This window comes from Colias croceus, chromosome 1, assembly GCF_905220415.1.
Source record: "Colias croceus chromosome 1, ilColCroc2.1".
Lineage (NCBI taxonomy): Eukaryota > Metazoa > Arthropoda > Insecta > Lepidoptera > Pieridae > Colias > Colias croceus.
Genome location: NC_059537.1, coordinates 10,463,632 through 10,585,527, shown reverse-complemented (window position 1 = coordinate 10,585,527; position 121,896 = coordinate 10,463,632). Strand labels below are relative to the sequence as shown.

The 121,896-nt window shown below is 34.3% G+C and overlaps 7 protein-coding genes and 3 long non-coding RNA genes across 14 annotated transcripts; 3 read left to right on the top strand and 7 right to left on the bottom strand.

Moving 5' to 3' along the window:
• Positions 1–440: 440 nt before the first annotated feature.
• LOC123691747 (microspherule protein 1) lies at positions 441–22,328 on the bottom strand. The gene is made up of 8 exons (XM_045636290.1): positions 22,114–22,328; positions 21,707–22,031; positions 21,389–21,607; positions 20,736–20,892; positions 20,343–20,451; positions 19,714–19,867; positions 1,088–1,303; positions 441–559 (listed from the first exon to the last, which is right to left on the bottom strand). The coding sequence occupies exons 1-8, from the start codon at positions 22,212–22,214 to the stop codon at positions 470–472; spliced, it is 1,371 nt and encodes a 456-aa protein (XP_045492246.1). The 5' UTR covers positions 22,215–22,328; the 3' UTR covers positions 441–469.
• Positions 22,329–31,201: 8,873 nt separating this feature from the next.
• Positions 31,202–32,344, bottom strand: LOC123692521. Its single transcript, XR_006751575.1, has 2 exons — positions 32,085–32,344; positions 31,202–31,877 (listed from the first exon to the last, which is right to left on the bottom strand). It is a non-coding gene; the product is annotated as an uncharacterized LOC123692521 (long non-coding RNA).
• Positions 32,345–32,896: 552 nt separating this feature from the next.
• Positions 32,897–33,398, top strand: LOC123692277 (39S ribosomal protein L42, mitochondrial). The gene has a single exon (XM_045637003.1). The coding sequence runs from the start codon at positions 32,979–32,981 to the stop codon at positions 33,321–33,323; it is 345 nt and encodes a 114-aa protein (XP_045492959.1). The 5' UTR covers positions 32,897–32,978; the 3' UTR covers positions 33,324–33,398.
• Positions 33,399–42,411: 9,013 nt separating this feature from the next.
• On the bottom strand, positions 42,412–46,321 carry LOC123692145 (dual specificity protein phosphatase 13-like). Of its 2 annotated transcripts, XM_045636839.1 has the most exons (5): positions 46,098–46,321; positions 45,179–45,256; positions 44,736–44,866; positions 44,171–44,397; positions 42,412–43,973 (listed from the first exon to the last, which is right to left on the bottom strand). In XM_045636839.1, the coding sequence occupies exons 1-5, from the start codon at positions 46,113–46,115 to the stop codon at positions 43,774–43,776; spliced, it is 654 nt and encodes a 217-aa protein (XP_045492795.1). In that variant the 5' UTR covers positions 46,116–46,321; the 3' UTR covers positions 42,412–43,773. The 2 variants fall into 2 exon arrangements, with proteins under 2 accessions (XP_045492795.1, XP_045492801.1); XM_045636845.1 differs by lacking the exon at positions 45,179–45,256.
• Positions 46,322–50,038: 3,717 nt separating this feature from the next.
• On the top strand, positions 50,039–90,833 carry LOC123691396 (lysine-specific demethylase 6A). 3 transcript variants are annotated; one of them, XM_045635771.1, is made up of 12 exons: positions 50,039–50,258; positions 50,652–50,757; positions 52,225–52,333; positions 53,098–53,206; positions 75,518–75,825; positions 77,239–77,464; positions 78,662–78,919; positions 81,192–81,414; positions 82,079–82,138; positions 82,420–82,537; positions 86,323–86,458; positions 88,130–90,833. In XM_045635771.1, exons 1-12 carry the CDS (start codon positions 50,188–50,190, stop codon positions 89,661–89,663), a joined length of 3,258 nt encoding a protein of 1,085 aa, XP_045491727.1. In that variant the 5' UTR covers positions 50,039–50,187; the 3' UTR covers positions 89,664–90,833. The 3 variants fall into 3 exon arrangements, with proteins under 3 accessions (XP_045491727.1, XP_045491743.1, XP_045491735.1); XM_045635787.1 differs by lacking the exons at positions 50,039–50,258; positions 50,652–50,757; positions 52,225–52,333; positions 53,098–53,206 and adding an exon at positions 60,101–60,339; XM_045635779.1 differs by lacking the exons at positions 50,039–50,258; positions 50,652–50,757; positions 52,225–52,333; positions 53,098–53,206 and adding an exon at positions 60,592–60,786.
• A 1,986-nt stretch (positions 90,834–92,819) lies between these two features.
• LOC123691829 (SHC-transforming protein 1) lies at positions 92,820–101,145 on the bottom strand. Its single transcript, XM_045636406.1, has 10 exons — positions 101,054–101,145; positions 100,741–100,957; positions 100,590–100,660; positions 100,279–100,513; positions 99,244–99,407; positions 98,349–98,528; positions 97,703–97,803; positions 97,253–97,410; positions 96,446–96,568; positions 92,820–95,971 (listed from the first exon to the last, which is right to left on the bottom strand). Exons 2-10 carry the CDS (start codon positions 100,834–100,836, stop codon positions 95,843–95,845), a joined length of 1,257 nt encoding a protein of 418 aa, XP_045492362.1. The 5' UTR covers positions 100,837–100,957; positions 101,054–101,145; the 3' UTR covers positions 92,820–95,842.
• A 2,449-nt stretch (positions 101,146–103,594) lies between these two features.
• Positions 103,595–105,124, bottom strand: LOC123692458. Of its 2 annotated transcripts, none has more exons than XR_006751556.1 (3): positions 104,389–105,124; positions 104,160–104,257; positions 103,595–104,082 (listed from the first exon to the last, which is right to left on the bottom strand). It is a non-coding gene; the product is annotated as an uncharacterized LOC123692458 (long non-coding RNA). The 2 variants fall into 2 exon arrangements; XR_006751555.1 differs by having other exon boundaries at positions 104,160–104,245.
• A 4,661-nt stretch (positions 105,125–109,785) lies between these two features.
• LOC123692446 lies at positions 109,786–110,902 on the bottom strand. The gene is made up of 3 exons (XR_006751553.1): positions 110,717–110,902; positions 110,508–110,566; positions 109,786–110,081 (listed from the first exon to the last, which is right to left on the bottom strand). It is a non-coding gene; the product is annotated as an uncharacterized LOC123692446 (long non-coding RNA).
• Positions 110,903–113,042: 2,140 nt separating this feature from the next.
• Positions 113,043–115,412, top strand: LOC123691871 (putative nuclease HARBI1). The gene is made up of 5 exons (XM_045636456.1): positions 113,043–113,458; positions 113,597–113,787; positions 114,220–114,352; positions 114,481–114,622; positions 114,718–115,412. Exons 1-5 carry the CDS (start codon positions 113,234–113,236, stop codon positions 115,104–115,106), a joined length of 1,080 nt encoding a protein of 359 aa, XP_045492412.1. The 5' UTR covers positions 113,043–113,233; the 3' UTR covers positions 115,107–115,412.
• A 3,258-nt stretch (positions 115,413–118,670) lies between these two features.
• Positions 118,671–121,166, bottom strand: LOC123692008 (proline-, glutamic acid- and leucine-rich protein 1-like). The gene is made up of 6 exons (XM_045636623.1): positions 121,148–121,166; positions 120,990–121,050; positions 120,750–120,882; positions 120,176–120,358; positions 119,514–119,598; positions 118,671–119,264 (listed from the first exon to the last, which is right to left on the bottom strand). The coding sequence occupies exons 2-6, from the start codon at positions 121,046–121,048 to the stop codon at positions 118,780–118,782; spliced, it is 945 nt and encodes a 314-aa protein (XP_045492579.1). The 5' UTR covers positions 121,049–121,050; positions 121,148–121,166; the 3' UTR covers positions 118,671–118,779.
• Positions 121,167–121,896: the final 730 nt, after the last annotated feature.

Below are 121,896 nucleotides of genomic sequence, written 5' to 3'. Positions count from 1 at the left end.
CTGATATTAAAATATTTTTTCTTTGGTAATACATTTATGTATTTATTTTGATCGTATGTTTGTTAGCACTGTTGAGTGATATGTTGTGTTTTCGTGCACTTTGTTGGCCATTGTTATAGAGGTAACTTTATAGGATTACGTTATATTATTACGGTTGAGCACTATTCGTTTGTAAGGGTTAAGGATTAAGTTTATATAGTTTTAAAATTATGTAAAATTTTGTTTGTGTTTTAATCGTTGAATGCATATCTTATTATGCCAGTAACGCACGTGATAGTGTATCGTGATAGACGTAAATATAAGCACACTCTGTATTGAGATACTGGAATTCGAGTGTGTTAAGTGAATATTTTTAATGGGTATAATATTTTTTCGAGTGGTACCTAGTTTTGAGAATTGTTCTAAAATTGACCAAATAAATGTGTTCTCAATAAAACGAGTTTTTAATTTGTTTAACGTTTATTAATAATCAAACTGGTATATTGACTTTGACGGCTTCTTGTCTGATGGCGCTGATGAGGTCTTGGTTAATGAGGAACACGAAGCGAAGGCCGGCTATCTGTTGACAAAGTATAATACATAAATAGTACAGCAGTTACGTATGTGGCCAGTTTCACTGCTGGCATTGACACACTAGTCCACAAAATCAATTGTTCGAAGCATACCGCATGCATTGGTGACACTGGTAAATTATATAGAAAGCTTCAGCCTCATTATGTCGGTGTTGACATTTTTACGTTACATTGTCTTTCCACTTTAATATTATTAAAGAAATGTGTATTTTATTTATTCTTATTTCAAGTCAAATCGAATCATTAATCATAATATTCATATAAACGAAATAAAAATATTTTTATTGATTATCACTTTGACTTGGAAAACTTGAAAAAGGGAGCGATGATTCAAAAATTCTTAACTTTCTTATAATATATTAACTTCATATTATCTAATTTTTTTTAAACATACTTCTGCAACTTTCGTCTGCAAGAAGTCAAAATTCTTATTTATTCATTCAATTAGATTCTAGTATTAGGTAGTTATTGTGTTTTAAAAGACAAGACAGAGTACTCAATTAGCAAGTCCTTACCTCAATTACACTATTGTGATTAAGTTTCACTTTATTCCCTTGAAGAACCGGTCTGCCGTCCACGAATATAGGCCGCTTTCCTTCAGAGGACATGAAAAACTCGCCGCTATTCCTCAGCCTGATGGTCGCTTGCTTCCGGGACACTTTGGCCGCGGGCCCTTCCAAACTCAGATCGACATCGATCGTATGATCCCTTGTACTTCGACCCACAGCTATCTACGAAATAAACGATCTTCAATTAGGATGAAAACCCACCAAAAATAGAATGTCGTTCGATCGACTCAAAAACTAAAAGCGGAGCCTCGTTGAATTTATAATAAACGCAAATTATTATTGATCGTGGAACATAAAATATTAACAACCGTTCAATGTTTCGTATTTAAACCATAAATTTATACGACGTGAAGTATTTAATGCGATAATTATGAAGTTTATTGCATCTTTTGAATAACACGTTGATAAAGATACAGTTTTCGCTACAATATTGCAAGTAGCTGACACTCACTTAAAAGGTATTGTGTATTGCGGTAATTGTAGCATCGTGTGTGTAGATTGTAATTGTTAGGCTTACCGCTTAATTAAAAGAGAACGTTGATACATTATTAAACACAACACTTTTCTTATCTGTTAAGGATAATCAAGGTCAAAAGCATTTCTATTATCTTACTACCGTAGTCCGTATGAGTAACAATATCAAGTTTGCTTCTATAACAGAACACCTGTTCGAAGTTATCTTTTAATTTTCGTATAAAACTTGGAATGCTAGTAGCTGATAATAATTTACCACGCACGTAACTGTAATTAAAGGCCCTTGAAATTCGTTCGCTATTATATCAGCTGAGTAACGCTACAAACGCAGTTGATTCGAAATTACCGAGTCCACTATCCAATACGAAATAATATTATGAAGTGTCGTCCATAATGTTAAAAATAAACAAGATAGTGTTGTTTACGTGGTTATGTTGCAGATAAGGTTATCGGAGTGTAGTGAGAGCTCGTCAGTATAACAAACAGTGTGGCAAATATTTCAATACATACATATACTAGCATGTTACGTACAACATTGATTGGAACAATGCCGTACCTCGACTCTGTGTTAATTAATTCGTCGAGCTGTTCAGTGTTATAATAGTTTATAAGACGTAAGTTAATTATGAGAGTTTAGTTTCAAAAGTTAAGTACCTATTAAAGGAATTTTTTGGAAAAGTAAAAAGTTCTGCGATCATCTAAGTTCTAATACTTTACACATAGAATATGCGAGCATCATGTATATCGTATCGTTTCGGGTATTACCATATGTTATATTTATGCAATAGAATTAGCATAATTTATGCTAATATTTTAGCTGTATTTATTTAATCGAATGTTACAGTAAACGAACGACGACTGAAATTATTATGAAAAGTTTATTAAATCCTTTTCTTTTTGAATATTTTGACTTCTGTAGCTTTACATTTAAGTTATTGTAAACATACCTAATGAAAAGTGGGAAAATACCGTAGAAAGAAAAAATTAGACACCATTAGCACGTTTCAATGACGTCCATGTATAAAATGTAGTAAAGTAACAAACTAACGTAGGAGAGATACTCGGAAAGGTCACTAATCTTCAATAAAAAAGTTTATACGAAATATAGAAGGAATAAATATATGAAAAGACTGAGAAGGCCTTGAGTTGAACCAAACTGTGTTCATTTCGCATTGAGAATATAAAGATGTAAAGTTTTATTTATTAAATAAAGCTCTCGTTTTGCAAATAACAAAAATCCAACAGCAAGATGCAATTGCAATTTGCAATGCAAAAAGATCATATTGCATATAATCTGATAAAATATAATATATAAACATCGCTCAACGAGGAAAACATTGTTCTCGCTTATCGCACCTTTGTATAACTTTAGTATTACGATGGTATTATGTGTCCTCTGTTGTCATGCAGAAATTCAATATTATATTTTTATCATCATAAATTGTATCCGAAGATAAGGAAGCAAATTAATTCGATTGCCTGTTAAAAAAAGGAACGCGCGCTCGAGGGAAAAAAAGTTGGACAAGTGACAGTTTTATCTTGATTTTATAGCGAGAAATTATACTTTGAGCAAGGTTTTTTATTTTTCTAAAAAGAAGTAATAATATTAGGCTCTAATGAAATTATTTATTCTATCATCGAAAAAAAAAACATAGAAGTCAAGGCATTCAAAAAGTGAAGGCAGCAGATGCGGCAGTAGTCCATTTATATATGTGTATATGTAGTGAAAATGTATAATATGTATAAGAAATATTTACAGTACGCATATGAACGCGATCGTTTTTATAGATACCTACCTATTCGCTAAATACACTACATGCGTATCTACGTAATTCAATGATATACGGTAAGATTTTGCTCTTTATCTTTAGAAAAATATACAATACAATTATCTACTGATAATTTTCATAACTTTACAATATTATACATAACAGAACAAAATTCATACTACATATATTTATACTTTATAGCTTCCTGTGCAAAGTTTACAAGTTTTTGTAAAACAATCAAAGGAATCCTCGTTTAGCTAATATCCTTATTTAGGCGTATTCCTTCCTTTTAGTCTTTCGATTTCATTATTTTTATTACAGTAAAACATCTCTTTCCCAAGGGAATTTTCCTTTGAATAGGCGGGTGAAGCCGCGGGCGGATAACTAGTAAGTACATTATAAATGGCAGATGCAAAAAAATATACAAAGAATTTTGTATTTAAACTTTTCGAAGTTTTGAACGTCAAAGGTTCTTTGATAATTAATAAAGATTGAAAAATCCATTAGTATAATAATTATTATAGGTAAGTTATAAATACATAATTTAATATTTATTATTAAAAAAAACTGTACGTATTCATAATAGTACCTATATTACATAATAGTATTCCACCGCGCAAAAATTTTGTAAAATATGATTTTAAAAAAGATTAATAAAATAAACATTCTGAACCCTACTTTGCAGACGGTATGTAACTGACTTAAAAATGATTGTCCGTAAATTATTTAATTATATTAAAAATAAAAGGTCAAGAGCGACATACTCTTGACCTATTTAATCCATATTGTATGTAGAATTGTCTATTTTATGTAGAAGTCCAACATGTAATTTAAAATGAAATAAAACTTACATACCTAACGGCAAGTATACAGTAAAACAGAATCTAAAGTATCTAATAACCAGAACTAATTTAAGTGTTGTGTATCTATAAGTTTTCTCGTTTCTTTGTCGAATTTTCCTAGATAGTCGTTATATTTTCATGAAATATCCAAATATCGAAATGAAATTATGGTACAGAATGCTCGGTACTATAAATTGATAACAGATGAGTACATTATTTTGATCAGCATAATAATTAAACAGGTATTTTATAAGACTACGATACTGAACGTAGGTTATTACGATTCCTCATAATGAACTGAAATTAGTAGCACTAATTGTTATGTTCGCAAATTTTCTACGGTAATAAAAATATAGATCATTTTTTTAATGAATAGTACTTACAATATCAATAATAATTGTTGTGTAGAAAACTGAAATATTCTATAATAATGTTAACCACACGAGCGCAGTACGAGCGAGTATGAGCGATAAAAACACAAATTAATGCATAGAAATGTATTGTATTCAAATATTTATTTAAATTTTGCCTTATCAACATTTATCGAGGCATACATATTCATACGATCATTAATCTACTTTTGCCCTCAAATTAGAAATTTGAAAACAATGTGACAATGCTTCTTGTCTTACCCATGATATTGATAGATAGTCTGGTACTAAATAGGCCGACGAAGGTAAGTGCAAGCCCTATTAGCAATATTTTTTATAGAAATACTAGCGGTCCGCCCCGGCTTCGCCCGTGGTACATATTAACGTTTTCTCTACATAAGAACCATCCTCGTACTTCAAGGAATATAATAAAAAAAGAATTATCGAAATCGGTTCAGCCGTTCTCGAGTTATGGAATTACAACGAAAAGTGGCATTGATTTTTATATATTAGACTTAAGCAGAAGCGTTTTCTCCACCTATTGTATTTATTTACAATAAGTAGATTATTTTTATTAAATTCATTTACAATGTACCTAGTCGCATAACAATTTCAAAAGCGCCAGACGTTGAAAACTGTTTTGAATATAAACTTGATACTCGGGTACGTATATTTCAGTCACTATTTATTGGTTACTAGGTTGCCGCCGCGGCTTCGCCCGCGCAGTCAAAGAAAATCCCGTATAGTTCCCGTTCCCGTGGGATTTCCGGGATTGCGTCATTTTCCCGGGATAAAAAGTAGCCTATGTCCTTTCTCGGGTATCAAAATATCTCCATACCAAATTTAATGAAAATTGGTTCAGTAGTTTAGGCGTGATTGAGTAACAGACAGACAGAGTTACTTTCGCATATATTAGTATGGATTCAGGTACAATTATTATGAATATTCTTTCACGATTGCAAATAACGTTATTTAGATTGATACAAGTCTAGTGAAACAGGCAAGACTACATTACACCCCTACAGCAACTCCATTCAGAGACCCTATGTCCAATTTCTATCCATTATTATGATAATTGAAATGATCGTAGATTATTATACAATGGATGGCACTTTCTTTATAAATAAATTTTAGAAAACATTCACTCTACTTTGACGAAATCCGTATAAAACTACCTACATTTTGTGGTATATTGTCGAAGATTGGTCGTACCAACTCACTTCGTGGTCTCTTGCACAAAACTTTTCTGAAGATCAAATGCATAGTTTACGATTCTATAAAGGACACACAAACGGTTCTAATCAGTAGACAGTAATACGAGTAGATCTTTCTAAGCGTCCTCACGATACTTAGTAAATTGAAAATTCCGACTATCACATAACGGGTATTTATTAAGGGCATTTGCTCATTAGTACCACCATCATAATAAACGCGACAGTTATCCGGTATCGGTATACCGTTTTGTTGTGGCTTGTATTCAGAATATTTAGAAACATGTGTACGATATGTACATTGTACATGAGTCGTAAGTAGGTACAAAACGAAATGCATTTTATTCTGTTTTCTTCAATATTGTGTGAATAAATCGGATATACATATTTCAGAAAACATTTCAACATAAATGTTTCGAGTAATAAAAATATATCGGCATTTTAAGCTTATGGTCATACAACACGTGTATGTTTGTGAAGTATGAACTTATAAGTATAATATATGAAGTAATGAACTTATGAGCAACTAAAATTATTTTACCAATCGCAATACTTACTTATTTTAAGGGCCGATTTTTCAATGCTTGGATAAAACCAAGATAAAACTTATCCCTCCAATAAAGTATTACCACAATATACAGATACATACAGTAAGGAAACTTCATACAAAATTTTCGAAATGGCTCCCCCCCCCCATCAAGCGTGTTTACGAGGGTATTGAGGGGGATCGATAGTAGCGGGTGACACATCCACAGATTTTGAATGACAAAGATACGTTCAGTATAGAAAAAAGTTTAAAGTGATGTCAATTCAATTAAATATCGATTGTTTCAGTTTGTAGCCCTTTCAATAAATATATATTTTGTAAATACCGTATCTCACTACAAGTTAAAAAGAGACTATTTTTTTAATTTCTATAGATATGTCAGCATGAGTTTTTATTTTCTATCAAAATGATAGCTACAAATAGTCAATATTAGGAGTCCATTCTGTTTAAAGATCGCATCTATTTTTACGCAATCTAGAAGAGCACAAAAATCTAAAAAAACGGAAACCTTAAAAAATCTAGATAGATATTATAATTATTGTATTTTTATCGATACGTGGCGTCTCCACTTTGTCAAGCACTAAGCCTGTCAAACTATTTTCTTTTTCTTCCTAAAACAAAAAGGTAGAGGTTCTATGCTCGTATAATAATAATTTTAATTTATTTTCGCATATTTTGTGTTTTTTAATTTAATTTAATTTATCGTTTTAAAAATAATTTAGTATATATACTTGTATACCTACATACAAGTATTGTAAATTCTGGTTTAAAATAATTATTGAATATATAATACAAATATCAAGCATTATAAATAATTTAGGTACATTAAATAGCCTTCGGCGTCCATAACAAAACAAGATTTCGAAATATAGCACTGATAAAAACGTATTTACTTTTACAAGCTGTATTAATTCGGATTGTTTCTTCTTGTAAATTCATATTTAGGCTACACCATTTTTGTATTTTAACGGGTTTTAATCTCAAAATAAGGATCTATTTCGCGTATAAAAAGTCTTAATATAATTTCGCGAAAATTTTCCATTTAAGTTTTTAATTGATTTTCCTCTCTGGTGGTCTCATCCAGAAGAAACTGTTTAGACCATATTTCACAAAATTGTTCATTCTTATTGAATGTAAAATGTGTGACTAAACAGTGAACACAATAATAAGTAAATAATAATTAAAAAATAGATAGATACTTGCCCCCCCCCCCCCCCCCAATAATAATTAAAAAAAAAGCCACCTTCAAATTCAAAAACTCTACAAAATTTTAAGGGACCAATTGAAAGGAACTACAATTTTCACAAACTGAATTGGAATTACCATAATATGAAGAAAACGACAGTCTTAGATTAATTATATTAAAATTATATGCTAGTATATTCAGTTGTGTAACGATGCGTTAAATCAATAGCAACATAAATATTAACAAAATTATGCGCAATTTCGTTGGTGCCACAATTTATTAAGTGTGCATTTATTAGACAGTGAATAAATCACATTTAGGATAAATCTTTAATAAATACGTTTTTTGTCAATAATTTTATTTAATAGTTAGTAGCCATTGCGATCAATCAATTGTCTGCGATGTGACTGTTTTTGAGTTGTTTTACGTAGGTAGCTAATTCTAGTAAAATATTTTTCTATAAGAACACAGCGTTATCAAAACACTTTATTGTTTGTCTGTCCATTTCCTTCCAAGACCCTTGTTTCTCAGAATCGTTTGCAAAATTTCAATTTGAAACGAGTGCATAATAATTATACTAATTATTAGTATAGCATATCTGTGGTTATACATTACAGGTTTATATACCTACACTTTTTTTAAACACAAGTTTTTTAAGAGATTTCATCATTATATTATCGAAGGGTGGATACAATAAAAGTTCAGGATGGTACAGACAGATTTTAATCGGTTCGATTTCTAGGAGTGGTAAACAAATTTTTGGAAACATCTCTCGAGGTGGTATTCCAAAAATTCCAACCTGTAAATATAATGATTTTTTGATGACCGTACATAAACAACCGTACATAACTGTACGTAAGCGTAAGCGTGGTCGTCCTAAACAAACCTGGCGGCGGACAATCATAGACGAAGCCAAGAAAATCGGGAAAACCTGGAGCGAAATCAAAAGGGAAGCTCTCGACAGAAACGCCTGGCGGAGCACTGTGGATGCCCTCTGCCCCAGCTAGGGGACACAGGAACATAAGTCAAGTAAGTCAAGTACATAAACAAGTTAGTTCCTTAAATAAATAACACAACCGTTTATTTGCTACAACTAACAACGTTATTTTTACACAACAAAATAATGTTGTTACCGTAGTTAAATATTTTAATTTCGTTCCATTTTGCTTATACATAATTTGTCATGAAGATTACGAAATTACAACTCAAAACAAACACAATCTATTTACCAACCGTTAAGTATTTGATATGTTATCATTTATCATTAGCTTCTTAAATACTCAAGGCGCTTGCGTTTGTATTGTATTACATTATCAGGGAACGAACTAATTTTATCATAATTATCTATATACGAAACATAACATAAAATATATTAATAATACCTAGGTACCTGTTGAAGTTATTTGCAATGTAAAAAGTCATTATTTATATGTAGGTACATATCTACTGAAAATAACTAGATTGATCTATCCGATGTATAAAACAAGTAACTCTGTATGTTTGTCTCTTCTTCAAGCCTAAAGCACATAAAGGATTTGGTTAAAATTTGGTACCTAACTACCTACTAAGATAGAGTGCTGAGAAAGGTCATAGGATAATCCCAGAAATTCTACAAAAACGGGAACTATTCGAGTTACCCTGCAATACTACGCGGGCGGAAAGCTAGTATATTACAATTTAAATGGTACATCACTATTGGTTAGGGAGCCAGGTGCAAATTTGGTTAATTATTTCCTCTCAAGAGATAATTCGTCAGACGCATCAGAGTATAGTATTATAAAGCCTCGTGAACGTCAGCTGGCGCTCGGTTGGGGGGGTGAGCGGTTGTAGCCTCCCACGCACGTAGGAAAAAAAAATACATTCATTCATTTCCTCTCAGCTAAAAATTTGTCAAATTGTAGCTAACCCAATATCTCAACGAAAAAAAATAATCAGCTGGTTACAACATGGTGTAATAAACGTCAGCTGGTGTCTCGAACATGAAAAAAATAAAATTATTTTCCGTGATTTCCTCTCAAACTAAAATTTACCTGATGATAGCTTATATGTAACTGTGGATATACATATAGGTCAGCTGGCTGTATCTTGGTGGAAAAACCGTCAGCTGATACTTTGAAAGTTATTACATAAGAGTTAGACAGAAGCATCTATTGCCAATTTATATGCATCAACTGACTAGGTTTTCCTCGAATTATTGCTAGCTGATTTTTTTTATTTATCGCATCAGTATATTAACAATCAGCTCACAAATTTTCATCTGAGATGAAATGACGTATCTTTAATTATTATCGTTATTTTTAAAAATTCAAGCAACACACGCTAGCATAATATAGACAGTAATAAGGTACTTGGAGGTGGTTAGTTGTGCGCATGCTCGGGGTACTACGTACATTCAGCCACATCGGTAAACATGTTTTTACAAATATTATAAACTGCATTTAAAAATAACTATCATATCATCAAATTCACATAACTACCTAAAAGTGTAACAAATATGAAATAACCCACTAAAAACATTAGTTAACTATAATTATTAAAAAAATAATAGTATAATAAAGTTATTACTCATCTTTTACGGGGACTTAAGTTGATGGAATTTCACGTATCTCGATGATTTTGTTAATGTCTCATTATATTCGAGACACCAGCTGACGTATAATACACCATGCTGTAACCAGCTGATTATTATTTTTCGTTGAGATATTGGGCTAGCTACAATTTGACAAATTTTTAGCTGAGAGGAAATGAATGAATATACTTTTTTTTCTTACGTGCGTGGGAGGCTACTACCGCTCACCCCCCCAACCGAGCTCCAGCTGACGTTCACGAGGCTTCATAATACTATACTTTGATGCATTTTACTAATTACCGCTTGAGAGGAACTTGGTCATAAAATCTGCTTCTGGCTCCCGGACCATATGAAAAACACAGAACATAATAAGCCGCTTTGTAGCTATTACCGGTACTAGAACAGAATTATATAAAAAAAGAAAAAAAAATCATAATTGAAGTTAGATAACTTCCGTTGTTTCGTCAAAACGGCGTACACATTTTGTTTCCTACGAAACTATGTCATTTATTATTTTTCGAATTCAGACTCGTCGTGTGTAACGTGTTATCTGAATCATAAAGTTTTTATACGCTTTGGGAAACATGCGGAACAGTAAAAAAGTGCACGAGAGTCGTTGTTTACATGTCTATAGCTATTGTATTACGCAAAAACTAAGGATTCGCGTCACAGATAAAATAATACTTTTTCGCGCTATTAAATGCGTAGGTAAAACGCATAAACGTGTAAAAGAACAGCGATTACACACGCCATGAAAACATTAACGGGTCAGTTGATTCAAAAGCATCGCACGGGCTACCATCGATGATTTTAACATTGACATAAAACATTGATAAATTATATGAACACACAATGTATGACCGAAAGAAATTAAAGATGACCGATGATGCTGAAAATATGAAAGAAATTAAATTATCATCGCGACAAATTTAAATAACCTATATGACCTATCCATTATCCAATTTTAATTTAACTTTATGACTTCTGTCCCTAAGACAGATGGCTCCACACTAACATTTTCGTTGAAGTAGCAATACATACATTTCGCGTAATTACGCCATAAACGGTCCGTGCAAAGCTAATAGTAGGGGAGCCCAAGAGGGGATTTTGGGATTTACTCGAGCGCGTCAGATTACTATAAGGGACGGTACCTTAGCTATTCATTAGTACCTCTAGTCAATATGAGCAGTTATGGTTGGTGGGTGCGCTCAGGGGCCCCGCTGGAAAATTTGAATAATCCATAATTCCCTAAGGTTGAGCTCGAATCGTCAGATTAGCGAAATGGGGACTTCTTATATTGTAATTAACCCCCATATATATTAATCTGACGCGCTCGAATAATATTACTTTAATTTTTTACCCTTTCTTCATAGCGATTAAATCGCCACTTAAATCGTCAGATTAACGTATACTATTTTTCAGTGACGTCCTGGAGCATGCAAAATATCAATATCTAACGCGCTTGAGTATTTCCAAGCCAATTTTTTTCTTTTTTAAATTAAAAAAAAATCAAAAAACCCTTCCCCACCGCTAAAAGTGAAAACATTATAGGACCTTTTTTTCTCGCTATGGTCTAATCTACCAATTCTAATAGGTTCCCGTGACGCTCGAGTAAATCCACATTTAGCATCCTGGGCTCCCCTACTATAACCGTCTTGACATTCCTAATTCGGCGCGAAATAAACACGTATCGCGGTATAAAATTGCGAGCGACAAAAAACACTAAAGTCTAAATAATTTATAAAGGTTAACTTAAATTGGCTCAGTTAATGACGTTAAAATCACCATTCCACTGTGTTTTCACATAAATAACGTCATGCACTAACTTAAAAAAATATATCTTTTTATAATAAACTGATACCGGACATAGACAGAGTTCCATTTAAGGCTGACTTCACCAGATCGATAGTCGATGTTTTGAATGTGAGCCAAACTACGAGCAAACAATAGCAGTGTTGTGTAAACACGTGGGCAGGTGAAATACAAAACAATTACGAATAATTCACATACAGATGGATACAATTGATTTATCAATTTACAGGCGTATGCTATGTATGTATTTTAGTCACGCAAACAAAAAACGTAGGTCTTAGCTTTCTGTTGGTAAGAAAAGATCTAAATTATAATTATAACAAAACCATATCTTTAAAGTGTCATTAATCATTATACATATTAAAATTTTAACTGAAATACCTCATTTAATACTATTAAAATTATAATATGCAAAAATGGGTTTACACAAAATTAATTAGGTACTTAAATCCAAGTACATAACAACTGACTGGAATAATAATGAAATGTGAATGAACTACAAAAATAAGAATAAGTGAAAAAATTACACCGGTCATAGTTCAAATCATATAAAAATGATATTACCATTAAAAAGTGAGTGCGCGAAATAAGTAACTATTACCTATGGTTATTTTTTTAGGATTTTTTTACATTGTTAAAACTATATTTACTTATTAATATCTCATAGATACCCAATATCATAGATGAATTTCTTTTTATTTCGCAATACTCTTTCGACTCTTCAAACTTACAACTTACAAGCACTATTATAATTTCTCTGATAAGAAAATAATAAGACTAAATATTGCCAATACTATAATAGTTACAAGAGTTTTCATCGAGGTGAGTAATCAATTTTAAAATGATTAAGCAGTTGTTTCTCATTCCGCGATTTAAAATCTATACATATAATAAAATCGTAGGAAAGTCAAAACTGTACATTGAATATTTTTTTAAAAGAATACATAATCCATGATCTATAATCGATATAGAAGCCAAAAACATAGTTTTTAGAATTTTTGTCTGTTTGTCTGTTTGTCGGTTTGTCTGTTTGTCTGTTTGTCTGTATATTTGTCCGAGCTAATCTCGAAAAGTACCGCATAGATTGACTTCAAATTTTGCATGAATATTACTAACAGGTCGGGTGAGGCTTTTATATACACATTATCATGCTATCACCTCCGGGGGAGGAGCTGTGAACCTTTATTTTTCTAACGTATTCCGTGTATTACACAGCGTACAATCTAAAGACTCATGTTTAAATGTTGTTTTTGGCTAAGCCACGCTATTATCTAGCTTTACACTATAAAAACTACCTCATTTACGTAATTTTGGCAGAGAAACAGTTTAATGAATCTTAGTAGTATAAAGACATATTTGAAACAGCGCCATCTATGAGACTTCATTAAAATCAAATCAATTTACATGTTTAACGCTTCTTGCAAATTTATAATTAAAAATTAAATAATATGATATTGGTGGGGTTTTTAATTGTACTTATTTATTTAACTTTTTAACCCATGTCTTCCCAGAGTCCACTTCAGGTGCTTATATTTTTATGTGAATATACTAAATAAAATTTTACAAGTGAGGGTAGATGTTTATTATTTGATGTCAAACAAGACACTATTACCAGTTAATTGTGACATTTTAAAAAATCCTTCTTGCGTTCCCACAAAAGGTAAGTTGTAGCTTTTATAATTATTAATTATTACTTTATTAATTAATTATATAGTTAGACTCATGTTTTTAATTAGAATTGAAGTTACGACAAAATAAGAAAATGATGAAATTTTATTTTTATGTATAACTTTTACAAGACTATATTAAACGCCCAAAGAAGGTCACTTTAGTTCTTGATAGAATTTTATTTGTTAGTAGCTTTTTAATAAAATTAGGTAAAGTAATCTTTTCATTTTTTTTATTTACAGATTCAATGTTCATAAAAATTAACGATTTGCATGAGGATGTAGTAGAAATAAGTATCCTGGCGCGTGGTCAATTGTTGACTAAAGTTAATTTCCAACGTATGGTACAATCATTGGAAGAATCTTGGGTAATTTTAGAGGATATTTTTCGGGAATGAGAAAAGGGGCAGCCAACCACGTATCAGCGTGCGTGCGTGAGAATCTACCTACGTTTTAGTACCAAAAAAAATGTTATTTTGAAACGTAAATATTGCACTCACAACTACTGTACAAGTATGATTTTTAATCGTGCTTTACTGTCATCTGATTGTTTTATTATCGTTATGGCTATCGCGGTACAGATCGTACTGGGATCAGAGTACATATTATTTATCAATTGGTGTGGTTAATATACGTACCACACCAAGTAAAATATTTACAATCATACCAAATGGAAATGGATTAACACGGTATGTACATAAGGCGGTCTTATCGCTTACTAGCGATCTCTTCCAGACTGCCCAAGGTAAGAGATAAAGAATTATACTCATGATCCAGCAATTTTCAACCGAAAAAGAAGTTTTTCTGTAATTGGTAGTTGTTTCATTTATTTATTTTAAATACCTAATTTTACTTTTATATTTGCCCATTTGCATTACATTCAGCTTCCATAAAACTTATAAAAATTTTATGTTTATTTCTGTCTAATATAAATACTCTTTTTTAGATATAAATAACAAAAACAACTTTTTTATTAAAATTTAGTACCTTGGGAAGATATTATCTATGTGTTAATAGAACAATACATAAAGGAAATTATGTTACGATTTTATACAATGAAAATATGTAAAAACATATTAGCAGGTGTAATTATTAAATTGATCCCGAACCCAAAACTGTAGTTATTTTTTTTTGTCATTTAGTGTTTAATTCATGTCAATTGGTTCATTAATAAAAAAAATTATGATCATTTAAATAATCACAGCGAACATTTGCTAAGGCATTCATGTACAAGGTGTAATCGTTCAGTGTGCACAGGCGATTTTTTTTGTAAGTATTACAGATAACAAAAAACTTTAAGCTGATATCGAAAGTACTTAACCTAATAATGGCCGTAATCTTTTTTTTTAAATAAATCGAGAAATATAAAAAGAAATATCTTTAACCCTCCCATACATTAAGTACATAATATGAAATATGAATATCCCGTATACATTTAATATGAAAGATTTTAGCTTTATTTTTCTTTTTTTTGGTTGTCTGCTTTAATTACTTCGCAAATTTGAAGTGGCATTTTCCACGCTTTTTCCGGACATTTTCACGCATTTTCCGGGGATTTTCCAGGCATTTTCCACGCCTTTTCCGGACCATTTCACGCATTTTCCGGATATTTTCCAGATATTTTCCAGGCATTTCCCAGGCATTTTCCTGACATTTCCCTGGCATTTTCCGGAGATTTTTCAGGCATTTTCCACGCTTTTCCCGAACATTTTCACGCATTTTCCGGATATTTTCCGGGTATTTCCCGGACATTTTCACACATTTTCTGGGGGATTTTCCAGATATTTTACAGGCATTTTCCGGATATCCCCGGAAAATGCCCCGGATTTCCGGAAAGTACGTAAGTTTTTTAGCTTAGATTAGTAATAAATTCTATTAACAATTCTGTGAATTGTTTATGGTAGTACGTGTTTACTAAATAATTGTATGTAAAGTAGTAACTACTACGCAGTCGCTATTCCACGCGGACGAAGTCGCGGGCACAGCTAGTTTCTTTATAAATATGCAGCAGCATAAATCAAATCGAATATTCGTCATTTATCGACGTATTATATCGACGGTTTATTCTAATAGTATACGTACGAAAGCTTAACTATGTGTATGATTAATAGTAATTAAATAGATAACCCGGTGGAGTTTGTTCCATTGGTTCCAATAAATCCCCACTGATCTATACTATCCCTACTAATTTATAAATGCGAAAGTAACTCAGTCTGCGTCTTCTTTACGCTTAAATCGTACCTATTTGGATGAAAATATTTTGTGCAGTGTTAGTTTCAGAACTGAGAAAGTAAATAGGATAGGTTTTGTCCCGGAAATCTGAAGGGGACGGTAACTATGCGGAATTTCCTTTGACTGCCTTATACCTGCGGGAAGCTGAGGGTGGAAAGATAGTTATTATATATTCTACTTTTTTCTACGAGCCTAACATACAGTATGAGATAGTAAAACTAAATTGAAACTGAAACTTTAAAAATATTTTAACATTGAAATATCCGAGAAACACCTGTACAAACGAAACATTACGAACTCATTAATATTTTATTTTATAGAAACAACATTAACGAGCAACAAATTACTATTGAATTACTTCATGAAGAGACAAGACAATTCCATCTATTTTGGAAGCACCAAATAATGTGTACATTTAGTCATCTTAATATATATAAATCTCGTGTCACAATGTTTGTCCTCAATGGACTCCTAAACCACTTAACCGATTATAATAAAATTCGCACACCATGTGCAGTTTGATCCAACTTGAGAGATAGGATAGTTTAAATCTCAAATCGTTTAAAGCGGGCGAAGCCGCGGGCGGTAAGCTAGTTTACATATGTATTTGTTTTAGTAAACACAGTGAAAGTGTTTGACAGAGACATTAATGTCCTTGGTGCAATCAGGTCAGGCCACTTATTGCGCCCTATCGATCCTTCCAATGAAATGCTTTCAATTTCTGATCGATACATAAGTACCAATAGGGCTATATACAAAATGATAGACCTTTGATAGAGATCGAGTGCGCCATGTTAATGCTATACCTACTCATTTCTATTTCCATATTTTTTAATACTTCGAAAAAGGCCGATTTAATCAGTACAATATTTAAAGGAGGAAGCGCGTATGTTACTGTTTAAATTTGAAACGGCTGATCGGAATAAGTTGTAGAAAAGTATAGAAATTTTTTTAATTTTTGTTAACGCAGATAACACGCGATTGCGAAAATTTGTGAATAGTCCACGAAAACAGAAAAAGAACTTTCAATTCTGAGCCTATGAATTAATATGGATAAAGATTTTTAGTGATGTTATTGATTATGGGTATATGTACTGAATTCTATATATAAAGAATAAAATTAAAATTTATAGAAGTTGAACGTGTATGAAAAATATTACAAATTCGCAAGGGAAACATCGAGTCTTATTGACTCCCACGGTCAATCAAAACCATCATTAGGTATACTGGTTTGTGTGGTTTTACGTGGGAGTATCACAGCCTAAATGACTAGGTATATTATTAATCGAATAGAATAGAATGCATTTAATAAATAATAATTACTTACCTATATTTAATTAAAGCAGATTTAAAATTACTTAAGATTTTACAGTTCTGATACGATTGAACAGGCTCAGCATTATTAGCATACCTACATCCTCATCGAATGGTGTAGCTTAGCTAGCAGCCACCCGAAACTCTCAAACAATCAATCCTTGTAAAATTTTAAGGGCATAACTTATTGAAAGGATAATTTTTCTACTTAATAAAAACTTTCAAATATAAAAAAATTAAATTAAAATTGCTTCTATTTAACGCGACAAATCCCTATAAATTTACGTGGGCATGAAAGAAAAGATGTAGTTTTATACATATAAGTATCTACACTAATATTGTAAAGAGAAAAGATTTAATTTTTTGTTCTTTTGAATTGAATAGGTTCCGAAACTACTGGACCGATTTTAAATAATTGTAACATAAACATGAAAGTATATAAGTCTCCTGATGCCGACATTTTTTAAGCAAAACAAAACTTGAAGATAATAATTTTAAAAGAGAAACTACAGAGTTTCTTGCCGGTTCATCTCCGTAGAAACTGCTTTCCGAATTGGTAGTAAATGGTAAAACTATATTATGACGATTCAAAAAAGCTTCTAGAAGAAGACTAATTGAATAAATAAATGTTTGAGTTTGAGTTTCAATTGGACAAACGACATGATGAAACATCTGTATTATAAAGTACCTACATGCGACTGGCTAAAGAGAAAAGCAAGTACATAATTTTAATCCTTCGATAACCACATTCAAAGTAGGTACTCCAAAAACATATCCTTACCGATCTAGTAACATCACCATAGCAATACAACATACACAGTACTGACAATGACACATAAAGATTACACACTGACCTCAGCAGTTAACCATTAATCATGGAATGACAGCTGGGACTTTCGGAGTCATATTATTTTCAAGGGACAATAACGGTCAATCGATCGACTAGTCGCACGCCACATAACATGGTGCAACTATACTTTTTATTGTTTAATTGTATGCTAATGTAATCGATAAGGGGTATTTGTTGATGCTTGTCAATCAATTGTAAAAGCTGTATTGATCGAAGTTTTATAGTTGTTTCATGATAACTTATGGGAAATAAGGAAGAGAGGTTGATATGATCTTACGCTCGTCAAGGGAGATTAATTTTATTAGATGTGAGATATTTAACTATCTGAATAACATAACGGTAATCTTGATTTTTATATAACTACTTGAATAGATTAAAATTGACTGTATATTATAATGTAGTTAAGGGTTCCGGATTGTTATAATATACGAATGATATTGGAAATGAAGGCCGTCGGTCATCAGAGAAGATAAATAAAAACGACATATTCTAACAAATACATCGTACAACAAACAAATAATTGTACATATTATATACGTATATCGTAATTAATTTAATTTATATCTAATCAATCCTTGGTGAAGTTAATTTATGCGTCATTATTTCTTTTTACTTCATCTTCGCAAATACTATTAATTTGTTAATATTCTGATTCATAGTCAGTATACGACAGGACGACAAAACACGGTTAAATAAAAAGTATATTACAGCTTTTTGTGAGTTTACAAATTATTCCTTTCGAGCATTCTTTGGACTCTAATTAATGCGTCTCATACTTTAATGAATAATCTATGTACCTAAAATTAAATTTGTATTGAAATTACTAATGACGGGGTTTATATGGGCAAACCGCCCGAGACCATTTAATAAAATATGTATGAAGTACGTCCCAAATGAGTTTTTTTGTTGCTTGTACCCAAATTAAATACCACAAGATCAATGCTTCAGTACAAAAATCTGTTAAGTATGCTAATATTATAAATCAAGAATTCAAGTCTGTAATTTACGCCAAAAACGGAAAACCTATTCTAAAGACGGGTACACACAGAGCGAACCGAGCTATTTCAGGTGGCAATAGCTTTGCGATACTGCTCCAAGTCCAAGCACGCCCCGCGAAACTAATTTCGCCATTATTAGTTAGTCTTAATTCTTAAAGCGTGGTCATTATGTCATATAGGTACTTCTAATTTTTACTACGTCTGAAGCATATATGAAGGAAATAAATGAAATTATGGGCAACACTTTTCAAATGTTTTCAAGTATAGTTTTTGGTTTAAGGTTGGAATCGATATTTAGTCATCAATATCACTATCATAAAATAAGGTAATTAATCATGTTTGTATTGAATAATTAACATGTTTTGTAAAAAGGTGAATTTTAGGCAATATTAACTATGTCCTATACAATAGACCTTTATTTTCTTGTGCCTTTATTACCTACCCGCAATACGATAATTACGCATTTTTTTAAAACATATCAAAAAAATAAAAAACGACGTGTGGCACTCGGGGACTGCCGCGGTAAAGCTATTGCATGCTATGCCTTCAAGCCACACCTCCGCCCGTCGGAGTGGGGAGCGTGAGGTTTTTCGTTACGGAATTTCTCGATTCGGTCCCCGCGCTCAAGGCCCGCGACAGAAGCTATGCAATAGCTTAATTAAAAATATTTTATGCTCCATTTTCTCTACATTTTAACATGTTTTGTACACTTAAAATAACATAATCTCACCTCTCTGGACCGCATGAGGTATCTAACGAGTCGTCCCCGCAGCACAGCCAGTGTGTTCTTGTCCAACTCCACGTTCCCACCGGCCACAGACTGTACGAGCACTTGCCATCGCGTCAGCGAACTTTCTAGTAGCCTTATGTCTTTCTTTTCGATTCTGGAACAAATATGTTTTATAAAGCACCCTCGTTTTTTTTTTTTTTACTTTCATCATCATCATCATCAGACTGCTAGAGCTTAACTACATAGTATAAAACAAAGTCGCTTTCTCTGTCCCTTTGTATGCTTATATCTTTAAAACTATGCAACGGATTTTGATGCGGTTTTTTTTAATAGATAGAGTGATTCAAGAGGAAGGTTTTAGTATATAATTTATTAGATTTTAGATAAAGCGGGCGAAGCCGCGGGCGGTAAGCTAGTTTAATATAAATGTAGAAAAGTAATATCAATATTATAAAATTCAACCATTGGCTACAGTAATACTAAACTTTTAACATGTCGGAGCGAATATAGAAAATTATTTTTGCACTGGGTATATTTATGATATCAACCCAATTCATTATTAGTTGTTCTTTTGATCATTGAAGGTTTGGAAAATGGGGGATTTCAGGACATTTTACGATTTTTATCACCTGTCAGCAAGCTGCATTTCAACATCAATGCCATCCTCTTTATAATCTGGTAATTCTGAATCATTCATAGTTTCCTCCGCATCAGAGAATGTCATTATGGCTTCTGGATCTATAAAAAAGACGAAGCTTTCTTTAAGTAACAAATCATAAGTAATATAATAAGAGCAAGCAGAATGTTGAAATCTGGATATATCAATTATCATCCTATTTTTCATCTCAAATTCATTATAAAGGGGTATGAATCACAATGTGTTTGGAATTTTACTTTGCACTAAATAATAAAATATAATATAAACCTTGAATTTCTAGACTGAAAATAGTTCTTTTAACTTATTACTATAATGTTCCTTGGTAATTTAATAATTCTCAAAGCAAAAAAAATGAAGCACTTACTTTTAGGCAAAGGCTGCACAGTTTGATCAGGTAACAAATGGTATTGTTTCAACAGTTGCCAATGTTCCATCAAACTTTTAGCAGTTCTGGTTGGATAGAACACATGTGGGTTCTGTTCCAATAGCTCTTGGAATTTCTCCACGGCTGGATGGGAGTTCTAAAACATGAATAATATATATAAAGCACTTTTTTTAATCTTACAGTGAGATTCCTTCATTATAGGCAAGTTTTGGATTAAGGCGATTAATAAAATTTATTACTACTCTAGGGGCTTTGTCTTCGCCCGTGGTACATGTTTACGTTTTCTCTCCATAAGAACAATCATTGTCCTTCAAGCAATATTATAAAAAAAGAATTAACAAAATAGTTCAGGTTCTCCGAGTTATGTGCATACCAAAATATTTTATGATTCATTTTGATATTATAGATTGCATATTTTGATAAAGAATAGTAATTATTTAAATAAGTGAAACAGCAACAAAGAAGTGAAGATTATTAAGATAAAGTTCCTTCCTTCAGGAAGAGAGCTTTTTTTTACTTTAAATTACATTGAAAGTTTTAATGTTTTGATATTAATTGATAGGTTTTTTTTTTTCACAGTTTTACCACAATTATATTAAAGAAAGCTTAAGGTATTATAAAATAAACCTTACACTAGGAAGAGTTCCAAGCAACTCTTCTTCAGCAGTAGAATAGAGTGCTTGCTGCTGCACTGCCGCTACCAGGTCAGGGTGCAAGTTCCTCATTGCAGCAAATGCTACTCTTGAGATCTCCGCATTATACAGCAGAGCATACCAACGAGACTGCAGCTCACCCACAGTGAAACGACAGGAGAATTTGACACCACGGTGAACTGTGCGTAAATCATTTGTCTGGAATATTTTGTTTCCAATATAAGTATACAGATTTGATATTATATAAAAAGGAAAAGTAAGGACATAAAAGTGTAATATTATAACTATTTACATTACCTGTTGAACTCCCAATATTAGCGCCAAATCATCTGTCGGTTTCCATCGTCCTAAATCCTTAGTTGATAATTGACTCAATTGACCTTTACGACGAGACTTGCGTCCCATACTTCCTCCAGCTGAAATTTTACTAGGTTTTCTTCGTTCTGGAACAGGTGCTACGGGTGTTGCAGGAGCGCTGGATATTGGGAATTCAGGTAACTGACTCGTGTAGGATTGAGTACGCATTCTCTTTTCACCCTTGCCGAGTGACGCTCCCGGCAATCCCAAACTGTATTCGACAAGCTCATCATCGAAACGTCTTCGTTTAATAGATCTCGATGAGCTGAAACATAAATAATTTGAATTTTTCTCTAAGTAGCCTCCTAATATATAAATAAACAAGAACCTCTATTAAATTCTATTACCTGCGTCGTTTAGTGTTATCTTGGGCTGATTCAAATTGTGATGGTGTCGCAGGATATTCATTACTATCCGATGCGTTAGAAGGCGTTGCCGGAAAATCCATTTTTAAATAAAAATAAATCAACTGAGAAAATTATAGTTGTAAGAGAAGTTCACCATTTTTTGCAAAACAAAAATATTATAAACACACATTAGACAATTTGACAAATGACATTTGACAACTATGAATATGAATATTGAATTAAGAGTTTTTTTCAAGGAGAAAAGACCATGGCTAAATATTGTCAGACAAAGAGCAATTTAATAAAAAAAAATTGTAGGTCCCCTTTAGTTTTTTTTTAATTTTAGGTATAAAAAAGTACACTTTAGCACCTCGGCCGGATAGCAAAATTGGCGAATTTTATGAAAATCGTATTCTTTAGCGTTAGTTTAGGTCCCGTATGGGCGTATTCAGAAAGAAAGCTTGAAACTTATAAGCGCTTATCGGCGCTTGTCAATACTTGTTCGTTCTACACAAAGGAAGCAGGTTGAAGCAGACCAAAACAAATTTTATATGACAGCGCTCAGCGCCGACCAGCGCTTGTTGAAGCTTGTCGGAACTTGTCTGCGCCGATCAGTAAGCGCTTATCGGCGCTTGTCAGCGCTGGTAACCCGCGCAGGAAAATATATGAACATGACAAGCGCCGTTAGATAAGTTTCAGGCTTAGATTACAAAATAAAAGACAGATGGAGCGTTGCCGAACTAAACCGAATGATTTATCGTCATTTTCAATAAAGCTATGTGTGCTGTCATTTCGCCGCTGCACTGTACGTACACGGTGCTTCTGTGTGCGTGTAATGTTACCGGATATTGAAAAATTTCCCAAATTTTTCCCCGACTACGGAAAAAAGAGGGTTATGTTTTTCGAGTTTATGTATGTATGTATAATATTTCTTTGACACGCACTGCAGTATAAACCGTTGGACCGATTTTGAGATGTGAGGTTTCATTGCAATCATCTGAATTATTATGTTAGTGGCGATATTGACGTAGGCTATACACATAATTTAGCAGTCAAGTTTTAATTTTTATTTTAATATAATTTCGGGTTTATGATATTTTTTTTATAATATTGTAAAAATTCTTTTATTATATTATAAAGTACCTGCCTACTAAAGTTAAATTATATGGACAAAATAATTATATTCAATTTTTAATTAAATAAATCACATAAAAAAAAGTTTCAATATTAACGATAATAATTAAATTATTTTTTATTTTTCAAATATATGAATGCGAATAGCGGTAGTTTTTAGTCGAGAATACGGGACATTTTATTTTCATCATGGAGTTCACATAAATTAAATCGCTAGCGAAAATGACTATGACGTTTTTAAGCTTTATAAAAGTAACAAAATAATGTATTATGCTTATTAAAATAATCTAATAATGATCATGAACCTTTAGTGCACTATACAAATAATCACATTCACGATCGAAAAATCCAACAGCATTACCCTGAAGATCTTTTAACCATTTTACCGTTTTACCAATAAAAATGGCAAATTCATTTTCAAAATACTGGCAACATACGTTGAAGTTTTGTATTCCTTCATATCTGTAAAATTATTATTCGTTTATAGAAATAAATCAGCCAAATAATCTACAGAAAACCTGTGAAACGATGTTTCATCTTTTTTTTTGTTTTCGGGAACAAATTTTACAGCGTTTTATTATCACAAGACAGCATTTTTTTACTAAAATTGCAAACCCTTTTTGACGTATTTCATGACAATATATGCGCTATAGCACTGGTGCAGCGACGTATTTGTTTTTGATTTCGTATTTTCTTTGACAAGGGCGACGGGCGGTTGTCATGCTCCATCTGTACTTTATTTTGTAATCTAAGGTTTCAAGTTAGATAAGTTTCAAGCTTTCTTTCTGAATACGCCCTATAGGTTCATCATTGAAATTGTTAATTATCTATTTTATTTGTTTTTTTATCTATACTAATATTAATGTAATTTTAATTCAGATTGAAAAGGAGGTTTTTAATAAATAAGTACTCTCAGAACAATAATTATATTTATTGATTTAATTTATGAAACGATACCAATTTAAATTTTGCGTCGTTTATGTATGATATACGCATGCGCAGGTTTTAATTATTTTATAATGAATAATAAAACAATTAATAATTAACAATTTCAATGATGGACCTATACGGACCTAACGATAAAGAATACTATTTTGATACTTACTGGCAAAAAATATGAGCAATGACGATTTCTTGGACGATTATAGTATATAGGGAGTAAAAAAATGTGTGCGTGTACACACATAAGAAGTGAAACTTCTATATGACCGTAATAACTCAGCCCCGGAATCACAGAAACAATAGAAAATCTATTGTGTCGTGGCCCGATCGGGCCGCTCAAGCCAGGGAAAATATTTTTCAAAAAATAATTTACAGAAATACGTCGAATCACGCGTGGTAGGGATAAGAAAAAGATGGCGCGTAACGGAAAAATGTTACACTAAATTTTTTTCCAACCCCGATAAAGAAGTTTCACTTCAAAATCAAGAAATACTGTGTTGGTATTCTGAGTTTTTTTAAGCTATTACATAGCTTCTATATGCTTCTATCCAAGAAGCTTATATCTAATACACTCTTAGAATACACTGGAGATTGCACTATGACCATTAACTTGTAGCAAGAAAATATGACCTAGAATGACGTCAGTCATGTTTTTTGTCTCTTTCTGTGGAGTGACCACGCTGGTTTGTAAATTCAGGATTTTTCAAAATAGAAAAAACTAAAAATCATGGTCTATAAATAATAACGACATATATTTTTAACAGTATTTATATTATAATATTACTGGTCATACTTTATAGGATACAATTTTAATTGGTATAGAATGATAGTTTTAAATAACTTTTGGCTACAAAGCTTGGATATGAACCGATATATAGCATTAACTTAGCCTTCCCTTCCCTCTCGGACACTGTGCAGTACAGACGTGTTTCTTTCTCTAAGTAATTTGTATTTTTGTACTAAAATTAAAGTGAATTGTGAGTTTTATTTAATCAAAATAATAGGAGCTCATAAAAACCAAAGAGTTCGCATTGGGGTAAACAATACGAAGGAATTGCCACTGTTTCTTTCATTCATCCAATTTACCGTACGTGTCACAAATACCAGGATAACATAACGCGTCTGCTTGATCACTTCTACTGGGCGCTTGCGCACTCGCTACACACAAAACGTGTTCCACCGCCACCGTAATACAACTACGAGTACTAGGAGCGCATCAAACGCAGGAGCTAAGCGTTTGTGAAGAACGGGACGACACGCGTGCGACGAGGACAAGTTACGTGAGTGACTCATCTTCATCTTTATTCATCACTGCAAAACAAATCCTTCGCTCGATCCGATATAATATTAGTAAGTTGCTAAGTGAATTTCAACCTTGCACCGCACTCACACGAGTTAAAACTGTGTATTGACAGTAAACGAATATTGTATTTATCCGAAATTATGTCTGTGCAACGTTCACCACCTGATTCTTTGCATACACCAAATACTAATTTGCAATACAACTCGGATTCGGCTCTCAACACTTCGTGTATGCAACAATCGGCGGACAACTACTTTAATATAACGAAGCGTCAAAAGCGTTCCTTTGCGGAACTTCCCGCTACGCCGTCCGCGTCAAATTCCGATATAAAATCCATGTTCGTCGAACTTAAAGAACAACAAGATATGAAATTCGAATCTTTAAATAATGTTTTGACTACTATTATGTCGCAAAACCAGGACATACAAAAATCAGTAGAAACGATTTCTGGACAACATCAAGACTTATTGTTTAAAATACACGAATTAGAGCAAGAAAATAAGGAATATAAGGATCGAGTGGCATCCCTGGAGTTGAAACTGGAACAACTTGAAAAATCGGCCCATTGTACTACTCTTGAAGTGAGGAACTTACACAAACAGCCTAATGAGAATAAAGAAACACTTACAAATATTATTTCCAACATCGGTTCGACAATAGGCGTCGATTCGCCAATTCAAAATTCAGAAATACGTGAAATATTTCGTACAAGATCAGACGCTGTATTAGTGGAATTCACAACATCTTTCCGTAAGGAATCCTTTATGTCGAATCTTATAAATTACAACAAAAATAGGCGCAAAAATAAAGAATCCCAGTTGAACACTGAGCATATTAACTTACTAGGACCTTCGCGTCCTATTTATATTTCTGAGTTCTTATCTAGTAAAATGCGAAGAATTTTTTACGTTGCGCGCGAAAACGTCAAAAACAAAAAGTTGTTTGCAGCATGGACCTCTTACGGAAAGATATATATTAAAAAAGAATTGAGCTCGAAACCCGTACGTATTGTGAATGATATTGACCTATGTCAACAAATAGCATGACTATATAATGTACGCATTATGAATTTTACTTTATTGTTACGTATTACACCTTATATTACCCTTTATTTTTATATAATTTTTTCAACTTGCTTTATACCTATTTGCGGACCAAAACACATAACTACGTATAAACAACCATTATACAGACAATTATCTCACTACACAAAATACACAAAATTCAGTTACCCACACACATGCTGCACTTTATACATATTTACACTAAATAGAAATATCATACCTATTTCTTTAAATAAAACGAGCCATACAATTATTATCAATATCAATTTTCTATTTTACTTTTTAATCAAACAACTAATAGCCACTTGCGTTTATGATCAGAGTTTATATTATTATTTTTATTACAATTATTACACAATTAACGTGTCACGGTGTTGCCGTCGACACGTAAATTTACCCCGTTTAATATATTATTTAAAATGATGCCAATAGTTGAAACCTTAAACTCTGATCTAGATGATATACAAGTGGCCAATTCAATAATATGCGACATAGATAACATTGATAAACATCTCATAAATTCTAATAGTAAACTCAATCTGAATCTCTTGTCACAAAATATACGCAGTATTAACCGTAACATGCCGAATCTTATAACATTTCTCCAAAGATCTAATATTTCGTGGGACATAAGTACTTGTGTTATCGGAATGTTGGCTGTCATCAACTAGAAACATCCCAAGTCTTGATAATTATCATTACATTTCAACATCTTCTCAAAATACTCAAAACGAAGGAGTAGTTATTTATTACAACAAACACCTCATTGTAACGCACGAGGAACCTTATATTAGTGATGCTAACTGTTTATTATTAACCTTAAATTCAGAAACTTGTATTATTGCAATATATCGCCCGCCGAGCCAAACAAATACATCAAAATTCATTAACTCTCTAGATGTACTCCTCACAAAACTTAGTTCTTATAAAAATATTATATTGTGTGGTGATATTAATATAGATATCTCATCAAACACAACTGATAAACGGGCATACGATTACCTTAATTTATTAGCTGGTTATCGCATCTTACCTGGCCACATTGTGCCTACTCACGGGAGGACTTGCCTCGATCATGCTATGATCAGAACTAATCTAAAAGCTACTTGCTTTATAATTGAATCATCTATCACGGACCATGAGTGTGTTGCCGTGAACCTACAGCAAGTAACATCATCGTTCAATAACTCTAATAAATCGTTTCGTGTTGATTTCATCGGCCTTGACGCAGACTTATCTAATTTTAATTTCAATTATATTTCTGAATTTAATGATCCTAACCTAGCTACTGATAAATTAATAAACAGTTTATCTAGCTTCATAATTAAAAACACTCGTATTTTTATAACTCCATTACGGCAAAAAATACGTAAACCTTGGATAACTAAGTCACTTTTGCGCGTGATGCGAAATCGTGATAATTTACATAAAAAATTAAAGAGAAATCCTAATAATGAAACGCTAAAAATTACTTATCATCGCTATAGGAATTTTTGTAACGCTCTAATAAGAAAGGCAAAGCGGAACTTTGAAAAGCAAGAAGTCCAGAAATGTAAAGGAAATAATAAAAAAATATGGGATTCTATAAAATCTATTTGTAACTGTAAAAAAACATCACCTAGTAATATTAGCTTAGGGTCTACAAATCCTGTCCAAAGTGCTAATGATTTTAATAATTTCTTCGCTAACGTTGGTGCTAAATTAGCGGATAAGCTAATCAGCTCGAATCAAAATTCAAATCCAGTAATTGACTCATATTTATATCCAAATTGTTCATCCTCTCTTGATTCACTTGTCTTACTTCCCACTGATAAAGAAGAAGTTCAAAATCTTATTAATGGCTTAAATAATGATTCTCTCTCCGGCGTTGACTTTATTTCAGGAAAAATTGTTAAGAGGTATGCTAACTTGTTGATTCCACCAATACTACATATCTGCAACTTGAGCTTGTCATTAGGTATATTCCCTAACGCTTTTAAAATAGCTTTGATAAATCCAATACATAAGGGAGGTGATAGAGACTGTGTGAATAATTACAGGCCTATATCAATATTGCCAACACTATCCAAAATTTTAGAACGTCTAGTAAATAAAAGATTAATTGGCTTCTTAGAGTCCAATAGTAAGCTTTCTTTAAATCAATATGGGTTTAGACGTGGCAAATCCACTAGTGATGCTGTCCATGAACTAGTCAACTCTATCATCAATAATTTAGATAAACACAAAAATTGTTTAACAATCTTTCTTGATTTGGCAAAAGCATTCGACACGGTCTCTATCCCTCACCTATTAGATAAACTAGAAAGTATCGGTGTACGTGACATCCCATTAAAACTAATCAGTGACTATTTGACTGATAGAAGACAACGTGTCAGGCTAAATAGTGATGCAACTAGTGATGAATTATCAGTTAAATATGGAATTCCTCAAGGAAGTATACTCGGACCAACGCTCTTCTTGATTTATATCAATGGCTTGTGCAACCTCAATCTCCCACATGGTAAAGTCATCACTTTTGCCGATGACACTGCCCTTTTCTTTGTTGGTAATTCATGGGAGGAGGTATTCAATTACGCTCAACAGGGATTTAATACTGTCTGTAACTGGCTCCAACGCAACATCCTAACGTTAAACGTAATGAAAACAAAATATATGGTTTTTGCACATAGAAATAAAATGCTTCCATCTTCATCTTTTGCTATTGCAGCTCACTCTTGTTCATCCATTCTTCCGAATTGCCAATGTCCAATACTCGAGAGGACTGAAACTATTAAATATCTGGGCATAACCATTGATCAGCTCCTATCTTTCAAACCACATATAAATGTACTTGTAACAAGACTGCGTAAATTAATTTACATATTTAAGGGCTTAAGACATATAGGTGATCACCAAGTCATTAAAATGGTTTACTTTGCCCTAGGTAGCTCTTTGATAAATTATTGTATAACATCTTGGGGCGGTAGTGCAAAGAGTTACCTCATAGAAGTTGAGCGAGCCCAGCGCTCGATCCTCAAAGTTGGTGCTGGTCTCCCTTACCGTTTCCCTACCACCGAACTATACAAAAAGTGGGACTTGCTGACGGTTAGACAATCGTTTATACTACAAACAATCTTAAAACAGCATTCTCAACTAGTTTTTGACAAAAACCTACAATTTAGCCAACGTCGCAAAGATAAGATATGCCCGACCTTACAATTCAAAAGCTTTCATTCACACAATTTTTTCTGCTTCATGGGACCTTTTCTTTATAACCTAATAAATAAAACGTTAAACATATATCCTAAAAATAAATATAATTGTAAATCAGCCGTAAGTAATTATTTGAAAACCCTAGACTACCAACAAACTGAAAATCTTTTAAACATAAAAACTTAATGTTTATTCCGCACTGTTTATACATCTTTCTATATATGACACACACACGCACAAACGCAAAAACGCACGCATAGACGCACTCACACATACACGCAGACGCACACACAAACTAACACATTCACACACCCACACATACAAACATACATATTACACGCGCACACATACATGCAGACAAACACTCACTACACAATTACACATACACTGGTCACGTATTAATAGGTCTATATTATTTTAAGTAGAAGTAGATATTAAGTTCAGTCTATTGTTTTGTTTTTTCTCTTCTTGCCATTTGTTTATTATGTTAAGTTATAAATGTATTTAAGTAGTATCATCCGCGAGGGGGGCTAGTGATCTGTACTACAGGTCTTTCACAGACCTATTTCAGACACTAGTCCTTCACAACGTAAATGCTACACGTTTACATATTTTGTTCTATTGTAATAGTATAAGTTGTGAAGGCAAATAAATAAAGTTTTTTTATTTTTATTATTAACATCCTTTGTAAATAGAGGAAAGTTGTGTTTTGCATCAGATGCTGTTTACCAAATTGTAAGCTACTCAGATCTTCTTTTTAAACGCGTTGCTTCGACGGGTCAATTTCAAGCCAAAATCATCAAAGAAAAACTGTTTAAAGCAGCCTTGCACAAATTTCAGCTAACTTTACAGTTTATTTTTCAAAAGGTATTTTTTCTGGGTCGTTATCTTCAGTCATTTTACCCTTGATGGGCACATATATTTCTTTTTATTTTACTTTTTGGAAAGCTGAAATACGTAAAACAAAAAAAATATGAGGTAAGTTAAAAAAGTATAAATTTCAATGTAAAAACGAACAATCTTATAACTACATGTGAGTGCAATACCGATGACGTGTGTTGTTTCATTACTAGTAACAATCTTTAAAATGGTGTTGTAAATTTTCATCTTATTATTGTTATTACAAAATATTCTCTTCGCTATCCATAAAAACTCGTCATCATGGTTACCTTACTTGTTAAATTTGTTTATTGAAAACTTGTTGAAAAATGATAAAGTATTAGGGAAATAACAAATTTAACATGACTGCTTACTAAAATGATGCTAAATTAGACAATTTTTGCCATTGAAATGATTCTAAACAGGTAAATGCAGGAGTATTGAGGAATATTGTAAATAACGTAAATATACACTTGCCTGTGGAATTCTATGCCAGAATTTGGTGTCCAAACACTTCTGCAATTTTGCACATGCAATGCATTCTTTATATTCGGAAAATATTCATTAAATAAGCAACAATATTAACCCTTAATAGGGCGGAGGTAAAAAATATTAAAAAAACAGCTTTTGTGTTATTATTTATTCGTATATTAGGACCTATTTTAATCGTATTCAAGAAAATCTAAGAATATATTATCATAAGTACGCGAAAATTGGGTGGTAATTATTTGACCTTAGCCCGTCAAGGTACAAGAGCTAGAGCTGCTACAGTCCCTAGTTTCTCCTTATTCTGGAGCAATATGAAAGCTTTTGAAGCATGGTGTAGCACATAAAGCTACTTTGCAGATGTTACAAATAATTCTCAATCGTTTTTGAATGCTTTTCGTGCTACATAATCGACATCTAGTAAATTTTTCCTGGTTTTCCGGGTAGTGTGGTACAGAAGAGCGTCTGATTTCAGCGGGTACTCCGAAATTCCCACCTTTTTTAATCTTGAAAATAATACTTGTTGTTATTTTTTTGCATGTGAATCCATCTATTAGACTCCGAGCCAAACGCGCATATTTACAGTTAGCACTTTGGTATGCTATGCCTTGGAATCTTATCTGACCAATTTTGTTAGTGCCCCAAAGTGGTTCTTCCGAGATACTTTCGTCACTGCTTTCAATATCGGAGAGATTTCCTTCTAAAATTCTCTCAATTGCAGTGTCCGAAAGCTTCTTTTTCTTGATGTTAGTATTCGACATTTTCTGAAATAGCAATTGCGAGAAGGGTAATGGTAACTATATAACCACCAAACACTATATTATGTCGGTGTAACCAGGCAATGGTATAAGTTTTACCACCGAGTTTACAAAGATTTTCTGAATAGTACAAACTTCATTTCAAAAATTACTATAACAGTCATGCAGCTAAACATATTCAATAATGCTACCAAATATCACAAAACCACTTACCGGAATCTTATTAGAACAAAATTATAACTAACGCAACCACATACCTCCAATTTCCAAATTTTTTCGATACTTTTTTTTTAATTGTTGGTAGTTTGTAAACTTTTTCAGTTACGTTATTGCCAGGTCTAATAAAAGTTTATACGCTATTTACACCTTCCAAAAGATGAATTTATGAAATCATGCATAAAACGATCCTTGGTTTATGGTCAATAAACTGAGGTGGTAACCAATTGGCCTTTGCCCTATTAAGGGTTAACTTAAATATTCGAAGCGACGCAATTTTTTTGACACACATGCCATATTGACAAAGTGAGAGTTGCTACAATTTTATTATGGTGACTACCCATAATCAGGGAGTATCGCTTTTTAATATTTGGTTCAGATACTTATTTTATTTAGCATAAATAATAATTGTCTCATCCAACAATGCTTCTGAATGACGTTGTTGGCAATTTATCAACAAACTCATATACAAAAACTAACCTTTTGCACAGAATATTACAGCATACATAGTAGCCTTGGGAAAACTTCGTATTAACAGTGGCAATACCAAGTTAGGTGTGAAAGTGATAAAAAATATTTTCTTGTTAGACGTCAATGTTCATACCGAAATCTCCAGTGTATTATATATAAGCTTCTTGCTTCTATCGCGGGCCTTGATTTTTTTTAATACCTATAAATTTAACAATAATCTGTGGCCAAAATTCTATACTTCTCTGTAGTCTGTGGTACTTCTTTTGTCAACCATAAAGTGTCAATTTAAATTGTTTGGGATTGAGATTTGAGCACAGAGTACCTTTTTATATGGATTTGAGGTTATAGGTAATACCAAAAAATATATAAATTTTGTGTAACAACATAAAATCTAGTTCTAAATTGTGATGATTCTTTAAAATGGCTCAATTAATGAGATCATTTGCCTTAAAACCAAAACACGTAATCGCAAGATTATACAACAAGATTGTAATAACGGATGATGGATCAACTATAGTAGCATTGCACAGGGAACAAGAATTTCCCTATGAATGTTCCAAACCTCTGCCAGATGAAGTGCACGAGGATAAATCTGTACTCCGTATGACGGATTATAATGAAGTTAAAAGAGTTTTCAAAGAGATGAAACCAGAATTTGCAAGACAGCAATTATCTTCAATGACTCTCACAACACCTCATCGTTGGTTCCCAAGAGCTAGAGACAAGAAGGCCAAAAAGAATGAAATGAATAGACCTTATTTATAAACTTTTAGTAAAGTATTGTTTGTAGTATAATAATTAGTTTGTAATAAAGTAAAACCTTTGTTTCTTTTTATGTAACTCCTACCATTGTCATTTAATTAACCTTAGCCGAAACTAAATTCAATTTAAATGTTTCTTTGTAGAATGTATTGTGTTACTTTGTTGTCATCATCATTCTAATTTTTTCTTCAACAGCAACATAGATAATCCTACAAATATGGTTTGGGCATTGACATACAATAAATTATAAACAAATGTATTGGTTTCCTCAGAATGTTTTCCTGTACACAATATACACTCACCGGCACGGAATCTTGGCCACTTACAAATTTGCAGATAAAAAAAGTTTGAAGTGTTTTTCACGTTTTTTTTGTATGCAGATATGTTAACATATTATTTGTTTAATTTTATGGTAAGAAATCATTAAGTTTGAGAATAATCTTTTACCACTTTTTAAGAGTTACTCGAAATTTGTGATTTGTGCGGTTAAGCCGAAGTTACGAATTGTTCGTTTTAAACTTTTTTCGATATCGTTTATGCCGTTTTAAGATATTGTTATTGTTGTACTGTAGTCAATGATCATAACAAACAATAAAAAAATGCCGTTAACATCTGAACAACCTGCTCAGGCCATCACAATGTTAGACCAATGACTGCCGCAACGTAAAGTACCTAATGTACAGTACGTACCACGTTCAGCGATGCACTATGCATGGAGAAGATACCAGGAGACTGGTAGCTACACGTGCAGACCAGGAAATGAAGGCGTGAGGTGCACATCAGCTCGAGAAGACCCGTTTATTGTTCAAGAGATACTCTGAAATGGCTTTCTGACAGTTTTTGAGATACGCCACCGGCTCTAAAACAGCAGGATAATAAATGTGAGTGAGCAATCGGTGAGAAGACTAATGAAGGAAGCTAATTTGAAGATTTGCAGACCAGCACGCCGTCCAGAACTCCTCAGACATCACAGAGAAGCACGTCTTCGTTTTGCACGAGAACATGAAAACTGGACCCACAGCCAGTGCGCTCGTGAGGTGTTCACAGATGACTGCTAAGGCACTTTACGAGCTTCTGATAGTCAAGCGTCAGTATAGAGGAGATGAGAGGAGAGGTTATCACCCATCACCATACTCAAACTGCGATTTTTCATGAAGGTTCAATAATGGTATGGGGAGGTATAAGTTCCGATGCTCGCACGGAGTTAATTATCGTAGATAATGGCTTAAATTTGATCAGGTACATCGAGGAAGTTCTCCAGGAACATGTTCAGCCCTATTACAGGTTTATCAGTGAAGAAAATTTGCTACTAATACACTATAACGCACGTCCGCGTGTCGTACGATGCGTATAAGAGTACCTTCAAGAGGTCATTATTGAAAAATTGGAGTGGCCAGCTCGTAGCCCGGATCTTAATCCAATAGAACACATCTGGGACATGCTTAAAAGAAACATAAAGTTCGTTTCCAACCCAGCACCAATGTTAGATGAGCTTAGAAATACAGCTAGGGCCGTTTGGTACACTATAGCTCAAGTGGACATCAAAAATGTCTTCTGGAGTATGCCAGACTGGATACAAACAGTGTTAAAGGCAACAGAAGGAAACACCCTATATTAAAAGGTTCAATTTTTTTTTATGGAAACGTTCTTTCTAATTTTTGTGCATTTTTTAAGAAATCATTTAAATTTCACAGGAAAAGCGTAAATTCTTGGTTAATTCATATCTACGCGGTAGTACTTCTTATAAACTTCCAATTATTACTAAAAGTTAGTAAAAACATTAAAGTAACTAGTTTTGATTAAATTTTTATTGAATTTTGTAGTAGAAAAGAAATAGTGTTATTTTACGCAAAAATTTGCAGTGGCCAAGATTCCGTGCCGGTGAGTGTATTTATATTATTATTGTGTTGTGTACAGACTTAAAAGTAAAAAAATAAGTTTTTTTGCACACGCAACAAGTGTGGAAGTTGACATATTGATTGTAGTTACTAGTTCCAGTTTTCTATTACTAAGCCACCATTAGCCGTTGCTTGTTATATATCACATTGAAAACAATTCTCTTCTTAAATGTGTCCCTTGTAATCCTTATGAGTTTAAAAAAATTGTTATTTTTCAAACTATTGTGTTGCTATTAATTTAGACTTAATGTTACAAGGATTGGGGGAATATCTATGGAATGTTATGTATTAAAAAGAAACATATTTCTTATCTTAATATTCAGAACAATATGAGAGCTTACACTAGTAACAGTCCTTCAGACAAATAAAAAATACAAATAAGTATGGATAAAATATCTTTATTTCAGATAAATACATATATTACATTCTTACATTTACACAATGAAACAGATTTTACTGGATAATCTGAATATTATATAATTTATTATCATTTACATGTTCATGTAGGTACTATAGATTCCCTTCTGAAATAAATAGAGATTCATATCAGATCTGATTTTTAAATAAGCTCAACATATTATATTAATAAAAATTATAAATTAAATTGTATATCACAGTAACAAATTATTAAAATTTTATAGTACTTTCAAATTTTGGTGATTAATTATTTCTAATTTCTAGCATGTCTACATAAGGCATAGAGATTTTAAAGGCTATTTTCTACATTAATAAAATATTTTTTGCACAAAAATATATGACCTCTGCACAACATATCCAAACATTTTATAGAATCACAACAATATATTGCACTTTTTTTGAATAAATCTATTCTACGTAACACTATAATAATCTCGATAATAAATTCCATGAAGTGCTATTTCTAGGTGCCATTTAAAATTAGATTTGTAAAATCCCTACTTGATTACAGTTCATACATTTATTAAAAATTAACATACATTAGTTAAGTAGGTATAAGATTAAATTAACAAAATCTATATAAATAAAACTCAAAGGTGACTGATATAGTGATCTATCAACGCAGAGCCCAAACCGCTGGACGTATCGGGCTGAAATTTGGCATGCAGGTAGATGTCATAACGTAGGCGTCCCCTAAGAAAGGATTTCCCGAAATTCTTGCGGGAACGGGGAAAACGGGGATGCACGTACAAAGTCGTGGGCGGAAGCTAGTATTATCATATATCGCAAACACACAATATTTTACATAAACAGCAAGTTAATAAGAATTCATGTTTATGAGTAAAGATTTAATTTTCTCCCAATTATATAACATGCCACAAATATATCTTAAATGAGTTCATAATATATTATGTAGGTACTTAGCATGAGCATCAACAGGTACTCGATAAAATCTATATAATTACTAGCTTACCGCCCGCGGCTTCGCCCGCTTTCTCTAAAACGATTTGAGATTTAAACTATCCTATCTCTCAAGTTGGATCGAACTGCACATGGTGTGCGAATTTTATTATAATCGGTTAAGTGGTTTAGGAGTCCATTGAGGACAAACATTGTGACACGAGATTTATATAATATAGAAATAATAAATCTGTAGAAGGATCAATTCTGTACATTGAAAATATTGAAAAAAATAAATAGCAGGGGGTGTTACTGGATCGATACCAAACCCAAAATATGTGAATAAAAAAAAGTTTGTCTGTCTGTAATATGCTGACATCATGTGAAAACTAATGGTTCGATTTCCATGAAACTTGGTATAATTATACCTTATTATCATGGGCGTAAAATAGGATACTTTTTATCCGGAAAAAAATAAATCTTAATTTTTCAGTTTTATACATAGACGTTGTACAGAACCCCAAACACACGTTGCGTAACCCGCAGTGGATTCTTTTTTTGTTATAAGATGTCATTGTCAGAGTTACTCAACATGGAGAAATAAATCATCCACGCGAAGACGGACATCCGCACGGACGGAGTCGCGGGCGGAAGCTAGTTCATAATAAATCTCAGTTGTAAATATATAAAGAATAAATTCTACTCTGTGTCAATTTGTTTTACCCAACTTCCAAAACAAAAGGATTTTTGTTGTCTCTCTCCCTCGTTTGAAGCTAACGGTTCTCGGACTTGTACAAAACTACAAACCAGTCACTAGTCAGCCGTGAGCCTGCGTCTCAAGCGCCGAACAGTGGTGCCATCACGTGTTTTTGTCTTAAAGGCCCTACTCACGGTTCAACACAACCAACAATCTGCTGAAACAATTTGTTGCAGTCGCGATTGAAAGTTCTCTACTCACGATTCATCCAACCCTCAATCTGATGACCAGTGTTGCCAACTCAGTGGAATTTCCACTAGATCTGGTGGTTTAGCTCCCCCATTTAGCGGACAAATATTGGTTTTAGTGGCTGGTGGATTTTCCTAGTGGTTTAGATGAGTTCAATTAGTGGTAAGGTACGACATTCAACCACTAGGAAGATTTATTTTGTGTCATGTTGGTTCAACGAACATTCGGGAATTCTCCGTTGTTTGTCTATTTCTTGAATATTTTTGATTATAAACTTTATTACTATTGATATAAAGTATGATTTGATGATTCAAACGGTTATATGTTTATTCTGTATTTGTGTACAAAAACAATAATTGTCAGTACCTACGTATTGGCAACGCTTTACGCTGCGGCCGCGGCGGGTAGCTTCTAGCTTGACGTATTTTAATTAATTTTGTGAAGTAATATGGTTTTACATTAAATATGCCCAAACCACAATACACACCAAAATTTCTATCACAGAAATTTATTCTTCACATAGGTACTGAAACTCTAGAAGAAGCAGATTTTTCTAGATGATCTTTAAATGTAACAAAAATAAAAATAATTGGTTGCCTGTAAAGTCGGTACGGGCGAAAGTTTTACGTGACAACGACTTTTTATGTCTGTCTCTCTCGCTCTTAGGCGGGCTAACCATGCCCGCGTGCCTCTTTCGGTGACTCATCGTAACGTTACCGAGCGTTACACTTTTTCATAAGTGACTCCCAGCCGCAACCTAATTTAAGACGTTGTCACGTCAATTACTTACTTCAAAATTGTTGTTATTTACAAATAACTCGCAAAAAATTAACCAACGGGCACTCAATATTTACATGTCTCTGGATATTTTTTAGTGTTTTTTCTGGTGGTTTTAAAGACCGATTACTTTAGTGGATTTCTGGTGGGCCACGAGGCTCCAATATGTGGGTTCGGAAAAAAAAAGTTGGCAACACTGCTGATGACACAATTTCATTCCGCGATTGCTTGCCACAACGTGTGCACGTAACGTTGATGCCTGGCCTGATGCTAAACCTCAACGCAATAATACGCATTATTAATGGATATACAATTTATGAAATATAAGATAATTATCTTTGTAAAGCTTGTATTTTTTCCAATTTTATTGATAGATTTCAAGGGCTATAAAGTATAAACGGCTATAAAATATAAACATCTTCCTCAAATATGTAAAAATGTCTTTCCCGCGTTTATCTCAAAACCGCCATTTTGCGATTAACGCGGCTGCGCGATTGAGCCTAGATTGCACGGTTCCCAACTTAGGGGTTTTCCCCCCAGATTTAGGGGGTAAATAAGTGAGATAGGAATTTTTTAGGGGTCTGAAATTTTTAGGGGTATTTTTAGGGATTTTTTTTGACTGTTTAATATTTTTAAATTGATAATTACATAACTAGTTTTAATATTTATTTCTTGACCTAGCGACTCATAGCGACATCCAGTACGTAATTAAATAAAATTTTGCAAAGCATCATGATGGTCCGATTTACATTAAATCGAAATGGTGGATCTTGTACAACATATTTTAATCCATCCAATAAAATGTTAAATTTATTCAACATGTATGATTTCAAAAACGCTGAATCTTCAGATGAAGACGAAATATTTTATGTATTAAATAACTTGTAATAAAAAGACTTTTGAAACATATTACAGCATATTATTTCTAAATCATCATGAATTTATATTTGTATGTTTTTTTAGGGGGACAACTGAATAATTTAGGCGTTTTTAGGGGTTTTTGACACAAACTTTAGGGATAAATATTTTTGAGAGTTGGTAACACTGCGAGATTGGAGCAATCACAATACTCACGTTTCAACACGCACACAATCTGCTGAGACAATTTGTCGGGTTGCTTCCGCGCCGATCCAATACACAACATGTTGGGTTACGCCCCCAACGTGCCCTCAACTATACTATTCACGACACAATCTGTCAGCTCACTGCAGATTGTGTCAACAGATTGTTACTGAAATTGAATCGTGAGTAGGCTACTTTAGTGCTCACAAAATTATATTTCAACGTAAGTTTGATTGATTTTAATATCTAAAGAATATAATGAATGTTGTAATCATTTTGTCTGTTTATGCAGATTGCCTTTGTGTGTTTAACTCAGTTTATTGATTGATTTCTCGATCCATTTGATTATGAAATAATCAAAATGGCGGAGTTGTGTACAGTGACTCAATTTGAAGCGGTACACAGTGACTCTTTTTTTTTTTTTTTTTTGTAAGGTGTTTCTCAATGTTAGCCAGAAGGGCTTCTACATTTTAACGCGGACGCGGGGATGAACTGAAGGTTCACCCTGGACACAGTGACTCGTGAGCCACTGTGTGCCTACTTCAGTTTTTAATTTTGCAGTTCTATGTCTTCCTTTTGAATTTTTTGGAAATTTGTTTAATTATTATATTTTGTTCATAGAATGCCACGGCAAAAATCTGCAGAACGAAAAATTGGAAAAGCAACACAAGAAAACATTAAAGTAGGGTTATTATTAATAAGAAATGGAGACTCGATAAGACAAGCATCTAAGAAGGTCGGTGTTGCATTTGCTACCCTTAAAATATATTATTGGAAGACAAAAAACTGTGACACTCTTGATGATCAACAGTTAGAGCCAAATTACGCGATTAATAAAATTTTCACAGCAGCACAAGAACAAGTTCTCAAAGAGTACTTTACTAATTTTTCTCTTTTGTTTTATGGGCTGACTGCCAAAAAAAACCGACATCATCATATCAATGTGCTAAAATAAATAATTTGAAAATGCCTGCCTCGTGGAAAGCAAATAAAATGGCTGGCAAAGACTGGTTGTTGCCGTTCAGGCGTAGACATGATATAAGCTTGAAAAAACCTGAGCCATGCAGTCATGCTAGGGCTACAGCTTTTAATAGAAACAATGTCAATAAATTTTATGATAACCTGGAGTTTAATGAAACGTAGTCCTGCCTTTGCGGATGGCACACGAATATTTAATCTGGATGAAATTTCTACTACCACTGTACAAAAACCTCAAAAAGTGATGGCGCCAAAAGGTAAGAAAACTATCGGGAAGGTGACAAGAGGAGAAATAGGAACGTTAGTAACAACCTGTTGTATATTGAGTTATAGTGGGAATTTTTTGCCCCCCGTGATGGTATTTCCTAGGAAGTCATTCAAAGACCACATGATTAAAAACACACCACCTGGAACTCTTGGGCTGGCGACACCGACTGGATGGATGAATTTTCCGATTTTCCCAGAAGTCATAAAGCATTTTATCAAACACACAAACGCATCAAAGGAAAATTCTTGTATTTTAATTGTGGATAACCATGAATCACATTTTAAGAGTACAGGTGCAAAATCAGGAATGTAACTAAAATAAAAAATAAAAAATTATGGCAATACATTCGTTTTCCCGCCTATTTTTATTTAGCATTACACAAAAAGTGTAATAACAAGTTTAGTCAGATGTTTAACATAAGTTTCAAATCTGTATACAGGAACAAAACAGGAAAGGTCCATAGTGTAACGGAACGCAAGAAGGAATGTCCAAGCAAGCCGGGAGATGATTGTAGGTGTAAAAGATTAAAATGTTTTTATAGAATAATATCATCAGAGCAACGTGTGAAATTACTTAAAGACTTCAACAGCATGAAGAGCACAGACGATCAAAATTTATACTTATGTGGCTTAATGAATGTGTGTTCAATAAAAAGGAGGCGAAGTAGAAAGATAGATGAAATCTATGCTAATTTCCACTTACAAAGTGAGGGTGATAGAGAATGATGACACATAGGAAGTACCTGTTTGCTGTAAGGTATTTTTATCTATATTTGGTATTACTAAAGGAGATTCCATGAAAATTACATATCCTGTCCGAGGACATTCATACTTAGAATGTGACAAAAATATGGGCCTTATCAATCTAAAAACCCACATGGAGGTTCCATATCAGTGGTATGATTTGCTGAGAGTTAGTCGCCAAAGACCCAAACCTTTTGAGGTGACTGAGGTAAGAATAAGCGAACTAACTAATCAGAAAATTTACAGTCTTTTTTCAAAATTTCTGAGATAGACATGGTGGACCTTTTTACCCGCGGACCTTTAAGCCCCGTGGTGGATCTTTTAACCCTATACAAAATATATCATGTTATGGTATTATTTTCAGAATGCGGAATTACAAAAGAACCACCGATAGAGGTAAAAAGTCCGTCCAGATCATGCAACGTGCGGCTGAGCTAGTCACAAACGAAAATAAATCCATACGTCAAGTTTGTCGTGACTACGAAATTAGTAAAACTTCTCTAATAAGATTTATTGCACGCCTAAAAGAAAATCTTGAAACACCATGATTTGGTTACGGGACTCCCAGACTAGTATTTAACGCTATAGTATTTAAACCTCAGCCGGTTGAATAATTACGGAAAAAAATGACAGATCCATTCATAATCTACGAATATTTCCAAAAACTCGAAAATGTTTTCAGAGAGTTAAATCTTAGTGATCAAAATAAGATTTGGAATTTGGACGAAACATCCGTGTCTTTGGATCCCACTAAAAAACGAAAGTTGTTGGCGCTGTAGGAAAACCATGTACTAGAACAACAGCAGGTACCTACAGGAAAGGAGAATATAACGGTATTGACGACTGTAATACTAGCTGGAAAAAAGCTTACACCTTTCATTGTATATAAAGGCAAATATATTTATGATGAATGGATGGTGGAGCAACGCGAAGAGTTTGATTTTGACATTTTCTACGCCGCATTTTCTACAACTAACTACATGTAAAAAATCGTCATACCTGGCATGGGAGATGAAAGACCAGTCTTATTAATATACGATGGCCACGTTACCCATGTTGACACCAAAGTAATAGAATAAGCCGTTAAAAAGAATATAACGATTTTAAAACTCCCAGCACACACGTCTCACCTCCTTCTGCCGCTACATTTAGCAAGGAATTTAGGAAAAAAGACTTGTTAAACATCAGAGACAAAACATCGGTGTTAAACTGCGGAAAAAAGATTTTGCGGCGATGTTTGCCGAAACATGGCACCAAACAATCTCAACGGTTATACAAAACGGTTTTAAAAAGGGGGCATTTATCCGTTCTCCGAATGCTATTCCGCAAGAAAAATTCGACCCAGCTGCAGCGGCGTTACAAAGGTAGAAGTATGTATGTATAAGAAACAGTGATTAGTAAATTTACTCATTAACGACGTTTTCATTATTATTTATCTTTGTCTTAATTAGAAAACCGAAAAAAAAATTACTAAACCCTTTCCAATTCATCCAAAAACTGTCCGAACTTGCCCTGATGCACCTTACCTAATTGATATTTTACACAATGAGTCAAGTCTAACTGAAAACGAAAGATCAAATCTACATTATTGTCGCGTTGCTTTTTGCACGTGCGCTCTAGTCACGAGTTGGCAAAAGGCCTGATTTTAAACCTTGACATATTTCAAGGGGGCAATGACATATTTACTTGCTAAAAATACTAGAAATTGTTATGCCATCTTCAATTCTCAAAATCATACCATAGCTTCCAGACTTAAACATCAGCTTTTAACATAAATTGTTAAGGTTTTTAACCTTAAAACTGGGAAAAAATAATTTAACCCCTAAAAATTCAACCTAGGAGTTGAAGCAGTATTTTTATGTTTATAACTACAAAATGAATTCGTAATCATGAAAATATGGTTAACAATTTATAAGACGATCAAACATAATATTAATAGAATACTGAGAAGATCTTTGGTATCGTGTTTTAAACATCTCAAGATTTTTTCTTAATTGCTTATGGCTAGAAATTTGTAAATTGGTTAAAACATTTAACATTATGAACTTAATTCGTAGTTAGTTCTAACAAGAATAATTATTTTACAATTTAACAGCTTGATAAACTACAAATAGATACCAACTGAATGGCACATGAGAATTATTAACAATGCATTGTACTTAGGTTCTTATTTCTTAATGATAATTTTCATTAAGAAATAAGTTGTGTTAAATATTGAATCAACTACTATACAGATGTATTAAAATATTTTTCAACAATACATTATAGGTGCACAGCACATGACACAGTAGGTATATGCTTATCAAAATGTAATATTTGCCATGATATTTTGACACACGATTTACCTCTTAGTTCTCGTTTAGTGGTAACGACTAGTGTAAGCTCGATCGAGGCTCCTTACTCTTAGGTGTTGGCTGCTGAAGTTGTACGGGAGCCCGAGAACTGGTTGCAGGGGGGTTTGATGTCAGCGAGCCCGGCAGACTCTCAGTTCCCTGTCGAGGTCTTGCAGTTGGCGCACAAAGCCTTCATTGGGATGGATGTCGCGGCGAGAGCGGACAAGGGCCAGCGCTTCAGAGAGGGTCATACCGCGCTTGATCATGAGGAACGCGAGCGCACATGTAGCCGAACGGGATACGCCCATTAAGCAATGCACTAGAACACGACCTGCAAATACGATTTAATATTTACATTTAAAAGGAATAAATTTAATTTTACACTGAAACGTAACGAAAATGCACAAAACACGACATTTTGACATAATCATTGTATTTTTTAACACAAAGTAAACTTACAATGAGTCAAGTACATTATCAAATTTAAAAATGGGTTAGAAATCACATTACTTAATCTATTTATCTTACCGCCCCTGCTAATTCCTTCATCAATGAAATTGGCAGCAATATGGAAGTACTTTGAAATATCAGTAGATGGAAGATCCATAAGCTGGAAGCCCTTGTATCGAAGTCCAGGGCAATCGCGATAATACAAGTGGTCTGTATCTACTTGAGTGTAGCGTTTGCCTTCAGCCGTGTTCAATACATAGTTAATACCCATGCGCCTTAAAAAGGCTTTGTCTTTTGCTGCCACACTGTAAAGAATGTTTCTAGTATTATTTTTTGTCAAGTCAACATAATTATATAATAAGTTACCCCAATATTTCTAAAAACATGATCCTTTCAAATATAAATTGAATGTAATCCAAATTCACAACAATTTTTCGCAGATCTGACGAGATAGGAAAGTTGACGGTATTCCTTATTAGTTACCATGCTTATTGTGATATATATGTGTATGAATACGAAAATTTGTACATTTTTCTTTCTTTATAATTTGCATATGGGCTTTTTCATACTTTTCCCCACAGTTAAGACCCAATATCTCCCATGGGATAATTTGATATTAAATAAAATATTCTGAAAAACTTACGCATCACCAACAAAGAGGCCCGGATAAACTTCATCTAGATCTGGCGTGGGTGTATAAGTGATGCCATCCAAAGGCCTTGACCTATAAGTCGATATAGAACTCAGCACCGAAGACTGAGACCCTCCATACAACTGTAAATTTTTATCATGTTTAAAACAACCACAAAAACACTGTCCCATTTTTTTCAGTAAATACTTGATGATTCTATATCTACAAAAAATTGTACACATCTCATCCATTAGATGTTGAATGAAAAAGAGTGATCCGATATTATTGTTTACCATTTAAAAATGGTCTAGCTAATTTAAATGTTTTTATTAATTAACTATCGTTAATGATAATGATCCTTTGTTATTAAGCAGTTGTTTTTCGTTTTGAAAGCCACAAACAATGGTGAAATATAAACAAAGCACACACAATAATTGTATTATATTGATAAGTACCGTTGAACTTCTTAGATGCGATCCTACCCGTAGGTCTTTAGCTGCACTGTATGAATGATATCTCGGGTATAGCGAGTACTGCCAATAGAGGGTTTAAAATTTTCATGAACAAGCTTACGAATTCATACAAGTTATTAAGGTGCATAAATATGAATTGACTGTGCGTGTTCCATTTATGTTAAAAAATGTTATTCAATTTTAGATATCAGTAAAAGTTACATATTATTACACTATAAAGTTACATACTACATTTTATATTAACTAATCTATAAACACAAGCGCACAATTTTAATTGTAGTTATATTCTCCTATAATATGTAAAATTATTATTAAATTATTCTTAGACATTTACAACGAATTGTGGTATATATCATTAAATCATAACATAATTTTGGAGAATTAATTGTCTTAGGCATAATAATAATGTGGTTTGCAGTATATTATGCGAAAAAATTTAATTTTAATTAAATTTACTTAATGCTCATAACTCACTGTTTAATAATGATGAGAATAACTTTAAGTGCCTAATATTTGAAGTGTACTACATGTAGCAATATTTTGTACAAATATTTTAAAAGCATCATTGAACTTATATAAAAAATTTATAAAACAATATTATAACTACATATCTCAATATTATTGAGATATTTTTCTCATTTAGTAATCAATATCTCATTACAAGACGTCTATTGATAGGGTTTAAATAAAGATGTATCATTTACGTCGCAGAAAAGTGATATGCCTCCTTTTAGATGGCTCATAGTCTCGACCTTGAATCGATGACTGTTATGTTATAAAAATAGTTCTAGGCTATTAAAACCTATTTTTGTTGAATTTTCCGCTGGTGAAATTATGCGATTAAACTTATTGAATGTGTGTCGTATAACGTCTTAGAAGTATATTAAGATAATTTACTTACAGAATCCCTATAACTCATCTTGATGCGACTTTTAACACCGAATGAACTCTAATGCAAATATTATAATTTTTTAAACTTCTCCACGATAGTTAAGGCCTTCTTTGTACTTTAACAACCCGAATCTCATTACTTAATTGTGTATAAATATAATAATACTATTTATTTAAAATACACACTGTTCCTATAATACTTGCTCTGTGTTCTCTTGTCTTCAATGAACAATCAATTATCAAACGACACAACACATTAGCCATCTGATTAATAAGTGTCAACTGTCAAGTGACAACTGACAAGGAAACATGACATATTGCACCAGGTGTTGCCGGCTAAATGGGAACGAGAGCTGCATAGTTTCGTTCATATTGCTATCATTCATTGGCTACCATTGGCTACCATTCATTGGCAAATAAGTGGACAAATCGGTGTGCGAATGAGAGCGCCGCGTTTGTGTTGTGTAAGTTAGGCATCGCATATCATATAACTAGATTAGATTTCCACCCGTGGCTTAGCCCGCGTTCGCCTGCATTGTTCCCCTTTTCTGTGGGATTTCTGGGATAAAAAGTAGCTTATGTCTTATTCTCAGTCTTCAGCTACCTACATACGAAATTTAATTGTAATTGGTTCCGTATGAGTAGGACCATACAGCTAAATCACTGCCGATTTTGCCTGCATGAATTTAGAATTCAAGTAATCGAATACAAACGTTCTGACTGCACAGAGGTCAAAATGAGGTGACAGTAACTATGCGCAGTAACTATCCACCCTCATTTCACTCGGCGAAATTCTTAAATATATATCACCGATTATACCTAGTTGAATGTTTTAAGTAGTTTAATACATGTTACCCTCTATCTTCCCTCTATAATCTATATGGGTGCTAAATGTCATTATAATCGGTTCAGTAGAATTTGCGTGAAAGAGTATCAAACACACACACGTCACACACACACATCCTCACAAACTTTGGCATATAAAATACTAGTTTAACGCCCGCGGCTTCGCCCGCTTTGTCTAAAACCTAATAAATTATAGAATCACTCTATCTATTAAAAAAACTGCATCAAAATCCGTTGCGTAGTTTTAAAGATTTAAGCATACAAAGGGACATAATGACATAGGGACATAGGGACAGAAAAAGCGACTTTGTTTTATATATACTATGTAGTGATGATTTTTATAGTAGAGCCATTTTAATAGGCAACATTTAACAGTTCAACAAAATTCAACAACGTAACCTAGAAAAGCCTAGAAACGACGACATAGAATAACATGATATTTCGTTTTGTTAGAACTGCACATTTGCTTAACTTTTTTCAATTACGATTACTTATTTATAATAATGATGACCGATACAAGTCATTTTAAGATTTCATTTTACTGATAAACCATACTAAACATGATGTAGCGTCGACAAGCCAATTTATGAGTTATCGAATTTCAAGTGTAACGCTAAGAAAGTTCACACGGTAACTCATATACATAAACAGTTCGTGTGCTATGCACAGACAGTCACGGGCTTGTCGGGACGCGGGTGGGTCGCATTAGGTCGAATATTAATTACATACGAATAAATATATGTAGTTAACGAAATATAACCTTTGCGTAGTTATTCATCTTTTATTACACCCGCACATAACAAGCCCCTCCATAGTTGATACCCAATATTGGTGACTCCCGACGAAAAGTGAACATTATTATAGTGAATTGCATAGATATCGTTTGTTAATAATTAAAAATGAATCCGGCAGTTCTAGTTCGAGCAGTTTCGTCGGTACAGTATACCCTTCTCGAGCAGTTAGCACAACTAAAGCAGCGGGTAAACCAGCTGGAATGTGCAGGCTCGAGAGGCAAATCGTTTAGCGGTCGAAGGTATGGAAATAGCACGCATCGTTCCGCATCTCAAAATCGCGATCGTGCAAGAATATCAAAACAGAGAAGACCAAATTGGTTATGTTATTACCATTACCGCTATAAGCATAACGCCAGCAAGTGCTTTCAACCTTGTGTGTGGCGGAAGCAGCATCTATTAAGTTTTTAGTGGACACCGGCGCAATCAGAAATGTTTTAATTTTACCAGTGTCGAAAAATAACCGATCCGCGAGTGAATGTACTGTGTAGGTGATTATTACGATAAAAAATCGAGTTTTGAAATAGATAGCAGTCTTGAGTATGTAAGTAAATTACGAGATACTATTAGGAAATATCAGTCAGTAGCTATTAGGCAGAATGTAAGACGGAACATATTTATTCACCCCGATTTAGAAAAATGCGATTATGTTTTTGTAAGAAACGACGCAGTGCGTAAGCCTCTACAACCAACATACGACGGTCCTTATCGTGTGCTGAGTCGAGAGGAAAAGGTATTTTACATTCAAATGACTGGCAGGAAAGTTAGAATATCTGTAGACCGTCTAAAACCTGCATATTATTTGAATGATGATAGTGATACGACATCTGGGGCAGATACTGAGGTTCCATTACAAATTCCAAGTAGCGAATTGCCTAATACACATACGACGCGTAGTGGAAAAGCTATACGATTACCAGTACGATTTAGGTAATAGTATTGTATTTGTAATTGTTTCAACTATTTTAAATTTATTAGAATTACGATGATTATAAGTATTCATATAAGACTTCATAGAAATGTATAATAAATACTTCGTATTCGTATCAACACATCGTATTTAATAAATAATAGCACTTATGAAACGAGTTCAGTGTTAATGGTTTAACGTTTTAAGTATGGTATTTCAAATTTATGTTTGTGTTAAGTTTTTATTGAAATGTTTACTACTTAATAATTTAAGCACTTTTGATTTATGGCTTATGAGTGTATAGTAATAGCCTTTGTAATATTAAACATACAAGTGTAAAGAACGTATTGAGATTTGAAATGTTGATGTTACTAAGTGTTAAATGACGTGTAACAATTATCGCACGCAACTTAGAAGACCCAACCGAGTTTTTGTGATAACATAAATAGTTTAACGAAATTAGGTGTTAACTGTTAACCACTTGTATACGTTATGATTGATTTATATTGTGAACATTTTTTATACTTTATATTGTAAACATTTTGTAACCTTATATAGCGACACTTTATATACACCCATCTGTTTATTGTTTAGTTTAATTGTAAGTTTTTTTTTACTTGTATACCCTTTTTATTTTTTAAGGGGGGAATGATGTAGCGTCGACAAGCCAATTTATGAGTTATCGAATTTCAAGTGTAACGCTAAGAAAGTTCACACGGTAACTCATATATATAAACAGTTCGTGTGCTATGCACAGACAGTTACGGGCTTGTCGGGACGCGGGTGGGTCGCATTAGGTCGAATATTAATTACATACGGATAAATATATGTAGTTAACGAAATATAACCTTTGCGTAGTTAATCATCTTTTATTACACCCGCACATAACAAGCCCCTACAATAATAAACAATTTCTGAATTGAAGAACTGATGTCGCTACAATTTTGTGTCAATAAACCTTTTTTCTTTTTAAATAGGTACTAGAGACGTTACTCTAAAAATCGAAATCTGACATCTAGAATCGAATGCATTGATTGCTTGTGAATAAAAATCATCATAAATTAATAAAATCGATTGACAAATGTTTCAAATCCGTATCGATTAATTCACTTTAATCGATGTTTTTAAGCAGGTTACCTCTCTTCGTAGATAAAATTGATAGACGTCAAATGTGGCCATAGTAGGAGTAGGATTAACATTTAACAAAAAACTAAACAACCATCCGAAATAGACTCATTTTAAATATAAAGGTTATAACCTAAAAAAGCAACGTTGTATTTTTTTAAATCGATTGAAAAGAAAGTTTTTCGTACTGATACTTTGTTTTCTGTACTTCAATTATTAATTATCTATGAAATAACATGTCATTGTGTCAATTGTCAAAGTCACATCGCTTGACAGATTTGTATTTGTACGCGTTTGTCAGAAATTAGGTAAAAAGCGTAACAGTGGTTTTTAGTGCAAATTTTTTCAGCAATTTGTGAATGAAGTGTAAAAGATTTTTAAATTCTACACCCGAATTTTCATGACGAAGAATTTAACATTTCATTTAGATGAAGATGGATGAAAAAGAAGAATTGCATCTAACCTCTCAAGAGTTACAAGTGCTATCAGAACTTGACAGGTGCCGCCTTCTTGTTATTGTTTATAAATCAAAAGTTTTTAAATAACTTTAATCTCCCTATTATTTTTAATGGGTTTAAAGTTATACTTGTTGGTATACTGCTACCAATTAAGAACTTTTACCACTTACTATAAGTTGTAACGGCCCTAAGGAATTTCAATCTTGTTTGGGTACTCAACGTTCATATTGTATGTTCTACTACGCTATCGTTGTAGTAGCATGTAAAAATGACATTCCTTTATAAGTGAAGTGCATATTTGTTAAAAATTTTAAATTTAAATATTAAAATATTGTTAATCTATTTAAATACCTATAACATTGCTGCAACAAGTCCTAATTACCCCAATTTAATTGCTGCTTTATTTTTTCATGTCATGTATTATCATATTTCAGTCGCCAGTTTGGTTTCCTGAAACTACGAGGCAACGAACATGGCAGAACCCGAGCTCTGGTGCTCAAAGCCGTCAAGTATCTGGAGGGGATGTTGGTGCAAGTTAAGGTATACATAATATTAACAATCAGAAATTTTGTAAAGCATTTCAATGCTATAACACTAAATATCAAGTATTAACAATAGCTATGAAAATATATTGAGAAAAAGCATGGGTAGAAATTTTAAAAACCTTATTATCTTTTATGTATATCTCTGATTTACCTGGGTAAAAACTATTTGTGTGAGATAAGCTGTATCATCCACCCATTAGTGAATTGTGATAAAACTAAAACATCCACTATTACTCATAAATACTTTAGCTTACTATGAAAGGTATGAATATGAAAATTAAGTATTTTACATTACATTATAAGACTAAAAATCTTATCTGATATTTATGGTCCTATAAAAATTCCAATTATGTTTTACTAGCTGTGTTTTGCGGTTTCGCCTGCGTGGCTCCGCTCCTGTTAGTCTTAGCGTAATTATATATAGCCTTCCTCAATAAATGGGCTATCTATGTAACACCAAAAAAAGTTTTCAAATCGGATGAGTAGTTCCTGAGATAAGCGTGTTCAAACAAACAAACAAACTCATCAGCTTTATAATATTAAGTATAGATTATTTGGACAGATCCTTGCGAAACTGTTTTGCAATTAGGACATGGTATATGAGAGTTTAGCTTACCTAGACTTACCTCAGCTATTATATAATAAGTATCCACAGATTCAATATTTCAAATACAAAATTTCAACTTAATTGTTCAAGTATTGAGAAATTAACTTCCGCATCTACACTAATATTGTAAAGAGAAATTTTTCTATGTAACAAATGAACTGAGAAAATGCTGCATTTTTAAGAAATAACACAAGTTATGTATTTTTAGCTCAGATCAATGTAGTTGTAACTGTAGTAAGCAGCTAGTGTTTGAATAAAGAAACTGTCCTAGACTTAAAATAAATCATAGGTTATTCAACCAAAATGCAGGTTACATTGATCGGGTGCACTGATTTTGATGTTTCTTTTTTTTTATTTGAGGGCTGGGCTTCTAGTTGGTCCCATTTCAATTTTGTCTAGTTCCGTCAATTTGAATGGTTTATTTTTTGTCAAAAAAATACTTATTTCTAGAATGTGATGATGATACATTTTTTATGTTCATTTTTATATTTTAATGCTGATTCATTTAATTTGTGTATATTTATAAGTTTTGCCAAAAGATAAATCTTCACATGTATAGTACTTGTGTAAAAAGTAGCCATGTGCTAATCCAGATCATTATCTATCTGTGTACCAAATTTCATTGCCCTTAGCCACACGTGACGCAGTGTGCCCGCTATTTGTAATTTGTATGAAATAACATTTATTGGCGTTCCGTCGCGGAATTTCCGTCTAGTCTGGTGAAGGTTGTACAGGTGCATTTGGCTGATTTAACTTGAAACAATTACAAATATACAGCAATACATTCTTACAAACTCTCTCGTTTATAATATAGGTAGTTATAAATTTTAAATACTAAACATTTTATTTGTTTAGGAGGAGGAAAGAGCATGTTCACCTGGGGCGAGACGAGATATATGTATCGATCCAAAAACCTACTGCAAGTTGGGACATTTCCATCTCTTACTAGAAGATTATGCTAAGGGTATGTTATTGATTATAATTCAAAGTTATTTATAGTTGTGTTTTTTTTAATTATAGAATTAGGTTTGGGAAATAATTATATTGCATACTAGCCTCCGCCCGCGACTCCGTCCGCGCGGAAAAATTATTTCCGGTGTGAGTAAATGCGGGACCCATCGCGCCGACAGCTTTCTCATGAAGAATATGATGCACTGTTCCTTCTGAAATGCCTACAGTCTCAGCTAGCTCCCGAACCTACAATCGGCGATCTGCCAATACGAGATCATGGATTTTTTAAATGTTTTCCTCCGTAGCAGCTCTTTTCGTTACACCTGGACGTGGTTCATCAAAAACCGACGTACGGCCACGTTCAAACTCGTTGATGATGATGATTTTGATGCGCATTTTCCCGTCCCAAAAATAGGAATTGAATCATCGAACGATACACTCTTTTTCCATTTTTGTAAAACCGATCGACACGTTTGCTTCCATAAGTTGTCAAATTAAAACAAATGAAGGGATTGGAATGAAAATTAAAAAAAAAAAAATAAGCAGAATGAGCTACACTGTGGTAAACCTCTTTTGAAACAAGAGCGCCCCCTGGCGATGAGGCTAGGTACTTATTGAATGCACCAGATAGATGATACCCTGATGAATATAGACAAAATTTTATGATGTTTTAATCCTGAGTCAAAAAATGGCTATTTTTGGCAGGTTTTTAATTACCATATTATAATTATTTTTCCTTATAAAATCATGTTCATTAAATATCATTTTTGTCAACAGCAATGTCAGCATACCAAAAGTTCTATGCACTAGAGCAGGACAACTGGAAGGATCCCTTGTTCCTGTATGGATTGGGCTTGTGCTATTATCACTACAATGCATTTGATTGGTAAGTGCATTGATTTTATTTTTCAAAAGTAAGGGTAAAAATCTTTTATTTAATTCAAGAAAAGTCTTTTGAAGGTAATTCAGAAGTTTATTTATATTATGGTGCATTTACATCAATCGAACATAGAGCTAGAGCAAGAATATTATTTCGTGATCTTTTAGTGTAAACGAAAACTCGTATTCATTATTGTTGAGTATTAGAACATTGCATAGAATCTTTTTGAGCAAACTAAGAACAACGAATGAATGCTCTACGCCTGTTTACACTAAAAGAATTTGACACAGTGGGGTTAGACTGGATTTTCGCTCGTTTGATGTAAATGCACCGTTAGATAGTGATTATTATAAGCAGATCACTTCAAACACGTAGTGACGTAGCAGGTATATTTTAAGAAACATAATATTAATCAAAGTCAGTTGGTTATTCTGTTCTTTCTAATAAACATTATGGTAGAAATAGTGTTTATTTTTATATATAAAAGAAATAAATATTAATTGAAACTAAATCTTCTACTATAAAGAAGATATAGGTAAGATAAGTTCCTTTTTGTATGAATACCTAATGCATTGGAAAATTCTCATATCAGAAATTAGGATATCCATATCCATATAAATAGTTTTGTTTCCATTTAATAGTGTTTTTACTTTGTTACTGATAGAAATTCCAAATTGTATATTTACCAATTAAGATGAGAGCTCTGTGTCCCAATATTTGTTCTAATTTATAAGTTTTCTTATATTATGTAGTAAGAAAGATTATTTTATCTTTAAGGATTACAGAGGCTTTATTAGCCGGAATGTTATTAACTATTCTATATAGTATATAATATTAAATAAAGCATTCAACATTATTTATATTTTATAATTTTCGACAGATGGCGTTACCTATTTGTTAAATGAAGGATCTAAATAGATAATAATATATAAATCGTTATGTATTGGTATTTTATGTTGTGTTTTTATAACATCATTCAATGATAGAAAAGATAGACACGTATTTTGTTTACAAATATATTTATTGCCATACCAATTAAAATATTGGCAATTTTTCATGCAGTTTTAAAAATTTAAAATATATTATATCCTGTAGGTTAGCATTATTTTGCAGTTTCATTTGATTCTATTTGCCTTGGTAAATAAGTTTATTTTTATCTACCAATACATAATGGATATACACAGGCCTTACGTTTTGAATTACCTTAATAAGTTCAACTTTAACATTCAATATCATTCAAAAAATAATTATTTAGCAAATACTGTGTATACTGCATATTTAATGAATAAAAATAAAAAGTTTTTTTCTTTTATAAAAAAGCTCGTATTTTTTGTGTTAAGAAGAAGTAGGCTATATATCATTTATCGTCTGATAATTGCCAGACATATTTAAATATTAAAAAAAAAAATACAGAGGTGCTTCTGTTTATGTTAGAAATCTGGTATCAAGCGAACAAACTGGTTTGTCACCAATCCATCTAGACACGCGGCAGCGTGTCAAGCCGAGTTCAAGCGAAGAGAACTGGCGAGCAGCAGCCGTGTGTATATTTACACGAACCATTTCGAGCCACTTTTCACCCCCTTATAACTCGAAAACTATTTAAGTTATATAAACCAAATTTGGTACATATCAAGAGGACCTCCAGATAAACAAGAACCTTAAATTTCATAAATACAGATTAAACCGTTGCGTAGATATTAATATCCAAAAATCGCAATTTTTAAGACTGACTGACTTATAGACATATACAAAACCTAACCCACTTCCAGATGACCTAGAAAGTTCAAATTTTGTAATCAACTAGGTAATAGTGAGTGTACAAAGGAAAAAATCAGAAAATACTGAATTTATTTGTATTTAATTTTTTTTTCAATGACATAAATTTTGTTTGTATGGAAAAATGGAAAAGTTTAAAAAAAAAGAAAATAGTATATTCACCTTACTAGTCTTAAAAAATAGATCAAAACTAATCAGTGGCCGAAAAAAATTTTGAAATCCATCAATAAATGACTGAGATATAGATTATTGAAGTTTACATATTTTAGGACGAAACATCTGTAGGGTCATTGCGCTGGTTTTCGTCCAATTATAGGAGTTGCCAACTTTGTGATACGAAATAAATATTTTGGAGCACCCTTCCTTAAACATATAATTTTTTTTTAAGTCCTTATATAGTCTTCTTTAAGATAATATTAAGGGAAAATAAATCATTTTGATGTATCTTTTTATTTAAATTATTTTCTGCAAAAGTAGGGTAAATGCTAGTTTTCGTCCAAAAAACTGGTTTTCGTCCTAGTGTAAGCTAGTTTTCGACCACCGTGTAGAAAAAGGAGGGTAGGTCAACTATTAAGTTAAAAATCAATTACAGGTATATACGTTTATTTAATTAACATCACAATTTCTCACTACCTTACAGGTTTAGTTTTACTTGTGGTTTTACTAATAATAATCAATATAACTAGTCAACACTGAGATCTATGTAGCACTTGGCAGTCCTTATAGGCGTTAGTGATGACTGTATAATCATTCGTAATAAAGAAAGGAATGCGTTCCTTACAATGTAAATGAAACAAGTAATAATTACAGGACTAAGAAATAACATCAAAAAACAGAAATATTCATTCTAACAACAAAAATTTTCATTCTAATACTTTGTTTATCAAATGAAACGTACTATAAACACACAGCCATAATAATAAGTTTTAGCTACAGAATCTTCAGTGTACGCAGCGTCTTTTTTTTTCTAGATTTCTTAGACTCCTTCGAGGCCATCTAAAAACAATAAGATCTTTCTGAGGATACGTTGAGTAAGTATAATAAAAAAATACTGCATTGGCAAAACAGACCTAGAATAAAAGATGATACTCAAGTGAATGATAATCAAGAAAAATACAGTGTATTATGTCTGACCTACCCCCATTTATGCTACGAATAATTGACTCTACTTCACATAAGGAGAATGATACATGACTGAATGAATGACAATATTAGGTACCTACAACACTCTGGCCCTCACCAATTATTTATAAGGAAGATACTGAATAGAAAACTTTTCAATACGTAAAAATAGACGAAAAGTAATGCAAAAGAATGGCTATATTTAATTTTTGGATACTCCAATACTCATTCATGGACGAAAACTAAAACATTTAAAGCTAAATTTAGTTTTCGTCCACTTCTTTAAATATTTTTTTATTTTGGCAGCACTGACATAGCAGTGGACGGAAACAAAAAAAACTAAACTAATAGCAATAAAGATCACTTCGGGAGAAACTATTCAGTATTTTAAAGGTCCGATAAAGTAAAATGACCCTAACAAATATTCACGTAGCTGTTTGAGTTTCCGTCCACTTGGACGAAAACCAAATATTTTGAGAATTTGGTAACCTAGTATCCGTCCACTTAATATTTCGAAGAGTATTATAAAAATGTATGATAAACACTTATAATTGCGTTTATTATGCTTATAAATAAACATACGTACCAAAAACATTACGTAAACTAGCTAAAACAGTGATTTACCTTACCATGAACTTTTCTCGCCGGCAAATTTTTCTCTCGCGCGATGACATCTGCAAGGCACGTATGCGAAGCGGCCACATTTACGTTAATTTTTTGAACTCTCTTCTTGTCAAATCAAATTTTAATGTTGATAGTACTGTTGCTTAAACATTATGGACCGTAAAAAGTGCAAACTTGCGCGGGAAGGTAGGTTTGTATTCAAGTTTTACGCACGTGATTGTAGCAGGTCAGTCAAATGGACGAAAACAGAAGCTGGACGACAAACCAGCGCAATTACCCTAGATTCGAAGCGCCTCTGACATCACACTCACTCGCGCTAGTATCGCTAGGGCGGATTACTTCGATTGCATGATTTCTTTATTCAAAACTGTTATTAAACGTAAAATAAAAGAAAATTGTAATAAAAATATTGCCTTTATTGCTCATACAGTTAAAAATAATATATAATTTTACATATTCACATTTATTTATTCTTTATATATGAGTGTTTAGTTTAGTTTTAATTTCAGTGTAAATAAATAAATAAATAAATAAAATCTTTATTTTGCTTTAAACATGGTATTCAATGGTGATACAATTATATTAATAAAGCACAAACATGTTTAACCAATACAAGCATGCAAAAATAATTACCATAAATGGTGTAATGGAAGAAGGCTTCGTCGAAGGTCGAAATGATTTAATTTGCGTAATATTAATATGAGTGAAACATCTTTAGGCGCGTTTAGAGTAAAATTTCAAGATCGCGTCATGGCAATACCGTAACGTCATGGAGTAAGGCGACGATTCTTCTACAACGATCTTTGCATCTTCGTAATAGTGTGTGTACAAATTCACGCTGGATGTTTAGAAAATCATGTAATCTTTTAAACAGAAAACGAGTTTAAAAAATTGCAGATAATGACGGGGCAATTTGCGCTGACATTCATAACATACAAGAAAATATAGAAAATAATACTAAACAAACCATACAGAGAAACTGCAAGAAAAAAAAAATCGTATATAAAAAGTATTATATTTATAAAGTAAATCAAATTTGCAGAGTAATTTTCTGTACAAAAAGTAATGATATCCCACCAAAAACATAAATGTAAAAATTGGAGCCGAGTTCAATCGTTGACTTAATTCGCCAAAAAAAGAAATGAGATCTAAATGTGTGCCAAGTTCTGCAGACAGTCCAGAAATTTATTTACAAAGATGTATTAAGTTCTTAGGTTGACTGAAAACTCAATTGTTTTATTTTCCCTTAGAGAACAATGTTTATTCCAAAATATAACTTTTTTAATTTGAATACTATAATTATTTTCACAAAGCAAACAACTAATGACCTATTGAACCCCATAATTTGATGAGGCTAATTTTACATACTGTTTATATTTTGTGAGGTTCTAAAACTAGCCTCATCAAATTATGGGGTTCAATAGGTCATTAGTTGTTTGCTTTGTGAAAATAATTATATCAAATTAAAAAAGTTATGTTTTGGAATAAACATTGTTCTCTAAGGGAAAATAAAACAATTGAGTTTTCAGTCAACCTAAGAACTTAATACATCTTTGTCAATAAATTTCTGGACTGTCTGCAGAACTTGGCACACATTTAGATCTCATTTCTTTTTTTGGCGAATTAAGTCAACGATTGAACTCGGCTCCAATTTTTACATTTATGTTTTTGGTGGGATTTGGTTTAATTTTTTTCGTGTTTCTTCAAACGTAAAATGGTAATTTAAGCTTGTTAATTAAAAATACATTTTAACATCGAAATAATTAATATTAATATTTAATACACATAGGTACAAAGTTTGCGTTTTGATTTTTTTGACGTGACAACGTCTTATAATTCGATAGAGCCGGCTGCACGCACGAAAAAACATGACTCATGCGGCGTTACCTCGCTCTGAGGCGTTCCGTAAGTGCGAGCGAGAGCGCGGAACGAGCGACAAAGAAGCACAATCGTTGTCACGTTCAACTATCGTCGGTAAACCGAATTTACAGACAACCAATTTTTTTTACTTAAGTGTTATATTTATGGATTTATACTACATATTTATTTATAAATTACTAGAACTGTATGTAACTGTATGAAATTAGAGATTTTTTTTAGTCATGTCTTCTTATATATTCATTGAGGTGTTCAACTAGTTGCCATCTAAATAGAAAATCCAAAAAATAAATCATAAATTATGGAAATACACCTACTAACAATAACATTTATTAAAATTAAAAGTGAGGGTAGTTTGTGAAGTATAAATATAAGATTATTAATAAACATTTAAACCATTAATTTATTATTAAAAAAGCTCAAAAGGAAATGACAAACCAAATAAAAAGAAATTTTAATGCAACAAAGAAGTAATTAAATGCAAGTGGAGTATGTTCATAATAGTTGAGAATCAACAGGTGGGCAAAGGTGCATTGAATGAAAAATTGCAAAATGTATGTATGTAAATTTTACTTAATTACAATATCGCGCCCTTCTGGGATACCTATTATAGATTTTTATAATATATTTATGGCGATGGTTGAATTTTCCAATCTATTGGGTTTTTTGTTAGAGCTAGTGGAAATCACACCTGTGTTTGTGTATTTCCTAATTTATAAAGGAAACTTTGTTGTAACTAATGGTTATTCTCATTCGTTTTTCCTTATCTGGGTTTTTCTTTCTAGACTTTTCAATTTTCCGTTTAAAGCTTAATTAAAACATACAGTAAATGTTCTAAGTTCAGTTTATATTATATTAGTTACATATATATTTTTACATCGAAATCAATTATCAAAAAATATCTTAAGTACCACTTATTCATAATTTTTCCTCATCTGTATTTTTTTAAATTACATACATCTACATGAAAACAATTTCCAAACAATAATTTCTTATTTACCTTTATATATATACCTAATTATAATTAGTAATGAGTAATGACTAATTTATCATTCTTTTAAAAGACCTAACATAATATTTATTTATTATTTTAGCTTATATGCAATCACTTTTCTTGAAATTTGGTAAAATATTCGCAAACAAAAATAAAGACACAATGTTTTATTCATCCAAATAAATTTCGAACAAAACTTTGAATAAAACATTTTATGTATAAATTTTCATAATGCTTTTATATAACTATAAATTATTCTTTGTTATATATTCAAAATTTAAAAGTAGACGATGAAGGTGTCCTCGCTATAGTCGTATTGTCATTTGTCGTCGCGTTCCGCAGTAGGTGGTTAGTGTCGAAAAAGTGTGTACCTATCTATGCTGTGATTCACCGGACGTAGGACAAACGCGGGGCGGTCGGTAGGGCCGGCGGGGAGGGAGGAGGGGGGGCGGCGCGGAAGGGCGCGGCGGCGCGGGGCGGTGCACGTTGCAGCGCGAGGTCGTCGCTCGCTCGCGCCGCGTACTGCCAGTCGGGAGCGGGATGCGGTGACGTAAACTGCACCGGCGCGGGCCGCGAACGTAGTGTAGGACGGGACGTGTCGTGTTTCGATAGTTTTATGAATCGAATGCCTGCTCTGAACCATCCTGTGTGACTGTGCTTGTGCTGACCTGTGACGACGCCCCCGCTCTTCACTACGCGGGTCACGGCGACCACATCTGCTCCGGATCCGAGGATCCCCGAAATGGTGAGTGCGGTCGAAGCTCCCGATCGCGGTTTGTTTACGTCGGCCCTTGTGCTGCATCTCTCTCTCACAACCTGCCGCCCGTATACCCCGCGTCGCTTTCGTGCGCGACTCTTTCTATTTTGTTTTGTTTTCCAAAATCCAGACACCTACGTCGACGGCTCCGAAGCTGGTCCCGTCGGGAGATCGCGTTTTTGTTTGTGTGCATGCTTAGTGCATTTTTTGTAGTATCTTTTCGCAGGTAGCCGTGGGATCCTCCCCCAATCGCTTATCTACGCGGCTTGCAAGTTCGCAAAATGACGACAAAAAGTGATGAATGTGCAAGCCAATAATGAGCTTGACGTTGCATAAAATGTAGGTCGATGGTGTGTGGCCGCAACAGTGGTGCACGCGATGTCGTGCCGCTCCCTTCGCCTAGCCGATGCCGGCCCTTATTACGAAACGCTCTTTGTAAGTCACTCTAACTCTCATTGATCAATTGGGTAAATGTTAATGTAAACAATGCAATTTCTAGCTGATCGAGATTATATTAATATTATGCCTTACATAAAATATTTACAAAAACACCCTTTACAATATTATTATTTATTATCATATTTGGTCCGTAATTTTGCCTATCACCACAGTATAAATATATTTTCATATAGACTGTGCTATCACATAATATTATATATGTATTTGAAGTTAACATATGTACGTAATACGCCCATATTATAAGCCACCACAAAAAATGTGGTCGGTACCCACATCCGTTCTATTGTCATTCGTCAGGTATGTTTCTTTCCGGCCCTTTCAAATAGAAAGTATGGAAAGCGTTTAAGTATATTTTACTACAGATTTAGCCATTCACGTCGTCGGTATCTCAGAGTCTTGATTCACGCGAAGAGCGTATCGTAATCATTACGTATAGTCACAGGAAAGTGAGTCATGTTGCCATACAGCCGGTAGTTTCGCGCAATTTTGTCCGCGCGTCATTGGTTCAATGGGACCGGTGCGGTAGTGCGGCTTCTGCGATATGCTCGGAAATTCAATGAGAACGATTAAACAATGCATTGTATCTCAGCCGTGAAAACCCCGATACTGACTTGACACAATCGCAATTACAAGTATTTCAATGGTTCTGAGTAATATTATTAGATGGGTAGATTCGTTAATTCGATGAAAAAACGTACACGTTTTAAGAATATTTATTAAATTAATTTGCATAATGTTCGGTGACCGGAACTTGTTAGTAATTTGACCTCAGAACGGCCAAAGGTATAGTGGTGTCAAAATAGGATCTTTTTTTGTATTTCAAATGCTACATCGAACGGTTTCACCTTACGTTCTATGATCAGCTTACCATCGAATTGCTATCGGCAACCGGTCCGGGCATTATCACCGCTATCCGCCACGGCTAACGGTATCTTATGGATCCCAGAGAATAAATAGACTTGCGTAATTTATAACAGCCTTCCTTTCTAGTCCCTTCCCTATGGGTATGTTTACGTGAACACAAAAAGCGAATAATATTCCATATTTCACTGTGATCCGCATTGAAATTATTCATGTTGTACCATTGTCATTCATAAATTCATATAGCAGTGATAATGTTACGAATGTTCCAGTCGAGTTACAAATCGAATCGGACTGTTTTGAAGGATTTTACGGTTACATTATTATTCGAGCCGCATATTTTTCGTCATTTATGGAAATGAGAAAAAAATACATGTGGATAAAATCACGTAATTGCAGACTTACTTGACTCTTAAATTCTAAGAATTCATAGGATTGCTCGCTAGATAATTGTTTTAGATTGCAGATTACCGTAGTCTGCGTCTAGTCTCTAAAAAAGTTCGGCCGTATTATTCTTAGAAGTCACTGTACACTGCAAACGTTAAAAAAGTCGACGAACTCGAAACTTTTTGCCCCTTAATACATTTCGTTCTAAGAATGTTGTAAATCCTGCATCTTGACAATATTTTTTCATAGCTCGAGCACTCATATGAATGAGGTTGAACGTGTTGTTGTCAGAAACACATGGCTTGAAATTTTTTGCATTATGCAATACCTTCGTTCTTTAACAAGCCCAGCTGCCAAGTTGAGGTATTTGTGCGATAGAAATGAAATGCTAAGTAATAAGTAATCAATAGCAGCTTGCGGTGGCGCGTACGACGCAGGTGTAGGCCGGCTGCTGTCACACCTGTCGTCGCATCAGCTGCGTCTTGCTAACCTTTGTTCTACCACACTCAACTATGCACTAAGCTCATAGCATCTGCATGCAAAGTCGGCCCTAGAACTAAATAGACGCGAAGTGCTCAATAACTCGTATTACAATCAGCCAGCTTGGATGTACAATCCGACATAGTTCAATAGCTTAGAAACCTTTACTGGGTATTTCTCTTCATGATAATAATATGGTAGGAGCTTTTCATTCCGTTCAATACTTTTAGTGATTTGTTCATGAATTTTTATTTAGAGGCATTTATTGATGTGATGTGTTGCTTTTAACAATAGAACAAAAAGTTGATGTACTTTCTCCAATTTCAGTAATCGAAAATTCCATGAATACATTATTTTGTATTGTATTGTATAGATAATTATTTGATTACGTAATCGTATGACATAGTGGAGAGCCTTCAATACGTTTAACACGTAGTAACAGTTTATCAGGTGTAGCTTATAATATATAGCTTATAACCCAGGGCCCTTTCCCCGAGCGCTCTGGGTATGCCTAAATGCATTCTCCACAAAAAAAAAAAAAAAAAAAAAAAAAGGTGTAGCTTATCGCTTGTAGTAAATTGCACATATACTTTACACTTAAATAGCATTGTAGAATCTATTGTTTATTGTACTTCGTAATAGCCAATCCAAGGATCTTTTACTTATCCTAGTTTTTCCTACCGTCTAAGTACTTTTTCTTCAACATGATTTCTGAAAATTATTTTACTTTTTGGCATTTTTATTATTTTTTTTTCTTAACTGAATATTGTCTTAGCGGTTTACAGCGGATAAATACCAAGCTTTACAAAGTATAATCTGTAGTTTCGTATTTACAAGCTACAAATAAACGCAAGACAAAGCGAAGCAAGGGAGCATTGTTCCTTATTGTTCCATACGGGCCCCGTGGCAATTAGAACAGGTAGTTACGTATTTCTACGAAATCGTGAACAAGAATTAACTCAACCTGTATAGTCAGTCCTTAATGCAGCTGTACACACATATAACAATACAGTTTTAGTAATACCTCTTATTATTATGTTAGATCATGTTTCGCTTATAGGTTATTCTATTTGTAACACTTACTCCATGAAGTAAAGATGTAAATGTACACAGTGAGATACGATTCTTTGTTATGGACGATGAATCATGCCTAAAATATTTATTTACATAATATATTATGAAGTAGCTAACACGTAGCTAATATAAATATCGATAATATATTAAAATATACTACAAGTTTATCGAATTGCTACATTTTAGAATGATAAAATGAGATTATCATATAAGATTGTAATTTTTACGTGAAAAGAATTATCTCCGCAAAATACAATTGAGATGTAAGGCTACACGAAGCAATGGACGGTGTAATTTTGTATTGACTCAGAAGCGATGTCTTTGACATCTTATTTCACCCTTGGCCGTGTCAAAGCCCCGAAGATGTCCTGTAGTTTTCATAAATGGCAAGTTTTATGAGGGCCGGTTATTTACGAAGCGCTCGACGCGTGCCGCTCGTGCGATCGACTCGCAGATGTATCGTGCAACGCAACGCATCCGACCTTGCTCCTTTTAACGCTGCGCTGTACAATATTTTAATACTCGTTCTAGAATATCGACATAACTCATATCTGTAATTTCATAAACAATCTAATATATAAAAATCAATGCCACTTTTCGTTGTAATTCCATAACTCGAGAACGGCTGAACCGATTTCGATAATTCTTTTTTTATTATATTCCTTGAAGTACGAGGATGGTTCTTATGTAGAGAAAACGTTAATATGTACCACGGGCGAAGCCGGGGCGGACCGCTAGTAGTTTCATAATTACCTGTCATTTTATACTCACTCGTCGACTCGTCGTATTGTAATGTTAGTTACTTGCAATGTAATTTCAATAAATACTTGTTGACATTATACCATAACAAATGCTTAAATATGCGATGTATTCGTGCCAGTTATTCAGTACCAATAGTCGTTAAACCGGAATCCGTCGAGTACGTTTTGGCTTATTCGGAATAGATTTCCAGCGCAATGTTTGTACACAACCTACCTATCGCATGTAGCTCGTATTCGGCGGCGGTCTCCGACCCTAGATAAATAGTGCATCTATGCATCTACGGAAAATGTACGGGCGGATCCCATTTCCCCCTGCCCTCCTCACCGCGTGCTCCGCGTCACGTACGCATCGCCCTTTTACGCATATAGAAGCGCGTTAGAGAGGGGCCGCGCGCGCACTCTCGTCCTCTACCAACTCGCCCGCTAAGGGTACACGTTATTAGCTAACCCCGCCGCTCCCCTTGGCACATCACATTTCGCCCTTCAACGCTTTTCGTTCGTCTAGACGCGACGCTCTCCCGACGCAGAGAATAAATTCACTCAACATTACTCGATGCAACTAATGTAACATTACGTTTTGTATCTAGGTCAGGATTCAGGATCTAAGTACAGCATGGCTAGTACGATGGTGACTGCGCGCGGTCGTCGACACTAACGGGTCGCTATTTATACCTGCTTCGTAGTGCACCGGAACTCGCTCGATGCATTCACTGCAAGCGTCTCTTCTCTGCCAATGACCTCTTTAGCATGTTTAATACACTTCCTGAAACATGAGAGTTCAAAAGTGTTTATCTTAATATTTATTTCAATATCTTAATATACCTACCTCTTTACCAAGTTCTTATTTTGTCTGAGTTGCGAAATGAAGTTGTGGCAATTTCGCCCTTCGGTTTTGTTTAGGTTGCGTCATACACCGCCTACATCTGTAGGGCTCGCCACCCACGAATGACATGAACTGTGTCAAGCAGCTTGCCCTAGTTTAGTCATAACTAGAGTTTTTGTAAATTACGCCCATACTATTTCCGGATAACATTTCTTTGAAAATTGTTAAAATTCAACGCAACTCTTATAGTTCACACCTATGTAAACACATTATTAGTTATAAAGTTTACCAGTTTTATTTAGAATAAGCCTAGGTTATAGCAGGCAGATTGTTTACTAGAGGTAGTCATTTAACATCAGTTCCCTGCGTCTGCGAGTGGGTGCAAATGTATATTGGATCATTACTCGATGTGCGAGCGTTGGCCGCACTGGAATTTCCGCGAAAAAATCGGCGCGTCACGTTACCGCGTCACTGGGTCGCGCGACGTCATAGTACAAGGTCGCAGTCTATATTCCATTACCAATATTTGATTTCCTCATTATTAATTAGATCAAATGAGCGGGGCAAAACAAGAGAAATCGTAAGCAAAAATCTAAATTGTGTCCAGGGTCACTTTTTAATCCTGGACTTCTTGAGTCGAAAAATACACATTGCAATTATAATTGAGCAGTAAAAATAAGATATAATTCGCCCCATTTTTTATTACTTTTAATAAATTATTGCTAAATTGTAAAGTTTAGTTTTAGTTGGAGAATATGATAAAAAATGACTCACTATTTTTAATTGATATAAATTATGTCTTACAATAGATTATTAGTGATTGGAATGTGATGACAAATAAATCCGAGACTCAGGTCAATGGCATTCAACATGCCAAATCTAGTGATTACGTTGCAAGGTCTTGGCTAAATATATTTTAAATCGCATTCGTATTCAAGTTTAACAAAGCTGTCAATGGATTAGAAACGAATTTTATTATATCATGTTAGGAACGTCTTCCTATATTTGAACATGACCAAAATGCCCAATATCAAAAGTGATTGTGATAACAAACAAGTTCGCCGGATACGTTTTGCGTAGGTGAGAATTAAGTTATCTATTTTATACGCGAAATAAATTGTAGATAACACAAATTGCGTAAGTAAACACATCGTACGTAACGTACTGTGAAATAATACAGATAACACGATAAAACTGACTGTAATGCCAGGTTTTATAAAAATATTACATTTAAACAAGACATATAAAAGAATTGTTCCAGGTTATAAAATAAAAAATTATACAAATGAGTCACGGAGCATAGTTAACAATCCAACGTGATCCTCCACACATAATTATGATATAAGAAAGCTGTTCTCACGGATGTCGATTCGTGCTTATTTAGCTAGCATGTAAACTTGTACAATAGGCATTAGAAAGCGGGCGGTGACCACAAAAAGGGAGCATTGGAAGGGCTCCGTTTCGACTGAGTCGCTTCTTGCGACACGGTGTTACGGCACTATTGAACGATAACCTCTCCCCGCGTCCCACGGTCCACAGTACGCCATACCCCGTACGCAGAATCGCCAAATACAGACGCTATTGTATGCCGAACAATCTCTGACGTTGATGCCTTCTAAATTTTCACAAAGGGTTCAACCCTTCTAAATCGCAACGTTGGGGATGGGGCATAGTTTTTAATTTCATGCATGTAAATAAGTATTGGACTTGTTAGGACACTTGTGTACCGCGAGTTGCAGGGAAGTCGTCAAGGGCACTCTATTTTGTAATGTAATAATAGCGTTCAATGTTGAGCTCTTTTTATGTTAGGGGAGCATCGTTTTGCATAATTCTGTGAACGATTTTGACAACATGTTCGATTTTCAAAGCACAACATAATATTTTAACGTAATCTAAACTGAGGAAGAAACAAGAATTATAATGTTTATTTAACGACGACATAAAAACTCGTTCCCATAATACGAGGCGGCCGTATGTGATAATCTGTTGTTTTAAACATTTATAAAACAGTTCTAGAAACCAGTCTGATGAAGCTTGTATTTGTTGAACTCGAAGTTTTTTTTATGAGCGCATCGGGCGTGCATTTCTAGTACTGGTTCAGAATGCAGCTGTACTGAGCTCACTTCCTCATTGCACGGCCTCGCGGTGTCTATGCATTGCCTTCTGCACGTCTTATTTGTGCGTGTTTTATGCACATGTGTGAGTTCCTATATTTAAACAACGATGCTATTCCTTTTGAACACAATTTAATTCATATCTGTTTGCAGAGAGAATAAAATAAAATAGATTCTCAAAACCAATTAAATGATAACTTAACACAAAGTAACCTCTGCAAGTTAGAAGCCTGAAGTACCGTAAGGATGGCCTCTACGTGCCCGGTCACTGCGAGCGGAATAACCGGCTCGTATCTAATGTTTCCTTAGTTTAATGCAAACAACTGCCTTTCGATTCAATAACTTAACGCTATATTATTCTATGTCCGTTATATTACAACACTTCAACAGATTTATATGACACTTCTGTTAATGTTCTGGTATAGTTTGTTTATTGCACTTTACCTAGATTTATATGAATTTCGACTCGATTTTGATACATACCTATCTAAAGATTTGCTTGAAACTTTAAGCTTTATAAATCAACTATTAGGAGGTAATTTAAATTGTACATTTCCAAGTAAAGCTCATTTAGAGAAACTAATTGCTTTAAAACTGTAAGAATCCTTAGCAAGGTTCAGTTTATACAGGTCACGGCAAATATGCGCGGAACAACTGTAGCCATGAAGTTAGAAATACTCTGCTCATAATCCGAAATAGATATTGCATACGAAACTCTAGTATAATATGTTAGAGTATGAGTGGTAGTTATCGAATCGCACGAAAGTAGGTCAACTTGTATGACGGCAGCGATAAATGAGCCCTCGCTCGTTCATTATCAATTTGTGCAATATATGCGAGCCGCTGCTTTGACTCAAATACTATGTATTTCATGGAATATGTTAACGATATGACACGGTTCGATCCGATTATCCAGCTATCGATCCGGTGACGGCTAAAAGTGAAAATGTGGAATTGCAACTGCGAAAATGGTTCGAGGTCAATTCAAAATATGTATGATCTATATTATAAACGTTGCAAACTAAATTTACTTTCATTCCTGTTTGCATTGTTGGCGCAAGTATGTTTACATAAACAAAATGTTGCCACGGCGATTGGTACGGTTTTGTGTTTATCGGAATGCCTTTGTGTTGCAATTGTAGTTTCATTTGTTATATTTTACCTAGATATTTTATAGAATAATTGTTTATACTGGCAGTATTAACATTGGCTTTGTAATATTATGTTATTTGCTCGTGTTCTTACGATGTATTACATCTTAAGAACACGAGCAAATAACATAATCTTTTGTCTCGTTTTCCAATGGTCAAAACAGATCAATGTTTTATTTTATTTTTACTTTCTGGTGACTTCTTTATTTGAGATACTAGTGGTCCGCCCCGGCTTCGCCCGTGGTACCTACATGTTTAAACTATCCTATCTCTCAAGTTGGATCGAACTGCACATGGTGTGCGAATTTTATTATAATCGGCTAAGTGGTTTAGGAGTCCATTGAAGACAAACATTGTGACACGAGATTTATATATATTAGATTATGTATTTACAATACAGTGTCATTCACTTTTATGTGTCATGCTGTTGAGCTAAAATTATTTTGTACTAGCTGTGCCCGCGACTTCGTCCGCGTGGAATAACGACTGCATAGTAGTTACTACTTTACATACAATTATTTAGTAAACACGTACTACCATAAACAATTCATAGAATTGTTAATAGAATTTATTAGAAAGAAAGAAAAGACATTTAATTCAACACATATGAAAGACTTAAAAATAATAATAAAAACAGAGAATTAAATAGAAAAACACAGTGCAATATAAAACATTAATATTAATTAGGTGTGATTCTGTGTGCTGAACAGGGACACCACTCAGGAATTCTGCGGCTTAAGAGCTACAGCACTGATTTTCAGTGGTTCCCATGTTCTCAAATGACGCCTACAGTGGCAGAATGTGAAAAAATAGGAATAAATTAAAATAGATACCTATACACGTATATACACTACATAAATATCAAAATAAAACAAAATTCATAAATCAAAACTACAAATTATATATTACTAATCTAAGCTAAAAAACTTACGTACTTTCCGGAAATCCGGGGCATTTTCCGGGGATATCCGGAAAATGCCTGTAAAATATCTGGAAAATCCCCCGGAAAATGTGTGAAAATGTCCGGGAAATACCCGGAAAATATCCGGAAAATGCGTGAAAATGTTCGGGAAAAGCGTGGAAAATGCCTGAAAAATCTCCGGAAAATGCCAGGGAAATGTCTGGAAAATATCCGGAAAAAGCGTGGAAAATGCCTGGAAAATCCCCGGAAAATGCCTGAGAGATGCCCAGAAAATGCCCGGAAAATATTCAAAAAATGCGTGAAAATGTCCGGAAAAGGCGTGGAAAATGCCTGGAAAATTCCCGGAAAATGTCAAGAAAATGTCTGGAAAATGCCTGGAAAATCCCCGGAAAATGCGTGAAAATGTCCGGAAAAAGCGTGGAAAATGCCTGGAAAATCTCCGGAAAATGTCAGGGAAATGTCAGGGAAATGTTCAGAAAATGCCTGGAAAATATCTAGAAAATATCCGGAAAATGCGTGAAAATGTCCGGAAAAAGCGTGGAAATTGCCTGGAAATCCCCGGAAAAATGTCAGGGAATGTCCAGAAAATGCTTGGGAAATGCCTGGAAAATGCCTGGAAAATATCCGGAAAATGCGTGAAATGGTCCGGAAAAGGCGTGGAAAATGCCTGGAAAATCCCCGGAAAATGCGTGAGGAATTGCCCGGAAAATGCCCGGAAAATATCCGGAAAATGCGTGAAAATGTCCGGAAAAAGCGTGGAAAATGCCACTTCAAATTTGCGAATTAATTAAAGCAGACAAATATAAAAGTAAAATTAGGTATTTAAAATAAATAAATGAAAAAACTACCAATTACAGAAAAACTTCTTTTTCGGTTGAAAATTGCTGGATCATGAGTATAATTCTTTATCTCTTACCTTGGGCAGTCTGGAAGAGATCGCTAGTAAGCGATAAGACCGCCTTATGTACATACCGTGTTAATCCATTTGGTATGATTGTAAATATTTTACTTGGTGTGGTACGTATATCACCACACCGTACTCTGATCCCAGTACGATCTGTACCGCGATAGCCATAACGGTAATAAAACAATCAGATGACAGTAAAGCACGATTAAAAATCATACTTGTACAGTACCTAGCTGTGAGTGCAATATTTACGTTTCAAAATAACATTTTTTTTGGTACTAAAACGTAGGTAGATTCTCACGCACGCACGCTGATACGTGGTTGGCTGCCCCTTTTCTCATTCCCGAAAAATATCCTCTAAAATTACCCAAGATTCTTCCAATGATTGTACCATACGTTGGAAATTAACTTTAGTCAACAATTGACCACGCGCCAGGATACTTATTTCTACTACATTCTCATGCAATTCGTTAATTTTTATGAACATTGAATCTGTAAATAAAAAAAATGAAAAGATTACTTTACCTAATTTTATTAAAAAGCTACTAACAAATAAAATTCTATCAAGAACTAAAGTGACCTTCTTTGGGCGTTTAATATAGTCTTGTAAAAGTTATACATAAAAAAAAAAATTCATCATTTTCTTATTTTGTCGTAACTTCAATTCTAATTAAAAACATGAGTCTAACTATATAATTAATTAATAAAGAATAAATATAAAAGCTACAACTTACCTTTTGTGGGAACGCAAGAAGGATTTTTTAAAATGTCACAATTAACTGTTAATAGTGTCTTGTTTGACATCAAATAATAAACATCTACCCTCACTTGTAAAATTTTATTTAGTATATTCACATAAAATATAAGCACCTGAAGTGGACTCTGGGAAGACATGGGTTAAAAAGTTAAATAAATAAGTACAATTAAAAACCCCACCAACATCATATTATTTAATTTTTAATTATAAATTTGCAGAAGGAGCGTTAAACATGTAAATTGATTTGATTTTAATGAAGTCTCATAGATGGCGCTGTTTCAAATTTGTCTTTATACTACTAAGATTCATTAAACTGTTTCTCTGCCAAAATTACGTAAATGACGTAGTTTTTATAGTGTAAAGCTAGATAATAGCGTGGCTTACCCAAAAACAACATTTAAACATGAGTCTTTAGATTGTACGCTGTGTAATACACGGAATACGTTAGAAAAATAAAGGTTCACAGCTCCTCCCCCGGAGGTGATAGCATGATAATGTGTATATAAAAGCCTCACCCGACCTGTTAGTAATATTCATGCAAAATTTGAAGTCAATCTATGCGGTACTTTTCGAGATTAGCTCGGACAAATATACAGACAAACAGACAAACAGACAAACAGACAAACCGACAAACAGACAAAAATTCTAAAAACTATGTTTTTGGCTTCTATATCGATTATAGATCATGGATTATGTATTCTTTAAAAAAAATATTCAATGTACAGTTTTGACTTTCCTACGATTTTATTATATGTATAGATTGGCAACTGTTGGCTGTTCGTTCTTTCCGCGCGCCCGCGCCGTAGAAATAAATTTTACAGTTAAAAATGCTTTGTTTATTTTTCTTTCAGTTTTATGTCAATTGGTTCACCAATAAAAATAAAAAGTTTACGCAATAAAACTTTAATAAATATTTCTTATATTTCATCCATTAAAATTGAGTAGGTAATTTAAGAATTATCAATTGTTTATATTAGTTTTGTGTTTCGTATTTTTTAATTTTCTGCCACTGTTTAATGTGTTTATAGGTAGATTCATAAACAGGACCAAGGCTTTTATTGCACGTTTCAAATAAAGTTTGATAGATAACAAGCTAACTTAAATGCAGTTCGCGTTGCATACAGTTGCCACTTGCCGTGGCACCAAGGTCGTGATGCAATGTGGTCAGGTGAATTGTAGGTACGGTAACGTTGAATGCATCGCGTGATTGCGTCACGTTTATATTGAGCGTCATTACTCAAGTAATTTACTTTATTAATGGTTTTAAACTGTATCTAGGTATGTCATCTATGTTCTTTACTTCCGTTTTAGTTTCCCATTGTACAGCAATGTGTACTGTGTATATTTAGAAAATTGTCGTTGCCAACTGCTAGCATCCGCAAAATCAATATTGCTAAGTATACGCGCTTGTATCCACTGAAACGATCCTCTCCTTCAATGATAATAATGGACAAAAAATCAATACACTTTCTTAAAGTTAGCTGAGTTTGAGTTTATTGACTATTGTTTTTCAGATTGCATGAAATTTATCCATAACATCAGTAAAAAATACAAGCAATAAATTTATTTGTTCTAGATCTTAGAAGCGCAGCAAATGCTCGCAAAACATTGACCTCGGAATTTCTTTCGTGACCTGGTCAATCTCGTTTCAATCCCTCGCGTTAATGGGGAAGTGGGTTATTATTACACTTAACTAACATTCCCCTTTGGTTGTCGACGTCGTGGGAAAGCTTCGTTCATTGCCGCTAGCTACATCACGTGGTCTAGCACATGGGGCGCACCTAACGACTGCTTACTTCAGTTATGTAAAGTGTTATGCTGTGGCGAACGACGAATGAACTCTATAAATAGCGGTCGATCCGTCCTTGAGCCGCGCGAGTGCGCAGAAGTAGGTCAGGCCGAGCCGAGCCTCATGCCGGTGTTACTTCCTCCCCCACACTCCTCGTTCCCTCCCCGGCAACACCTCTCGTGTACCAACCGTACAGCTGCATGTTGGCAAAACGAGAGTAGCTTCCGTGTTTATTTGCCTCATTTCATGTGGGCGATCTAAATTGTACGTCTGGAAAATTTCTCTTATATTCGGTATGATTCTAATAGTATGACAAAGAAAAAGATCTATATCAAGCAATCTTTACTAAAAGGCAAATAACAGGTAACCGTAGCGCGTATCAAATGTTGTATCAAAAATAAATAATCTTTTAAAGAGACCCCGTAAGCCAGGTGCATATTCCACTATTGTCAATTTTTTTTTCTGGAGATGAAATATAATTCAAACGCATACATGTATTAAATCGCTCCTGCCATCTTATTACAATAATTTCGTTACCTGAACGTATTGATACCTCGTTTTTGCTGGCAGGTAGCCGGTCGGATTAAGTCCCTCGCTCGAGCTTAAGTACATAATGAATCTTTGCGATAATTTCTCATTAAAATAAATTCACCGAATCTTTCGGGAAATACAAATCTTTATTGAATAAAAATAAATAAAGGACGAAGAATAACATTTTCGGAAATTTCAACTTATTGTTATTTGTTACAAAGCTACACGTGTCATGTTATCAATTATTGTGATATCGAAGTTATTGGTACATGTTAGAATCTGTTTGTTTATTGTGATATTTATATGAGCGAGGGTTCAACCGGTTTTATATCAGAGTCCGCCTGATATTCTTATCTGCAAAGCCTCATAAATTGAGCATGAAGTGTTAAGTAAACATGGTCTCCCGATGGGTAATGAGTATACTTAATGGAAAAGCGTACGAGTGTAAGAACAATGTCATGCTTTCGAAGCACAAAAACATCATTTGATGTTCTGACACGATCGCCTCGCTCCAAACCTGTCGAGTCTGAAGTATACAATGCTCTTCGTAAGGGGAGGTTGAATTACACTTTTTAGACGGTCCGTTCTTATCCAACGAAATAGCATTGTTAGGATACAACCAGTTTATGACAAAGAAGTTTTTTTAATCGGAAATATTATTGTATGTATATTCTATACAGTCTTAAGGTGAAAAAATGACGTAAAACCATATTCTGATGACACAAACAAAAGTTTGTAAAAGTTCCTTCGTTACGTAAACACCCTTTGTAAAAACATTGTATGGCTTCTTTAATAAGGAAATCGGTATGAAGAAATAATATAATTGACAAGTACCTAACATAGCGTGATATTTACCAATTGTTAGTAGAGCCAAGTAGAGCGATACATGTGAATAAGTAATGTTAGATGGCATTAAGTGTATGTGAACGCCGCTGCGGGCGATGTCGGTGAAAGCTCTCGTCCATTCCTATACTTGTGTGCGTATATAATCGCCATTTAATTTGGTCGGTGGTATCGTGTACAGGACGCCACCTGCCTCAGTCCTTTGTTTCGACTTGCAAATGTCAGGCGAGGTCATCTAAATAAAGTTATACCCGAATGCGTCCGATTCGGAACGCGATCGCTGTCTAGACGTTGCGTTGCATCGTCCGATCGATTGCACGAACGAGCCTCAGACGGTCATCGACCCCGCGGGCGCATCGGTGACGTTACGCTCTGGTGATGCGCTCCTCAATAACCACGTCCACGGATGTTACGGACACGTCAATTTTTGTAACAAACTCCTGCGCCGCGCTGGCTAGATTCTTTTGCTTTTTGCTCGCGTTTTTATTTGATAGTTGAAAGCCTCCGTTACTTTACCTGAGGGCTGAGCTTTTATTCTTTACATAAATTCCATTACATCATTTTATGGAATCGTTTGGGCTGTATGGCAATTTCTCTGTGAAGTTAAACACAAAGATTTTAGTATAGTTAAGCTTAAATTATAAGAAAAAAATACTGTACCTACACCATTAACGTGCCGATGCGTGCAAGGAACGCATTTGTAAAGAACACCGCAAAAAACTTGCATTGAATGTTCCCGAAGTTTAAGGATCACTTTGCCTCACTGTTGTACAACAATATTATGGTTATTGTTGGTTTTGCGTTTGCTTTTATGATTATTGCTTTTTCTAGGTAGCAATGTACTAATAACTGCCTGACCTTCAAGGACATTCAAGAGCAGACGGCTACAAAGACATTACCCTCGGCTTTCCAATTTTTTACGTATTTGCGTTGTTATCTCAGGCAATTATCTAACTATTACAAACGTCACGCATAAAGAGTAAATATTTGTAAACGAGACACTTTTTTAACAATCACCACATTGTTTATTTATTATTCTTTACGCTTTACTCATTTATTTGTTTATTCGAACGTAACCTCGACCTAGTAGATATTTGTGGGTCAACGTTCATTTATCTTTCTCTCCTTGAGCCTCATTTTAATTGATGTATTCATTGATGTGTAAAAATTGTACAATGATCTTAAATAAGTAATTAAACACTATTATGGAAATAACCATGATTGTTACATTAACCTGCTCGACTACTATAGATCTAGTAGATGGTCTCGTGGTATGTTTACAAAGGGTGGTGGGTTTTTCCTACTAGGGCGACGAAGGCTCTTCAGATGGCGCTCTACGTGTCGCCGGGATTCACGCGGGCGGCCGATGCGCATCTCCGCTTGGCGCTTATGTTCAAGGCGCGGAGACACTGGGGCGCAGCCGCGGTCCACTTCAGAAGGGCGAGGCTCTCCCCGAACCAAGACGCGACCTTCACCAGACTCGAGCTCAGCTTCCACGCTGCTCACTTGCTGGAAGCGAGAGGGCTCAAAAAAGCCGCAAGAGATGCCTATCAACGACTTCTCAAGGAACCTCAATTATCATCCACTCTGAAAGCGGACGTCTGTCGTCAACTAGGTAAGAGTTCACCGTTAAACTTGGCTATAGAAACGGATGTTTTAACATAACATTCCATATGTACACCGCCTATTATGTTTAAAAACGTCAGATTGCAAGAATCTTGGCGTGGGAAAATGTTGGGGTTATATGAATCAGTTGCTCAGCATTGAAATGTATGAAATGTAGTAACATTCGTCATTACGAGTGCTATAAAGTATAAACAAACATTACCCTCGTTGTGCTTCCGTGCACAGGGATGCTTACCGGTTATGGCTTAATGTTATTCAACATACATAATTGTATGGAGTATTGTACATGCGAACTGGTTTACCTTGTAGAGAATGTTCATAGCATGAAACATTTCCGAATATTTCTAGGTCATTATTACTTTCTTTATAGCTTCAATTATCGATGTAAACACATGTTTCTTGTCGAAATCAGCAATAAAAAAAAACCCAGTTATGTTGTAAATGTGCGTGTTTTAAAAGGGGTTGATGGCAGATAGTGTTTCAATGTGTTAGCATATTGTATTTTAGAACTATTGTTTGTTACAAGATAACACTTAGATTTGACTTTAGCGAAAAAATGGAAAGGCACGAGAGAGTAATAAATAAATAAGCATTTTACTTTCACGTTGACCTTGTGTTTCGCAAGAATTTATATGTATCAGATAACAATGTGAGTCTGGTGACCTTAAATTTTTGGTAGGTTAGATAGATGTCAGGAACAATAGAAACGTATATTTAAGGAGGATATTGTAATATTTGATACTTGTCTACTGACATTGTTACTATCATAGACAGTAAACCAGTACTAGAAAGAGATATATAATAAAATTCTAAGAGCATTCGATCAATCTATACATATAATAAATCTGTAGAAGGGTCAATTCTGTACATTGAAAATATTGAAAAAATAAATACCAGGGGGTGTTACTGGATCGATACCAAACCCAAATATGTGATTAAAAAAAATTTTGTCTGTCTGTCTGTCTGTATGTGAAGGCATCACGTGAAAACTAACGGTTCGATTTCGATGAAACTTAGTATAATTATACCTTATTATCCTGGGCGTAAAATAGGATACTTTTTATCCTGTAAAAATACGTAGAAAGAAATTAATCTTAATTTTTCAGTTTTATCCATAGACGCTGTTCTGTAGAACCGCGATCAAACGTTGCGTATTATTATAGGCCTATCCGTATTTGGGTCCAATAAATATTTATAAGATGTCATTGTCAGAGTTAGTGAAAATGGATAAACCATCCACGCGAAGACCGACATCCGCGCGGACGGAGTCGCGGGCGGAAGCTAGTTACATATAAACATCTCCAGGATTCTTATACCACCGTTGCGGGTCTCATTACAAATAGAAATACTAAAGGATTACGTTTATTTGAAAGAGCATTCGATCAATAACCAACTTATGCAGGGTGGTTATACCACCGCTGTGCGTCTCTCGACGAGCCGGCAGCCCGAGCTCGGGCGGCTATCTGGTGCCTGCAAAGGGCGGTTGCGGCTGAACCGGAGTCCGGTGCCGGGCTCTACCTCCTCGGGAGGTGCTTCGCGGCCCAGGGCAAAGTGCACGACGCGTTCATTGCGTACAGGAACTCGGTGGAGAAGTCCGAGGGCAACGCTGATACGTGGTGCTCTATTGGGTGAGTTTTTTGAAAAGAATAGTAGTAATAGTATTAAGTGTACGAAATAGGTTCTTTTTTTGGATTCGTTTTGAAATGATTTATCGTGATGATCGTTATCTGGGTAATGGCTTTGTTTCATGTAAAGGGGTTTTCTAAAGGTACTCTCGGAAATGCAGATAATGCAATGCGTGAATACCATTTTTTGTTTTAAATTGATCACGATGGCTGTAGATGGTGTGGAATAATGTACTTTAATTAATTATTGTATATACAGATGTGAGATGATACAAGAAGAAATATAATGATTGATTCGTTAAATATCGCTTAAAAAGGAAGCAAAGAATTCATCAAAGTATGTACGGAATATTTTTTGTTTTATGTCTCGTTACCTTTATTATACATATATTTTGTCACATATTTGTATTGATACTACAAAAACTAGTAATTTCAGTCAGCTTAAATAATTGACCGGTTAATTGACAAAAAATCTATATTAATTAGTATATTCGAAGTATTTTATTCAAGCATAATGATAATCTGTTTTTGTTCAAAATTACCATGTTATTATTTGCATAATTTTATTGAAACTGATGCTAAGGAGATTAATTGCGTCGCTGCCAAATATATTCACATAATTAAATTAATCACTTATTTAACAGGCATGTAGTGTCGAAGACAACGAAGATGGTATAAATTTATTTTATAATGTTACAGAACTGGAATATATTCAAGTGTTTCATATCAGTATTCCCACGAATTAATTTGAATGTTTGATAAAATAATTAGGCACGGACATAAACGATATGTGTATTCGCGGACGGACGTAGGATATCGACACCGATTTGTTTTGCGTTCTCACGATTTATTGTCCAGTTAAGGAGGCAACAGGAAAGACGTATTTCTAGGATATCGGTTACTGTTACATGTGAAAATGTTGCAAAAGTAAGATGATATTAATTCGCATATGTAAATAGGTTTGAATAGGATATCGGAGTCATAAATCAAGAAAACAGCCTGATTTTTACACTGTTTTTACAATTTTGTCATGAAAAAAGGGTGAATTTACACGCATTATAAGAAGGCAGTTTTTGTTATTTTACAGTTGTATCTTATTTAACATTCATCACGTTTTGTAGACATCAGTTTCATTAGATCATGTTAGGTTAATATCTACTCTGATAAAGCGTGTTAGCTAACATGACTCTCCTCCCATAGCGTGCTATACCAGCAGCAGAATCAGCCCATGGATGCGCTCCAAGCGTACATATGCGCGGTGCAACTGGACAAGGGCCACTCGGCCGCGTGGACGAACCTCGGCAGCTTGTACGAGAGCTGTCAGATGCCGCGCGACGCGTTCGCGTGCTACAACAACGGGGGCTCCGCGGCCACCGCCTCGAATACGGCCCTGAGACAGCGACTCGCGTTCCTGCGGGCGCATTTGGCACACGCGCCCATGCCGTCCGTCACTGGCAAGTGAGTATGCGGTGGTGGGTTCAATGCGGTGGTGTTAATGAACTTTCGTGTGTATTTTTGAGTTACGAACAGGGTTGGGAATGTTTTGTATCGGATTGTTGTTGTTATTCCAAAAAATGTATATTATACGATACGTCAGTAGAAAAAATGGCTTCTAATTTTAATGAGAATACTAATTTATAGTAATTGTACGTGGCTATCAGATTAAAAGAATTGTATTTTTACATTCGCTCCCAGTTTTTGCACTTAACGAATAATATATTCTTTCTTTATCGCGTTCATAGTTAAAACAAAAACGACGCGTATACGAAAAAAATAAATGAAATAGTTGGAAGCGTATAAGGACATCATAATTTACCATCATTTAAAAAATGTGAAGTAAAATATTTTTTAATCGTGCAATTAACCTATGCGAATAGGTTTTTTGTCCTTTCATTAAATGAACGAATACTAATTGTCGTATGAGCGAGTTTATTTCTCACATAAAAACTCTAGTTAGTGTGGCTGTAGGTTTCCGTTATACGCTTCATCTCTATGCAAATTATACAGACTTTGATAACTAACATTATAAAAACTATATAAAATCCTTGAAGATTATAATATTAAGCTTAATATAATTGCAAATTGCAGAAACATTGTACAGGATTTACTAAAATGTAGAACTGAGAAGATGTAGAGTAGTTTCAAATATTATTATGTACCCTTGTACAAATTTCATCGCATTTTAATATTATTAACTTGTTCCTGACAATTTGTTAACAACTCTACAAAGCTGCAACGTTTTTAGTGTAATTTGTCATAAAAAATATTCTGTAATTTGTATGAAAACGAATATCTTTAAATCTACAAATTGCATGGACGATGTTCGCGATGTGATTTGTGAAATTTCAGTATGTTGAAAATTAAATTCTTTTAACTGTTTATTGGAGCTTACAAAGTAGTTAATAGATTTCTTTTTATATCATTTGTTACACAAGCTGAGTACAAATTGCAAATGATAATTAATTAATGTTGCGTATACTATTTATGCAATGTATGTTTTTACATAGACTTCCTTTTAATATGGAATTCTATAAAGAAAATACTTTGTTGATATTTATGCTATATAGGCATACTTTGTTGATATTTCTTTATATGGCACATACAGTTCTTAGTAAACTAGTAAGTTGCTTTTTAATCTACATAATGTGGCACTGAACTATATGTTAACATTATTATACAATAGTACACATGTCTTTACATAATATTAACTTTATTTAACATGCGGATACTTTAGCTTGATTTGTATGGATAATTATTGGTAACAAGTAATAACTGCGTTAAAAACAACCGACTTCAAACTTGCACTTACATCATTTACAAATACAGACAAAAATGCTCATAAAATAAAAACTACTGGGCCTATCCGAATAAAATTTTTATGGGACCAATTCGACACCATCCCGCATCTAACAAAATCGAAAAAGAATAACGTAAATCGGTTCAGAAACCTCGGAGTAATCGGTGTACATACATTAAAAAAAACTCCTTTTTTGAAGTCGGTTAAAAATATTTAATACAGAAAAAAATATTTTCATCGATGTTTCCGTGAACACAATGAACAAGCTTATAATATCTAATATTAGATGATAATAAGGAAAAAGCTTTTCAATTATTTTCCCCCATATCGTAATCGCCTTTACTCAAAAGGGCATTAAAGTACTCAATTATATTATACCCACACAATCCTCTAATTAGGCCTTCATATATTTGAATGTTCCGTGTACTCTATTATATACATATTTATGTATTTTATCATTCCAGTCGCACAAGTCGGCTTCATTAGCCACCTCCTCTCTTTTTAATCGTCTTTACTCGAAAAATACATCAAAATACCCTTATTAATTGTTATAATAATATATAATCTATTAATTTCTGTAAGTGTGAGTGAATCCCTCGTGTATTTTAAGGTTCCGTGTTATAATAATATATATTTATTCCGCCTAAATTTCTAATGAATCTTAAAATGCCTCATGTATTTTTAGGTTCCATATACTCTACTAGCTGTGCCGCGCGGTTTCACCCGCGTGGCTCCGCTCCTGTTGGTCTTAGCGTGATAATATATAGCCTATATTACTCGTGGATAATGTAGCTTTCGAATGGTGAAAGAATTTTTAAAATTGGTCCAGTAGTTTATGAGCCTATTCATTACAATCAAACAAACAAACAAAGTTTGCCTCTTTATAATATTAGTGTAGATTACATATTTACCATACATTAATCTTATTCGTAGACGACGTCCACTGCCATCTATCGAAGAAGCGTGGAACTTACCCATATCTGCGGAGATGTCATCCCGGGCGCCCAAGTCCGCGCCACCCCCGTACCCGGGGAAACGGAGCGGGAGTATAAGTAGCAGCACTACGCAAGAGGAACCGATCCCACTGACTCCGAACCAATTGCAGACGTTGCAGCACTTGCAGAGGAACTCGCATAACTTGTCGCCGCACCAACAAGTATAACTTTGTGATTTTTTTTAATTTTTTGTGATTTTTTTTGGATTTTTTGTGATTTTTTGTAGAGATGTGTACTGCTGGAATGGTTTTGAACAAATTAAGGGAATAGATCTTATTTTGAAGCAATAGAAAAAAATTCTGGAGATATAATTTAACTTCATTATCAATAGATTGTATAATATTTTGATAATTCTGTTTTGTATACTTACGTCAACAGGGCAAAAGACAATCTCGCCTGGCGATTTAATAATCTTTTATAAAGTCTTTATTTAAAAATAGACCAACTTATTATAATATTTTATTCCATACAATATCGTACCAAATTTCATATGTATCGATTTTATCCGGTAACAAGATGCCCAATCAATTAGTGAAATTGATCCTCTCACTCGCTCATAAGAAACAAATTATCGACAAACCCAGACCCTCTTGACCCGCGTTCCTTTGGGAAAGTTGTATTACGTTGTAAGTCAATTAGTGGCTTATTTATATAGCGTTGTGTTTTATGTGATTACGTTTGAGTGTAACTTTATTCGTTTCCATGTATCTTGTGGACGTTTATGCACTTTATGAATATTTGCTAGCAAAAATATTAGATAGTATGTTTGTCATTTATCTATTGTTTTACTTGAAACATGGTAACTATAATATTGTATTGTTACAGGCGATGATGCAACAACTTCTTCAACAATACAGATTGTCACAAGCGGCGAGATCGCGAGCGGTTTGTATCTAAATAAGAGAAAATCCTTATCCCTCCTCCCCCTTTAGTATTAAGACGGCGGCAGGTTTTTAGGTCCATAAATTTAAGAACGTTATTTGAAAAACTATCTTGAACAAATTTGTGCTTTTTTTTGAACATGGCAATTTTATTATAGTCATCGTCTATGTGAATTTGAATTTCGAACGTAGACAATTTTTTTTTCAAGATAGTTTTTCTTTTTGAAATGTCAAATTTGAATTTGGAACGTGTATTTTAATTTGTTTTTTTTTTAATGTTGCCAGGTAGCGAAAAGCGATAGCACCGCGACGAGCGGTAGCGACAACGCGGAGTCGCTGGCTGAAGATTTACTTAAGAAGTTCTCAGATACACAACCAGATATAAAGAAGGAGCCAACTATGAGTGAGTAATACATTAAAAAAAATAATATATGTATGAATAACTAGCTGTTCGCCGGATGTAATGTATTTAAAAAAAATTGTGGATAAAAACTATCCTATATATTCTGTCTTCTGGTGTTAAACTTTTAACCAAATCGGTTTAGCCGTTCTTGAGTTACAGTGTAAGTAATACCATGGATAGACACGGTGTAGAAAAATATATTTGTAAGTACATGAAAAATGTATTTACAAATAGTGGACTGTAAACAATTTTTGAATAGATACATTGAGATTAATGAGCAGTGGTGGCTCAGTGGTGAGACCTCGGACTTGGAATCGATAAGTCCGAGGTTCGAGACCAGGCGAGCGCGCAGGAAATAAATTGATTTTTCAATTTATCTGCGCAAGTTGTAAATCACCACTGCTCGAACGGTGAAGGAAAACATCGTGAGGAAACCGACATGTCGAATAATTAAAAAGTTCGACGACATGTGTCATCCGCCAACACGCACTTGGCCAGCGTGGTGGATTATGGCCTGTAGCCTCATAGGAGGCCCGTGTCCCAGCAGTGGGAACGTATAATATGGGCTGATGATGATGATGATGATGACATTGAGATTAAATACAAAGATTGTAGTGTAGATCTAAAAGTATTATTAAGGCAATGAGAAGTTATTTTCAAATAGGTTCTTTTATAATTTCAATGACCGTATTAAGTTTAAACTGCAATCAATCTAATCAAACAATAATTAGAATAAGTTCCACCCTTCCTGGCAAATATCGATTTATTTCATACCAACACAAATTGCTTGCGTTTACTGTATATTTTCAATTCATAATTTTATTTAACGGGAAGGAAATTCATTTATGTATTATCGACGTGATTGTTGAAGGAAGGGTTTTTCCAAAAATTTAGTTTTACACTATTATGTCCCTGATATTCGAATTAGAACATGACTTACTTGACTTAAGGTCCTAAGAACCCTGTGGCCTAATTAAAATTAGGTGTTTTTTTTTAAAAGAACAATCGTAAATTTTCTTACACTTATTATTTTATAAAAGGAATAATTTAAATTAAAAACCTTATAAATATTTTGAAATGGAAATTGAACAAGAATGCACGATTTTGTTTCGGTATTAACTCGCATCAATACAATTTCCTAATTTTCATATATTTATACAGATTACTAGTGGTCCGCCCCGGCTTCGCCCGTGGTACCTACGTGTTTAAACTATCCTATCTCTCAAGTTGGATCGAACTGCACATGGTGTGCGAATTTTATTATAATCGGTTAAGTGATTTAGGAGTCCATTGAGGACAAACATTGTGACACGAGATTTATATATATTAAGATTTAAAATATATGACAAGTTGTTAAAACGCGCGTACTCTATTGCAATAAAAAAAAATATTCAATACCGTTACCGCTAACATACCATAAAGCATTTGCTACAATATCTATGTGACCCCATTTGAAAGCCATATAAGTTAGAACCATTTTCTGTTAATCCGTTCTTGGTCATGTTGAATCGGGGCAAAGCCAAATAAGAGATAGAATAAGGAACAAATACTTTGTATTATAAAACATATTTTAATTTGATTTATAAGAGCCAGTGTAATAAAATAAAGAACAATGCGTTACATCAGAATTATCATATTTAATAATTTTAAATTAAATTAACGATATATTCACTTGGAAAATAGGAATTATTTGTTTCATTATTTATCAATAAAATCAGCGCAGTATCGAATGCGATACTTCAAAATCAGGTCATTACAATTTATCAAACTGAAATTCAAATACATATCTATTAATTATTTAAATTGAATGTTTATTTAAATCAATATTATTGTGTTGTTTACGTTTACAATATAAATCCATTCATAAATATCAATTAACTAGGTTTCCGCCCGCGGCTTCGCCCGCGCAGTCAAAGAAAAACCCGGATAGTTCCCGCTCCCGTGGGATTTCCGGGATTGCGTCATTTTCCCGGGATAAAAAGTAGCCTATGTACAGACAGACAGACAGAGTTACTTTCGCATTTATAATATTACTAGCTTTCCGCCCGCGGCTTCGCCCGCGTTTTCAAAGAAAAACCCGTTCCCTTAGGATTTCCGGGATAAAACCTATCCTATGTCCTTTCTCGGGTATCAAAATATCTACACACCAAATTTCATGCAAATTGGTTCAGTAGTTGAGGCGTGATTGAGTAACAGACAGACTGACAGACAGAGTTTTCGCATTTATAATAGTAGTATGGATTATATGCTCTAGTACCTAAAGTGATTGAACACACACAATGTGAAGTCACAAACACAGACATAAAGCAAACATTTTAACACAATTGGGATACGATTTCCTTTTGTTATAAGTAGCTCTGAAGTTCTCTGCTGATTGAAATTTGAAATAGTATACGTTATGTAATCGTAGTGATATCGGCTATCGCGTAAAATAGGTTCAATGATAAAATTATTAGAAATGTTGTAACATCGGGAATTGTTCGATATGGTTTTGTAATTATCATGCCGTTTGTTTAGATAGTATTCGCGGAGTTTTTATATACATCGTAGAGTTTAAATTAAAAATTATACAGTGACAAAATCGTGTCTTTGGTACAATGTTGACGTTATATTATAATTCGTTTGACATGAAAATTAAAAGTGAGTATTTGCCGTTCATAAAAATTAAAATTTTACGTCCATACTCGAGTGCTTTTACCAAATAATATAAAACAAAGTCGCTTTCCGCTGTCTGTGCGTTTTCTTTAAAACTACGCAACGGATTTCGATGCGGATTTTTTAATAGATAGAATGATTCTCGTGGAAGGTGTTAGCATATTAGGCTTTAGACAAGGCGGGCGAAGCCGCGGCCGCTAATAGTTAAATGTAATTTATATAAATTGCGTGCTACAAGTGCGTGTGAACCCTCATATTGCAGGCGATTCGGTCTGTTTATCGCGATGCAGATTGAACGAAACACGAGTTTCTTTAACATCGCGACACTCGGATGCAAGCTGCGATTAACACGCCCGTTCAGTTTCCCTACGATGTAATTGGCGTGTGTAGATAACGTAATGTAACATGCAAGCGCAGTGTACTATTTTTCTCTTTAAAATAACTTTTCTTGGGTTTAAAATAAATGATTTTGTGGGAACAATGTAAAAGTAACTGTGAGAGGAATGTTTTTGAAAGAGTGGCTAATTAGTAAGGTCTATGACATGAAGTAAAGTAGGTAATTATTATGATAGGAATAGGAAGTATTCGTAAACAGTAAATATTTGCATACATTACAATATTCATAACATGAAGTATATGTGTAGCATTTTGTTATGCACATTTGTGAATATATTAGGTGTTTGAGTTTTATGATTTGTGTAAGTTAAAAGATTTTATACATAGCGAAAACACGGGAAAGTAATAAATTAACAAGAACAATATGCAATTTAAATGTATTTGAAAAAATATAATTTAATTTTAATATTTCCTTCACATACAAAGTAGGTATTTCAAAACATTAAATTTCTAAAATATAACAGTCAAAAGTTTGAACAATATTAACAATAGGTATTTCACAATCATCAATATCGCTGATTCTGTTACATTAATATTTATTAATTTATTTCATGGAATATTTTTCTTCAATATGTAGACAGGCCAAAATGAAAATCTATACAGATAAATTCGATACATTTTATGGCCTACCTAAAAAATATGAGGCAAATTTTATGGCCAAAAAAACATATCCTTCCCCTTTAATTAAACTCACCCATAACTTCAAATAGTTAAAGTTCAATTTCGTCCAACAGAATCAGGAAACAACAGCGAAACGGTGCTCGGCGGGCGCCAAGCGGTAGTGAAGCTAGAGCCGCTAAAGACGGACCCGCTCAAGCCGGTCACGTTCAACATCAGCATGACGGCCAAACAGATTTTGGACGCTTGCAAGTGAGTATTTGTTACTAAAAGGGGGTTTTTAGGTGCTGGTTGCTGATTGGTGGGCTTTGGGCGGGATTTTGTGGGTTTTTGGGGCATTTTTGTATGGTTTTGGGTTGTGTAGAATTAGGTGCAGAAGTTGGAGGCATATGACTTCGTAGATATAGTTCTTAGGACGCTTTGGAATTTTGTAAATGATTAGAATTGACGTGACTTTACAATTTACCTTATAAAGACAGCGTGGTTTAACTATTTATTTGATTATGAAGTGATGCAAAGTTATTAGGAAATTAATAGAAAATTTTAGGAGCAATTTGTCAAAATATAATGCTTGTTATAAGACCTTTACTGATTTATATTGGACATAATAGAACTTCAAGCTATTAAATGAGTCTCATCATGTTCGCAAAAAAAAAATGCTAGGATAAACAAATCCTATGTATTATAATTCTAATGTGTTTTCCCCATACTCGACACATATTAATATAGTAAACCGAAAACTGGATGGTTGTGAGTATTTTAGAGGTATACTGTCGAATATATGCGTAGGTTTTAAAGGTAATAAAATAAATCAGAGTCATAAATTGTGTGATCATTAACTAATTCACTAACTCTTATACTAATTACTATAATATGCAATAATAATATAGTATAAAATGTTATTGTAAGATAATGGAAACAAGCTTGCTACAATTGAATATAATTCATAGGTCTCCTATACAATCGTCAGATGCAATTTCACCAACTTCACACAAAGTGAAGCAAAAACGGTAATTAAAGTAACTATAAACTAACAACATTCATGCATCCTGAGATTCCGAAACTAAAATTGGAGATGAGATGAAAATATAAACATATATAAAGAGATACAGATATAAATATTACGAAAAATATTGGAGAATCAAATCGGAAAAAAAAACAATAGTAATCGTAAGAAAAACACAAAATTTGTATACTTGATAAAAATGATTAATATGTATGATAATTGATAAGTTATAACATCGTTTTAATGTACACTCAACTGTATTACTTATTAACTTTTTCATTACATTTTAATGATACTATTTATGTATTATATTTGGGTAACCTTCACCTTAATACCCTACACGGTTCCATTGTGAACAAATTTTATGTACAATTTTTTTTGTATATTGATTACGAATTAACATTATTTTATACAAAAGTAAGGAATTACATATTCCACGCGTTTCGTATCTGTTTTTATATGCTTTGCATTTTTTAATTGTTTGCCACGATGTCTTCAAAACTGCCGAGAATCTTGCCGGGTCTGCTCGGTAGATGAGTTCCGAACCGGCGTGTAGATTGTAGATACCCTCCAATCGATCCCATGCGCTTGGTTGAGCTTATTTTTATTGATTTCTTTATTTTTTTGGTAATCAGATAGAATCGTATGTGGATAGATACTTATTTGTTGATGGACGGAGAGGTATACATAATTACAAAATATGCTATAAGAATTAGTAAAGTTGATCAATTTTATTGTAGTAGGTATCGATTTAGAAAAGTTTGTAAATCGAAGCTTTTCCGTTACCTATAGGACATACGACATTTTTTGTGGGTGTAAATCTGATTACCGTATGATTTCAATGATTTATTAATTCGGTGGGTTTTTATTTGAAATTTACTTTCGAGCGGTTTACTTACGAGCGACATATTTTGCAGGGATAACGCGGGGTCGGCGTCGTCCTGGTCGGTGCTGGGCGAGGGCGCGGGCCCGCCCTCGCCGCCCGGCGTGCCGGCGCCGCGCCTGGCGCCCGAGCAGCTCGCACCGCCCGCGCCCTTCGTGTACGTGGAGTCCAAGCGCGACGCCTTCTCGCCGCAGCTGCAGGACTTCTGCCTCAAGCACCCCATCGCCGTCGTGCGCGGCCTCACCGCCGCGCTCAAGCTCGACCTCGGCCTCTTCTCCACCAAGACGCTCGTCGAGGCGTGGCCCGACCACGCGGTCGAGGTGCGCACGCAGCTCATGCAGTCGGCCGACGAGAACTGGGACCCGAGCGGGCGCCGCCGCGTGTGGGCCTGCGCCTCGCACCGCTCGCACACCACCGTGCGCAAGTACGCGCAGTACCAGGCCGGCTCGTTCCAGGAGTCGCTGCGCGAGGAGCGCGAGCGCGGGGCCGGCCCGCCGCTCGCCGGCGCGCTGTCCGACTCGGACGGGCGCGAGTCGGGCTCCGGGCCCGCCAAGCGGCGCCGCGGGGCGCGCATGCTGCGCTTCGGCACCAACGTGGACCTGTCGGACGAGCGCAAGTGGCGCCCGCAGCTGGCCGAGCTGCAGAAGCTGCCGGCCTTCGCGCGCGTCGCCTCCGCCGCCAACATGCTGTCGCACGTCGGCCACGTAATCCTCGGCATGAACACGGTGCAGCTGTACATGAAGGTGCCCGGCAGCCGGACGCCCGGCCACCAGGAGAACAACAACTTCTGCTCGATCAATATCAACATCGGCCCGGGGGACTGCGAATGGTTCGGCGTGCCGGACGCGTACTGGGGCGGCGTCAAGGAGCTGTGCGACCGACACGGCCTGTCGTACCTGCACGGCTCGTGGTGGCCGGACCCGGAGGAGCTGCGCGCGCACGGCGTGCCCGTGTACCGCTTCACGCAGCGGCCCGGCGACCTCGTGTGGGTGAACGCCGGCTGCGTGCACTGGGTGCAGGCCACGGGCTGGTGCAACAACATCGCGTGGAACGTCGGGCCGCTGACGGCGCGCCAGTACTCGCTCGCGCTCGAGCGCTACGAGTGGAACAAGATCGAGAACTTCAAGTCGATCGTGCCGATGGTGCACCTGACGTGGAACCTGGCGCGCAACATCCGCGTGTCGGACCCGCGCCTGCACCGCGCCATGCGCCTGTGCCTGCTGCAGACGCTGCGCGCGGCGGCGGGCACGCTGGCGGCCGTGCGCGCGCGCGCCGTGCCCGTGCGCTTCCACGGGCGCGCGCGCGGCGAGGCGTCGCACTACTGCGGCGCGTGCGAGCGCGAGGTGTGGCACGCGCTGCTGGTGCGCGAGCACGAGAAGCGCCACGTGGTGCACTGCCTGGCGTGCGCGCGCCGCGCCAGCCCCACGCTGCAGGGCTTCCTGTGCCTGGAGGAGCACCACATGGAGGAGCTGGCGCAGGTGTACGACGCGTTCACGCTGCACCGGCCGGCCCCGCAGCACGCGCCGGCCCCGCAGCTCGCGCCCGCACCGCCGCCCACGCCCGACTGAGCGGCCCGGCTGCTCGCGCACACCCTTTCGGTTTAAGTTTCCGGCTAGGAGCACGCTAGTTGAATCCCCGACGACCAACTGTAGTGATAGGCGTTTGTCGCGATCTATTTTTAATACCCGGCGCTCGGTTGTAAAATTGTTACTCGAAATTAATATTTTTGTGGACGACGCGATTTTGTAACTAGATAAGGTTTACACTTTACACGCTCCTCGATCACTTTTGTAATTGTGAGAGATATTCGTAACGACGAGTCAATTCGACGGCGGATTCGCCGGCCGCAGTAGGTTAACTGTTAGTGTTAGCGGCGACCTCCGTCGGCGAGCGTGGGACGGTTTCCCGGTTAGCGGGGGGAGGATTCTGTGAGGCGGAGGTCGGCCCGTAATATGGTCTCATGTACTCGAGTGTTCACCACGTTAAGTGTATTATTTTTGTATAGAAGCATATTTATTTATTTCGTCTGTACGACTCGTTCGACTTCAGTAGGGTAGTCTGCATAGCGAATTAGCACTAAGAGAGAGGCACGGAGAGGCTCTGCGTTTTAGGAGGGTCTGGCGAACAGTGCTGAAATGTCCCAAAGAATGTTTTATACTCGCGTAGGCAAATTGGGGAATCGCACTTTCAAACGATTATACTTGTTTGGGATCTGACTGTATTAAATTGTAATGGACGGTGGGTGAGCCGATTTCGTGACGCTAATATTAACTTATTCGGACGTGGCTTTTATTGTATCGAAATGAATGAAATGTGTTGGTCCGGTACAAATTCATCGTGCATAATATTTAGGTGAAAATGCTAAGTTATATTTAATTTTATTGCATGTTATTTTTAATTTAGCGTCTGTGAAAATCGGCTTTAGTAAAATTTGGATTGGATTGTAATGAAATTAGGCGTAATTTTTGGCTCGATGTAAATTAGAATGGATAGATGGATAGTAAAGGAAAGCTCGCTCTCGGCGCGGTGTCGTTATTTCTTTGGAAGTTTTATGTATGTTGTGAGATTCGATGTTGATTGTGTTCTGAGCGCCGAGAGCCGAGACGCAGTGGTGGCATACGGAAGTGTTGGATTGTATAGCGAATACCGGTATCTATAAGTAATTATAACATCACTGCCATGTATGACCTTACTGTTTATACTGTAATATTAAATTTTTATTAAACATGTAATATGGATTTTGCTTTTTATTTCACCTATATATACCGCCCTTTAAGAAGTTAGATGTAATTACAAATGTGAGAAATGAGGGATTATACAAAAAGAGATTTTTTAGTCAAACTTCTTGACTATTTTTTTTTTGTGTGGCCTTACGACCCTTTTACGACCTTACCACAATTTGTGAACTCTGCAATTTACACATCTTAGCCAATTTCTGGATCTGTTTCTTTGTTATGCTTATCTGTCAGATAATCTATTTAGGGCCGATTTTTCAATCCTTGCATAAAACTTATTCGTCGAATAATGTATAAAACTACCATTTAAACGTATTCTTATTTCCCGTAAATGAAAGTCACGTGACATTTTAATATTACCGTGTAATTTGTTGGAGTTATTGGACGGATAAGTTTTAACCAAGTTGAAAAATCGTCCCTTAATATACATAATTAAAAGTGTCAAACAGGCTATCAGATAGACACTAACAGCAAGTGGTGGAACCGGTCCTAAAAGATTAAAATGAAACATAATCCACACAAATAATAATAGATAATTACTCTCTTAAATAACTGTTTGTTACTTGTGCTTTCATCCCTTGACCACTGAATCGATTTTGATATAAATGCGAAGTAATTAACTTACTTTCTATTTCTAGCATCATATTCAAACCACTGAACCCCTTTTTATGAAATAGATCTCAGTACAGGACAAGGAAGTGTAGGGACTAATTACATATTACTAAAGTCAACAGCAAAGGTTTTTGCTTTCCCAGAAATATTTTCTTTACAGGCAGGTTTATTATCACTTTACCAATTGAATTCTATTACTGTCATCAGAAGTCGATCTCAATATCTCTTGATTCTATGTTCATACGGATACGTTAATCATTTTACAGATTAGGTAGTCGAGCCTATGAATTATTATAACTGCTCACCACAATTTCTCATAGATATACATATTAGATATTTCTTTAATTTTCAATAGTGAGGGAGACACTCCTTTTATCAGACTAGCTGTAGCCATTGAGATAATATTACTATGGAGGAGACACCACGAACAAAATCTGTGCGCCATTTTTTTGCTCTAAGTTTTAAAAATTATTATCTAGTTAGGTACTTACCGATGAAAGTTATTCCTTTGCACTTTTCCGTATTATTTGTGCAATATCGTAACACGCACGAAGGCATATTTGATGCGTTTCACTAAAAATGAGCGTGTAGTTACGCCATATGGCGTATGTTGAGCGGAACATAAGTGATGTAGGCGGTGTCGTCTCCATATGTATATCTCAATGGCTGTAGTTATAAATACTAACTGCCTGGCAAACGTTGTTCTGCCTTACTCTTATCACTTAGGGTTATGAAAAATAGACGTTGTTCGATTTTCTGATCTACCCAATAGGCACATAAAATTTCATAAGAATCGGTCCAACGCTTTCGGAGGATGATTGAACTATGTTGGCAGATTCATTTGGTTATTCCATTATCCACATAATATGTAAATTTTCTCTTATTCATACATACTGTGTACAAATTCTTAGATTAATGTGATCATAACACCAAAAATAAACCTCTATAGTTCATAGAGCCAAAAATGGTCAAAAGAATTATCGTTAAGGTTCTTGAGAGGAGAGGTGTAAGAAAAACAACATTTACATTGATATTCTTTATTACTACATCACATACGCAATACGTTAAATACAAACGTCTAAATATATCTTAGGCTTACTAAGATTCAACATCAAGTGCAATGATTAATGCAAAAATACTATACTTATGATAAGAAAGGAATTCTGCAGTCACAGAAATCTTAAAGCATAAAGAATGACACAATGTTACAAATCACAAGGCATTGATAGACGGAAGGAAGATCCACGTAAATGTAATAAAAAATCCATGTACATGAATTCAATAAAATTAGCTAAGGGCTGATTTTTCAATCGTTGGTTAAAACTTAATCATCGAATAACATAATATTATACTACTATTTCAAAAATGTATTCTAATTGTCCGTATATTAGGATAGTTTACAGGTGACATTTTAAAATGTTCGTGTAATACTTTATTGGACGGATAAATTTTAACCAAGGATTGAAAAATCGGCCCTTAATCAAGCAAATTTATAATAGTAACTTTCAATATGGATATGTAAAGAAACTGTGTTTACACGATTCGTTCGATTAACAGATGGTAAATTTATTTACATTAGTTAGGCATTCTTATATAGATATAATGGGGTATTCGTTTGTGAAATTTCAATTATTTCACTCATGTTTCATTTCCGTAACGTCGATCAGAGGAAATCGAGCCACCTTTTTATTCAGTCCTATGATAAAATATCATCACGCAGATATTTATGTATACAGTTAAATATAATGGTATTTTTTTATTTAAGTAAGCTTTCATAGCACCTATAGTTATGTCACATTTATATTGTGAACTATCTTAAAATACATGATACAAACATTAAAAATTCGTGCAATAATTATGTATAATTTAAAATTAATTAAGAGAGCATGGAATGAATACAAATTAAAAATGCAGATCATATAAAAATATGTCGTATATGATTAGAAAACTAAATTTTTCTCCAAAATTCTCTCGTTTGGCATTGTGATTGCACATAATCATTTATACATTCTAAATAATCGAGTTTAACTGATCTTACACCTAAAGAAAATACATTAGCTACAATTATAATAAAATAGCAATAAAATATTTGATACCTAATAGTAACAATCATCATTATTACATGTGGGGATTTTTTTACTTTAATCATTTGAAACAACTAGATACACAATCCTATACAAAACGAACATAAACTGTCCTTAAGAAAGGAACAAAGTTACAGCAAAATCAAGCTTATTGGCATACTAATTCAACGTACCAAAACTAATACATTTTTACTACATACCATAGTTAGCTGGGTAATACACGCGAAATAAATTCCACCTTATTATAATGATTTAAGGTCGGATTTACAAATCATCGTTGATTGTGTATCTAGTTGATATCCATGATCGAAGGTTCACTTCAATACTTCAGTTCTTACTGTCATCTAACAGACAAACTTTCACGCAAATCTTTACTACAATCCCACTTTACGTCACATTATATAATAATTACAAAGACAAACAAAATTCAGATTTTGTTTTTTTCCCCTGTATATACGTTTGTACGTATTAAAATGCAATGTTATTATTTTTATCTGAATTACATAAAATTAAGTATTAAATGCTTTACGGTCAATTATAAATAATATGCATATTAGAATAAATATGAAAATGTCATTAATTTATCATTTGGAAGACATAATTCGATGAAACTATAACATATTATATTATAACTTTTAACATGATTATCTATAATTGATTAAGTAATGTAATAATCATCAGTGTTTAGTAATATTGTAATTTGTATATAAATAATTTAAAAGAGGCCTTTAACATACAACTTTGTTTAACAATAAAAATAAAAATATACACTGTGCAAAAAATTAGGCCTGTATTATGTACATTTGAGAAAATAAGTTTCGCTATGTAAATGCACTAAAAACCTCATAATCAGATTTTGTTTTACATTGATACAAAATACGATAACATTTAAATACACAATAATATGTATTAATGGTTATATTAGTAATAATTCGTATATGGGACCTGTGCAGTTTTAGTGAGTTATTTTAGATTTAAAAGATAAGTTTCGCTCTCTACCCTACAAGACTTTTTTAATGTTTTTAAAAGGTTACCTTCTATAGGAGCAAAGGATCAATTTCAAAGGGAAAGTAGCAATATCTAATATGGATTTATTTTTGTGCTTAACAATTTTTTTAAAGTGCTAACCAAGAAAATGTCTCTTCAATTGCATTCAAAATATTTAATAAGGAACAAATATTTTATAAGCACTTCTATTAGCTGGTCCGCTATTCTAACGCTAAATTGTGCAACTTTCCAAGATCTAACATTAAAAAAAAATATTAGATTTAACGAGAAAAGTTTGCGCGTTTTTAATTTTGAGCATCTAAAGTCTAAACCATAGAGATATTTTTACACGAAACACCTGTGCCTTTTTCCACCTACTTTTAAATTATATGAATAACCAAAAACGTTAATTTTTTTTAAAAATAAGTAAGTTATATGAAGGATACATTAATATTGCAAGAGAACATAATAATATACTATCTACGTCATAGAATATAAAATGTATACATTTCATCGCGGAATATAAAACAAGGTATTTAAAAACAAGCCCACTTCTGGATCTACTAAAGTTTCATACAATTTTGATATCTATTTCTTAAAGTTTAAGGTGCACATTTGTGTAATAATTTCAGTGAAATTAATTACAGTGAACGCACGATCTTTATTTTTCTAAATATTATATGTAAATATACATACATTTTAAATACGATTTGTCGCGATCGATTCTGTGGAAAAATACGTGTGGCACTCGGGGACTGCCGCAGTAAAGCTATATGTCGGAGTGGGGAGCGTGAGGTTTTTTCGTTACGGAATTTCTGGATTCGGTCCCCGCGCTCGGCCGCGAAAATGGTACAATACAAGTTTAAAGTATCTGTTTAATATTCCGTGAATATTATTAAATGCATAACAGTAATGTACATGCGTAACATTGACCCTTATGTCTTTTATAATAAAGAATAAATTGTATAGACGACACTTTTAGTACCTTGTGAATTCTTAGTTTATACAGGGCAAAGAAGACAATATTATGACATTTTTATTATGATTCTTATAGAATGTATATTGTATTTACGCATTGAGTTGAGCAAATTTAAATATTTTGCCATTTAAGTATTAGATAAGGAAACAAATTTAAAAAAGGATGAAATATAGACACACGCATGCATATAATTATGTAGAATCCGTTTTTCAATTTCAGTCACTTAAATTGTAGATTTTTTAAACATTCTTTGGTTCAACAATACACATAATTTTCAAGTTACATTGTCTTCTCTGTCCAGTTTAATTACATCAATTATATTTCGTCCTATATTTATAAGTTTTTAACATTTATGTAGATCGCAGAACAGGTTTACGCAACAAAAGTGCCGAATCAGCAGACACGATGGGCAGCTCGTTGGTGCAGTGGTATTTGATTAGATGCGGTACACTTTCGAACACGCGGTCTTTGGTTCGTACCTGGAAATTATTGATAAAATTAAACTAGCCAAGTGACATACATTTTACGTTAGTGCGCATTTCCTAAATGTTCTTGTATAGAGATTATTTTTGCTAAAAAAATTGTGGTATTTGGAATGCTACCGCGTGTTTGTGTGTTTCCAACTGATATTTAATTAATCCCTAGTGTGGGCAAGTGTATAAAACAATTTTTTTAAGTATAAAAAAGTTTGTTAATTAAGACTTGTGAAGTAATTTGAAACTGACCATTTACACCGAAATTTGAATCAAATAATGTGTGTAATTCGTGCCCATTACACAAATCGTGTTATCATTATATCGTTTTTTAGACAAATTTATTTACACAACACGCACACACACTGAACGTATCTAGAAGCGTACCTGCGTATGTCTATTTTCAAGCTGTGTGTGTATCTGTGTACATATTATATGTAAGTATATAGTCTGTATGTATGTATGTATGTATATGCTCACCACGCCATTAGGATCAACGAGCAGCAAGTGCTTGTGTGCGCCGCGCCGTGCGCCCGTCAGCACGAACTGGCCCGCGCACGCGCTAGACTCGCGCACCAGGAACTGTCCGTCCTCTACTACCAACTAGAAATTATAGGAAATAGGTACAAAATATGTCAACTATAAATTGTTTCGCTTGTTTATAAATATAAAAATAATTATATGCACCTTTTTTGTAACCGGTTCGTTAGGATATTATTAAAAAAATATTATCTGAATGTTTGTTGACATCGTTCTATTATTGGTAATCTGTCAATCATAAAAGATAGTGTGGGCCATTCATATCACTTGACTTCACACGCTAGTTACTTGCACCAGTGCTCATTGCGCTGTCTGCACACTTTACCATACCGAACTACTCTCTGGTGACGTCATATCTTTCAAGCTACACTCACCCGCATAACTGCGCCTTTGGAGACATCACCATGGAAATGAAGCTTGCGAGCCGGCAACGCCGCCCGATCTCCAAAAAACGTCTGCTTTGTGACGTCACACACTACTGACCCGTTCCGCGGCGCTCCTCGATATAGCCCCATGGAACCAGGGCTCACGGGTCAACAGAACCACTTGTGTGTGAGTACACACTGAGGGCAGAGTAGCCCTATCAACTCGGTCTCTGGCGCTCCGGTGACGTCACACAAGTTACTCATTCGAAACTACTCTTTTGGAGATTGTGCCGAGAAATTAAATCACCCAAACCAGCTTTACCACTTCATTTGGGTAACTGTGTACTTTCACTCGCTTGATGACGTCACACTTTACACTTACCCGTTCCGCAGCACTCCTCGATATAGCGCCATGAAACCAAGGCTCACGGGCCAACAGGGCTGCTTGTGCGCTTGGCCCTAATGGCTCGGGTTCCGGCGCGCCGGGGGAAGTAGCGGGGGAGGGGGACGATGACGTCATTGGTGCCGCTGTGAACGGTTCTGGAGAAAGATTTGTAATTTGTTATATTGTGTTATTTTTATATTAGTGAATTCGGATATTTAATATGTACATATTTTCTTCTTATAAGGCAAGGCAACATGGATAACTTTTACGATTTAAATATCGCCATGTGTGTCGTTTTTCCTAATTGCATATTTTGGAAAATAATAAATTTCGATAAAAAAATAAAATAAGAGAAAAGAAAATGTTGTGTACAATTTACATTTAATCTTAAACTTTAAACGAAAAGTGTAAAATCAATGAGTGCTAATAAAATATATGAACACTTACGCATATCAAAAATATCAGTGTGATGGTTGGGTAGTAGTGCAGTAGGCGGCGTTCTGGGAGGCGGAGTCTGGTTTACGTAGTGTCGAACACTTTCTTCACAACTGAAATAAATACAATAAGGCATTGTATAAGCGTTAAAACTACCAAACAAATAAACTGGTTTTATTAATATGTAAACATAACCTGTGATTATGAAGTAAAGTAGGAAATTATATATCCAAAACTTCTTTTGTAATAAACTCTGACTATAATTTAATTTGTTCAATGTGCTGACTGCTGTGCTATTTGTATTAACATAATTATAAAACATGTGTAACTTGTCGTATTAAATTATGGTATGGTATATTAATAAATATAAACACATTATCCTTGTTTAGATAAAGAAAAAATTAATTAATTAGAACACAACATTTCAGACTTGTATTAACCACATCGTTTTCAAAATATATTTGACACACAATTAAAAAAAATACGTGTGGCACTCGGGGACTGCCGCGGTAAAGCTGCATGCTATGCCTTCAAGCCACACCTCCGCCCGTCGGAGTGGGGAGCGTGAGGATTTTCGTTACGCAATTTCTGGATTCGGTCCCCATGCTCAAGGCCCGCGATAGAAGCCATGCAATAGCTTAAAAAAATAACAACTCACGAGGATATAGGTGCTAGCGAGGCTAGCGGAGGAGGCGGTGGGTGTCTATGCTGGGATATCGGTGGCACTGGCTCGGGCGGGATCTTGTCCGGCATGTCGTTGTAGTACTCTCTTTCCTCTAGACATGACGTGACGTCACTCGTCGCTGTGTTCAGCGCGCGAGAGCCGTTTATGTTTATCCTGTTAATAATTGTTTTTCATGATATGGGAAATTAGGTTGTGAAAATAATGAAAATAATTGTGTAAATGTGTAATTTTGGTTTTATAACTTACAATATGAATGGTTTTTGTCAAGTATTGTTGGTTTATTTTTTAATGCAAATTTTTAAAACATTCATGACAAAAAAAATCTCATGCTTTATATGAATGACTCAAGCATTAACCAGTTTGTTGATTAAATGTAAAACTATAACAATATGGATGAACATTATTCCAGAAGTTAATTATATGACAATGTTTACTAGAGTTCTTAATTAAATACCCTTATAAATTAGTACTGAATCTGGGGAAAATTTTATAAATATGCCAAGTTTAAAATATAAGGTAATGCACCTATTACAATAAAATTTTTCCTTAATTCATTATTTTTGAGAAATCCATGACTGATATTTATTTATCTTTATTGATATATGCACAGCAATACATGACTCATTGCAATAATATATTGGAATTCTTTACACCTTTTTTTCGAGAATTCCATGAATCATAATACATATTATGAGGAAATTACCACATATGGCTTTAATCTTAAAAAATATAACTTACGAATATGGATATTAAATATTATTTTAACGTATTTTAAACGCGATTTATTTGTGCAGTTTTGTTTATTGTGTGTGACTTTAATTTCTAAAGGTATAACACTGCGTAAAATCGATCACAAGATAGTACTTACGAATTTGGCTTAGTAAGAAACTCTTTAAATCGCAGTTCAAAAGCTTGTCCGATGGTGGCTATGACATCTTGAGCTAGTCGCCCGCCACATTCAAGCACATAGCAAGCTCTCCATTCAGTGGGCGGTGCTGATTTAGCCACATATGCTACAAAATCTAGTGAGTCCTGTAAACAAGACATAATATTATTAGAACTAATATATTGAGTTCTAGATAAGTTCTTGAGTTTGACAACATTTTACCGTTTATCTGTTATTTATTGTATTAAATGTTGCTTGTATTAAATGTTGTCTTGATTATATTTCTTAATTTCTTTTCTTTTATTAAATGTCATCATAGGGTAAGAAATACAATGTTGTTTTGGACAATGGACAAGTTAGAGATTATATGATAGTAAGACTAAGTTTTTTTTATTGTGATATTCAATTCTAAGCTATATAGGATACTAGTAGTCCGCCCCGGCTTCGCCCGTGGTACATATTTCGCAATAAAAGGTAGCCTATGTCTTTTCTCGGGTATTAAAATATCTCCATACCAAATTTCATGCAAATTGGTTCAGTAGTTTAGGCATGATTGAGTAACAGACAGACAGACAGAGTTACTTTCGCATTTATAATATTAGTATGGATTTTTCTTGTAATTTTCAAATGAAAAATTGTAGTGATAATGAAGATTGAGATAGCATGTCATACAGATCTGATTTGACTTTGATCAAATCAGATCTGTATGACATGCTATCTCCATCTTAGGCTTATTTTAATCAATAAATTCTTAATATGTTACCCCATTTCCCATTCATTATATAGTCAATAGAACAATATAACCAAGACAAGAACAATACATCTTGTTTTTTATCAACTAATAACAAAACATATAGACAATGTCTCACAGATCTATCATTGACCCAATTAACCTTATGTTTTTATTGACAGATAACTAAACAGCTTCAATTAATTGTATAAGAATAAATGTATGTTAAGTCCTTACACGAGGACTTATGCATAACCTATATGCATTTAGAATTTATATGAACAAACCTGATCTCCACCGGACGCAAATGAAACTCGTGGCATATCATGACGAGCGATTGTTTCACCACCTTCCAGTGCAGCTAGTGTTATTGCTCTTGACGACACTGTGAGGGCTACATTAGAACCGGAATGTGACATTCTCGGCCGTGGAGCGAGCGCACACGCCGCCGCTTGGCATATACGACGCTTTTTGTCCGCAGTTCTTAAGCCTGCAGCTGCACACACTCTGGCAATGCATTCTCTGGAAATATACACATGTTTCAATGTTTTATTCTAATTGAATAATCATGAACAGATAGGAATTGGTTAATACTCACTTGGCTACTTGTGATCTTGTTTCAAAATCCAATTTCTTCATTGATGTCATAACTTCCATGCATCCTATGTACTAAAATAGTAAAACGATTGTTATTACCTCAAATAAAATTAAATACTGAATTGAATGAATAAATTGTGCAGTTGTCTTACCCGCACTGCGTAAGTGATTCCATCGCTTGCCAAAACAGAGTCTGGGTGAAGCCACCCCCTAGCCGGTTTTGCGACAAATGGCCCATTTTCCGCCATTTCGTCATTCAGATTCTAGTTATTCACCTCAAAATGTTTTATTTTCTTTTTTACACCTCGCCTACTCCCAACTAATAACTTTCATTGTGATTCAAATCAATTCAGGTCGTCATTGTAGATGCTAAAAAGTTTAAAAAGCTTTTGTATAAGAATGATTTTTCGACGTGGAAAAATAATTTAATTATATAAAAACACAATACAGATAGTTTTAACTCACCAACTAAATAAAACTTTACTGTAAATATTACTTTTCCCTTGAAAATTAAAAGGCAAACTTTTTTGACAAGATTTCTATGACTCTGATTCGAGTGACATTGTCATAATGACAGGAAACAATTTTTTGATGCAAATGTCACATGCTAAAAGCGGTACATTATGTTATATGGCAATAATTTAATTTAACCCTTAACTAGAGTCGTGGGTCCAATGGACCCAGGTTGAGTTTTTAAAGTCTCGTTTACTCCACGGCACTTACCGCAGAACCTCCCACTGTTCAGTACCTTCCTGTAGTACGCCGGAGAGTATCCTGTGAGACAGACGTGTTCGGCTCGGCACTCCTTAGGTAGGTACTGACCTTTACAGGGGTCCACTGGACCCACGACTATAGATACGTAACTTTTTATTTTCGTTATTAAATTTATTATTGTATTTTTTTTTAGTTTTTCGCTATGTCGAATCCCAGAAGTGTACATGTTGATAACGAAGAGATGTTAGAACAATGGTTAAATGAAGAATTGTTAAGAAATGAGGAAGACTCCGATGAAAACTCAACATCTACCCGTATTGCAGAAACTAGATCAGATAATGAGTTTTCCGATGATGATGTAGATTTTGTTGTCGAGAGAGAACATGACACGAGCTCTGAAATATCTAATTGTGAAAGTTCTGATCATTTGTGCACTAAATGCAGGGAGCCCATATGCATGACTTGAGCAAATATAATTTGTAAATCTTGCACGTAATTAGGGATTGCTATTTTTTTTTATATAAGAGTTTTTAGTTTGTTTTTGTTTTTTCTAGGATGCAACATACTTTTTTTAGTTAGATAAAAAAAAATTGATTTAAAAAAAATAAAAATTTTGTTGAGATTTACAATTTTTGTAAGACGCCTTTTTGTTGTGTAAGAAAACAACGACTGATTATATAAGTGAAATTATGTTAACTAAATAAAAGTTCTAATTGATGATTTTTATAATATGTATTCTTTATAAACTAAAATATCATATTTTATTTAAATTTACCTAAAAAAATGCATAAATAAGTAATTATGACCATTTCAAAATACATGGGTCTAATGGACCCACGACTATACATACGTAACAATGTTTCACGACTCTAGTTAAGGGTTAAATGATATTCGTGCTTGATCATTAATATTCGTGTGATGAAAATTACATCATATCCTATCCAATCCTATCCTTATTCTATCCTATTAATATTATAAAGACTCAAAGTTTGTGAGGATGGATGGGTATGTGTATATTTGTTACTCTTTCACGCAAATACTACTGAACCGATTACAATGAAATTGAACAGGGTAACCTGGATATTTACACATACGATAGGTTTTATCCTGGAAATCCAGCGGGAACTATGCAGGTTTTTCTTTAATAATGTTCCAATAGAATTTATACTAATTATTCCTGCGTTACTATAAAATAGGCACAGTAGGAACAGACTAATATATTATAATATACTGTCCACGGAAACTCAATGATAGGAAGGGAAGGGAAAGGGATTATAGGCAGATAGTTTTAAATAATCAGAAAACTTAAAAAATAATAAATTTTCAAGAAAGTTCAACATTGTGATACAAAAATTATAGTTTGAAATTACGATGTTGCAGACACAGTTCGATCCGGACATGAATTCATTTCCTCTGACTGATGAACTAGTTAAAGCATTCGTGATTTGGAATTTTGACTTCAGCAGATTTATTTTTTATTTTGGGTCTTCTAGTGACTAGTTAGGTAAAAAATATGACCGTATGTCTTTAGGAATTATTCTTTTTATTTCCATTTTTGCACCTGGCTCAGCCGGCGTCTCCGCCGAAACATTATCTATTTTCTTAACGGATCCTGTAGTCTTTAATTTCTAAATATCACATTGGAAGTTTTATTTCTTTTTAAGGTGATTGCTACGATCTGTTCCCAGCCAATGTCCCGCTAGATGGCGCTGAATTCTACATTTCTAGTTTATTTGAGTTTTTGCGTAATTGGAAAAGATTAGGGTCGTAGGAATAGTCATGGCGATTACTGAATATTATATTTTATTTAAATATGTCATATCATTGCCTTAAAATCCACCCAATTCGGTAAAACCATGCGTTTTAACATCTGTCATTGCATACAGGGTCGTTTACACACACAGACGTATACAAAAATGATAAAGATTGAACTCTAGATGGCGTGAATGTAAAACAAGTTTTCCATTTTTCTGTATGGGTAGACAAAACTTCAAAACGCCACCTGCTACGGTTTATATTATGAACTTTCCGCCCGCATTTAAAAAAAAACCCGCATAGTTCCCGTTCCCGTGGGATTTCCGGGATAAAACCTATTCTATGTGTCCAAGTTACGTTCTATATGTGTGCTAAATTTCATTGTAATCGGTTCAGTAGTATTTGCGTGAAACACACACATACACATCCTCAAAAACTTTCGCATTAGTAGGAAGTAGGATTGTTATAAAAATAAAAGTTATATTTGTTGGCGTAAACTATTTTATTGTTAATTTTGGGAAATAAAAAATGCCAAAATTGATTACAATAAAACGCAGTTTTATTTTATTACATTATAATTTTGTTTTTTTTTATCAAAACATGTATTTGAAGAAGCATATAATATACCGATCTATGCCTATTCACTCAAAACTAATAACACTAATGATAAGTAAATTATTTCAGTAACATTTCATAACCAACACTCATAAACAAGATACAACAACAAATCTAAAACACTATTTATTATGTGATAATAAACAGGAAGGTGAAAACATATTTCCGATTTCGACGCACTCTAAAGCTTTGTAAAACATAGTAACATAATGATGTAAGCATGTATGCCTAATGAAATATTTTTCACCTTTTGGTTTTACAGTAAATACAAAATAAAAAGAAATATACAGTGGTTATGTAGATTCTAAACAAACTACAACCAAAATACAATTAGAACAAAAATCATTTGACTTGTTGATTTCACTCTCTGCCTTGAAACTTCCTGTCTTGAAACCACTGCTGCACTGGTGCTGCAAAGAAAACATACTAAATATATTTGTTACTTTGTGACAAATACTGTTTGGCATTCACTTCAAAATGGTAGTACCATCAATCTCCAAATTTGCTCTAAAATAAAAATCGCCTTCTATTCTTTGCTTGAATTTTCAATTGATGTTGCAGGAGCATTTTTCACTGGAATAATAACTAATATAATTTATTATATCTAAATATAATATTTTTTATTCAGATCTTTTCACGTAAAGGAGGCCTGTGTCCCACCAGTTGGAACATATTGATGGGCTTTATGAAGTAAATAAAACTGTGAGTGTACATACCATTCAAATCTATACATTTCGCATTTTTTTGAACACGTCTCAATATTATTTCAGGCAGAATACAGTTTTTAAAAAATTCAGATAATTTGGGCATCATATTACTGATAAATTCATTATCTCGACAAACTTCTATTACAGTCAAAGGTCTATGACAGTTGCCCACACAAATGCAGTATTTATTTTATCACTGCTCTCCGTAAAATGCCTCCACACTTTATCACACATACTGCACTTGAAAATCAATTCACTTCTAAATCCATCAAGCCTTTCACTAACAAATTCAATTTGTGAAGATTCACACATATTTCGATGTCTTTCCATAAGAAATGCCCACTGTATTACATGCTTCAAGTCCACAATGCGATACCCAGATATTCCAGATAAACATTTATTTTGACAAGGTTCCACAATCAATTGAAATGAATCAATTTCCGGATCAGGTTGCGGCCAATTAATCTCTACAGGTTCAACCACAGGTTCAGCTGTCATTGTGCTAGTACTAGGAGCATTGTAGGTGGCCTCTAGGCGGATTTTCGGTTTTACACGAGCATATGTTCTTAGTTGTGTATTCTGGGTACTGAAAGAAAAGAAACAAATTGTGATCTAACCATAATAAAAGTATAATACGTATATCCTAGATATATTTTCTCCTTTATCAATATTTCGTGGGTTTTTTACGCCATCTTATGGTTTTAGACTAAAGCAGCACACATGACAACCTACTGACCCTACATAACTATAATGGTGGCAGTACACATGGGGCCAACGTGTTGGGCCAACGGGTTGGGCCAACGTGTAGAGAGCTACTTGGCGGTATGTTGGCTTCATTAGTGTAGTTGGCGCCAATATTGGCAGGCCATCCGAATGTTGTCGGTTTTTTGTGCACACTTCAAAGGATCTTGGCGCGCTCCGCAAACAGCGTTCACACGTTGGTGTCTTCTTCAGTTTGTTGTTACTCATCAGCGGAGACAGTATCGTTGCGCGTCAATGAAATTTACGTTTCCATGTTCCGATAGCGATGGCGGCGCCGATGTGGACAAGCAATGAGGTTTTACAATTCGTAGAATTGTATCGACATGAATGAATAATTTGGAATCCACGGCATGAACTACACAAAAATAAAAACCATATGACTCAATAAATAAGATGTTTTATTTTCTATTTATTATATTATTCTAGATGTTTTTCATAACTCACTTTCATACATTTTCTATAAAAAATGAATATATTTATAAAATGAGTAAAATAGTATGAAACAGTTAAGTACTTGTTCTTAAAAATTAAATAACAATATACAATGAGCATGATTTTGATCAAATTGTGCTTTAGGTATTACATAAATAATATTATCAAATATCACCAATCAATACATCCGTCCGTACTCTTTAAGTTTCGTTTTATAGTTAAAATTAAATGTAAAATGTACAAATTTCAAACATTTGAAAAAATCTAAACATATTTTTTAATAATGTTTTATTTGTACAGAAATAAAAAAAGGAAAATAGAGATTGGAAAATGGTATCATCATAGACAGTAGAGTACACTCAATGTTATTGGTGCACATGTACGTAATAATTAAACGCACTGTATAAATAAATTGCCGCGGCTGCAAGAACTTCTACGGACTACGTCCATCTTTGAAGCGCCAATGCAGAATGATCAGTACGCCAATGTGTGAACAGGAATCTTGAATCCTTCATTTTTACCCAACACGTTGGCCCAACGCCTTGGCCCCATGTGTACTGCCGCTATAAGAATTGCTATTTGCTAATGCGCTGGAACCACAGAGTACTTTTATATAGCTGGAACCTTGTCTAACACCCACGTGACGTCACTCGCACGTCAGCCGGCCGGTGGAGCTAAGAGCATTTTCACATTGTCCGGTCCGATATCGGATATCGGACGCCGATAGCCGATATCCGATATCGGAGGCTAAGTAAAATGTATGATTTACGTAGGTACCTGTCTTTCACATTGTCCGGTCCGATATCGGATATCGGAGCCAACACCGATATTCCCGTGAACTATCGGACGATAATGTTCAGTGTTACCAGCTCAATTTTCGAAAAGGTAGTATACCAACAGCAAAAAAAGCACTAGTTTGTGTATTTTCAGTCATTTCTAGGCGCTAAATGTAAAAAAAAAATCCTTTCATTTACTTTAAACCTTTTTATTAAGAAAACATTCATTTAAGTATTTAAAGGCATTAAAAATACGATTTATACGGGAGCTATTTTAATATCGTCCTATAATATACGGCAATTGGCTGAACTGAAGTAAACAAAAATATATTGTGTTCTTAAATTCAACCGTATCTTCGAAATATTAGTATCTTTTATCTTTATTTACTCATTCTGCCTCGCTCCTCCTCCTACTCGGACTACTGTTGTGCTGTAAGCTGTTTATTGTATTGTTGTCATTGAGTCACAGATTTAGTGCTTTGTTTTAGCGCCGATATCAAACCTGTATAATAAATAGCACATCTAAATAATATTAAGTAATTAATAATATCAAATCTTTTTTATATTTTACTTTTCCAGCTGTTTTTGAAGTCGGTTTCTTTATTGTAGTTATTTTTACTGTATGTACAACTACGATCTATCAGTTGATTTTTTTTAAATCAAACCCTTTTTATTGAAAAGAAAATTTACAATACGGCAATTTTGTTTAGTTTTCTCTAAAATTTCAGAATTAGAATGCGGCAACCCTTAGACTAAGGATTGGTCTCCGCGCGCGCGCTACGACTAGATACCGCTCCACCTAAAAACAATAGCTCCGTGAGTGCGGCAACTCAGTTCTGTAGTGTGTGTAAGGCAATTTGTAAGGACGCTAGTGTGTGTGAAGAATTGTACTGCCAGCTACATAAATTTTACCCCATAAATGGGAAATGGGCTATCTTGGAAAGAAGTTTGAAAAATATTTTCATTTCATTTTGGCCTTGCCGGGAATCGAACCCATGAACATGTGACTCAAATCCACTTGCGATGCCACTATACTATCACAAAGGTTTTTTAAAAGTAAAAAAGCAGTAATAAAAAAATAACATATGAGTCAGTTAAACAAGGTTAAACAGAAATAAATTATTGTTATTATCATTTTTTTTATAATATGCGTTAGTATAGGTAAACCAGAATCTGATGGCAATTAGGGAAATCAAAATTTTGAGTGTGCAACCCTAGGGAAAATGGACTGAACGATCTTGATACTGCTTATTTTTTATTTTGTCCTCAACATCATTAGTCACATTACATAAGTGCACAATACTGTACTTAATAATGAGATATCTACTTAATATTATGTAAGTACATACTTACATGCCATATATTATTTAATATACATATTACTTTTATCTATGTAATACATATTACATATTATTTACACATAGGTACCTATATTTGTATATTCATTATGATTATGTCATGTAAAAATATGGATGTAATGATAATGCAGATCAAAACTAGATAATGGTAATAATTTTTTTATAAACTAAATAAAAACTATGTTTATTTTCGTAAGTATTATCAGATAAACACAATATCAAATTGACTTGGACAGCTTGGACTTGACGAATAGCCGTATTGGAAACTCTTGTAATAAGTTTTCATAAAATTATGTTGTAATTAACAAACAATATTATAGTTACCTACTTATAATATTTTTAATTTTAAGTATCAAAACGGGTAAGTCCAATTTACTAATAAAATATTCAAAATTGAAAATTGTGATGTGTTTGACCCTTCTTCATCGAATGTTTTTCCATACACATTATAAATAACATCTCTTGCTTGTGATCGCAGCGGCTTTTTCGACATTTTCGAAGATTTTTTAGACAAAATCCTAAAAATTATTCATTAATTCCAAAGAAGACAAATAATTTGACAACCAATTTGATAGTTGTCAAATAACATTGCCATATGAAAATCTTTTATTTCTTAATTATAAATATGCCATCAGATTCTGGTAGACCTATACCTAATAGTATTGAAAAAAAAAAACATTATGAATAAAATAAGTTCAAATTAAAAGTGTGTTTTTGGGATATGCAGTACGGCAACACTAAATGGCGTCGTATTTTCGTAAACAACATTTTCAAAGTACAGGTGAAATATCGAATAATACGATTATTCCTGATGTTACGTGATCCCAGTGTCTTTCTTATTATTTGTTGTATTTTTTTTAAACAGTTTTATGGCACAAACAGGCATTTTACTTCAGGTTTTGTCCAAAATCTTTAGAAACTATCGGTACACCCTCTCCACACAATGCTCGTGACACGACTGGCTCGGGTACGCCGATTTCGGCGTACTTTTAGTTGCCGCATTTTTCGAGTACGCCGGCGGTATCTAGTCGTAGCGTGCGCGGAGACCAATCCATAATCTAAGGCGGCGACCCTAAATTTTGTCAAGAACGCGCGGCGACTATTGAGCTTGTTTACTATTTTGGTTGTCATGGCTATATTATTATTAGTCTGTGGTACTATGTACATTGCGGAATCTGTGACTGTGAATTAGTTTAGTTTAATTTATTTCTGTTTAAATATTTGCACCCCCAGATATTAGGTAGAATGTACATATTAGCACTATAAAATTGTAATAACAGCACCTACATTTGTAAATGTAATTTGAATTTGTATTTGCTAGTTTCGTCGCTTTAATACTGAGTTGAATTTTTTTTTTATTTTATTTGTATAAGAACATAACAGTCATACATGATTTAATATAAAAAAGTTCTAAAATTCACTACGACCACACAACATGTTCTAATAATAAAAAAAGAAAAACAGCATATAAAAAAACAAGCCTCACAATGAAATTGAATATTGAAACTAGATTCTGACTCTGCAGAGGGTACAAATCCATACTCCGCAGTCAGCAGATTAAACCGGTTTGAAAAACATCAGTTTATTTATTACTATTTATTTCATTTAAAATAAAGTTTATTTTTTGTAACACAAATGCATCCACTGTTTATTTTAATTCCCAATATATCTACTTTTCCAGTTTCTGGCAACACTCATGTTATCGGGACGATATTATCGGATAATGTGAAAGGGCAAATTGTGTCCGATATCGGATATCGGCTATCGGCTTCCGATATCCGATATCGGATCGGATAATGTGAAAACGCTCTTACTCTAAAAATCGAAATCTGACATCTAGAATCGAATGCATTGATTACTTGTGAATAAAAATCATCATAAATTAATAAATTCGATTGACAAATATTTCAAATCCGTATCGATTAATTCACTTTAATCGATGTTTTTAAGCAGGTTACCTCTCTTTGAAGATAAAATTGATAGACGTCAAATGTTGCCTATTAAATTGGCTCGACTATAATATTTCACTTGCATAAGTAAGTAATGCATTTACCAAAAATCGTAAATGATCGAAAACATGATTTTATACATCATTTTTATTTTAATACAGATTATAACACTTTTCGCTAAGGATGGTAACACTTATTTCTTGTGTCTATGGTCATTCGATGGATTTCAAAACGAACAATGTTGTTTATGAAAATTCAAAAAGTACGATACAATTGTGCGTTTGGTATAACAAAATATAGAATGTAGTTCAGTAAGAGAGCGCTGTTAGCATAATGTTCAAGCATCAGCGTCCGCGCCCTTCAGCCTGAGGCGCGCGAAGTCTTCGAAGATTATGTCGTCGTCTTGTTCTTGGCCATTTTCGTTTCTGTAAACAAAATTCGATATTAGTTTACGTATAGTGTAAGTATAGTGAGGTCTTAGATTACAAAATAAAAGACAGATGGAGCGTTGCCGAACTAAACCGAATGATTTATCGTCATTTTCAATAAAGCTATGTGTGCTGTCATTTCGCCGTGACTGTACGTATACGGTGCTTCTGTGTGCGTGTAATGTTACCAGATATTGAAAAATTTCCCAAATTTTTCCCCGACTACGGAAAAAAGAGGGTTATGTTTTTCGAGTTTATGTATGTATGTATAATATTTCTTTGACACGCCCTGCAGTATAAACCGTTGGACCGATTTTGAGTTGTGAGGTTTCATTGCAATCATCTGAATTATTATGTTAGTGGCGGTAGTGACGTAGGCTATACATATACATAAATTAGCAGTCAAGTTTTAATTTTTCTTACCTTCTCGGTAACCTAGCAAAGATGCCAGTCTTGAACCGATGATTGATACATACCTATCACTAAACATAATAATATGTACAACACCTAATGTATTTAGCTCTAAGGTTAGGTTAAGTTTGATTGGATAAACGAATTTGAATTTGAATTTGAATTTTATTTTAATATAATTTCGGGTTAGTGATTTTTTTTTATAATATTACATAAAGTACCTGCCTACTAAAGTTATACATATATGGCCGAAATAATTGTTTTCAATTTTTAATTAAATAAATTACATAAAAAATGCCAGAAATAAAGGCCTAATACAAAAATATCGGTGTCAGGGCTTGGAATAATTATCTCTGCACTGTCGTTGTGTTTGACAGAATGAAAAATATGGCAGAACATTCTTGAATCAGCCTTCACAGAGCAAGTAATAGGTATCCCACCAAAAACATAAATGTAAAAATTGGAGCCGAGTTCAATCGTTGACTTAATTTGCCAAAAAAAGAAATGAGATCTAAATGTGTGCCAAGTTCTTCAGACAGTCCAGAAATTTATTTACAAAGATGTATTAAGTTCTTAGGTTGACTGAAAACTCAATTGTTTTATTTTCCCTTAGAGAACAATGTTTATTCCAAAATATAACTTTTTTAATTTGAATAATATAATTATTTTCACAAAGCAAACAACTAATAACCTATTGAACCCCATAATTTGATGAGGCTAGTTTTTAGAACCTCACAAAATATAAACAATACCTATGTAAAACTTGTTACTTATATGTCCTCTTGATATGTACCAAATTTGGTTTATATAACTTAAATATTAATTAATTATTAAAACTAAACAAAATTGCCGTATTGTAAATTTTCTTTTCAATAAAAAGGGTTTGATTTAAAAAAAATCAACTGATAGATCGTAGTTGTACATACAGTAAAAATAACTACAATAAAGAAACCGACTTCAAAAACAGCTGGAAAAGTAAAATATAAAAAAGATTTGATATTATTAATTACTTAATATTATTTAGATGTGCTATTTATTATACAGGTTTGATATCGGCGCTAAAACAAAGCACTAAATCTGTGACTCAATGACAACAATACAATAAACAGCTTACAGCACAACAGTAGTCCGAGTAGGAGGAGGAGCGAGGCAGAATGAGTAAATAAAGATAAAAGATACTAATATTTCGAAGATACGGTTGAATTTAAGAACACAATATATTTTTGTTTACTTCAGTTCAGCCAATTGCCGTATATTATAGGACGATATTAAAATAGCTCCCGTATAAATCGTATTTTTAATGCCTTTAAATACTTAAATGAATGTTTTCTTAATAAAAAGGTTTAAAGTAAATGAAAGGATTTTTTTTTTACATTTAGCGCCTAGAAATGACTGAAAATACACAAACTAGTGCTTTTTTTGCTGTTGGTATACTACCTTTTCGAAAATTGAGCTGGTAACACTGAACATTATCGTCCGATAGTTCACGGGAATATCGGTGTTGGCTCCGATATCCGATATCGGACCGGACAATGTGAAAGACAGGTACCTACGTAAATCATACATTTTACTTAGCCTCCGATATCGGATATCGGCTATCGGCGTCCGATATCCGATATCGGACCGGACAATGTGAAAACGCTCTAACGTCTCTGCCCCCCTAGCCAAGTGGCTTTCTATTAGCGTAACGTTTGATCATTGCGTTTGATAGAATAGATAAACGAATGTATGAGATTGACATAAGCTGGAGATACGTCACGTGACCCAGCGTAACGAAACGAAAATTGGTAGCCAAGTGGCAATGTTTTTCTATTCTATTAGACGAAACGTGACGAAACGTTAGGTACCTAAAGCCTGATTCCCACGACATGTTTGCTTCACAAACCCGACCGCGCCACACCATACCACATGCCATGGGAATCGGCGCGCTTGTGGTTGTTTGACGATGTTTGCCGACGCATGTGCTATCCATCGGAAGTCGGTAAGATCAAAGGTGCGCGCTTGGCGCGGTGCGACGGCGTTGGTCGACGTCCGTCGGGGCTTGCCGTCTGTAGCGCGTCATTGTTCGGAACCGTACGATAATTATTATTATCGTACAAATACGTCATCTCTTCAACGTGCTGTAATATTTTTATTTATACATAGTTATGTATTATGTATCATATATGATATGTATGTATGTAAGTATATATGTGTATGTATGTGTATTTATAGCATGTATTTATAGATATTGTTTTTACTTATTTATTTATTATTAGGTATCTATTTTTATATATATACGTATATAATATGTATATGTACATATTTTTTTTTCTCCTTTTAAATCAAACACCACCCATTTAATTTTAATTAACTTAACGTATCACTTAACATCTTGTAATGACCCACAGATTAGGTATTAGTAGGAATGACCGTCCACCGTGCTCGCCAGTGCTTGCCATACGCAGACATGCCGTGGGAACGCTCAGTTCAAATCGCGACGGACGGCGACATGCGCTTGTCGTCTGCCGATGCTTGTGAAGCAGACATGCCGTGGGAACCCACCTTATGTCATACGACAGGCGCCATACAAATGCTTAGCCAAGTGGCACTTTTGACAGGAGACTACGCCAATGGGCGTTCGATAACTAGCGTACGCTATAACATCTTGTAGAAATCGAAACAAAATGGCGATTTTATAATCAGCTGTCGAAGTTTCGTGTTGTGTTTAGTGATTATAAAATTTTAGTTTTCATAAAATGCACGCTTTGAGACTTTTAAAAGCTGCGCACGATGAAGAACTTTGGCTCAGGCGCCAAAAAAGAAATGCGTCCAGACCGAGTTTAGAGACAATCAATGAAATGCCGGAACAATTGTTTCAGGAGCGTTTTAGGTTAAATAAAAAAACTTTTAGCGAGCTTTGCTGCAGCCTACGTAACGAAACAAACATACGGGGGACTAAAGAAATTCCTTTGGAAGTAAAGGTAATCCACAGTTTCTTCACTGCGATTGTTTATAATTATTAGTGATGTCCGATATTTTAAATGCCCAATGAAAGGCATGTGTTGTGCATATCTACTAAGTACCTATATTACGTATCCTAATTCTACTTATATTCGTAGGTTCTTTGCGCTCTGAGTTTCTTCGCAACGGGATCCTATCAGAGAATTGTGGGTGTCACACAACATTTGCCACAACGCACTACAAGTAGATGCATTAGGCAAGTTGTGGAGGCACTCAACAGTCCTCGGATAGTGAAAAAATGGATAGTTTTCCCTCAAACACACCAAGAAAGAACAAGAATTCGACAAGAGTAAGTGTTTTTATTAATTTATTTATAACTTTCAATGTACAACTACGACATTGGGGCCTTCAAGAAAAGAGCTTATTTGTCCATAAAAGGCCGGCAAAGCACCTGCAACACTTCTTATGTTGCAAGTGTTTATTTCTTATGCTTAAGTTGCTTGCTCTGACATAAAAAAAAAAAAAACTTTCAATGTTTTGTACAATTTTAATAAATAACATAATCCTTTGCATTGAAGAAGGTTGCTGCTATTGTAGTCACAAACAATTCTATTATACCACAAAATGTTTGTTTCTGTTCAATTCTAAATGTTTTAAAGGTTTACAAAATATTATGACAAATTCATTTGAAAGTCTTTTTAACAATTGTATTATAATATGTTTAATATAATTATGTAGGTAATTGTCTTTGATTATAAAATGTGAATGTACCTAATTACAGATTTCAAAGGAAATTTCAATTGCCAGGGGTAATTGGATGCATAGATTGCACTCACATATCAATTGTAAAACCCCACATTGATGAACAGAATTATTTTAACAGAAAAGGATACCATTCCTTAAATGTGCAAATGGTAAGCTATTTTTCTTTGCATATGTATTATTAGTTAGTAAGCATTGTTTTTAATCATGTTTCATTAAAACAAAATAACAAAGCAACTGCAAATAGAATATTTTTTATAACTTAAATTTTTTTTTTCAGATATGTGATGATAATTTAAAGATTATCAATGTCAATGCAAAATATGGTGGAGCCACGCATGATTCCTTCATATGGTCATCCAGTGAAGTGGAACCATACATGCGTGGACTTCACGAAAATGGTGAATTGACGTGGCTATTAGGTAAATCATTTAATTCCTACCTACTTCTACATATTTATCATAAAAATATTGGAGTTATAATTTATAAAGCTCTTTAACTACATTATTTGTTTAAGGTGATTCTGGATACCCACAGAGAGCGTGGCTGATGACACCAATTTTAAATGCCGAACCAGGTTCTCGAGCAGAGGTGTACACTACACGCCATTTACAGGCACGCAATTGTATTGAACGATGTTTTGGTGTATTGAAGGCTCGTTGGAGATGCTTGCTGAAGCATCGTACACTCCATTACCATCCTCGTGTTGCCAGTGAGGTAACTATTGCATGTTGTGTTCTGCACAATATTGCACTGGATGCTAAATTACCTCCCCCTAATAATATGGCTGAGCAACAAGAGGATGGTGATGAACCGAGTGTGGGGGTTGGACCCATTTCCAGCAACCAAGATGAGCTGATGAGTGGCAGAATAATGCTAAATAATTTAGTTAATAGATTAGTTTAGTAGGTTATTTTTGTATTTTTGTATTTTTTAAAGTGTGTTATGTGTAGTTTTAATGTGTATTACTTTTAAGCCTAATTTAGTATGCCTGACCAAGTAGTTTTGTATAATATTTTTTCGCTCCTAAAACATTATTTTGTTTACCTACACAGATTTAAATAATGAAACTGCATTAGTTACAGTATATATTAATCCTTTTAAAGTTTCTGATAACTGCTCATATTTTAGTGCAGGTCATAGGTGAAAAAATTGATCATTGTTGCAGCCTCAACCTGTTTTTTATATTTTTAAGTTTGTAATTTTTATTATTGTATTTTTTGTTAGTATTTAAAAAAGTGTGTACTGAATTAATGGTGGTATAAACTACTTAACTAATTAAGTAATAAAATATCCCACCAAAAACATTTTCATGTAAAATGTTGCCAGACTCGCACTGTCAAAAAGTTATTAGATCTCATGTAGAGCCAAGCTTCTAACACTACACGCCCTAACTCTACAAGGCCTAACTTCACAAACTCTACACCTTAGTCAAAATATGTGGCTCGGCCATTTCGCTACATTCACATCGGCGTAAGGTGAAAAATTAATTCACTGTTAATTATTTTTGTGTTATACAATAGTTCTTGTAGTAACGAACGGCCAAGCCACATATTTTGACTAAGGTGTAGAGTTTGGGAAGTTAGGCCTTGTAGAGTTAGGGCGTGTAGTGTTAGAAGCTTGGCTCTACATGAGATCTAATAACTTTTTGACAGTGCGAGTCTGGCAACATTTTACATGAAAATGTTTTTGGTGGGATTTCATTTCTTTTTGTAAGTTGTTTTTAACAAAATTTTATATGTCGATTAAAGTTTTAATTTTTTTTTAACAAGGAGTACCTATACATATATATATATATATATATCTCTAGGGGAACTAAGTTTAAGATTATTAGATTAGACTTCTAGCGTCATCAAAAATATTTAATTTAAAATTACAGGTCTCATACAAACTCCCATCCCCTAGTTTAAGGGGTTGGGGGATGAAAGTTACAAGTTTTAGACCCGATTTCACCAATATTTTCTAAATCAGAGATTTATTAATCGAGCTTCAAAATAAACATGTATTTTAACATCGTTGTCAACTCTTCAGGTCCCAAGAAGGAAATCTAACAGCCGTTTATCAAATCGACCTTTAACTGAGCGACTCACGAATCATTCATTCGTATTTTAAACCGCCCGAAACAAAATGTCATAGTTGACAATGCCATAGTATCGCACATTAGGGCTATTTGTTCTAGTTGTATAATAACTGTCATGTTTGGTAATTCGACTAAATCGAGATGTTCTGATACAGTACAAAATTTAATAATCATGTAGTAACTTTTACGTTTACTGGTTTATATGTCAAACGATTTGGTCGTTACCATGGTTACAAATGTTTGATGTTATTTGGAGATTGTTTTGTTGTGATTTTTCTTGTGTTATTTTAATTTTATTTTGAGTTGAATAAATACAATAATGTTGAAGAAAAATCGCGGTTCAATTTCACTTGGTAGAAGGTAAACTGGATCTGGTTGAAATTACGAAAAAAAATTCGGAGTCCGAAGGAAAGTGGAGAGATATCTCATACTAGAAGAGCAATTAACAAGAAAAATAAAGACAAAGATAAAAGAAAGCAGTAAATTAATAGTAAATTCTTGTTCGTAATAACCTAGTATCTAGTTGTTATAACCAATTTATTGAATGATGTTGATAGGTACAATCTAAGGGTACAATAAAAATGTTTTATAAAAACACAAGTTTTATTTATTTAGGTAACTAACATGAAAAATTACATATTTCTATAACAATGTCACATTTAAATTAAATTAGGATCATCATCATCGTCAGCCCATATACGTTCTCACTGCTGGGACATGGGATTGGTAGTGCTAACTTAAACTTAAACACAGTAAGGGATCAGGTCATTATCCACCACGCTATCTTATGATATGTCGGTTTCCTCACAATGTTTTTCACCACTGAGCCATCACTGCACTGCACTACAATAAGCAGTTGGTCTGTAGGTGAAACTGATTGATTCCTAAAACAGAATTTAAAATTAAGATAAGTAGGTACATTTCATAATCATGAGGAGGCCTGAGCCTTACCTGAGTAGTGGTGAAGTTTACATTTGAAGTACCTATATTGGTATTCAATACTAGATTTGACATGACTCACAGGATTATTATGGTTTAATTGAAAATAATACAGTATGTAGGAAGGAACCTTTTATGCACATAAATATAAATATTACCTCACGAGATAGTTTTACTTACAGATCCGACGGTTATTCGAGTTTATCTTCAATTAATTGCAATACTTCCAAAACCGATTGTTTTGATAAACGAAATCTTGTACTAAAATCAACATCATCATATTCTACGAAACAATGACGACCTCTTTATAAATTCTGGGCCGTCGCGTTCGCACTATATAATCCAAATTATACAAATCATCCAACACATCTTCATTTTCAAAAATAAAATAGTATGCAGAGTCCATCTTGACAGCAAGAAAACATCAAATCATTTTTTCTAATCGCTTGTTAAAAATTTAAAGAGCCTCTATGCCAGAAATTAAATATGATGCCGTGTTAAGGAAACTAAACCTCGATTAGGTCATGGTGGGACACTCTCTTACATTGATGTCCCGTTAAAAGAGTTAACAACGTGTTAAACTAACTAACAGAGCTTGGTGAAACTGGGCCTTATAATTTTTTTGTTGTTTGTGTGCTAATACTAGCTTACATACAAAATTTCAGCTTTCTAGGACATTAGGAAATACCTTAAGAATTTTGATGATCATCAGTGAGTCAGTGACGAAATAAGCGTTTTTTAGATATAAATAAAATCTGAAGTATAAAAGCTAATGTAATTAAAACTTAATATGTTCAATAAGTCCGCTATTGACAATAAATCCCGAAAATTTTGTTGATCTAGCATAATCCAAACCCAAGTTAAGAGGGTTCAAAAAAACGTCGAAGCGCTTCGAGAAAAGGTAGGTAGTGCCCGTGCGCTTCGCTTGTTCGCTTGGCTCGTCTTGGCGGGGGCACTACCGTGCCCCCAGATACTATTATTATGTATATATATGTTTTATTTAATATTCTTAAAACTAAAACAAACACTTAAAACAAATTAAGTACATATAAATCCTATAAAATTTAAAGATTAAAAAGTAAAACAACTAAAGACAGAGGACAGAAAATACTGTACTTAAACTATTAAATTAAAATATTAAAATCTAAAACAAACACTTAAAATAAATTAAGTACATATAAATCCTATTAAATTTAAAGATATATATAATAATAGTTTAAAAAAAACTAAAAAACACGCTTTTTGCAAATTGAAAAATGGAATAATTTTATCAAATTAGTGTATTGTCATCGGTCCTCAATAAATCTACAAAGTTTGAACGAAATCTGGCCGTTTAAAGTGGGTCAAAATCGCGCCCAAAGAAGTCGGTTACAAACAAACATTCAAACATACAGGTGAAGCTAATAAAAAGCGTGTAAAAAGTAAAACAACTAAAGACTGAGGACAGAAAATACTGTACTTAAACTATTAAATTAAAATATTAAAATCTAAAACAAGCACTTAAAAAAAATAAAAAGAAAGGCACTAAATAATACACTTAAAACCCTATGAAAAAAAAAATTAAGATGCGGGCCCTTGAGGCAATATCTCGAGCAACCTTTGCCCGATAACAGCTATTTGCTGCATCACCCTAGTTTGCTCGCGATTTGCCTCAACCTTTAGCGACTCCAGCCGCAGTCGCTCCATTTCTCTTTGGTGGAAAAGTTCCTCACGCTCCCTCTCACGTTCATGGAGAAGCTTTTCCCTTTCCCTTTCTCGCTCATGGGAAAGCTTCTCTCGCGTCTCCTCCAGTGCAAGGCGTCGTTGTTCAACCGCCACAAATTCTGTAGCGGCCCGGTCAAATGGCGTTAAGCCGCGATTCCTGCGAGCTCTCTGCATCCCATGTCGCGGCGAGGCAGTCGCAGATCGCGGTGACGCCGATGACCGTCGACCAGTGGGACGCGGAGGAGAACGCGGTAGAGGGGGCGGCGGACGTACTGGTGGTGGTGGTGGTGAGGGCTGTGGGTCTAGCAGTAGCGGTGATGCTGGCAATGTTGGAACACTTGCTGTTGAGTAATGAAAATAATGTTAAGGAGGCAAATATAATTCTGACTTCCACTTATATTATAAATTAGAAATGTTCATCCATTCCATCTGTTGAATAATATTCTCTAGGATACAAGCAAAGACTAATTTATTCAAGTCATTTAATGAATTATGTTCAATTATTATCGATTAAACTATATTATGACGATTGAAAACAGCTCCTAGAAGAAGGCTAATTTAATAAGTAAATAGAGTTTAATAAAACTTACTATTATAATTAAAATTCTCTAAGCCTACAGGAATTTCAATTTCCACATCTTCAGGAATGGGTTCTTCCCTTGGTACTGGTGGCGCCTGAAAAATATTTATTTTTATCAATATATTAGTTATTTATAACTTTTATCATATACTCTTAACACTTACAAATGTTACGATTAGGAATTGTTAGCTAAGTATTTTGTATAATTGATATAGATTTATAAAGAATAAAATATAATTAAAAGATATTTAATGTTCTCATCAACATTAACTATCTATTAATTATATTGTGATGGAATTACATTTTCAAACACTAGCTGTGCTCCGTAGTTTTACCTGCAGTGCTCTGCTCCTGTTGGTCTTAGCGAGATGATATATAGCCTATAACCTTCCTCGATAAGTGGGCTATCTAAAATCGAAAGAAATTTTCAAATCGGACCAGTATTTCCCGAGATTAGCGTGTTCAATCAAACAAACAAACTCTTCAGCTTTATTATATTAGTATAGATTTTCAAGCTGTTTATTTGTTTTATTTATTTAATACAATTCATTTTACACAAGTTGAAAGAGGCTTATATGTAATCTCTTTCAAAATAAATATCTATTATTGGCCATGCAAGTTACAGAGGAATTGGTGTGATACGTAAAGTTGCTATAATATAATAGTACTAACATTAAAGCCATGCTCTTGTATGCCAGCTTGACCAAGAACAGCAGTCTCTCCCAGTATGGCACAGACTCGGTCTTCCAAAACTGTTAGAGACAGCCTGCTGCTTGGACCACCACCAGTACCATTTGTGTGGTTGGAAATCAACATTTTCTTTTTTTTTGTTTTAGTCTTCCAATCTGCCCAGACCTTTAGGTTTACATGTTGTGAGTTAAAGCGGTGCATGAAAAGGGCAATAGCAAAATAAATGAATATATTAAAATATACAGCTATGTTAACAAGATGCAAGTAAATAGCAAAACAATTGAGAGTTTGCAATATACACTTAGGTTAACAACATGCAAGTTAATAGCAAAACAATTGAGAGTTTGCAATATACACTTAGGTTAACAAGATGCAAGTAAATAGCAAAACAATTGAGAGTTTGCAATATACACTTAGGTTAACAAGATGCAAGTGAATAGCAAAACAATTGAGAGTTTGCAATGTACACTTAGGTTAACAAGATGCAAGTTAATAGCAAAACAATTGAGAGTTTGAAATATACAGCTAGGTTAACAAGATGCAAGTTCAAACTTACTTTCTTCCACTTCTCTTGTGATTTGTGAACCCCACCACCAACTGAATTAAGTAATAATGTGAGCCTTGCCCACATTTGGTCGGCTTTTAGTCGACCCTGAGGTCCCCGCTGTGGTCGAGAGAGGTCACCATACCTATGGGTAACACACACCAATGAAGCACTTGGTATTAATGATTTCATTGTTTATTATAAAAATATTGAAGCAAGTTTGGAATCAAAACTGTATTTTTTTAATAGTACCTTTCCATGAATTCTATAAGAGCAGAAAATTGCTCCTGGCTGGCGCGCAGTCTCTCCATTTCTAAACTAGAAAAATAAGTACACATAAATAAATTAAATTTAAACCTTGAAGACATTATATCTTTTTATGCCTCATTGCAAATGCAAAATTAACTTACCTCTATTTGTATTTTTATAATTTAAAGCACAACCTGTATTTTTTAGTTCACTTCAAAAATTTTTTGACTTTTTACTTTTTCCGTTTTCGGAATTCGGCAGTTTAATTTGAATATTTCAAGAATATTTTTCAACATTACTAATGTCAAACTGAATGACAGTTGACAGTTTGACGTACGCTGACTGACGTTAGAATTCGAAGCCATAGACATTAGCGTACGATCCAATAGAATAAGCGTTCGCCAAGTTCTAATCCACTTGGCTACCTGTCGTTTATCGTATTCGATAAGGCGTCAACGTTTGTAGAAAGAGAAACGCTATAAATCGTATGCCACTTGGCTAGGGGGGCTGGTAATTTTAATATGTTCTATGAATAGGGCCGTAATAGGAGAAGATATAACCTAATACAGAGTTACCTGGAAATAACTACCACCGTAATAGGAAAACTACTCCTTTTTTTTAACCGACTTCAAAAAAAAGGAGGAGACGAAAGGAGGAAACGAGAGCGCGGAACGAGCGACAAAGAAGCACAATCGGACGTTGTCACGTTCAATTATCGTCAGTAAACCGACTTTACAGACAACCAATTTTTTTTTTTTTTTTTTTTTTTATGTATGTACACCGATTACTCCGAGGTTTCTGAACCGATTTACGTGATTCTTTTTTTGTTCGATGCGGGATGGTGTCGAATTGGTCCCATAAAAATTTTATTCGGATAGGCCCAGTAAGTTTTTATTTTATGAGCATTTTT

Bases quoted from the DNA above. Each gene is read 5' to 3' on its own strand.
- LOC123691747 (XM_045636290.1), bottom strand. From the start codon at position 22,214: ATGGATTTTCCGGCAACGCCTTCTAACGCATCGGATAGTAATGAATAT. The intron at 22,032-22,113 runs GTAATAGAATTT...TTTATGTTTCAG, and splicing joins GATAACACTAAACGACGCAG to CTCATCGAGATCTATTAAAC. The intron at 1,304-19,713 runs GTGAGATTATGT...TTTATTTCGTAG, and splicing joins ACCTCATGCGGTCCAGAGAG to ATAGCTGTGGGTCGAAGTAC.
- LOC123692277 (XM_045637003.1), top strand. From the start codon at position 32,979: ATGGCTCAATTAATGAGATCATTTGCCTTAAAACCAAAACACGTAATC.
- LOC123692145 (XM_045636839.1), bottom strand. The intron at 44,867-45,178 runs GTACTTATCAAT...AAAAATTTACAG, and splicing joins CGCATCTAAGAAGTTCAACG to TTGTATGGAGGGTCTCAGTC. The intron at 44,398-44,735 runs GTAAGTTTTTCA...CATTCTTTACAG, and splicing joins GGCCTCTTTGTTGGTGATGC to TGTGGCAGCAAAAGACAAAG.
- LOC123691396 (XM_045635771.1), top strand. From the start codon at position 50,188: ATGAAGATGGATGAAAAAGAAGAATTGCATCTAACCTCTCAAGAGTTA. The intron at 53,207-75,517 runs GTAAGTGCATTG...TTTTCCTACTAG, and splicing joins CACTACAATGCATTTGATTG to GGCGACGAAGGCTCTTCAGA. The intron at 82,139-82,419 runs GTTTGTATCTAA...TAATGTTGCCAG, and splicing joins AAGCGGCGAGATCGCGAGCG to GTAGCGAAAAGCGATAGCAC.
- LOC123691829 (XM_045636406.1), bottom strand. From the start codon at position 100,836: ATGGCGGAAAATGGGCCATTTGTCGCAAAACCGGCTAGGGGGTGGCTT. The intron at 99,408-100,278 runs GTTTGTTCATAT...TCTTGTTTACAG, and splicing joins TTGCGTCCGGTGGAGATCAG to GACTCACTAGATTTTGTAGC. The intron at 97,804-98,348 runs GTGAGTTGTTAT...TATTTATTTCAG, and splicing joins TCGCTAGCACCTATATCCTC to TTGTGAAGAAAGTGTTCGAC.
- LOC123691871 (XM_045636456.1), top strand. From the start codon at position 113,234: ATGCACGCTTTGAGACTTTTAAAAGCTGCGCACGATGAAGAACTTTGG. The intron at 113,459-113,596 runs GTAATCCACAGT...TTATATTCGTAG, and splicing joins AAATTCCTTTGGAAGTAAAG to GTTCTTTGCGCTCTGAGTTT. The intron at 114,353-114,480 runs GTAAGCTATTTT...TTTTTTTTTCAG, and splicing joins ATTCCTTAAATGTGCAAATG to ATATGTGATGATAATTTAAA.
- LOC123692008 (XM_045636623.1), bottom strand. From the start codon at position 121,048: ATGGAGAGACTGCGCGCCAGCCAGGAGCAATTTTCTGCTCTTATAGAA. The intron at 120,359-120,749 runs GTAAGTTTGAAC...GTAAACCTAAAG, and splicing joins CACAAGAGAAGTGGAAGAAA to GTCTGGGCAGATTGGAAGAC. The intron at 119,599-120,175 runs GTTAGTACTATT...AATATTTTTCAG, and splicing joins TACAAGAGCATGGCTTTAAT to GCGCCACCAGTACCAAGGGA.